General features: G+C 40.9%; 4 protein-coding genes across 4 annotated transcripts; 1 reads left to right on the forward strand and 3 right to left on the reverse strand.

Moving 5' to 3' along the window:
* The first annotated feature begins 40,729 nt into the window (after positions 1–40,729).
* On the forward strand, positions 40,730–67,894 carry LOC109431296 (ecto-NOX disulfide-thiol exchanger 2). Its single transcript, XM_029868416.2, has 5 exons — positions 40,730–40,893; positions 40,989–42,152; positions 63,218–63,324; positions 66,208–66,309; positions 67,099–67,894. Exons 1-5 carry the CDS (start codon positions 40,845–40,847, stop codon positions 67,762–67,764), a joined length of 2,088 nt encoding a protein of 695 aa, XP_029724276.1. The 5' UTR covers positions 40,730–40,844; the 3' UTR covers positions 67,765–67,894.
* On the reverse strand, positions 67,772–86,572 carry LOC109431998 (dynein intermediate chain 3, ciliary-like). Its single transcript, XM_062859664.1, has 4 exons — positions 85,876–86,572; positions 77,514–77,763; positions 76,715–77,457; positions 67,772–68,474 (listed from the first exon to the last, which is right to left on the reverse strand). The coding sequence occupies exons 1-4, from the start codon at positions 86,257–86,259 to the stop codon at positions 68,028–68,030; spliced, it is 1,824 nt and encodes a 607-aa protein (XP_062715648.1). The 5' UTR covers positions 86,260–86,572; the 3' UTR covers positions 67,772–68,027.
* On the reverse strand, positions 77,805–85,863 carry LOC134291654 (uncharacterized). The gene is made up of 2 exons (XM_062859665.1): positions 82,788–85,863; positions 77,805–79,778 (listed from the first exon to the last, which is right to left on the reverse strand). Exons 1-2 carry the CDS (start codon positions 83,375–83,377, stop codon positions 79,256–79,258), a joined length of 1,113 nt encoding a protein of 370 aa, XP_062715649.1. The 5' UTR covers positions 83,378–85,863; the 3' UTR covers positions 77,805–79,255.
* A 19,495-nt stretch (positions 86,573–106,067) lies between the features above and the next one.
* LOC115264574 (dynein intermediate chain 3, ciliary) lies at positions 106,068–116,051 on the reverse strand. The gene is made up of 5 exons (XM_029868417.2): positions 114,843–116,051; positions 110,372–110,785; positions 110,182–110,311; positions 108,669–108,752; positions 106,068–106,245 (listed from the first exon to the last, which is right to left on the reverse strand). Exons 1-5 carry the CDS (start codon positions 115,914–115,916, stop codon positions 106,172–106,174), a joined length of 1,776 nt encoding a protein of 591 aa, XP_029724277.1. The 5' UTR covers positions 115,917–116,051; the 3' UTR covers positions 106,068–106,171.
* Positions 116,052–125,299: the final 9,248 nt, after the last annotated feature.

Below are 125,299 nucleotides of genomic sequence, written 5' to 3' on the forward strand. Positions count from 1 at the left end.
CAACGACGGATCAAATGTTTACCCTGCGGACGATCCTAGATAAATTTCGGGAATATAACTTGCAGACTCACCATCTGTTCATTGATTTTAAAGCAGCGTACGATTCAGTGAAAGGAAATGAGCTTTCTCAGATAATGTCAGAACATGGTTTTCCGGCGAAACTAATTAGGCTGATACGCGCAACGCTGGATGGATCAAAATCAAGTATTCGGATCGCGGACGAAGTGTCTACGTCGTTTGTGACCTTGGATGGATTGAAGCAGGGGGATGCTCTTTCAAATTTATTGTTCAACATTGCACTCGAAGGAGCGATTAGGAGGTCAGGCGTGCAGAGGAATGGCTCTATCATCACACGGTCGCACATGCTCCTCGGTTTTGCGGACGATATTGATCTCATCGGCATCGATCGTAGGGCAGTGGAGGAAGCTTATGCTCCTCTGAAGAGAGAGACAGCGAGGATAGGCTTGACGATTAACTCTACCAAGACGAAGTACATGATAGCGGGTAGAGACAGAAGCAGGCCTATTGGTGTTAGTGCTGAGGTAGTGATTGATGGGGAAGTGTTTGAAGTTGTTGAAGAATTTGTTTATCTTGAAACACTTGTGACATGTGACAATGACGTTTCCCGTGAAGTGAAAAGGCGTATTGCAGCTGCGAATAGGGCCTTTTACGGATTGCGTAGCCAGCTTAGGTCCCGTAACTTGCAAACGCAAACAAAATTCGCTCTGTATAAGACGCTGATTCTTCCGGTTGCCCTCTACGGTCACGAAGCGTGGACGTTAAAGGAGGTAGACCGAAAAGCTTTTGGAGTTTTTGAGCGCAAAGTGCTGCGGACAATTCTCGGTGGGAAACAAGAAAATGGAGTGTGGCGCAGACGCATGAATCACGAGTTGTACCAAGTGTACGAAGATGCGAATATTGTGAAACGTATAAAATACGGCAGACTTCAGTGGGCTGGACACGTAGTGCGAATGTCGGAAGAAAGAATAGCGAAAACAATATTCAGCAGAGAACCCGGTAGAGGTAGGCGACTTCGTGGGCGGCCGCGAACTCGCTGGCTGCACGCGGTTGAAGAAGATCTACGATCCCTACACGTTCGGGGAAACTGGAGAACATCGCCCAAGACCGACGAAGATGGAGCTCTACTATACGCTCGGCATTGGAGTAAAGTTACTTTGTAGCCAACAAGGTAAGGTAGGTAATATCATGTTATCATGTTAAAATATCAAATTACAGTGAAATGTTTGGAAACTGCTATTATATCATAGTAATAATTTGCATTTATTCAGAAGAAAATCATACATACATACATGCATTTATTTGCACAACATCACATTTAAGATAAGACATAATCGACAATAGTACGCCTCGACCGAGATGAACCAGCCCTGGGCTGAAAATCTCGTTAATAAAGATAATAATAAAGTACGCCTCAACAGTCGAGTTGTGGCGGCCACTATCCATCCTCTCCATCTCCAAGTCGTCCGCAAAGCACACAAATTGACCGGATTTTGTGAAAATCAGTCCCCGGCTCGTCGCATCGCACCTTCCAGAGCGATGTTGAAGAGTAGGCATGAGAGTCCTTCACCTTGTCGCAGTCCTCGGCGAAATTCTAATGAACTGGATAGTTCACCCGAAACCCTTACGCAGTTTTTCACACCGTCTATCGTTGCTTTAATTAGTCTTGTCAGCTTCCCAGGAAAGCCGTTTTCATTCATGATTCTCCATAGCTCTGCGCGGTCGATACTGTCGTATGCTGCTTTGAAGTCGATGGACAAGGTGATGCGTTGGGACCTGGTATTCACAGCATTTCTGGAGGATTTACTGTATGGTGAAGATCTGGTCCGTTGTCGACCGGCCGTCGATGAGGCCGGCTTGATAACTTCCCACGAACTCATTCATTTTAGGTTACAGACGACGGAAGATGATCTGCGATTGCGCTTTGTAGGCAGCATTCAAAATAGTGATCGATCTGAAGTTCTCACATTCCAAATGGTCGCCTTTCTTGTGAATAGGGCAGGTTATTCTTCCTTCCATTCCTCCGGTAGCTATTCGGTTTCCCAGATCCTGACAATCAGCCAGTGCAGATAGGTGGTCAACTTTTCTGGGTCCATCTTGATGAGTTCAGCTGCGATACCATCCTTACCAGCTGCTTTGGGGCTGTCCATAAACCACGTGGTCATTTTTTTGAGACTTTTCAACCCCCCCGCGTGGTCATTAGTCCATACAAATTTTTTTATTTGTCCATACAAAATGGTCATTGGCCGAACCCCCCCCCCCCCCCTCAGGACCACGTGGTTTATGGACAACCCCTTTGTTGGTTTTGAGCTGATGAATGGCATCCTTAACTCTCCTCAGCGTGGGCGTTGGTTCATTTCCGTCCTCCGCTGCACTGGCATCGTTGTTTCCTCCGTTGCCGTGGGCTCCCGTGCCTACGTTCTCCATGCCATTTAGGTGCTCGTCGAAGTGCTGCTTCCACCTTTCGATCGCCTCACGTCCGTTCGTCAAGAGGCCTCCGTCCTTATCCCTGAACATTTCGACTCGCGGCACGAAACCGTTGAGGGATGCGTTCAGTTTCTGGTAGAACTTCCGTGTTTCTTGGAAACGGCACAGCAGTTCCATTTTTTTTGCGAAAGAGGCGGATCTGCTGTTTCCGCTTCTGTTTGTTTTGTCTGGTCCCTTGATGTAGCATTACCACCCGCGCTGCGTTCTTCTCCACCATAACCGTTCTGCACTCTTCGTTGAACCATTCGTTCCGTCGATTCCGTTCCACGTACCCGATGGTGCTCTCGACTGCGGCGTCGTTGATGGTTACTTTCCAGCAGTCCTCTAGAGGAGCCTCATCGAGCTCGGCCTCGAGATTCTACAAGTATGCTGAGGCGACATCTGGTTGTTTTAGTCGCTCTAGGCTGTACCGTGGCGGTCGCCGCCGGTACCGTACATTGTTGATGACGGAGAGTTTTGGGCGCAGTTTGACCATCACCATAGTGGTCGGAGTCGATGTTGAAGCTACGACAGGTCCTGCCGTCGATAATATCGGAGAAGTGCCGTCCGTCAATCAAAACGTTGTCGATTAGAGATTCCGTCTACTGTGGTGATCTCCAGGTTTAACTATAAGCGAGGCTGTGTTGGAAAAAGGTGCTACGTATGGCCATGTTTTTGGAGGCGGCGAAATCCATGAGTCGTAGGCCGTTTTCGTTCGACTGTTGATGGGCCTTCCTGAGCGTTTAAATCTCCTATGACACTGGTCAAGATGTGTTGCAAAAATTCATCTCATTCATTTCAACACTAACCAACAAATCTTTTTAGTCATTTTTCCTTCTAGTCATGTTCAAAACGATTTCATTCAATCAGAGCACCTATCAAATGAGAAGCGAATCCTTGTCATACAGAAAAAACTTGTAGTTAGAAGGCACATAATGTTGCTTATTGACAAATTGAGAGAAGAATTTGTGAAAAATTCGCGTTCTGTTGGGATTTGATCCCACGACCCCGTATTCGCTAGACCGGTGCTTTAGCCAACTAAGTCACAGAACAGGTTATGATTCTGCGGAATAGAAAGCCAAATTGAACCCGAGCCCGAGTATTTAGTTGCTCATTTCATGAACCTCCTTCTCTGTAACCAAAGCTCTGACTAAGCTGATTTTTTTTTACTGCAACTCCTAAAAACTTATATTTCAAAATAATTTTCTAATTGTGTCTTCCTTATTGAAAAATACGTTTCTTCATCATTTTCAGATGTTTTGAAAAAATTAAAGAATATCGCCCCTTCAATTTTCTAACCTTCTTAAAACTGAATAAACCATTATTTTTTAGGGAATAATAGATATTATATTTAACTGTCAATTTATGTCAAGAGATTTGAAATTGGTTTACTACAACGCTGAAATTTTAAATAGTGTTAACAGTGTAAACTTGAAAACTTTTTGAAGCATGAATCAGAAAACAGCTCAGGTATCAGGTATCAGAAGGCCGGCTCCAGAGGCACGTTATCCTCCATTTGGGACATTTGTGCCATCGCCATACATATGAGCCTATTTCATCATTTACCTGAGGGAGAATGGGACAAGGGATGGGAATTGGGAAAGGGAAAGGTGATGAAATAGGAAGGGGTGCCCTAGAAGAGGGAATGAACGCATAAGCGAAACGAGAGCTCATAGCTCATACCACAACGGGGTTAATCAGTGCCCTGAAAAGGACACTGTAAAACGCATAAGCGTAAAAAGAGCCTATAGCTCATTGGAGGCAGCTTGCGACGTCATGCGACTTTCAATATGACATAGAAAGGCACGTCATCAAAAGCATCCTCAATATGCAAGAAATCACCCAAGCAAAAACTACGTTTGAGCGAGTGCTTTCTTGAAAACGTATACAACTTTGTGTAAAAGAGTCACTGTGGACATCCCAAATTGGGAGACATGTGAGTTCACATGAACAGGCATGTTAGCCAGACGAACATCACAGATGTGATAATCGACAATGCGTTTCGAGCATTTCAGAAAGAACGACGTAACCAGATAAATCTGGAACTTATTCCTTCTTTTTACAACGCGCGCACCCTTTCGGGATAAAGCTACAGAGTAATTTCACGCCATGAAAATACCCAATAGAAAACTACAAGAGTTCAAAACATGTTTGAAAAACTCAAATCCCTCTGGAGAAAAATAGGACAAAGCCCCATTTGCTGCAGGAGATTTGAAGTAAGCAGAGCTTTTTAGTGCCCACTAAATCGATTCTATAGCTACAATCCTCGGGGTAGAAGCTAAAGATTCGTAGCTATACAAAAGACTGGTTTATCCGAAGACATTTAGAACTTGAACAGGTCCGAGTTCCATTCAGGAATACCTCTTTCGGTCCGCACAGACCGCAGAGGACAAGCTTCTTTCAAAGCAGTAGCTATGGTATACCACAATGAAGGGCGTTATAATAACAAAACCATAATGAAACTCTCTTGGAGCAGCAATGGAAGCGAGTTATCCATAAAATGTGATCGCAACCAATTATTACAGGTTCCCTAGCTTGTTGATCAGGGACGCCTGAATACGCAAAGTTTGCGAAGGAACACTCCAAAGTGCAAAAAGATCAAATGGAGAGTCCTCATCTGACACATGCCAATCAGCCAACCAACTGACAAATTCTGCTCATGCAGAGTTGGGTTAGGTGCAATTCTATGTTAAGTTAACCATGAACTGTACTACCTAAGTATTCCATCAAAGTGAAGCATCTCAAATCAATGTTTGAGCTACTTCAGATGCCAAATATCAGCGAAAAGATGCTGAAAACAAGAGCTTACTTGAAGGCATCCATAAGGAAAGGTTAAAACATACTGTTAACGTTATTCTAAAATATAGCATGCTCGAGGCACGACAGTTCATCTATAATGAAAAAAGCAAAGCTGGGTTCACAAGGTAACCTATACAGAAGTTACCCTATGAAATTGAACTTTTTGAAGTAGATCCACTTGGGCTACATACGATTTTTACGCTGAAAATTGATCTGAGGTTTGCTTGTCGTAGCCACTACCCAAACTAGACAGGATTACACTCTTCACAATCACAGCACAAAAAGGAAACATCAACGACCAACCAAATCGGTGTTAATTGAAAAACGCCAATGGCGAAAACGCATTAAGCGAACCCATATAGGTGGTAATGTAAGCTAATTAACAACATTTGAATAACCCCGCCCTTATTTAGCCTCAAATTTGAGACTTAAGAAGGGCAACTGATTATCTCGGAGAAACGCAAGGTCCACTGCACCATTGCTCCGGTTAGCGCAGTAAGGGCGTAATACTGTGGAGGACGCCCTAATTCTCCACAGGCTCCGTTTGTGGTTAGGTTTTTATTAGACCCCCCTAACCATTCATTCTTTGGCACGGTAAGCATAAAGCCGCATAACACCATGAATTAGGGGTCACCTGTTTAGTGGACTCTTACCACTGGATCAGGCGGTCCGTAGTGTTATTCTTAGCCGATTGAGATAACCGCTACCGACACTACACAGCTATCTAGGCTGATCGGGAAAAGAAGTTAACATTGATGGTCAACTTCCAAACGAACCCGAACAGCCGTTTGGGTAAACTTGAAAACTTTTTGAAGCATGAATCAGAAAACAGCTCGCTAATAAGCAAGAAAAATTGCGGTCGTTGACGCTAGTGTTACCTGTGGCGAAAATTCCCAACACTACCTTACCAAATTCGCCTGATCGGCGGCAATCGGCCCGAAATTTCTCCACCGCATACAATTATCGGGCCAGCTCAGCGGATTCCTTTGAAATTTCTGTTCATTTTCACTGTGGTCAGGTCGTCGTCGTCGCCATCATCACCGCAACAACACACTCGTCTTGAGGTCTTGCATCGTCCGTTTTGAGCCCTCTGTTTGACTCATTTATCACACGAGGGCTGAACCACAAAACGTAAAGGATACGCGCGCGAATAATGTAAGCCAGCAAGAAAAACACCAACCTCAGTCCCTGGGTACACATTGCACATGTAGCTACAGCACCACAGACAATATATTTAGAGCCTCGAAGCGAAAAACAACAAAAAAAAAAACACGACAAAATCAGTTACAATGGCATGGCCCCATGCAATGCACCGCGACCTGATGATGGGGGCATATGTGTACGACCAAGAAGGGCCACGGATCCTCGGACCTCGCGTTCGCAGGCAAGCGGCGAGGTCGGTTCGGTGGTCAAAATATAATATCGTGTCAAGCTCTAAATGAGCGCAAAAATCCCTTCACTTTTTTCGAGGCTATATGACCGTGCGTAATCCTTCGTGTGATTGTTTTCAGTTGGGGGTTTTTCATCGCGCGCGGGACTCCGGCTCTTCCCTGCTGAGGTCCAAAAGGGTTGATCTTTTGCATGCCAGTCAGCAGTGCTCCTTGAGGGCGAGCAAACTTTTGCCCCATAATTGTTGTTGATGCGGTCAAGTGTTGTGCCATGTCTTAATTTTTCTTTTGGACGCTATTCTTCTCGCTAGGTGTGTAATTAAACCCATGCAGGTCCGGACTTCACAAAGTTACGCTCAGTTATGCTGAGTCAGCATGATCTTGCTCAATAAACGTGCGTATACTACCTCGGCTATGTGGATCGAGGTAACTATTTGTGTATTGTGTAGTTTTTTTTCTAAACCACGGTAGAATAATCTGCTGTCCGGGTAGTGTGTGGTTGAGGACCGTCTTCTTTCAAAAAAAAAAAGTGAAAGCCAAGACTACTCTCTCCTCGACCAACTAAACACATTCCCATGGTCGCCAAACCCTTCTCCGGAACCGCCAAGGAAGCATTGCTTCATAAAGGGGCTAGTGCACATCGCGACCTCAACGTTAGCTGCGTAGCTTTCAGCAACGAACATCGATGATTCGCTTTTGGGAGTCCACCAAGATAGCATGCTAGCGCTTAGCCAGTTTCCCGAGTGATCTTCACCATTCCCTTTGTCCTCTGAAGGCAGGCAGAGTCGACACCACGCCTGACCCAAACTGCACAGCAAGTATCAACAACTGATACCGCAAGATGACCTTCCCGCAAGTAAGGCCCTATCAGACAGTACACAGAAGGACATGCCGACATACCTCCAGCTGCCCCGACCTTGCCGAGGACCCCTTATCAACCGCGGGCTCGAATGCAACCTAGTAGACCGACGTCACGATTTCTTAGGCGCAGCATGTTCCGACATCAGTGAGGACTCACCACCTTTGGCATCGTAAGGTGACCGAGCATCATGTGCGCTGCACACGAATCGTTCAAGCGGAGTTTGCCTAGGCGTGGCGCGGGCTCAGAAGTGGGCTCTGCTGGGCCTCTTCAAAAATACCACACATCCGGAAGCATCAACTCTGTACAAGCGAATCGGCACCGCTTCCAAAGTGCCCTAGCCTGATCAGGGGTGCCTCGGGCACATCAGGAGCAAAGCCAGTATGTTCCTGATTACGGTATACTGGCGCGCGCAATGATACTGGTCAATGGAATGGTACACTCTTAGATGACCGTGGAGTAGAGGTGTGCTAGTGGCGACGGCATTCTATCCTCTTAGTAGGGTCGGGTGACACTGACCTGAAACGACGGATGGGCTAATGTCGGGGCTGCCTTCCGTCCCATAAAAACTTGGCAAGGCCTTAGAGTACGTTCCCGATCTGTACCCAGCTTAGGAAACTAACTGGGTGGAGGTAGATTCAGTTGAAGTATCCTGATTAGCGCTGATCCTGGCTCTGAGCTCAGGTCCCATAAGGGCCTGTGCCAACCGGTGGGTGGCCTCCCTGCTTGCATAGATAACCACCGGGATCCTTGGGCAACTACTTCAGCGGCAGTGAGAGACAGCGGCTCTAAGAGGAACCCTTAAAACAGAGATGAATTCATATTTAATCAAGGAGACCGATAATACGGAGGGGTGAGGTGATCAACCCGTTCGTGAGAAGCGAACTGGTTAGATCACCAACGCAAGCGGCGAGGGTGGAATCCCCTCAAGTGTCAGAGTACGGTACACCGAGGGTCGGCTCAGCGATCGAGGACACGCAGATGAGTGGAGCGGAACTCACGCGTACGCTGACCCGCAATAGAGATGGGCTTCCGAAGCTGCTGGTGGTCGCTGAACAGCTCGACGACCTGATCGGATACACTAGTGGGCGGAACAACATCAGCAAAGACCTCAAAAAAGATCTGCTGAGGCTCCGCGATTCGGTGGCCCAGGCCAAGAAGGAGTATGATCTCCTGGTCGAGCGAGGCAAGGTGACTGACGTGGGTAGAGAAGAGAGGTCCACGCAAACGGACCGCCCCTCTACAGAGAGCGCGAATAAGGTGCAGCCAGGTGGGGCTGCAGAAAGAGGGAAAATCTCGGCAAAAACCAAACGGCCGCCATCAGTTGACGAGGAGCGGCGGGTGAGTGGTAAACGCCCGCGTAGTGCGAGCAACCCCAAGCCGGTCGCAAAACGAGCTCGGGGCGAAGAACCGAAACCCCAAGGCGAGACTGTTAAGAGCGATAACGGTGACCAACCGGTCCAAGGGAAGAAGAACCCTCGGATTACGGTAGAAGTCGGCTGGTCGGAGTGTCCGCTTAGTATCTGTGAGCCGCCGGAAGTGTGCTCTCCACGACGTGCGAGGGCTTCGCGATTGCGAAGATCGACGGGGTCTACTACTGCAGTTGCTATGCCCCACTCAGGTGGCCGATAGGTCAGTTCTCGTCCATGCTAGACTCGCTGGCGGTAGACGGCAGCAGTCGAGGATAACCGACACTCACCGAGGATGGCTAACCTCGAGTTTCGATAAGCCGACATTTGCGGAGCGACACACATCTGCACCACCGGAACGCTCTCCCGCGATGCTGCAGACTCTGTGCTGCAGAGGATTGTGGAAGCGTTGTTCCCGCACCACGAGGTAAGACCATGGGCACCCACACTGCAAGACCATCCCGATCAGAGTGAGGTTCGCCCAGTGCGAATGACGAGTTAGCCGCAATTGCGAAATCACTTAAGCTGAACAAGGCCCTGGGCCCGGATGGCATTCCGACGGTGGCTATCAAAGCAGTAATCGAAACTAGCCCTGACATGGTCAAATTGGCTATGCAGAGATGCGTGAATAGAGGCGAGTTTCCGGATAGGTGGAAAAGGCAAAAATTGGTTCTATTGCCCAAGCATGGGAAGCCACCAGGCGACCCGTCGGCATATAGACCAATTTGCCTATTAGACACGGCCGGGAGAGCCGATCATTCTGTTCATTCAGCTACTTCCAGAACAGGGTGCTGATTTACGATACCGAGGAAGGCCAAAAACAGTACAATGTCACCGCGGGGGTACCGCAAGGATCCATCTTGGGCCCGGTATTGTGAAACGCGGCATACGACGGCGTATTGAGGCTAGCACTACCACCGGGAGTAAAATTGGTTGGCTTTGCTGCCGACATTACCCTGGTGGTATACGGTGAGTCGGTCGAAGAGGTGGAATTGACGGCAGCGCATGCGATTGACATAGTGGAAGGCTGGATGAGGTCGAGGCAACTGACACTCGCACACCACAAGACGGAGGTGGTGGTGGTGAACAACCGTAAGTCTGTACAACAGGCAGTGGTCACCACGGGCGGGTGCTCGATCGAGTATTGTCGCTCACTGAAGCTTCTTGGAGTCATGGTCGACGACAAGTTGAGCTTCAGTAGTCATGTCGAGTATGCTTGTAAGAGGGCAAGCGGTGCGGTCACGCATTATCTAGGATGATGTCGAACAGTTCGGCAGTTGTCTCGAGTAAGCGAAAGCGCTCAAAGTGAAGAGGAATGTTGACCGACTAGAGAGTACACATAGGCTAATGTGCCTTAGGGTGGCCAGTGCATACCGGACCGTCTCGAAAGACGCGGTATGCGTGCTAGCGGGCATGATGCCGATAGTACTGGTGTTGGCCGAGGATGTTGAGTGCTACGATGAGGTACTAGACAAGGTTGTTAATCGATAAATTATCGTTATCGGCGATCAAGTTAATGTCTGTTATCGTTTATCGTCGATAACGATAACGTCTTCAGGCGCGAACGTCATCGGCGATACAGTTAACTGTGGAATTATCGACTCGATAACGTCTCCGAAAAATTTTCTTCGCGATCTGAACCGTTGTTGATGCCGTCACTAGGGTAACTAGATTTATCGCAAAATTATCGAAGGTACGTTGATCTTCGCGTTGATTTATCGAGAGATTATCGAGCAACCTTTATCGTTATCGAGTTTGCGTTAACTTTCGATAATTTATCGGTTAACAACCTTGGTACTAGAGGTGCGCGACGAAACGCCAGAACTTCGTCCATGGTGAAATGGCATAGAGTCTGGGACTCTTCAACTAAGGGTTGACTTCATGATGGTCAAATGTTGGTCAATCCAGTTCACGCCGCAGGCCCAAATGGTCCATACGCCGCCGTCGAGCGAAACATAGTCGGCGCATAGGTCTAATCGACTTCAAAACTTCCGAGTTTGATGACGAGCCCGTCACCCTTCTCACGCTTGGCACCTGGCCTTCTACATTTTCTTGGCTTGGTGTCCCTATGCTCCTGTTCCTCCTTCTTGTTCCTCTTCCAATTATTCTCATAATTATTGTGTCTGATCGTAAGCCTGTATTGAGACTGAAGAAGCGATAGACATTATGGCATTAATTGTTACTTAAGGGCACAAGCTTCTTGAAGATATTAAGTCTTAAACTAACCATTGTAACCCGGTCGTGAAAGGGTTTAAGAGAAATAAAATGTAGGAGAACAAATTGGCGTCTTTTCCGCTACCCGAAGTACCTCAACCCGGCCGCAACAATGAATCTCATTTTTCATACCATGCCTGACGGTGACCCAGAGCCCTCCGACTTGCGGGGACAATCTCTGATAGTAGCGCGCGGATGGCTGGCTGCCTGGATTCACTGTTCGCTGATCGCTGAAGGGCGTGGTGCACAGCAGCCAGTGCGCAAGGAAAAGGAGATTTCATCAGCATAGTTTTATTGCTCAATTATTGTTATAGTTCACCTGATTTGCGACATGGAAATGGGTGTTTTTGTTGCTTTTCGTTTTCGAGATTCGATACTTTTTGGCAAATCATTTTTAATTATGGCGCGAGAAATTGTAGCGCGACTTGCGCAACGTTTCTGTCGTATCGCGTTTTACTCAGCTCCTTGTCATGTCGGTTGGATGACGGTCGGGTCGCCCGGCTCGCAGTTCAGTCCAGTTGTTCACGGAGGTCAACCTTTGGTGTTGGATCGCGTAAACTCGTCGCCATCAGCATAATAATCATGTACGCGCTTCATCGCGATACCGTGAGATAACTGCAGTCAAGAAAAAAAGGATATCTGGCCGAACCTTCCTTTCACTTTTCTTTCGCTTGAGGACATCGCTTTGCTGAATAGTTCACTTTTGACCACATTTTTAATCATGTTGGGCTTTTCAGAGGTCGCATGTTAATTTAAGTTGAATGCAGACACGAAAAATGATCGCAATGGTATAAGATGACAGGCAATTAGCAAGTGCATCGGAATTAAATTACCCCAGCCTTCAATTAACGGGTGAATACGGTATACAAGAAATGATTGTAGATACATATTATGCAGTATTGTTATCGATAAGAATCTCATCTCAAACAATCATAACGAGGTCGGTAGTTTGAAGACTATCACTTCTGCTCACTAAGAAGAAGGTCATGAGGTCAGTTTCAGCTTCGTCTCTTAAAAGCAAAAAAGCCCTTGGTACGTTGTTAAGGCTTACTTGGATACTTGGTGGTGGGATAGCTGCAATTCCCACCCCTATGCAATTTCTAATGCGTCTCAAGTTAGCATATCAAAAGAAAAAAAGAAAGTGTTCAGCAGTTTGCTCCTCTAGGGCTGCTGCAGTGGAAACAGCCTGGCAGACGGCCGATAATCATTCGTCTCTTATGTCTCTGGCAAGCATCCAACGATCGATGGCGGTGAAACAGTAATTTATTGAAATTAACTTGTAGTGATTAGGGAGAATTAAATTATACTACAATTAGCATAAGCAGCTCTTATCGCACAATCGGCTGAATAATGTGAGTCACTGACTGTCATTAGAGCTAGAGGAGATGCCGAGAGTGGTTCAGGTACACGTGGTGGAAAAGTCCTCGGTTGATGTAGGCGCAGACAGACGTTCAAGTTTGACTCAGCAGCTTGTGTAAAAAACATGGCCGCCACAAATTGCCAAGTGGCAATCAGCGAACAGATGGCGTTAGCGACGTTCATATTCAATCGCTGCCTCAACTGTCACCACGGTCGTCTTCCAGCCGGATGGCGGGAAAAGACCGCACGTGTTGCACGCTAATAATGTTTCCACATAATTTGTGCAGAGTAAATGACTTTTATTTAATGTCTAAAATCTTTTGCACAAATTAGCGCAGGACTCTTGTAAAATATTTTACACATTATTACTTTTATTTTACATAGATTTGCTTGAATAAAACTGCATTTGGATGAACTTCACTCGCATTGGGAAATCTTTGTAAATGTGACGCAAATGTAGGAATGATTTTGACAGTGTTTGTTTTGATTTTATTTTTCGGTGGGTGGTGAATTGGGTGGTAAGTAAGCGGCTGGAAGCACGTGGTTTCTCAAACTGTCAACTACACGCGACTGCACTGTGGCAATCGGATGCCTAGGTGTCGCTAGTGAAAATTTACATAGAAAATTTGAATAAATTTGTTCGAGCTAGAACGTCTGTCTGCGATGTAGGTATTCACTGATGTCTACCCAAGAAACAATTTTTGCTTTAAGAAATGTTTCTCAAAGCAACTTTATTAAGCTGCTAGTCGTATTATATTTGAATAGCTTTGAAATAAAACTGTTCTTCAACTCTTGTTCGCCCAAAAATGAGAATCTATTCAACATCAACCGTCTATAAGCACGATGAAAAGAATGTTTATCCAATGACCGTACATCGGTTGTGAAACACTTGTTCAACGTTACAACCATCAGCTATTTACACAACCATCATAAACTTTTCTTCAACGTTTAATAAACAATGTTATATGACGCTTTTTGTTTAATCGTTTGAGAATGGTTTTAGAAACCATTATTCTGCATTAGCAGCATATTGCGTAATAACAAGCTTTTTTCGACATTCATTCCACCATAATATAATCAAAACATGCTGGGGCCGTGGTACACCTCACGAAATATATTTCTATTAATAGATATGGTTTTACAATTGCTACGAAAACGTTTCTTAAATGTTTCTTAAATATCATTGTAACAATAAAATTGCAAAAATGATTTAACTTTCTACATTTCTGCATTTGTATTTAATCTGGAATATCTCTCTCTTCTGATCATATAGCCACAACCTCTCCATTTTATTACATTTTTATGAAACAAATCCCATCAATTGAAAGACTCGAACTCTGGACCTTTGGATTCACACTCGTCTGCATCTGTGCTGCTTCAATCCGAATTACATGAATCGGCATATTTAAAGAAGTATATAAATATTCAATCCCTGAGTCGAATACATTACCGTACATATGCTGCTTAAACATTGCTTAAATATGTTATTCAACAAATTGGTTTCATAAACATTGAAGCTGATCAATGTTTGAATAATTGTAACCGCAACGTTTAATCATAAGGCATGCATGTTGATTGTTTTGCTAGTCCGTCAGTATTCACGGTGTTGTGTTGTGAGATTGGTGACACTTCAAACTTTTTCTTTTATTTAAACGCCCAAACAAGTGAACTTATCAGATTAATTTCACCGCTCCTGTTTTGTGTCGAGAGGAAAATGGGTAACGATTGTGTATATCTCCAAGCAGCTGAAAATATGAACATAAGGAAGCTGAGCCCGGTTTGATCGGTGCCACCATAGTGGGTAATCCAGGATCCACTTCAGTTGCATTTTCTGGTGTTTTTGTTGCTGATGCTGCTGTCGTTGGAGCGTGTAGTGTAAAAGGTGAGTCAGAATGTTTTTAAAAGTGTGAAATTTTGAGCTGCTGCAAGATGTTTGTGTGGGCTTCAAGCTTGTAGCCGGGGATGCTTTTCTTAGACCCCTAATCAGCAATCATGTTTACAAAACAGGAGCAGGGCGAACAACGATTGTTGGGTCATACAGTACCACTTCTAATCAACATTGCTTGAATAAAAGCGTAACATTTGTATTAAAAAAACCTGATTACATCTAGTTGTTAAACTATATCAGTGTAGTTGAATAAAATGATCAAGCAATAGTTATTAAACTTGAGATAAACTACTTGTTCCATTGTAGATCATATGTGGAATAACGGCATCCAATACGTCGGAAGCAGCTTGTATTCTATCATTATTAGAGCACTATTAGACAGATGATGTGAACACCTAAGCAACTGTCTTTAAATTCTGTACGATTAGTTATTCAATCAGCAGAAATATATTTAACAAACGTACAGTGTCCACTGCATGAAACATTTATTCGCCATTTTGTTCAAAACATACTCTTGTTCAACTGTCGGCGCCTTTGTGGAACATTTAATCAACTGGCATGCTGATTAATGATTTTGAATTGTTACTTGGGTACACATCGATCGATTTTCAAACGGTAGCACAAGAGATGGATCAACCATGTATGAGCAACAATGTATAGTGATTCCATCCAGTTTATACTTTTTTGTGTGTGCCCGAATAAAAATTTGCATAAGCTTGACATTTAATGTTGATGTGTACATCAACATCAAGTTTTAATGTACTTCTGTCGTTGAGCATTAGAATATATTACGACTTAGATGTGTTTATGCAAGGTAACATAATGTATACATCAGGAAATCAAATGTTTTATGATGTCAAGAATATTATCCAGAGCATCAAAACCTGATGTTTTCAGATGTTTTTAGATGTGAAAAAACAATAGATTTAAATATTTTCTGATGTGTGTTGATGTATATGTAAACGTTAAATTCGAACGTTATTCTTATGTTTTTCGATGTAAAAACGTAACATCTAGTCGTTTGCATCATTTATTTATTTAGTTAACATCAAAGACATGATAGTACTGAATAAACAATTTGCCGCCATTATACTCGATTTGCAGCTGCAGCTCTTCAACGTCGGTCACGCCAAACACTCGCCAGATCACGCTCCACCTGGTCCGCCCATCGTGCTCTCTGCGCTCCACGCCTTCTTGTACCAACCGGTTAGCAAACACCAACTTTTCAGGGTTGTTGTCCAGCATTCTTGCAACATGCCCTGCCCACCGTAATCCTTCCGGCTTTGGCCACTTTCTGGATGCTGGGTTCACCGTAAAGTACAGCGAGCTCGTGGTTTATCCTTCTCCATCACACACCGTTCTCATGTATGCCGCCGAAGATCGTCCTTAGCACCCGTCGCTCGAATACTCCGAGTGCTTGCAGGTCCTCCTCGAGCATCGTCCACCTTTCCAAATGTTCTAGCAATAATATCCATGTCATCCGCAAAACAGACAAACTGGCCGAATTTCGTGAAGATCGTGCCCCGGCTGTTGAGCCCGGCTCGTCGCATAACACCTTCCAGGGCGATATTGAATAGTAGGCAGGAATGTCCATCACCTTGTCGTAGTCCCCGCCGAGATTCGAATGAACTGGATAGTTCACCCGAAATCCTTACGCTGTTCTGCACACCGTCCATCGTTGCTCTTATTAATCTGGTAAGCTTCCCGGGAAAGCTGTTCTCGTCCATAATTTTCCATAGCTCTGTGCCGTCGATACTGTCGTATGCCGCCTTGAAGTTGATGAACAGGTGATGCGGTGGGACCTGGTATTCACGGCATTTCTGGAGGATTTGCGTACGATGAAGATCTGGTCCGTTGTCGACCGGCCGTCGATGAAGCCGGCTTGATAACTTCCCACGAACTCATTAGTTTTAGGTGACAGATGACGGAAGATGATCTGGGATAGCACTTTGTAGGCAGCATTCAAAATAGTGATCGCCTGAAGTTCCCAAATGGTCGCCTTTCTTGTGAATGGGGCAGATTACCCCTTCCTTCCACTCCTCCGGTAGCCGTTCGGTTTCCCAGATCCTGACTATCAGCCGATGCAGACAGGTGGCCAACTTTTCTGGGCCCATCTTGATGAGTTCAGCTGCGATACCATCCATACCAGCTGCTTTGTTGATTTTGAGCTGGTGAATGGCATCCTTAACTTCCCTCAGCGTGGAAATTGGTTCATTTCCGTCCTCCGTTGCAATGACGTCGTCGTTTCCTCCGTTGCCGTGGTCTCCAGTGCCTACGTTTTCCACGCCATTCAGGTGCTAATCGAAGTGCTGCTTCCACCTTTCGATCACCTCACGTCCGTCCGTCAAGAGGCCTCCGTCTTTATTCTTGCATATTTCGACTCGCGGCACGAAGCCGTTGCGGGATGCGTTGAGCTTCTGAAAAAAAAACCGTGTTTCTTGGGAACGGCACAGCAGTTCCATTTCTTCGCACTCCGCTTCTTCCAGGCGGTGCTTTTTTTCGGTCCCTTGATGCTGTTGGAATATTTGGGCCAGCCTAATATATGTTGCGATGTTTGTCATCTTGCCCTGCGCCGACCCTGCCTAATGTATGTATATTGTTATTGTTTTGTACATGATTGTTGTTAGAGTAAATAAACCGACCGCCGCGACGAGCACACGTACTTTGTGTTGCCTCCCGTGTGTTTCTCCGCCGTACGTGAACCGAAAGTTCCTCCCGGTCGATAGTCGGTTCCGCTGGGCCGCTTTGTGGACCTCCGTGGATAGTGATTAATCCAACAGGTCATGGGCCCAGTTGGTGCGGAAGAACCGAAAAAGTGCTGTGAAAGTCGCGGAGTGTGAAATCGTTTCTCCGACGATTGCTTCCTGTGGTGCCGGTCGGTGGGAGAGCTAATTAATTTGGCTCGTTCGGTTGCAATCAGCTGCTGTGTGGAAGAACAGCTGTGACCGGGACAGTGTTGAAAAAGTGGTCGGCGGAAATATTTCCCGTTTGGTTGGAGCGGCGCCTAGAACGATTAAGAAAGTGCCGGTGGCTCCTAGTGCACCATTTTGTCCCGCAGCCGAAGTGAAGAAAGAAGATTACTGTGTGAGAAGTGCCATTTTGTGCAGGAAATCGTTGCCGTAGCCGTGGTGATCGAACGTAAATCGAACAGAAGTGACGGAGTCTGTGTGTACCGCCGTCGGGTACGTTCGCGTGTGTTGTTGGCTGTACCTTCGTGGCTGTACAGTGTGCGCCAACAGAAAAAGAACATTTTCAAAATGACTGAGAAAGTTTTAATTTCCCGTCTGGGTAATAAAAATTACCAGACGTGGAAGGTGAAAATTCAGATGCTGCTGATTACTTTCGACCTGTGGCATGCGGTTTCGGAAGCGAAGCCAGCGCCAGTGACTGCGGCGTGGTCGAAAGAGGATCAAAAGGCGAAAGCCATGATCATTCTGAATGTGGAAGACAATCAGTTGCCGCTAGTGAAAGACTTGAAGTCTGCGGCGGAAGTGTGGGAACGTTTGAAGAAGTACCACGAAAAGGCTACGGTGACGTCGCGAGTGTCGCTTCTGAAGAAGCTGTGTAGTCTAAACTACGAAGAAGGTGCGGACATGGAGAAGCACCTGTTCGTGATCGAGGAACTGTTCGATCGGCTTTCGTGTGCGGGGCAGAAGATAGAAGAATCGCTACAAGTGGCGATGGTGTACCGGAGTCTGCCGGAATCCTATAACGGACTGGTGACGGCCTTGGAGAGCCGTCCGGATGCCGACCAGTCGCTAGAGTTTGTGAAGCAGCGGCTGATGGACGAGTACCACCGACGGGTGGAGAAGCGAGGAGAAACGTCCGAGGAGCGCCACGACCGGGCGCTGAAAGTGAACAACAAACGAAACGGACGAGTGCGGCAGCGAGTGTGCTACAACTGCCGGAAACCGGGCCACTTCCGGAGAGAGTGCCCAATACTAAGTGAAAGTGGAAGAAAAGATCCGGAAGTGAAGAAAGCTGCAGTAAAGAAGAACCCGGGAATTTGTTTCGGCGTGGGAGGTCAGCGGAAACGGAACAGCTGGTACGTGGATAGTGGCTGCTCGAGCCACATGACCAGTGACCGGAAGTTCTTCGTAAAGTTCGACGGAAGTGTAAAGCAGGAAGTGAACTTGGCGGACGGCTCGGTGTTGAATTCCGCCGGTGTTGGAGAAGGCTTCCTGAAGTGCGTCGATGGAGACGGAAACATGAACGAAGTCCTGGTGAAGAATGTACTCTACGTTCCGGAGCTGGACTGCGGATTGCTGTCGGTCCGGAAACTGGCACGGAAGGGACTAAAAGTTAACTTTGTGGAGTCGAAGTGCCAGGTAGTGAGTTCCAGCGGGAAAGTTGAAGCCGTCGCGGAGCTTAGTGGTGAGCTGTATGCCCTGAAGATAGCTGGAGGAGCGGAGATCGGCAACCGCCGGAAAAATACAGCTGGGCATCGTGTTGAGGAGGAATTCCAAGAAGAAAATTTTCATGACTGTTATGACGAGGGACTCCGATACTAAGTGGAACTTTGTGGCTTTGTGATAGGACTTTGTGTAATACTTGACGAAGCAGAAGTGTTCGGTGCAGAAGGAGGAACTTTGTGTAGGCTGTGACGTCCAATGTGAACTTTGAAGACTTTGAGAAATTGTAACCTTTGTGAACGGACTTTGTGATTGTGATGACCAACATCGAGGAGGAGTGTTGGAATATTTGGGCCAGCCTAATATATGTTGCGATGTTTGTCATCTTGCCCTGCGCCGACCCTGCCTAATGTATGTATATTGTTATTGTTTTGTACATGATTGTTGTTAGAGTAAATAAACCGACCGCCGCGACGTGCACACGCATCTTTGTGTTGCTCCGTGTTCTCCGCCGTACGCGATCCGAAACTTCCCCGGTAGTTGTCGGTTCCCCTGGGTAGTGGTCCCCCGTGGACAGTGTTGGCCTCAGTTATAATCCTACAGATGCAGCATTACCGCCCGCGCTGCGTTCTTCTGAACTCTCATTGAACCATTCGTTCCGTCGATTCTGTTCGACGTACCCGATGGTGCTCTCGGCTGCGTCGTTGATGGCTGCTTTCACTGTACTCCAGCAGTCCTCTAGAGGGGCCTCATCGAGCTCGCCTTCGTGTGGCAACGCGGCCTCGAGATTCTGCGCGTATGCTGATGCGACATTTGGTAGTTTCAGTCGCTCTAGGTTGTACCGTGGCGGTCGCCTGCCGGTACTGTATATTGTTGATGACGGAGAGTTTTGGGGCGCAGTTAGACCATCACCAGATAGTGGTCGGAGTCGATGTTGGCGCCACGATAGGTCCTGACATCGATAATGTAGGAGAAGTGCCGTCCGTCAATCAGAACGTGATCAATTTGAGATTCCGTCTGCTGTGGTGATCTCCAGGTGTAACAATAAGGGAGGCTGTGTTGGAAAAAGGTGCTACGTATGGCCATATTTTCAGAGTCGCGAAATCAATGAGTCGTAGGCCGTTTTCGTTCGTCTGCTGGTGGGAGCTGAACTTACCAATCGTCGGTCTGAATTCCTCCTCTTGGCCTACCTGAGCGTTTAACTCTCCTATGATGATCTTGACGTCCTTGTCATCATCAGTGCTTCCGGAGTGTGGGCTGTGCACGTTTATTATGCTGAAGTTGAAGAATCGTCCCTTGATCCTCAACCTGCACATTCATTCGTCGATCGGCCACCAGCCGATCATGCGTCTCTGTATATCACCCTTCACGATGAAAGCTGTTCCCAGCTCGCGTGTGTTGCCGCAGCTCTGGTAGAGGATATGATTACCCCCGCGGTCCTTCAGTAGATCGGCGAGTATGCGGGTGCTCCCAATGAAGTTGATAGATCAGCAGTTCCACGTACCGAGTTTCCAATCGCAAGTCCTTTTTGTTCGCTGGGATCATTGCCTTTGGTCTCGGTTCGTATTATTCTGTTGCTAATTTTCCGTTACAATGGTTTTTTGCGGCTGGCTCGTAGGGCCTGACACCAACCCCCAACTTTCCGGAGGACCATAGTGCACAGTTGAGCTTATAGTCCTTCCCTGGCACTCGGAAGTTGATCAGCCACCCCTAACATGGGAATTAGACGCTGTTGTGAGCTGCTCCTCCTGGAGAACAGACGCTCAGGTTTGCCGAAGCAAACCACCCCCCCCCCTTTCCCTGTCAGCCTACGACCAAAGTTCTCACCGGGGTTGGTTACCCGATTTTCCCTAAGGTTACTCATAGTTTCCGGCCGGTAGCACGTGGAGGTAGGGATAGGAGTTGCTGGGCAGAGGCTAGTGGATCACAATGGGATCTGAATAATGCAGCAAAGTACAGTAAAAAGCAGTTGAAATCTAATAGAAAATGGGTTATATTACCGCTCTCATCTTAAAATTTGGTCGACTCAATTTCCAGCGACACTGCCGTAAGTTTATATTCATTTTTTAGAAAATTTGGCAACTTTGGGCTAAGTTCACATAAGTACATTTTTTTTTTTGAAAAAGTTTCTTTTAAATCATGTTCAAAGTTTCTTTGACTTATTATCTTTTAAATGAGACCTGGGGTTTTGAAATCGGACGCAAATTGGCGAAGATATGGGCCTAAAAATATGACATGAGTTCTTCCATGAAAACAGAATTGTAGCGTCCTCATGGGTTCAAGAACGTGGATCCCATAGTAATCAACTTCACCCCCCAGAATACGGTAATGGTGTTAATCAAACAACGCAAAAAAATGTTAGCTTGTATTATCCATAGTGTTATCAGATTCTGGGCAAAATCTTTGTAAATTAGGTCAGCATTTCTTCGCCTGTCTGTCCATCGACATACAATTCATGCGATCATTAAGTCCATTTCCGTCAGGATATAATCGTAAAGTTTAATTATTCACCACCGTGCAAAAGTACAACTCAAATTTAATTGTTTCGTTTGTTCTTTTTCGGTTTTGATTCACCGGCACATACCCTACATATGTATGCTGAACTTGCCCAGATGGAGAGGCAATACGCGACGACCGAACTAGTGATTATTCGTGGCAATTTTCGCACGCTTACTCCCCAACTGAACTGATTCCGTTTTTACTTCTGGCCTTTTAAATTAATTCCTTTTGTTTTATTGTTTCCAGAATATCGAACCGATAAAAATTTATTAGCAAAAATTATACTCTTAATTCGTTTGCTTTCGGTCTTGTTTCTTTGCACCGAATCGCGAAGAGCAGCGTTCGGAGTGTGCACTTGGTGTGCAGTGCTGCAAAATCTAGTCCTTCGGGCTTTATGGACCTACCACCGTACCATCCGTGAGTCCGATCGGCTGAAAGAGTGCAAGCTTAAGTACTACGAAAAGAGACCAAAAACTCGGTAACGAAGGAGCATTATTCGAATATCTGCGATTAATTTATTTTAGTGGTTACGGAGAAAAATTGGCACCGTACTGCACCGGGCCCTTTCGTAAAGATATGTCATTTTTCATTTCGAATTCAAATTGTTATTGATTCGTGTGAATTCGTTCGTTAACGCAAAATTGTGGCTGGTTTTGTCAATTTATAAGACAATGAAATGTGCTAATTAACTACATAGGGTGCATGTACTTGAGAAAAACGTCCCATTATCGAGTAGGAAAGTAAGCAGGTACGTACGGTGGCCGCAAGAAATCTCTTGGCCTATCTAAATGCGTGGAAAATTCAGGCAACGAATCGCTTAAGAAATGAGAAAGTGTTTGTGTTAAATTTCTTGATCATTCCGCTGAACGGAAATTATGTGAAATTTTGAAACAATTGTTCTATTATCACAAAATTACTGAGATTTTTCGGAATTGCCTAAAAGATTTCTGAAGGACTGAAAACAAACCAAAATAAAGCAATGCACAATCTAAATCTTTTTTATCCAAAACATAGTCTTTTGTTCAGATGTAGCTTTGGGAAAAAATATGCTAGAAGAAAACTGTTTTTGATTCCGAGATAACATGGGAGAACAAGTATACACAGGGATCAAGTCCCCTCAGTATCGTATCCCCTATATGGAATCAACCTATTATCTACCATCCGCCTCCTATACCTACCTGCCATTGCTACTGTAGAAAGTTGGATGGAGCCACATGGTAAATCATTAGAGTTCAAAGTGGGAAATGCCAGAAGTCTTTTTGAAGAAAACTTTAATCCTTTAATTATATAATGAAATATCGTGAGGGTGTTTGGCCCCGGGGGTGCGTATTAACGGGTGTCCACTAAATAACGAGAATGCTTCCAAAGTGCTCTTAAAAATATATGATCTTCAAAAACGGCAATCTGAATCTATCTATCATAAAGGTTTAACACTGTACTTTCATGGAAAAATATAAAATTTTAGAAAATTGAACGTAGTAATTTGTACAGCATATTTGTGTAGTGATGTTGGAGCAACTGCTTTGTACGACTTTTAAAATTTAACTTTCACGCATTTTCTGCATCTGTGAAATAGGGTATGTGTGCCATCAGTAATCTCACGCTCCCATATTCATCCTATTCGAAAACAAGCGAATACGGCACCGATTGATTCCGTTCTTTTTGTTTTCATGGGTGCTCACTTCTAACAAAAAAAACAAAAATAAGAAACAAAACAAATAACGCTTCAATCATTTGATTTTCGTAGGATGAAAATGGGAGCCACATGCTTAATAAGGGAACCAATACCCTAGTTAGTTGAAATAATTGACTTCCAAGCTACCTTTAGCATCTACACACTCAAACAACAATAGGAAAAAAAATTGGGGATACTAACTGGTTTTACTGCTTTGATGGCAGCCTTTTCTCGTAAATGACGTTTATTGAATTTCCAAAAAATGCCATTTTCTGTATCATAAAAACGTGTCAATGTAATTTGTGCACTGCGGTTCATTGTTGACCTTTTTGTGTGCTATTTTATTTTATAACAAACCATTTACATGTTGTCCAACGTGTAAATGTGATTTGATGTGAATATTTGATATTTTACACGGCATTCTATTGATTTATCCAGCCCATGACGCAAAAGTACGTTTAATGATGTGAAATGATTTCATGCTTATTGATTTAGCTAGTTTACATCTATTTCCATCAGGATCTGTTTCTAGGGATGCCAGGTTGTAGAGTTCATTCAAAACTGGACAGATTTTAGGTTTTCTTTTAACTTTTTTACGGTTTTTTTTAGCAATCGGTAGAGCCGTCCAAGGCGCTTAACTAGTGCTTCCTGTTTCAATGTCGTTTTCTACAGAACAGAATAAATTGAAACAAAATAAAAAATACGCTGACTTTGTGGATAGATAGATGATTGTTTTGCGTAAAAAAACTTTTCTCTATGGGCGCTTGTAATTTTTTAATCAGTTGCTAAAACCATTCTCGTTATTTAGTGGACACCCGTTATCCCAGGTTCCCCTAAACGATTTCATCACCGTCGATAGAAATTTGGTATGGCGTGCGCGGTGTTTTCTCTCTGGAGCCCTTTTCCATCGTGTACTTTGTCTTCGACACATTAATGATTAATCCGATTCACCAGGCTTCATTCTTCAGTCGGATATACGTTTCCGTCAACGTCTCAAATTTGCGAGCTATAATATCAACATGTATCATCAGCGAAATCAAGCAGCTGAATGGACTTCGTAAAAATCGTCCCTCTCGTGTTTATCCCCGCTCTCCTTATTACACCTTCTAACGCAATGTTGAACAGCAAGCACGAAAGACCATCACCTTGCCGTAACCATCTGCGAGATTTGAAGGGACTCGAGAGTGTCCCTGATACTCGAGCTACGCACATCACTCGATCCATCGTCGCCTTGATTAATCGTATCAGTTTATCCTGGAATCCGTACTTGTGCATAATCTGATAGCTGGTCTCGATCGATTGTATCATACGCCGATTTAAAATCGATAAACAAGTGATGTGTGGGCACGTTGTATTCGCGGCATTTCTGCAACACCTGGCGGATGGCGAACATCTGATCCGTTGTAGTGCGTGAGAGAGTATCTTGTAGACAGCGCTCAGTAATATGACCGGGCGATGGTTCCCGCAATCTAACATGTCACCCTTTTTATAGATGGGACACACGATACCTTCCAGTCATTCCTCCGTTAATACTTCTTCCTCCCAAATCTTGGTAATGACCCAGTGTAGTTCTCTCACCAGTGCACAATATTCCGATCCAAGTTTTAGCAGGAAAAAAGCCCTATCTTTGTTGTCGTTAATTTTAGGCGTTTGGTTTGAGCAAAAATTACGAGAACGTTATTTTTTAAATTAGAATAAATCGACTCCAAAAAACCACTTAAAAATCAAAAAAACTACATATAACTTATACAATTTTAAAGAAAGAATCAAACTGTCTTCGGAAAAAATGTTCACCATACCTATGAGTTTTCCATACACGAGTTTTTTTTGCAAAACGTGAATCAAAAGTTTAAAATTGATAAGTAAAAAGGAAATCGGGAGAGGTACTGTTCCCTTTAGTTCCACTAAGAATTTGCATCCTTTGACAGATACGTATTTCAACCTCAGCTGTAAGGTCGTCTTCAGTGATTTGTTCTTGACTCGACTTGAGTCAAGTTACAGGTATTCCAATAACAAGCTCAGTTTTATCATCATCATTGGAATTGGTATTTTGATTCTTATGGGTACATGCTATGTTTTTCTACACTCTGAAAAGTTTTCACGTCCAATTTACATGAAAAATCATGTAGACGACATCTTTCACTCACTTCGCCCTTTTTACGTGATTCCCAAGTAACACACATGTTATATAAATGTTACGACAGCGCAAGTTTTGGTTGTATAGAAGTTTATTTTACGTTATTTCAACACAATGTTAGAATTACGTAAAATAAACTTCTATACAACCAAAACTTGCGCTGTCATAACTCTATTATAACATGTGTGTTGCTTGGGTTCCTTACGTAGAGCCACGTCAGATTCACCTCGATTTCAGGTATCAGTTACATGATCATCATGTGTGAAAAATTGAGTGTCTGCAGGAATTTAGTACACAATATGGTCGTCATTGTTTATCTATAAGTTTTGCAAACCCAATTCTATTTTCTCGGTAAAAATCGAAATTATAAGGTATGTAAAAGATAATAAATCATACTTACAATTAAAAATAGCGTTTTGAAGAGTTTTTCTTACTAGCTCTTATTCGTTTTTAGAAATATTGTGAAGCCATCGGACATACTTGGACATAGGCGCCAACTTAGGGGGGCATGCATGGTTTTGCCACCCCCCCCATATTTGACGATTTTTACTGATTTTTCGATTTTCCCATACAAAAAATCAGAAAAACCAGGCTTTGCTCCCCCAATAATTTGACCAAGTTGGCGCGTCTGTACTTGGAGCATAACCTCAGTGGGCGCTTGGCCTTGGAGCATGAACGATGACAACAAAGAAATAAGCGAATTTTCTTTTTCACCAAAATTATATTGTTTTACGTATAATATATTGCATTATTTAGGAATAGCAAACATAGTGTGGCCTTTTTCTAGTCTGCTCGAAATAATCAGCACAAACATTCAGACAAGGCATCGTACCATCGCCGTAGTGTTCACATAAAAATAATGTAACCATGAGTTCCTCATTTGTGAGTGCCGGCTACATGCCGGTCAGGTCATTGTTACATGAAAAGTTCGATGGACGAAAACTACCTATGTTTTCATGTAAATTGGACGTGAAAATTTTTCAGAGTGTAGGAAATTAGAACGATTACATTCTTTAGAAACATATTATCAATTGGCTTCTTTAGCGGTGTTGAGATAATTCCATATTCAGAATCTGCATGCAAAACTGAGCCAAAATCCAAATTTTCATGAATTTTGGTGCCCGGGAACCTATTTAAAAATCAGTTTGAAGTTTGTATGGGAGCAATTTGTCGAATCACCCCTCGACGCATTTTGTACTGGGCGGAGCTGTCAAGCAGTTGGCCAGCTGTCAAAAATGTGATTTCGAAAAATCTCTTCGAAAGCGATTTTAGGTACCAAAATGAAGTTCTAAAAATCTGAAAAAAATCATGGTGGTTCAGAAAAAGGTGCTCTTTTGTATAAAATCAAAAAGTCAATACATTTTTCTTAATTTAAAAACCCAATTCAAGTGTTTGTTTCACGTTTTGCAAAAAAAAAATCAAATTAGTATGAAATGTGTATTAATATAAGTAGCGTTTTCATTCGATACTGTATATGTAAGCACCGGCTATTTTACGTCTGATCTGCCGTAATTCTGCAAAGTGACGTAAGCGACATTGATGGTTTTGGCCCATTTTTTGGTTATTATGCATAAAACTCTTGGTCATCCTCTAAGTTTCTTTCCATAGATGATAGATTACGACTAGATCTTGCATTCTAATACAGCAGGCATACCACAGTGTTATTTTTACACCAGATATTACATATAATATACCAAAAAATATCGACATTTTTAATGGCGCTTACGTCACTGCAGAATTACGGCAGTGATGTGACGGTAATTACTTTAGGGAAGATCGGGTAAAAGCCGGGGCCCGTGGCGTAGTGGCTACACGTTTGCTTCATAAGCAGATGGTCATGGGTTCGATCCCAGCCCCGGCACTTTCGTCACTTTCCCCCTGAGAGCAGCTGACACTGACCCTCTTCTGCACGCTCAGAAAACTGTTCTGATAAACGTGAACAAACGGAAATATGAGAACAAGCAAATATACACCGTGAACTGGAACTAGTTCTAACTGTCAATATGGGCGTTCTAGAAAACGTGAAATCTAGTTCACGGTGTACATTTCTTTTTGTTGTTGTCGTTGCTATGCATAGTTCCCGTTTGTTCCCATTGCCGTGACTGGGAGTGCACGTATATCGGAACGGATTTTTTTGCGTGTGAACCCGGATACTTGGACATCGGCGAACGGCAACCCATAATGTGTTGGTTTTATGATCACTGCCAACGGAGGTCCACAAAGCGGTCCAGTGGAACCGACTATCGACCGGGGGAACTTTCGGTTCGCGTACGGCGGAGAAACACGGGAGGCAACACAAAGTACGTGTGCTCGTCGCGGCGGTCGGTTTATTTTTAACAATATATGTACAAACAATAACAATCAACATACATACATTTAGCAGGGTCGGCGCAGGGCATTGATGATAAACATCGCACAACATATATTAGGCTGGTCCAAATATTCCAACACTCCTCCTCGATGTTGGTCATCACAATCACAAAGTTCCACAAAGTTAACAATTACACAAAGTCTTCAAAGTTCACATTGGACATCACAGCCTACACAAAGTTCCTCGTTCTGCACCGAACACTTCTGCTTCGTCAAGTATTACCACAAAGAATCACAAAGTCACATAGTTACACAAAGTTCTTAACACTTAGCATCGGAGTCCCTCGTCATTACAATCAAAATACTCTTCTTCTTGGAACTCCTCCTCAGTGCGATGCCCAGCTGTATTTCTCCGGCGGTTGCCGATTTCCGCTCCTCCAGCTATCTTCAGGGCATACAGCTCTCCACAAAGATCCGCGACGGCTTCCACTCTTCCGCTGCGACTGATGATCTGGCACCTGGATTTCACAAAGTTCACTTTTAGTCCCTGCTGTGCCAGCTTCCGGACCGACAGCAGTCCACAGTCCAGCTCCGGGATATACAACACGTTCTTCACTGCGACTTCATTCACTTTTCCGCTTTCATCGACGCACTCAAGAAGGCCTTCTCCAACACCGGCGGACCTGATCACTGAGCCGTCCGCCAAGTTCACTTCCTGCTTCGCACGCTCGTTGATCTCCACAAAGAAATTGCGGTCACTGGTCATGTGGCTCGAACAGCCACTATCCACATACCAGCTGTTCCGTTTCCGGTCACCTCCGACTCCGAAACAAATTGTCGGGTTCTTCTTCGCCACCGTCTTCTTCACTTCCGGATCTCTTCTTCCTTCTTCACGAAGCATTGGGCACTCTCTCCGGAAGTGGCCCGGTTTCCGGCAGTTGTAGCAGACTCGCTGTCGCACTCGTCCGTTTCGTCTACTTCCGTTGTTCACTTTCAGCGCCCGGTCGTGGCGCTCACCGGATGTTGCTTCTCGCTTCTCCACCCGTCGGTGGTACTCGTCCATCAGCCGCTGTTTGACGAACTCCAACGACTGATCGGCGTCCGGACGGCTCTCCAAGGCCGTCACCAGTCCGTTGTACGATTCCGGCAGACTCCGGTACACCATCGCCACTTGTAGCGAATCTTCGATTTTCTGCCCCGCACACGAAAGCCGATCAAAAAGTTCTTCGATCGCGAACAGGTGCTCCTCCATGTTCGCACCTTCTTCGTAGTTTAGACTACACAGCTTCTTCAGAAGCGACACTCGCGACGTCACCGTAGCCTTTTCGTGGTACTTCTTCAAACGTTCCCACACTTCGGCCGCAGACTTCAAGTCTTTCACCAGCGGCAACTGATTGTCTTCAACGTTTAGCACGATCAAGGCTTTTGCCTTCTGGTCATCTTTTGACCATGCCGCAGTCACCGGCAGCGGTTTTGCTTCCGAAACCGCATGCCACAGATCGACACTGATTAACAGCATCTCCATTTTGATCTTCCACGTCTGGTAATTTTTATTATCCAGACGGGAAATAAAAACTTTTTCTGCCATTTCGAAAATGCCACTTTTCTGTTGGCGCACACTGTACGCACGAAGGTGCAACCAAAACAACACACGCGAACGTACCCGACGGCGGTACACACAGACTCCGTCACAAATGTTCGTTTCACTGAGGCTACGGCAACAATTTCCCCGATTCGCGGGTCAAAATGGCACAATCTTCTTTCTTCACCTCGGCTGCGGGACAAAATGGTGCACCACAAAGCCTAGCCGGCACTGTCTGCTCTGTTCTGGACGCCACTTGCTCCAATCAAACGGGCGATAATTCCGCCGACCACTTTTTCTCTGTCCCGGTCACAGCTGTTCTTCCACACAGCAGCTGATTGCAACCGAACGAGCCAAATTAATTAGCTCTCCCACCGACCGGCACCACACAGAAGGAATCGCGGGACAAATTTCGCACTCAATCCGCGACTGTTCCGAGCACTTTTCCGGTTCTTCACCACACTGGGCCCATTACCTGTTGGTTTTATGATCACTGCCAACGGAGGTCCACAAAGCGGTCCAGTGGAACCGACTATCGACCGGGGGAACTTTCGGTTCGCGTACGGCGGAGAAACACGGGAGGCAACACAAAGTACGTGTGCTCGTCGCGGCGGTCGGTTTATTTTTAACAATATATGTACAAACAATAACAATCAACATACATACATTTAGCAGGGTCGGCGCAGGGCATTGATGATAAACATCGCACAACATATATTAGGCTGGTCCAAATATTCCAACATAATGGACCCCCAATCGGACTGGAAACAGGAACAACCAACAGCCACACATCAACATCCTCGAGCTCATCATTCAACCATGATAGGGTAGAAAGTGAAAGCAGCGCAAATGGCCACCAGTTCGATGTAGTACAATTTGAAATAGAATACATTTAGGCGCTGTACAAAGTGTACAGCTTCCAATTGGAATCGCTCACGCAGTGCCCTAGTTGACAATAGAGCTGTAAATTAGGTAAAGTGATTGAAGAATAACAAAAAAAAAAAAAGATCGGGTAACCAACCCCGGTGGGAACTTTAGTCATGGGCTGGCAGGGAAGGGGGGGGGGTTTGCTTCGGCAAACCTGAGCGTCTGTTCTCCAGGAGGAGAGGCTCACAACAGCGTCTGATTCCCATGTTAGGGCGGCTGATCAACGTCCGAAGGACTCAACTGTGCACTATGGTCCTCCGGAAAGTAGGAGTTTGGTGTCAGGCCCTACGAGCCAGCCGTAAAAAAACCATTGTAACGAAAAATCAGCAACAGAATAATACGAACCGAGACCAACGGCAACGACTCCAGCGAACAAAAAGGACTTGCGATTGGAAACTCGGTACGTGGAACTGCCGATCTCTCAACTTCATTGGGAGCACCCGCATAGTCGTCGATCTACTGAAGGACCGCGGGTTCGGCATCGTAACGCTGTAGGAAGTGTGTTGGACAGGATCCATGGTGAGAACATTTAGAGGTAATCATACAATCTACCAGAGCTGCGGCAACACACGCGAGCTGGGAACAGCTTTCATCGTGATGGGTGATATGCAGAGACGCGTGATCGGTTGGTGGCCGATAGACGAAAGAATGTGCAGGTTGTGGATCAAGAGCCGATTCTTCAACTTCAGCATAATAAACGTGCATAGCCCACACTCCGGAAGCACTGATGATGACAAGGACGCATTTTACGCGCAGCTCGAACGTGAGCCAAGATCATCATAAGAGATTTAAACGCTCAGGTAGACCAGGAGGAGGAATTCAGACTGATGATTGGTAAGTTCAGCGCCCACCAGCAGACGAACGAAAATGCCCTACGACTCATTGATTTCACCACCTCCAAAAATATGACCATACGTAGCACCTTTTTCCAACACAGCCTCCCTTATCGTTAAACCTGGAGATCACCACAGCAGACGGAATCTCAAATCGACCACGTTCTTATTGACAGACAGCACTTCTCTGATATTATCGATGTCAGGACCTATCGTGGCGCTAACATCGAATCCGATCACTATCTGGTGATGGTCAAACTGCGCCCAAAACTCTCCGTCACCAACAATGTACGGTACCGGCAGGCGACCGCCTCGGTACAACCTAGAGCGGCTGAAACAACCGGATGTCGCTTCAGCATACGCGCAGAATCTCGAGGCCGCGTTGCCAGACGAAGGCGAGCTCGATGAGGCCCCTCTACAGGACTGCTGGAGTACAGTGAAAGCAGCCTTCAACTATGCAGACGAGAGCACCATCGGGTACGTGGAACGGAATCGACGGAACGAATGGTTCAACGAAGAGTGCAGAACGGTTTTGGAGGAGAAGAACGCAGCGAGGGTGGTAATGCTGCAGCAAGGGTTCCGACAGAACGTGTAACGTTACAAACAGAAGCGGAAACAGCAGAACCGGCTTTTTTCGGGAGAAAAAGCGCCGCCTGGAAGAAGCGGAGTCCGAAGAAATGGAACTTCTGTGCCGTTCCAAAGAAACACGGAAGTTTTATCAGATGCTCAGCGCATCCCGCAACGGCTTCATGCCGCGAGCGGAAATATGCAGGCATAAAGACGGAGGCCCCTTGACGGACGGACGTGAGGTGATCGAAAGGTGGAAGCAGCACTTCGATCAGCACCTGAATGGCGTGCAAAACGTAGGCACGGGAGACCACGGCAACGGAGGAAACGACAACGTCAGTGCAGCGGAGGACGGAAATGAACCAATTTCCACGCTGAGGGAAGTTAAGGATGCCATTCACCAGCTCAAAACCAACAAAGCAGCTGGTAAGGATGGTATCGCAGTTGAACTCATCAAGATGGGCCCAAAAAAGTTGGCCACCTGTCTGCATCGGCTGATCGTCAGGATCTGGGAAATCGAACAGCTACCGGAGGAGTGGAAGGAAGGGGTAATCTGCCCCATTCACAAGAAAGACGAAAATTTGGAATGTGAGAACTTCAGGGCGATCACTATTTTGAATGCTGCCTACAAAGTGCTATCCCAGATCATCTTCCGTCGTCTGTCACCTTAAATGAATGAGTTCGTGGGAAGTTATCAAGCCGGCTTCATCGATGGCCGGTCGACAACAGACCAGATCTTTACCGTGCGACAAATCCTCCAGAAATTCCGTCCCAACGCATCACCTGTTGATCGAATTAAGGGCGGCATACGACAGTGTCGACCGCGCAGAGCTATGGAGAATCATGGATGAAAACGGCTTTCCTGGGAAGCTGACTAGACTGATTAAAGCAACGATGGACGGTGTGCAAAACTGCGTAAGGGTTTCGGGCGAACTATCCAGTTCATTCGAATCTCGTCGGGGACTGCGACAAGGTGATGGGCTCTAATGCCTACTACCGTCTACCCCCGTTTGTTTGAACGACACCTCATGCAAACCAACGGGGTACATTTTTTAATTTGAACTTCTAGTAACCCTGTGAGCATCGTAGAACACACTGATGGTAACCCTTTTTGCTGTTTTGTTTTGATTCTGCGTTCCGTTTCACCTCGTTCCATGAGCAGAACGACGTTTGATCCATTTTTAGTTTGAACGATGTGCAGATTAGAGGGGGTCAAATTAAAAAGAGTTCAGATTAGATGAGGTCAAACCAACGGGGGTAGACGGTATTCAACATCGCTCTGGAAGGTATGATGTGACAAGCCGGGGAACGATTTTCACAAAATCCGGTCAATTTGTGTGCTTTACGGATGACATGGACATTATTTCCAGAGCATTTGGAAAGGTGGCAGAGCTGTAAAGCCGCCTGAAACGCGAAGCGGCAAAGGTCGGAATGGTGGTAAATGCCTCAAAAACAAAGTACATGCTGGTAGGCGGAACCGAACACGACCGGATCCGTGTGGGTAGTAATGTTACGATAGACGGGATACTTTCGAGCGAGCTTTCGAGGTGGTGGAGGAATTCGTCTATCTCGGATCCTTACTGACGGCCGACAACAACGTGAGCCGTGGAATTCGGAGGCGCATCATCAGCGGAAGTCGGGCCTACTACGGGCTCCGGTCGAAAAAGATTCACCCACGCACCAAATGCACCATGTACAAAACGCTGATAAAACCGGTGGTCCTCTACGGACACAAGACATGGACCATGCTCGAGGAGGATCTTCGGCGGTGTGCAGGAGAACGGTGTGTTACGGAGAAGGATGACCCACGAGCTCGCTGCACTTTACGGCGAACCCAGCATCCAGAAGATGGCCAAAGCCGGAAGGATACGGTGGGCAGGGCATGTTGCAAGAATGCCGGACAACAACCCTGCAAAGCTGGTGTTTCAAATGATCCGGTTGGCACAAGAAGGCGGGGAGCGTAGAGAGCACGATGGGCGGACCAGGTGGAGCGTGACCTGGCGAGCATTGGGCGCGACCGAGGATGGAGAGCGGCAGCCACAAACCGAGAATTGAGGCGTACTATTGTTGATTATGTCTTGTCCTAAATGTGATGTAGAACAAATAAATGTATGTATGTAGGTAAGTGTATGGGACGGTGATTAGCACATAAGACGAAGTAAATTTCTACCCTATTTTCAATAATTTAAGCATTGGATAGCTAACTCTGCATGTATGATTGAAATTCCTATCTCCCTATATTTTGGAAATATAGATTATGGAACAACAATCAATTAGGATACTTTTCAATATGCCAATGTAAATCATCACATCTCGAATGCCTAATGAACTAACTTGTTCAATTTATGATGACAGATGAATCAGAATAACTTTAAATAAATTACACAAAGGTGCCATGTGCCATGGTGGATGGCCGCGTGCTCGATAATTTATGAATGCACTGAGCGGAACCGATCGGGTTCTTCACTCTCTCCAGCATCGAAGATCATGCTTCGAGACCCTTGATGGAGCTGATGGAAAATAAATTGACGGGACGAGCCCGAGCCCGGATAAACCGGTCAGAAGTCGACAGTGAATCAGCTCAGATCAGGCCCTTCTCGCGGATCGTCGTCATCGCCGGCGTTGTGCCGCCGGCAAGTTGGTTAGCTGTCTGCGATGACGCATACGGTACCTATACCTGATCTAACAGCTTTATGGAGTAACCATCCAATGTCCATCATTCACCTGATGCAATTCCAATCTGCAGCGTGTGAAAGTGTTTGCTATAATCTGGTTCTCGTTCCATATCTGCTTTGCATAAGGTTTAGAGCCCTCCTAACAATTTACGATCCAGCCTGGGCCCTGGGGTCCTACGCTACTCTCATATGAAGAGTGATGGATGGCTACCGAGTAAAACAAATTTCCCGGGGCCAACATGCTTCAGTACCTTGAACTAGTGATTTGTTGCATTTATAGCAGCGCTTGGAATTACCTTTTAGATACCCGTCTGTTAAATTTGGAAATAGTGCATCCACATTAAATTTAAAAAAAGTGCTGAACAGGTTCACAGTGGTCAAATTTTAAACCAAAGGTAATCTATGAACCCTAATATTTCATAGTCTAATCTGTGGATAATCAGACTTTTTTCAGCGGGATTTGAAGCAAAGGGCACAACACATAAAGTTTTACGAGAAATCTTAAGTAGGTAATGTGTTGACTGTAGTTTAATCATTTTTGTAAGGTTTACGCAAGCTGCAAAATCATAGCTCTTGTCCTCGCAAGTTCTACCTCGTGCTTCCTCGAGGCGACTGATGATTAAGGGCGGACGGGACGGTCGGGGAAATATCCGCCATTGCTCTGTTGCTACTAAGATGGTAATCTCAGATTCTACTTCATATTTTGCAACAAAAACCTATCACTGTGTATGCTCACTTGCAGTGCATATGCTGATTTTTTTTCAGCATCTTCAGTGCGATAGAACTAGAGATTACCATCTTCAAAATCGCGAGGCAAATTGTTAGAAAGAGAGGCAAGATAGGAAAAATAACACGGCGTCCCGTTTCACCTTAAGAGCGCCAGCTAAGGTTGCGGGAGTATAACAAGCTATTTTTGGCATTAGGGAAAATCTGATAAAGTCAGACAGATATAGGAAAACATTGGCCACCGGAAATCTGCTACAAAGGGTACCATGCCGGACATGAAGGGTAGCATGATAGTAGGACGCAATCAGTGAAGTACTAGATTGAAAGTAGTGAGCTGGATTTTTGTATGGTGAGATGATCAGTTCTCCATTTCTGTAATGAAATGGTACAAACAGCGTGGGTTATATGATTTCTTGACTAACTTGATGCTATTTGAGCAAAAGTTTGGGTTACTGTGTTGTTGTATCATTTATTTCTTGCAACTTCAACAACATAGTTATCCAAAGTTTTGCTCAAACAGCATCAAATTAGGCAATAAACCATATAACCCACGCTGTTTGCACCATTTCATCGCAGAAATGGAGAACTGATCATCTCACCATACAAAAATCCAGCTCACTACTTTCAATCTAGTACTTCACTGATTGCGTCCTGTTGTGGAATAATGTCGCATTCTGGATCACTTAGAAGGATAGGCATTGGCGTCACTTGGAGTAATTCCTAAAGGGGGCTTAAGAGCCCATTTCAGTATCCAAGGATGCCTCGCAGTATAATTTGAACTTTTTGTAGAGGGGGCTATTTAGTTTCTAAGCCGGAGTAAGTCTAGGCGTGACGGCGGACCAGGGTGGAAGCTGGGACGGGACCCGTCAGGTGCTAGTGCAAATACGAAACCATTTGCCTGTCAAAAAAGACCACTTCTGATTGGTCGATTTGACAAAAGCAGCGTTGCGCCGCGTTACGTTCGTTTACAAGAGGGCACTCTGTTGTTGAGTTAGCCGTGTTGCTAGTAGTCACGGGTTTTTTAAACCTCGTATGATTGATAATTAATAACTAACAACATTAATCGTTTTTCTCACTTTCTGTGCTGTTTTTATCCGGAACTTGACATGATTAAATGAAGTGCAAAACGATACATTATGGGCGCAGTGATGTGTATCATTCTGGGCTTCATTTTTACTTATTTTCGAAGAATCCGAAGGTTTGCCGGCAAGAGATGGAAGTCTGTGTGTGTGAGATCCAAACGAGGAAGATCAGATTGTTTTCAAACTCATTCTTTGAAGTACAATGCTAAATAAAACTAGTCAACAAGTTTTGATTGATTTGCATATGAAAAGTGTTGGCAACACTAGAGCAACCCCCGTATGAACAGTAACAAAAAGAATAAGAGGGCTTGTACCAATGAGCTGTCACGTCCCGTCCCAGGGTGGAAGTAAGTTCAAATGTCCCTATTAGGGCGCCGACCCTCGGGTGGCCTCCCTGCTTGTATAGATAACCACCAGGATCCTTGGCGACTACTTCATTTGTAGTGAGCGAGGGACAGTGGCTCTAAAGGGGGCCCAATAGACATGACTTCGAAATCCAACAACTGTAACAACGTGGTCAAGTGTGGAGTAACTGAGGAAGCGGCATTGAACCCGTTCGCGCGTGGAGGTTTGGCTAGATCGTCACCACGAGGGGCACCCACCAGCAAGCTAACGGCAGGAAGTTCAAGTTCAACAAGTGGAGCAAGTGATGTACGAAGCGGTACAGCGCCGACGGAGGAAACACAGATGACCCGGTGCGGACCAAACGCGGGAGCAGGACGAGTTGATCGGCTACACGAGCGGGCGGACTACCATCAGCAAGGGCCTGAAACAAGGCCTCCTGAAGCTCCGCAAATCGCTGGCTCTGGCCAACGACCTGGTACGACCTCCTGGTCGAAGAGCGCAGTGCTGCTGATGCGAACAGGGTAGCAGTGCATTCAAACGGACAGCTTCCTCTTTGCTGAACCTGCTGATGAGACGCAGCCCAAGAAGCGTCCGGCATCAGTGACGGGTGCAAAGCCGAAGAAAGAGAAGGTGAAGACCAGCGCAGGTAACCAGGCTACCAAGCTGGTTGCGAAGCGCGCAAGGGGCAGGAAAACCAAACCCCAACAGGCCAACCCTAGGAAGAACGGGTGCCAACCGGACCAAGGAAAGGAGAGCCCTTGGATTACGGTAGGAAAAAGAAGAAGATGAGAACTACGAAACCAGCCCGCAAACGAGCGAGAAGTGACGCGCTTGTCTTCAAAACTGAGGCAGACATGTACGCCGAGGTGCTGAAGGCCATGCGAGGCGAAAATCGTCTCTCACTTCTGGGCGCGGAAGTAAAAAGCATCCAGCGCTCGGAACGATCGCGCAAATCAAATGAAATTTGAATAGGAGGCAATCAGTGAAGTACTAGATTGAAAGTAGTGAGCTGGATTTTTGTATGGTGAGATGATCAATTCTCCATTTCTGCAATGAAATGGTGCAAACAGCGTAGGTTATATGATTTATTGGCTAATTTGATGCTATTTGAGCAAAAGTTTGAATAACTGTGTTGTTGTATTATTTTTTCCTGCAACTTCAACAACACAGTTATCCAAACTTTTGCTCAAACAGCATCAAATTAGTCAATAAATCATATAACCCACGCTGTTTGCATTATTTCATTGCAGAAATGGAGAATGGGGCACGTTCGGTGTAGTACTAGATTTGTAGTAATGAGCTGAATTTTAGTATGGTGAGAAGGTCAATTCTCCGTTTCTGCAATGAAATGGTGCAAAAAGCGTGGGTATTATGATTCCTTGCCTAATTTGATGCTGTTTGAGCAAAACTTTGGATAACTATGTTGTTTATGTTACAAGAAATGGAGAAAACAACAACATTGTTGCCCAAAGTTTTGCTCAAACAGCATCAAATTAGGCAAGGAATCATAATACCCACGCTTTTTGCACTATTTCATAACAGAAACGGAGAATTGACCTTCTCACCATACTAAAATTCAGCTCATTACTACAAATCTAGTACTTCACCGATCTGTCCTATTGATCATCTCACCATACAAAAATCCAGCTCACTACTTTCAATCTAGTACTTCACTGATTGCCTCCTATAGGAAGCAATCAGTGAAGTACTAGATTGAAAGTAGTGAGCTGGATTTTTGTATGGTGAGATGATCAATTCTCCGTTTCTGCAAAGAAATGCTGCAAACAGCGTGGGTTATATGATTTCTTGCCTAATTTGATGCTGTTTGAGCAAAAGTTTGGTTAACTGTGTTGTTGTATTATTTATTTCTTGCAACTTCAACAACACAGTTACCCAAAGTTTTGCTCAAACAGCATCAAATTAGGCAAGAAATCATATAACCCACGCTGTTTGCAGCATTTCTTTGCAGAAACGGAGAATTGATCATCTCACCATACAAAAATCCAGCTCACTACTTTCAATCTAGTACTTCACTGATTGCTTCCTATTGATCGTTAAAGGCATGTGCCAAGCCGTTTTGAAGAGTGTTACGTCTGTTTGTCTGTGGCGCTAGTGTTCGATCGCTTTGACGTTTGCCAGTGTACACGTTGTTGAATGATGCAAACGAAAATTGCCCATTGCACGGTGACGTCATCAAGAAATCGCTCTCTTTCTCTCCTAGGGGAAATTAGAAAACAACAGGACCAACACCTGTCAAATTTGACAGGTACTGGTCCTGTTGTTTTTAAACTCTCTGAAGGAGCAAAAGAGATAGAATTTCGCCGTGAAGTGGTCTATTACAGGCAATTTGTGTAGTAGTGTGCGTGTCAGCTAAACATCAAATCGAAATCCATCATGGCCGACAGTGTCGCGCGCGGTTCTACCAACAGGTGGCAGTGTGCTCATGAAAATGACACCGGTCAAAAGTTTTTGATGAATTCCCTCTAAGAGTTACGTCTGTTTGTCTGTGCTGTAACCAAAACGGCCGAGATAGCGCTCCAAAAGAACCGAACAGGAATCCGCGCGTGTTCATCACGCTGGACGTAAAGAATATACGTTCAACAGCGTCTGAACACCCCAAGTTCTCCATACAAACTTCGGTTTTAAACTGTGAAGGCCCGGTCCAATATTTTTCAAAAATTCATTCACTATGACACTTCTAGCACCGACAAACTGACGTGCAGGCTAGTACGAAGGTTCATGAAATGCGCGTCCGAAATTTCAAATTGAAAACCGTTGAAACACTAATGCCATCTGTTGATTTTTGTTCAGAAGTATTTTGACCAAAAAATATCGATCACTCTTAAATAATACCACGCAAACGTGTGTTCGAATGGAAAGATTTTTCAAAGGTCGAACGATGCTCTATAAACGTCAATACAATGGGAATGATTACTCATACTTCACATGATTGACGAAGAAAAGAAAAAAATCAATTAATTCTGTTCAAAATATAGCTTTTTGCAAGCTTTGAACACTCATAAGTCTCACATAATTTCATTATTTTCTTGGATTTATTGTAGCGTGGATGTTGACATTCTGTGGCGTCGTCGGCGGCGTCGCCCTCATCGTCATCACTGCCGTTGCCGTTCTTTTGCTATTTTGCTATTTAACTATACATCAGGACACAATAATTTCATCATAAGAACCAAAGTAAATGTTCTTGAAGCAATTTATTAATGACTAAACAATGTAAGTTCTCAATTTGATAATATTTCTCAGTTCGAAACGTGAAATAGTGATCGCCTAAGCACTCGATATCTTAACGGCACCAGCAGCAGCAACAGAGACAGCAACATCGTCGCGACGCTCGTTGAATCCGGTGCGTATACAGATGGTAACAACCACCAAAATTTGGTGTTATTTAACTACGGCTGAGGCGTTGAACTAAATTATTCAATTTTCATATTCAAATGCTTAAGTAAACCGTAAAATGCTACATTCTGAGTGCCCGCGAAGCAGCAGACTCATATTACCGGCTATCACGTGCTTTTGTTTACAAATTATTCGGTCAAGACGACGCCTGCATGGGCGTCATCATTTTGTCAAACGTCACTTCAGTTTGACATTTGCGATCACTGGCTTTTGAATTAATCGTGTAATGTTTTCGGTCATGTCCTGAGATCGAGAGTCACGTCAGTTCGTCGGTGCTTCTAGGGTCTTTTTTTCTCATCCCATAACACCAATAGGACAGATCGGTGAAGTACTAGATTTGTAGTAATGAGCTGAATTTTTGTATGGTGAGAAGGTCAATTCTCCGTTTCTGCAATGAAATGGTGCAAAAAGTGTGGGTATTATGATTCCTTGCCTAAATTGATGCTGTTTGAGCAAAACTTTGGGCAACAGTATTGTTGTTTTCTCCATTTCTTGCAACATAAACAACATAGTTATCCAAAGTTTTGCTCAAACAGCATCAAATTAGGCAAGGAATCATAATAGGACAGATCGGTGAAGTACTAGATTTGTAGTAATGAGCTGAATTTTAGTATGGTGAGAAGGTCAATTCTCCGTTTCTGTAATGAAATAGTGCAAAAAGCGTGGGTATTATGATTCCTTGCCTAATTTGATGCTGTTTGAGCAAAACTTTGGGCAACAATGTTGTTGTTTTCTCCATTTCTTGTAACATAAACAACATAGTTATCCAAAGTTTTGCTCAAACAGCATCAAATTAGGCAAGGAATCATAATACCCACGCTTTTTGCACCATTTCATTGCAGAAACGGAGAATTGACCTTCTCACCATACTAAAATTCAGCTCATTACTACAAATCTAGTACTACACCGAACGTGCCCCATACCCACACTTTTTGCACCATTTCATTGCAGAAACGGAGAATTGACCTTCTCACCATACAAAAATTCAGCTCATTACTACAAATCTAGTACTACACCGAACGTGCCCCATTTTTGTAAAATTTTGTCGAGCACTGTAATCAGATAAGTCGTGTTTGGCGGTGTACTAGATTTCCAATAAGAAACACGCTAAACGTACTAGATGTTCTCATACAGTACCAGTTTTCATCGTGTACATCTCTCTTCTTATTTGACGTTTATCCCGTGTTTCGCATTTTTTTTTATCGAACTTCTTGCTGAAAAAGTGAAATTTTCGCGACGGAGTTGTTTACGTAAAAACCCGCAGTCCGTGATTTTGCGTTCGATTTTGCAGTGACCTAAATAGGCCACGACGTCGAAGTCATGTCCTTCACGTTAAATTCACTCTCCGGCAACGCTATTGCCACAATGCGTAAGTATTTTCCTAACTAACGGTTTCAAGAGTGAAGTTTTTGTGTTTGGATAGTGGAAAATCGATTTTTCTTACGTGTGGATTTTTTTTTGTAGATCCCATAATGGGCAGCATTGCCGGTGGAAGTGGATTCCTCGCACAGCCTATCGCTACGACCAGTGCTTCGTTATTGGGCAACAGTCAGATGGAGTATGCCCGCAAACAGAATCAAACACAACAATCCGGAGTTGCTCCGATGGATCTGGAATCGGCTTCGGAGAGGGATTCGATGAAGGAGGTGGTGGTTGGAGAGAAAAAGGACAAAAGTGGTCCGCTCGGGGGAGTGGAAGCCGGTGGGCAGATACTGTTTAATGGGTTGATTCCCCAGCCGCAAGGGTTTATGATGATGGCCCCGGGAATGATGAACATGATGGATGGCTCATCGCTGATCGGAATGCAGACATTTCCCGTTATGACCGCTCAGCAAATAAATCCGGGCGTGGAACTGAGTCAGCAGAATCTGGGAATCGTTAGACCTGAGGATGGCAGCAAGGAGATCATTTACTGCAAATCGTGTACCATGTTTCCGCCGAATCCGAATTTACCGTCACCGAAGACGATTGATCGTCCTCCCGGGTGTAGAACGGTCTTCGTGGGCGGTCTTCCGAACTCCATAACCGAGGAAATTATCCGGGAGATTTTTGAACGATGCGGTGAAATAACGACCCTTAGGTTTTCGAAAAAGAACTTTTGTCATATCCGGTTCGTGTACGAGGCATCAGTGGACTCGGCAATCTACCTATCCGGTTATCGGGTCAAGCTGAGTACCGGAGGGTTCAATTTCACCTCACCGGAGCCGAAAGATCCGGCAACTTTTGGACAGCTGCACGTCGACTACGCCCATGCTCGAGATGATCAGTACGACTTTGAATGCCGCCAGCGGAAGCTCCAACGAGAGCGTCGCCATCGGGAACGGGTCGAGGACGATCGCCTCAGGCCGCTGTCGCCTCAGCCTATCGCCCACTACACCGAACATGAGGCCACTTCAGTAGCTGAAAAGCTAAAAACCGACGAAACATTCATCAAAGCGGTTCAGACATTGATCGCCTGGCTCGAACGTGGCGACTGCAACAAGAAAAATGCCAACAGCTTCTACACCATGATCCAGAGCACCAACTCGCATGTGCGGCGCCTACTTAACGAGAAAGGCATCACCGATGAGGAACTGTGCCGCGCCAAAGAGCACTACCGGAAGCAGATGCAGTGCATGTTGAGCCAATGTAAGTAGACGCAGTTCTCCATTTTTGTTGCTCTTATTTGGCAAAGAATCTTAGCCTAGATCGATCGACTCCTAATGAGGCGCAAAAATATGTGGTAAGAAGCGACCTATTCTAGATTGCTAGCACACACACAAGTCTCCCTATCCCCCTCTCTCTCTCTCTCCGACTATTGCTTTTTCCCGATCAGAAACATGCTCATCAAAACCATTGAAGTAAGTTGGGATGGGGTGCGATGTGTTGTTTTAATTTAATTTTTCAAGTGAAAACATGTAACAGAATTAGACATTGTGATTTGAGGACGCATGAATATAGGTATATGTAGCTGCTCTAGAAATGCCGTCAGCATTTCTCCGATTATTTCTGCAAGACGTTCAGTTAAGATTCCTTAGGGAATTATTCAGCAATTTATCTATAAAAATAACGGCGGAACTTGTGCCGTAGGGATGTAGAAACTCCATAAATTAATCATTCGTTTCAGGTATTCATTTGGTAATGGGTAACACACGGTGAAGCATGATGTTGGATCTTTCTTTTTGTCGACCTTCTTCAGAGAAACGTGTTGGGTGACGTAGATCTTGAAGCTAAATTTATTTTATTAGTTACAAACCTTCAATGGTAGAGTTGTGTTATACTTACATTATACTTACAAACTAGCTGTACCCGGCAAACTTTGTCTTGCCTACTGCGTTTTTTGACGTTTCAAGTCGCTAGCCAAGTTCAAGTTCCCGTTCAAAATGCATGATAACCCGATTTTTTAAAACTCTCAATTTTTCCATGTTTTTTTTGCTTCATAAACCTTCCTTGGGTGAAAACTAACAGAACAAAACTTAGACGACCCAAATCGGACCATCCATTCGCAAGTTATGCGCGGTCCCACGTATGCCACTGCATTTTTATATATATAGATTGGTCTCTTATGGATATACGATGTCCAACAAATTCGTTTGTCTCTACGGCTATCAATGTAGTTTCAATCCAAACGTGGACACGACCCTAATCACAATTCAGCATTTACAAGTATATCTAGAAGCTCGCTCAGTTAAGCGATGCAAATACGCGACACTTCCAACAGCTCGCCCAACGACCTAAAACAACTAATATTGGATTCATTTTAATTTTAAACAATAATATAATTTACTTACTACTGTCAGCGATCAACTATAGGCTTGACTGACTAAATTGATTAAACTAATTCACGGGTAATAAACTGTGAAATTAATCTATATCGGTTCTAATTCAGTTGCTACATCAAGATGGCTTGCCAAAAATGCTATCATGATTTTTAAATAACTCAACGTACATACAGTACTGGCCAAAATTATAGGCAGTGATGGTGATGCGATGTTTAGGTTTATAAATCTCCCTTTGAAATAGCTTTATTCAAATGCAATAACTTTGGTATTATTGTTTATTGATCACAAAATATAATTGCATTGTTTCCAACATGAGGTGAAACTTAACGAAAGAGAATGAATTTAAATCTTGAATTTGGTCGAAAATTGTCTGGCCAAAATTATAGGCACTTTAAGACCTTCTTAAGAAAGTTTGATGTTCTATCCTCTCTCTCCTCTTCTTGGCGTAACGTCCTCACTGGGACAAAGCCTGCTTCTCAGCTTAGTGTTCTATGAGCACTTCCACAGTTATTAACTGAGAGCTTCCTCTGCCAATGACCATTTTGCATGCGTATATCGTGTGGCAGGCACGAAGATACTCTATGCCCAAGGAAGTCAAGGAAATTTCCTTTACGAAAAGATCCTAGACCGACCGGGAATCGAACCCGTCACCCTCAGCATGGTCATGCTGAATACCCGTGCGTTTACCGCCTCGGCTATATGGGCCCTTTGATGTTCTATCTCAGACGTTAATAATAAAAATCATCAGGATTCTCAAATATTCTGTTTAGCAGAACTGTTAGTACGGTTTAGAATCGAGATCACTAATTTATGAGTTTATTTTTTGTGTTTTATAAAATGTCCATGACAGGTATATCGAGATTCTTGTGATTTCTAGTTTATAAATTTGAAGTTAACAGTAAATGTCCTCCAACCGTGTCTAAATGATTTTAAGTTTGGATAAGTTGTAATGGATTAGTTTTGATTGTGTGGCATTAAAATTTATTATTTTGAATAGTGAGGTGAAGCGTTGGCTTGTTCGAAATACCTGTAGCCATCATTACGACCAACGTTCTAATTGAGATATTTCTCGCGAACATTGAAAATAATTCTGACATACCAAATGGCATTCAGTCTACCTTCCTATTAAACGGGCAGTTCAGCTTTTATTGAAGAATTGCAGTCTTACACACTGTTAGGCGCTGTCCATAAACTACGTAGACTCATTTTGGGCCATCTTAGAACCCCCCCTCCCCCTCCGTAGACTTTTGTTCATACAAAATTTTCGAAATTTGTATGGAGCGTAGACTTTGGCCAGACCCCCCCGTCCCCCCCTAAGAGTCTACGTAGTTTATGGACAGGCCCTTAGTATCCAGTCCCACTTGTCGTTGTAAGTTTTACAGCTACTCAAAAAAGCGGTGTCCAGTTCGATACAGTAAACAAATTACCAATGCCTCGAATGGAGCCAAAAACATGTCTATTGGAACAAAATACAATGGTATCATGTTGTTTGATTGATTGATTTTATTGCTTTTGAGGAAATTCACTGGAATATGGGGTGTCTGTTAGTTGGCGAGTAGAATAACGCCATATACAACTTAGCATCCAAACACGATTGCAAAGAGGTGGAGTAATAATAGTGTGTGGGGATATATTTTCTGCACAAGATATTGATCCCCTGATTTTATATAAGGGTATGCTGAATGCCAAACGATCATCACCCTACCTATTGTGTAGGATAAACATTTTGATGAAAACTTTAGTTATAATGGTGATAAATGGTACTTCCAGCAAGACAATGATTCATATAACAAGTTGAAATATCAATTCTTTTGATGATGATTAACCTGGGCTTGTTAGGGGAATATCTGTAAATAAAAAGAAAATCGCGTTAAGTACTGTTCCTTTGAATTCCACTAAGAATTTGCATCCTTTGACAGATACGTATTTCGACCTCAACTGTAAGGTCGTCTTCAGTGTCTTGTACTTGACTCGACTCAAGTACAAGACACTGAAGACGACCTTACAGTTGAGGTCGAAATACGTATCTGTCATAGGATGCAAATTTTTAGTGGAATTCAAAGGAACAGTACTTAACGCGATTTTCTATCAATTCTTTGTTTCAAAGCCATGAATTTCTTATCCCAGCTTAATCGCCAACTAGCCTAGTTAACAACCGCATTGAGAACACTTGATCATCAGTTGTAAAATTATCATTGATCATCAGTTGTAAAACTATCAAACTAAAAATTGCCAGGTACTCGTTGGAGTTTTCATAGGTATTTGATCAAAATACACCAAACGCCAATGGCCTTAACTAGTGATCCCGATTCCAAACCGTGTCGAAAGAACATTGAAAGCTCGTGGAAGTATTATAACCTCGATTTTAAGTAGTTTCAGAAATAAGATATCACGCTGTCTTTAGCAGGTCCATATAGTGCCTATAATTTTGGCCAGGTAGTTTTTGACCAATTTCAATATTGCTTTTTTCACTGAAAATTTTCCTTGCTTCGCTGAACAACATGACGTTTTCTTCCAGCGAAGGCTTACGCGATACAGAAAACCGCTGAATTTCACACTAACACTGCAGAAAATCTGTCAACAATAACTCAATACACATGCATTTTCAGCGAAAAGATCTATTTGCGTGACAACAATCCACTCCCATGACTACCGGGCGGCCGCCGTCAAATATCAGGATTGCCAACTGTCCGGCGACTGCTGTCAGTTTTCTTTGTCGCCGAATCTGGCGCTGGGTCTTCGGCGCGGAAACCCAAAGGTGGGAATAAAATTTTGGGGTTTGCGCGCAATATTTTGATTTTATTTTCTTCATTGATAATCGTTCGAAGTAAGAAACGTTGTATTGTTATTACGTAGTCAATAAACAATAATACAAAAATTATTGCATTTGAATAAAGCTATCTCAAAGGGAGATTCATCAACCTCAACATCGTATCATCACCACTGCCTATAATTTTGGCCAGTACTGTATGTACAGATTGTTTTGCTAAGGATGTTGACGGTGTCGTGTCATTGAATTCATGACAAAAGGTTGACAATACAACATCCACCCCTCAAAATTAAATGAGAATCCATTTATACCTACATGTTTAAGTAACACGTTGAAATGGATGCTCTGGGATTTGATGAGATTTCATCGGAGCCTTGGGTCATAGACTTATATCACCGACGAACTGACGTGACTCTCGATCTCAGGACATGACCGAAAACATTACACGATTAATTCAAAAGCCAGTGATCGCAAATGTCAAACTGAAGTGACGTTTGACAAAATGATGACGCCCATGCAGGCGTCGTCTTGACCGAATAATTTGTAAACAAAAGCACGTGATAGCCGGTAATATGAGTCTGCTGCTTCGCGGGCACTCAGAATGTAGCATTTTACGGTTTACTTAAGCATTTGAATATGAAAATTGAATAATTTAGTTCAACGCCTCAGCCGTAGTTAAATAACACCAAATTTTGGTGGTTGTTACCATCTGTATACGCACCGGATTCAACGAGCGTCGCGACGATGTTGCTGTCTCTGTTGCTGCTGCTGGTGCCGTTAAGATATCGAGTGCTTAGGCGATCACTATTTCACGTTTCGAACTGAGAAATATTATCAAATTGAGAACTTACATTGTTTAGTCATTAATAAATTGCTTCAAGAACATTTACTTTGGTTCTTATGATGAAATTATTGTGTCCTGATGTATAGTTAAATAGCAAAATAGCAAAAGAACGGCAACGGCAGTGATGACGATGAGGGCGACGCCGCCGACGACGCCACAGAATGTCAACATCCACGCTACAATAAATCCAAGAAAATAATGAAATTATGTGAGACTTATGAGTGTTCAAAGCTTGCAAAAAGCTATATTTTGAACAGAATTAATTGATTTTTTTCTTTTCTTCGTCAATCATGTGAAGTATGAGTAATCATTCCCATTGTATTGACGTTTATAGAGCATCGTTCGACCTTTGAAAAATCTTTCCATTCGAACACACGTTTGCGTGGTATTATTTAAGAGTGATCGATATTTTTTGGTCAAAATACTTCTGAACAAAAATCAACAGATGGCATTAGTGTTTCAACGGTTTTCAATTTGAAATTTCGGACGCGCATTTCATGAACCTTCGTACTAGCCTGCACGTCAGTTTGTCGGTGCTTATATTGCTGAACTCTGCGCAAACTTCGCAATTGCAGATGTAATTAGTTATCTGATCCGTCATACCTGGCCAAAACAATGACTCTCTTGCTGCACGCAAACTGTAATCTATGCCAAGGTGAGCAGTGTGCAATTTGTCCATGAACTGCCTTCTGAGTCGCTTCGGAACAAGAACTCTGTCACCCTTTAAAATAACTCCCTGACACATCGTCAATTTATCTTGTAGGTAGTTGTTGAGCAGAGGTGGACAAAGCACAACGGAAACGATATAACCAAAGAAGGGAACCGGACTAAGAATGAAACACTTCATGTGAATGAAACTAGAAAAATACTTTAATCACGCCTGAACGGGTTTAACACAGGGTACTGAATGAAATAGCATTCATTGATGCGCGCGTGGCGCGCTCGCTCGGCTCTGCTGTGGAAAGTTTTCGCAGGGTTGATCTCGCCTTCGATCTCGCCGAATGCCACACTGAGAGGAAACAGTATTGCATATTCCCAACAGTAGTGCTCGGTAACTTAGCAGCTCGTCATCCGAATCTTCTTTTTTCTCCGGTCAACCGTTAGTCAATACTTGGCACAGCTTGTTTATTTATTTATTTATTTATTTATTTATTTCGTCAACCGTTTGTAGACTACATACATACATAATTTGTTCTATATTCTATTGTATCGTACAGAGTTGAAATATTGTTTTAACTTTACGCGAGACATGGTCAAGTCGATAGATAGTCGTAATGCTTATTATAAATTAACATCATTCTATTGATTGGGCTGAATTTCGCATAATTTGTACGATGATGACTGATCGCAAATATGTTTCGATTTCTTAATTGTCGAGTCGGAGTATAAAAATTAAAACAGAATAGCAGATTGCTGCAATCTACACGTTGCGAAACAATGTCATTTACAAATGTTATCATAGCATATTCACGACGTTCCTTTAAAGTTTGTATGTTTATTAGCATACAACGTGATTCATAAGAAGGAAGTGGAAAAGTTGTCCATCTCAGTTTACGTAGAGCAAATAGCAAAAATTTCTTCTGCACCGATTCTATGCGTTCTTCATGAGTTTTCATAAATGGGGACCAAACAATACTACAATATTCAAAAATCGATCTCACTTAAGAAATGTACAATGTTTTGATAGTGTATGGATCGTTAAAGTTGATACTAAATCGCTTTATGAACCCCAGCATGTTGGTAGCTTTATGAATTATTGTATTGTAATGATCGATAAAACTCATTTTAGTATCTAAGATCACACCTAAGTCTCTAACTCTTTCACATCGTTCAACGATTTGATCCCCTAAGGTCACACTAGTTATATGCTGGTTCCTTTTTCTACTAAAGGTGATAGAATTACATTTTTTAACGTTTAACTGAAGCAAACTTTTATTACACCATATGTAGAACAAACGTATTTCGTTTAGATATATACTAGTGTCTTCTTCACTTTTGATTTCCATGAAAATCTTCATATCATCTGCATAAATTAATATCTTTGAATGCTTGAATATATAATATGCGTCGTTCACATATAAAATGAAAAGAAGAGGACCTAAATGTGAACCCTGGGGGACACCAGACGTTACATTAATGGGTTGAGATTTGCTACCTTCGAAACGTACTGTTTGTTTTCTATTTGTTAAATATGATTGAATCCAAGAAAGCAGTTTATCATCAATTCCTATTTTCGAGAGTTTGAACAGCAATAAAGGGATATCTATGCGGTCAAAAGCTTTACTAAAATCAGTATATAGAGCCTCCACATAATTGCCGTGGTCCATAGCATTTACTGTGAAGTTTACAAACTCTAGCAGGTTAGTTGCAGTTGAGCGGCCCTTGAAAAACCCGTGTTGAGAATTCGTTATTCTGTTTTTCACTTGATTAAACATTTTTTTATTAACAATGGATTCATACAGTTTTGGGATACAAGAAATAATTGCAATTCCACGGTAATTTCGTATGTCGGACTTTTTTCCCGATTTGTATATAGGGATTAAAAATGAGTTTTTCCAAATACTGGGAAATGCAGATAATTCAAGGGACATGTTAAATAGCCAAAATAGAGGAGATGTCAACTCAATTGCAAGAGTTTTCATAAATACTGGGGGAATTCCGTCCGGTCCTGATCCTTTTGAAGCGTCCAAACTTTTTAAACCTGTTAAAACGTCCTCCACATTGATATAACTTACATGAACATCTCTTGAAAATGAGGGCATGAATGAAAAATATTCTAGATCACGATCATTCTCGGAGAAAGTCGTATAGATATCTTGGAAAAATATAGCGAAGAGATCGCAAATCTCCTTAGAGGTTTCAGCCGTTTTTTCATCTAATATCATTTTAGAGGGGAAATTACTTGATTTTGATTTAGTCTTAACATAATTGAAGAAATTTTTTGGACAAGACTTGATTTCGTTCTCAGTTTTCGCATTATACTCTTCGAGTGTTATACTGATGGCTGTATTTAATTGGTCACATATTTCCAAATATTTTTGTAGATTTTCATCAGTGTTATTCTTCTTATACATTTTGTGAGCTTTTTGCTTCCGGTTTCTTAAATTTATGATATTTTTGTTGAACCAGACTGGATGTTTAAAATTTCCATGACGCCTTTTCATTTTAGTAGGAACTTCTTTGTCGATTATTTCATATAATATTTTATAGAAGGTACCAACCGCATTTTCAATATTATCTTCACTTTTCAAGATTGATTGCCAGTCTACCACATTTAATTTATGCTTTATGTTGTCATAGTTTGCTTTATGGTATTCGAATACTTCCTCATATTCATAGTCATTAGATCTCGGAATGTTGTGGACGAATAGAGAATATTCTATGGCAGTATGAAATGCTTCGTTTTTCCATAGAGGAGAAACACATGCATTAACGCAGAAATCCTCGTTAACATTGGTCAATAATAAATCCAGGTAACAATTTTGTTGATTTTTTACATTATTTATTTGATTTAATCCCATAATGGCAATTTTGTCGAACACAAATTGTAATGTTTCGTTGTCCCCAACAACTGGTAACAAAATACCTTCGTTGTCTATGTCTGGTATAAAATCAGCATTGCGTTGATTAAAATCACCGTATATGTGGAGTTTTATTTCTGGGGGTAGCTGTGATAAAATTTCGTCAGCGTTAGCGAAAAAGACTTCATATGCCGTTTTATTTGCAAAATCTGGAGGAAAGTAAACTGATGCAAATACATGTGTTTCACCCGCAATACAAGTTTTAACCCAAACATGTTCAAACTCCTTAACTTTCGATGAGTTTATCAATTCCGAGTTGAATTTAGAGGACACCGCAATAACAACTCCACCTCCTGACTTTCTTTGTGACAATTGTAAATTGCGGTCGTCTCGAAAAACATTAAAATCACTTCCAAAAACTTCTTCACTTTTTATGCCTTCATCCCAACTTGTTTCAGTACCGAGAACAACTGAAAAAGATGAACTTAATAAATTTTTATGAATCTGCTTGATTTTCAACGAGCTTCTCATACGATTAAAATTTTGACAGTATATTAGAATTTCATTGGTATGAGATTGAGAAGAAGTTTTTGAAAGATTGTCATTATTGATTGCGTTAATACCTGAAGATATCTGACAACATTCTGTCTCTAGCGTCAAATTATTCAAAAACTCGATTGTTGACAGGAACACGATGAGCAATGATTACTGAAAGAATTCCGCATCGCCGGGCCTAATGTCCTATTACAGCTGGTAGAAGAACTCGTTTGCGGGAGTTGGCAGTCTGCACGAATCGTCTGGTGAATCCGATGAGATGTTTAAAACATCCTTCGAATTTGCATCATTAAATTTGGAAAATCCTACGGACAACGTTTTAACTTCGTCCATAATTTCCATGATGACTTCTGACGGAAAGTCACCTGACGCTGATGCAATTGACAGAAAATCGTGACGATCGCTATTCATTTTTTCGATTATCCGTTCCACTGAATCACTTATATTTTGTTTGATAATATCCACAAACCTTGAATTGCCCCTACGTACAATTTCGCCAATTTGGTCAGCGGTTTCCGTTGATGAAGGCTGTTGTGCCATGCTGCTCAAACCGTCCATAATGTTTTTGCTGTGGGTTGCATTTTCGCACCAACGCTGCTACAAAACGGTCAACCGCCTTTCAATTGCATCAGCCATATCCAGCATAATGGTAATGCCTTCCAACTGTGTGTGTATTTTATGTTGTTGCTCCATTTGTCGCATGCAAAGCATTTTTAGGTCGACGGTCTCCAAAAAACTTGAGGCACACTTTTTGCACAAAGGGAGAACATAATTCCGAAGATTCTCCTCCCAATCACGCTTAGCGCCTATGCATGCTGCATGGAAGCTTTGTCCACAGGTTCCACTACACATCCACACATGCTGAGTGCTTGATGCACGGCATTCCGGGGCGTTGCAAATCATGATAGTAAAGCACACAAAATCGCGCACGACGGTCGAAGCAAATTTAAAGCTGACTTAATAAAAATGATTAAAATAAAAAAAAACTAAATACGCGCGAGGTGCGGGAGCAATTAAAAAAGGCGTCCGAACTGGTCGACGACCGATTGAGTAGGCTTGTACAGGGTTTCATCCTTTCTCGTTTCGTCGGCGATCTCTTTGAATCGATCATCTGATAGACTGGTCACCTGGGTCACCTCGATTACGTTGACGTTCGAACTCTCATCAAAGGCTGCGTCAACTCGATTCCTCTGAAGTATTTCAGCATCAGCGGATGCTGATTGCTTGGCCTGCCGTTCCTTCCCAATCGCTGTTCTCGAAAGCACATCTGCGATGTGCATTTCGATACCTTTCTTACATTTAACTACGATGTCATATCGTTGCAGTGCCATCATCATCCGGTGTAGTCTGAGTGGTGCGCTGGTGATAGGCTTCTTAAAAATATGTTCGAGCGGTTTGTGGTCGGACTCCACAATAACCCGAGGTTTTCCAGCAACGTATTGATCGAATCGTTTGCAAGCGAAAACGATCGCCAAACATTCCCTCTCGATAGGGGCATAGTTGCTTTCGGTCTTCGTTAGTGTCCTCGATCCATACGTCACCGGTCGTCCATCGTGCATCAATACCTACGCATCCAACGCCAATTTTGCTTGCAACACATTGGATTGTGAATTGTTCGTCTGGGTCATAGTAGCGTAGGTGTTACAAAATGCTTAATTTGTTGGAATGCTTCGTCGGCCTCGTCGTTCCAAACATACTCCGACTCGTCACGCGTTAACTTGCGAAGAGGTGCACTTACGTCAGTTAGCCTTGGCAAAAACTTGGCGAGATACGTTGATAATCTAAGAAACGTCATCAGTTGCTTCTTGTTCTTCGGCGTTTGAATTTCTGCGATAGCGGAGACCTTGTTCGGGTCCGGCATCACTCCCTGATCCGTCAGTACGTGCCCAAAGAAAGGGACCGAAGATAGGGCTATCTTCACCTTCGAACGATTAAGCTTCAAACCACTTTCCTGACACCTTTGCAACACATTCCTCAGGTTTTGGTTATGGTCCATCATGGCTTCCTCCACCGTTTCTCCACATCCGAAAACAATAATATCGTCTGCCAAGCATCTCACTCCTTTCAGCCTGTGGTGATATCCTGCGGAGATCATAGTAGGTACTGATGTTGGAGGTCACTTGAAGTACCAGAGCTGTCATGAGAGGAAGTATTCTAGTATCGGTGTTGAAGTCTCGAAGTCCTGAATCAAGAGTTCTATCTACATGGAGGTTACTACCATTTTATATAAGTGAATATTGAACCCCGCTACCCCTAAACTCCACAAAGAGACATTGCTGGTGAAAAAGTCTAGCCGAACAAGTGGTTGCTCAGGCAACAAACTTCGGCTTCCAGTATTGAGCGACAAGAAAATCAAGTTCCTTCGCAAGGGACTGCCTCAGGAACGGATTTTATCCGTTGAGTTAGGCGAAAAACTATTCAAGTTCCTTCACAAGGAACTGCCTCAGGAGCGGATTTTATCCGTTGAGTTAGGCGAAAAACTATTCAAGTTCCTTGACAAGGTACTGCCTCAGGAACGGATTCTGTCCGTTGAGATAGGCGACGATATTTCCAAGTTCACGTAAAAGGTGAACTGCCTCAGGAACGGATCCCTTCCGTTGAGTTAGGCGATAGAACTTTCAAGTTTACCCAAAAGGTAAACTGCCTCAGGAGCGGATTCCATCCGTTGAGTAAGGCGACAAGTATTGAAGTTTGCCTTAAAGATGGACTGCCTCAGGAACGGATTTTATCCGTTGAGTTAGGCGATGAAACATCCAAGTTTACTGAAAGGTTAACTGCCTCAGGAGCGGATTGTATTCGTTGAGTTAGGCGAAAACTAGTAAAGTTCATCTGAAAGGTGAACTGCATCAGAAAAGGTTATTTTCCGTTGAGTCAGACGATCATGGGTTGCCCATAGCAATACGATTATGAATCGAAATGTTTCCAAAAATGAAACCCTGAGAAATGAATGCTGTCGGCATACAGACACCCCACTTCTGGATACCAGGACAGAACAAATAACCTTGTGCGACAGAAGTACTTCAAGTTGAACGATTACACACCAGCAAGATTGCTCATATGACGAAGCAGAAGATACGGAAGGAGAATAGAGCACATTTTTCGGGCAAAAACTCACGCCTCCAAGTGCCAGTTGCCCTTCCTGGCCTTCGCCGAAACATTTTGGGAAAATCGACCATCATCTTGAATGAATAGACAAAACTCGTAAACTCACCCCTTTCCGTCCAGCAGCAATGGTACTATCTTTAATGAAATCTCCTGACGATCTGGATTATCGTGAAAGCAATTAGACGTCCGTCAAATCACCATAAAGGAAGGAAGATGTGGTGATATCCTGCGGAGATCATAGTAGGTACTGATGTTGGAGGTCACTTGAAGTACCAGAGCTGTCATGAGAGGAAGTATTCTAGTATCGGTGTTGAAGTCTCGAAGTCCTGAATCAAGAGTTCTATCTACATGGAGGTTACTACCATTTTATATAAGTGAAAATTGAACCCCGCTACTCCTAAACTCCACACAGCCCAAACACCACTTGTTGCTGAGCTTTTTGAAAAAATCTCAGGTGCACACGAAACTCCGAAAGGCATTTGTCTCCATCTGTAAACGTTCATGGGTATCCAGAAAGCTGTGAGATCAGAGCTTTCTTCGTCTAGCTGCAGGTGCCAAAAGCCGTTCTTATTAAGTGTAGAATTAGCTATAAGTTAAAATACACATAAATATAAACAAAAAAAAAAGCCGTTCTTCGCATCCAGTACCGTAAACACTTTTGCCTTCGTGAAGTCTGGTAACATCTCCTCGATGGTCGGAATTTGATGATTCACTCTTTTTATTGCCTGGTTTAGGTCCGACGGATACAAACAGATGCGTAGCTTCTCTCCCTTTTTCACTAAAACCAGGTTGGACAGGCATTCCATATGTCGATCCACCGGCTCGACAATGCCCTTCTCCTCCAGTTCACTTATTTTCGCCTTGAGCTCCGGAAGATACGCCAGTGGAATCCTGCGTGGCTTTTGCTGTACCGCTGCAGTAGATTTGTCTATTTCAATCCGGAACTTACCGTGAAACTTGCCGTCCCCAATAAACACATCTTTAAGCTTACGCATTGTTTGGGTGCAGTCCTCCTGCAAGTCATCAATGGTGTAGATGTCGTGAACTTTGATGATCCCCAAATCTATCGCTGATTGTGCTGACAATAGTGGTGGACGAGTTTTGCTAACTACCACAAACGTTAACTGTTTGGATCCATGCTTTAACTGTATATCCAGCTTCACCTTGCCTTTTGGAGTGATTATTTTTCCTGAGTAGCATCGCAGTCGTACGTTGGTTGCTTGCAGGTGATGTTTAGGGTCCAATCGCTTCAAATCGTTGTCGCATATTACATTCACACGGGCCCCCGTGTCGCCCCGTGTCTACCTGTACATCGAACAGCTTGCTCAGTGTCTCGTCGAGAACTTTCAATGTCGGCGTCGGTGGTGTAGTGGTAAGCGTGGTTGCCTCTCACCCCAGTCGGTCGGGGTTCAATTCCCGTCGACGCCGATGGGATTTTCTGAGACATAAAATCCGTGATCACGCCTTCCCTCGGATAGGAAGTAAAGCCGTAGGTCCCGGCCCATGTGTTGATGGGTTCGATATGTAGGTTCCTCAGGTGTGGTGGCTGTCTCCCTGGGGCGTCGGAATTTAAGGCTTAGCTCCTAGACCCAGCCGACGTAAAACACAACTGGCGCCGAACGGTGATAGTTGGTCAGAAAAAAGAAGAAGAAGAAGAGAACTTTCAATAGGACGCAATCAGTGAAGTACTAGATTGAAAGTAGTGAGCTGGATTTTTGTATGGTGAGATGACCAGTTCTCCATTTCTGCAATGAAATGGTGCAAACAGCGTGGGTTATATGGTTTCTTTCCTAATTTAATGCTGTTTGAGCAAAAGTTTGGGTAACTGTGTTGTTGAAGTTGCAAGAGATAAATAATACAACAACACAGTTACCCAAAGTTTTGCTCAAATAGCATCAAACTAGTCAAGAAATCATATAACCCACACTGTTTGTACCATTTCATTACAAAAATGGAGGACTGATCATCTCACCATACAAAAATCCAGCTCACTACTTTCAATCTAGTACTTCACTGATTGCGTCCTATTGCACTATAATCTTCCCAATGCCGTGCTTTCCTTCGCTGTCCACCTTCGCAATGTCAGCGTACTCACACTCCTCTTCCGTCTCGCAGTCGTCCGAATCCGTAGATCTGCCGTCCACTCGCCTAATGTTTCTGCGTCTAAATTTGTTGGACGTCTTCGACCGGCATACTTTTCGAAAATGATTCAGCCTTCCGCATTTCAAGAACTTTTTTCCCCATGCGGGACACTGATTCTTGTCCGCGGCGTGTTTTCCGCCGCAATATATGCACTGACTTATCTTCTTTGTAGCTGTCACTTTCAGTGCATACCGACGGCTCTTCTTTATAGGACGTCATTTTCTCATACTTCTGAGCCAGCTCTTCAATCTGTTGATGATACTTGATTTTCTTCACCATATCCTTCAGGCTGAGGTCACCAGCTTTCAACAGTTGTCTTCGTACTAGATTATCTCGAATCCCAGCAATGATTCTGTCCTTGATATGCTCCTCGAGCTCATCCGCCGCATAGCTGCATCCTTGGGCTTTCTTCTTCAAGCGTTTGACGTAATCGTAAATACCTTCCGCTTCTCGCTGGCTCATGGTTTGGAACTCTGCACGCTCCACTCTTTTATCCCGTTTCGGAGCCAACTGAGCTTCCATTTTCTGCAGAATCGTATTGGTACTATCCTTTTCATACTTACCTTACCGGTCAGGCTAAGGCCGCGGTGGCCTCTGCTGTACATAGTAGCCGCCTCCATTCCACTCGGTCCATGGCTGTTTGTCTCCAGTTCCGCACTCTGCGTAGGGTCCGCAGATCGTCCTCCACTTGGTCGACCCACCTAGCTCGCTGCGCTCCACGTCTTCTTGTACCGGTCGGATGACTTTCGAGAACCATTTTAGTCGGGTTGCTATCCGACATCCTGATGACGTGACCCGCCCACCGTAGCCTCCCGATTTTCGCGGTATGGACGATGGTTGGTTCTCTCAGCAGCTGATGCAGCTCGTGGTTCTTTCGCCTTCTCCAATTCCCGTCTTCCATCTGCACTCCGCCGTAGATGGTACGCAACACCTTCCATACTATCCTTTTCAGCCGCCGTCCAATTCAGCTCTTCGACCAACATTACGCCGTCCGCACTCATAATGGACATCAACATTGCTACTTGTTGGCTCGCTGGTTTGGTAGCCACATTTGTAGCAACCGAGTATACTCGTATAATAATTCCATTGTAGCTTGAACACTTTGAACGCGTCTTCATCGTTCGACCCCAGCTTCAGAGGTGCTGGTACTGGAATACCCCTCATTTTGTAAACCAAAAATTCAATTTGCTTTTTCTACGTGAAAAACACTTCTACAACCGAAATTTTACTACGAATCGACCGGCGATAGTCTCGTCTACGCTTCAATGTTCATTTCGTTAATGTACCATTACTGATCCAAAAATCAGCTGTTTTGGTGTACGCAATCTAAAGTTATGAAAAAAAATGTGCGACCAAAATTTGACTTGACAATATTTGACAAATTTTGACCACCTAAATAAATATAACTTTGTAACGGCTGGATCAAATTGAATGAAATTTTTACACAACATTTTGATATGTATACTAGCCTGGTACACGGTTTATATGGGAAAATACAAAAAATGGAAAAACTCCAACTCCTGTATACTTTTTGAGTTCCGTTTTGGTTCCATATCAACCGAGCAAAATTTCAGATCGGTCGAAGAAATTATATTTTAGCGCCCGCCATTCTTAGTTTTTCATACGATTTACTATGGGGAAAATCAACTTCTTCAAAGAAAAAACCGCTTGAGGTCACCCATTGATTCCTAAAAATAAGTCGTTGAATGTTTTCTGTAGATAACTTCACGAGGAAGCAGATCTCCGAAGACCGTAAAGCGATGCGACATTTGTGAAAAAAGTTATTAAGCCTTACCCGATCGATAAAATGACGAGATTTTATTATTTATTGTTATTCCTTACATGTTAAACAGCGTTGGCATGCCATTCGGTTTTCAGTTAATAACTTTTTCCACATGCCTTAGATCGCTTTGCGGTCTTCGGAGGGTTTGTTCCTCGTAAAATTTCCAACAGAAATCATTCATCGATATATTTTTAGAAGTTAAGGGGCAACCTGTGGCGATTTTTCTTTGAAAAAGTGATTTTTCCCATATTAAATTGTATGAAAACTTGAAACGGCTGGGGCTAAAATATAGTTTATGCGATCGAGCTGAAATTTTGCACAGTTGATATAGGACCAAAATGGAACTCAAAAAGTGTACAGGAGTAAAATGTCTTTTTGTGTCCCACGCTAATATGTATGTAGATCGACAAACACAATGGCCGCAGCAGAGAATCCACTAAAGTTGGGTCGAGGCAGTCTGATTTTGTCCTCCAGCAACTCAATCCATTTACGCAACCGAGTCTGTATGGAATCGCCAACCTCCTCATCCCAACTGGCTTGACTGGAGGCGTCATTATCCGGGCATTGCCAAACTACGTGGTCGATGTCATCATAACCGGAACGGCACTCAGTACAAACATTGCAAATTGCTCAACGCGAGGTTAATCCTGTGTAAATGCGCATCTAGCGAATAATGGTCGGACATAAGTCTTGACATCACGCGAATGAAATTTCGACTTACATCCAAACCATGCCACCACCCCTACACGCTCGCAAAGAAACATTAGGAAATATTAGGAATAATGGAGTGTAACCTCCGTCCCAGCTGGCCATCTCGCCAATTATTATGCCAACTTTGAAGAGAACCCTGGCGAACAAAATGGAAAAAATAATCGTGTAAAATTCTTCTATCATAGATCTCACGTTCCTGTGCGCCCACCTTTGTGAGAGAGTCCGCCTTCTCATTGCCATAAATTGAGCAATGTGAGGGGACCCATACACAGGTAATCTTGTATAATCTTTCGATCAGTGCACCCATCTGCTCCCTTGTTTTTGTAAGAAAGTAAGATGGATGTTTTACAGGTTAAAGTTGTCGCTAATGGAGTTTCCTAGGAAATTTGTAACTAGCTCTCTAAGATATCGTGACATCAACTAATTTCAATTGTCTTTTTTTTCGGTTCCTAATTCCATTCACACCGTTTGTTTAGCATGGTGTGAACGGAATTAGGAATCGAAAAAAGTGATTGGAATTCGGTGATGTCATGGTAGGGTAGGTGTACCAATTACGGCTATAGTACCAATTATGGCAATATTTGGAAGAAAAACAGCTTTTTTTCCTACACACTTAAAAATGATTCTTGAGCTCGGCAGAAAAAAAATGCTAATTTCAATCGGCAACTCAAGATTTTGCTGATATTTCAGCAAATAACTCGCTTTTGCCGAGATTGTCCAAAACGTTTTACCTAAATATCAGCAAGTTGCTTGAAAACTACGAAAACTGACAGCTTTTTTTTTGCTGAACCTTTCGGCAAACACAGATTTTAGTGAAATCAGCAAACGAGATTATCGAATTTCAGCAATACAACTGTCAGTTTTGCAGCCTTCCAGAAAAAAAAAACAAAACAGTGTTAAGTGGTGCAGAAGGCGCTTCATGAATTATAAATGGTAATCTTTCAAACGAAGTGAAAATTTGTAAGAATGTAAGATCTTTCTGTAAATAACTTAAAGGAGCTCTTCGAGTTTGGGAGTTGGGAATTCAGTGTGTTTGCTTGTGGAAGAGAATGAAACCACCGATTGATTATTTTGAAAAACATTCCCTTGGAAAAAAATGTAAAATATACGAGGATAAAACTTCTCTTGTGAGCTACAAATTGTCTTTCTATTCTAAAAAATAAACAAAACAAAATGCCGAGATTCAGCAAATTTATTCGTACTGAAAATTTTGTTTTCCGAGATTTCAGCAAAAATATTTGCTGAGAATCTCGGCAAAATATTAACAGCTGTCAATTTTTGTGTGAGGTTCCCGGCAAATCTATTTTTTGCCGAGATGGTAGCCGAGCACTCGGCGGTGCCAATCTCGGCAATCAGTTTGCCGAGATTCGGCGAAAAAAACCTTAGTGTGTATTTCAACAAAAAATAGGAGGTCATCGTCATAGAAATGAATGACCTATTCATTTTTGGTTGCAGATGCGGCCTTTTATGAACAAAAATATAGGATATTCTATGGATTCAAAGCATTTCAGAATGTTGCGCCATGCACACACTTATTTTTTTTCGCTGAATCTCGGCAATTGTTTTTGCTTTTTACCGAAATTGGCACCGCCGAGCGCTCAGCAAACTTGTTTTTCAACGAGATCTCAGCAATCATGTTGTTGGTTTGCTGAGATTTAGGAAATGTTTTGCCGAAATTCAGCTAACAAACGTCATTTTTTACCGAGATTCAGTATGAACTTTAGCTGAGAATCAGCGGTGCCGGCGTTTGCCGAGCTCTTCTTAGTGTGCATACGTTGTTCGCATACAGATTTGGTAAGCAACATGCAGTACTTTATTAAAAATTTTCAATGTCAAAAGTAAGTCATTCAATAAAGAGATACTAGGTATTGGTAGAAAATCGCAATGTGGCACTTTTTCATTCAAACTTTTGTAGTCTCAAACATTCAGAAATAATCCATTTTCCTCGCACATGCTATTGAAATCTGATTTGAATCTGAACTGTTGACATATTGCATCCATATTTGTTACCCTTACCCTACTTCGGTAAATAATATTGTTAAATAAATGAATAGCGTCGTTCCCTGGCCAAGTTCGCAGGGGTTGACGGTATTAAAGTGAAGGAGTTTCATTTTGTTTATTGTAATGTAGTGTTCTTTAGTGAAACATATCACCTTTTAAACACTTTAATGCGCCTCCAACGGTTCATTACGAACCGTCTGCTGCAAATGGAGTCTGGCTGATCATACACAGATTGAAAAAAGAGTGTAAAATTCTGTGACATATGAGCGTGGGATATCGCAGAAGTTTACATGACATATCATGTAAAGTTCATGAAATATCATGTAAACTTCCATTATATGTCGTGTAATTCAGCATGACTCTGAGAGTTTACATGACATATAACACAAATTTACATGATATATCATGTAAACCATCATAACACTAACTTTACATGACTAACATGAAGTTTACATGACGTGTAAACCTCATTATTTTTATCTGTGTATGCAACAGACATGCTCGGTAAACACGGAGGAACCACCGGAGCTCAGTAGAGTCTATTCCCAAGCAATAGTTCCAAGTCGGTTGGATTTGAGAAGGTTTTGATGATCGTTACAAATCCTAATAAAAGTATTATAGGATTTGTGACAGGTTTTGGATTCTTTTACAGCCAGCTGACTTCAAAATGTTGTTTAGGCTTTCTTTCCCGCTTTTCTCGGTTGATTCTGATTTGTAATTTATTAATGTCATAGCCGCTTTTTCGAATTTTTTCTATGTTACTTGGTCATATTTTCTTTAAATAGCTTTTAAAATCAACCGAAGAATCAACAGTGGGAAGGAGATTTTGCAGCACTTATAGATGATGAATGCTGATAGATTCGAAGCTAACGTGCGAATACTTAAACGCATTGTTTATGCGCATTGACAATTTTGCACGAAAACTGACTACTTTTTATTAGCTGAATAACGTTACTTGTGTATGACTAGGTTGACATTTCTAGGTTACGCTTGAGAAAATGACATGGTTTATCTAGGTAGGACCGATAGGACAATTGAACTAATTTGAATATTTTTCAAAGTTTTTCTAGGGATGAATACCTAATAGTTGACCCGTGCATTGCTAGGGTCTAGGAGCAAAACGAGTTTGGTGTGAAGGTTTATCAGTTTTGAAACTAGTGTTGAGGTCAATGAGTTTGAACAATTTGAATAGAAATTACTGCTCGACGCATAAGCATATTGACCAACAATTACTAACATAATGAAAATAACTTTTTGACATAACACTTTAATAGAGTAGAAACTGCATTTTTCGTTTGACATTACAGCAAAACAGTAACACTACCTAAGTTTGGAATCTACGGCAAATAACGGATAAATTGACGAGAACCTAACTGACTACATAGACCTTACTAAGAAAACAAATTTTCACGCTTTCTACCGTAGCCTTCCGGGTCAGTTTGCAACAGTGTCTTCTTGGATGCCATCTCATCCGTGCACGGCTGGTAAACTGCTTTAGAAGGATTATGTTCTTTCCTATCCAAGGCCTAGTTTAGAAGTTTCAGTGCTATTCAGTAACCTTTCAAAAAAGAAATAAAAAAAGAAAATAAATGAATAGCGTCGTTGTCCAATTATAATTCCTGTATAACTTTGATCTGCTTGAATAGTTTCATTTTCAAATCAAATAAACTTAAATTTTTGGACCTAATCGGGTTAGGTATCAAATAGGCGGTAAGGAGGGAAACCAATTGATTGAGCCGCCCTTATGAACATATGTCTGAATTCTGTTACATGTTCCACAAATCAATAAACTGTACGAAACTTGGGTGATTGACATAACATGGTGAAGGTTTCGTTCAAGGGCCTGTTCTGTCGCACTGTAGTCAATATGATAAAGGTATTGTATTTCAAACATGAAACTTCTTTCTCGCACGAACCTCACTAGTCCCTGTCCGGAAGAAGGGTTCTGTTCAAACATCTTGGAAACCATTCGGTACTCTTCGAAGGTATGTAGCCGATAATTTGTGATATGAGACACTGTAGTTAACATGCGAACATGAGTAGCCGATTTACTTCATGTTGACTATCTGAAACGTCCCGTGCCAGGGCGCGAACATCACTGACGGTAAATTCATGGATAGCATTTTATGTAACTTTGTATTCACCATTTTCCTTCATTTTCCGACACGTTTATCTTCGGCACATGCAACCCATGTGTTACTTCCATGGTCTTCCGATTGTTATGGGGATCATCTTAGGTGATCCTGAATATTTTTCTTACTAATATACTCAGCAATGGAACCAGGTATAACAAAATCAACGTTCGAAAGATAATGTTAATTTGTACATAGAACACCCGGTAATCGTATTCCAAATAGGTGATACCATGTAACGAAACCATCCTATCTCTTCCCCCTCATTAAGCCTTCGCCACGAAAAAAAAACACACATTACAGCAAACCCAGGAAAATGCTCTATCATTATTATTACTGTTATTATTTTCCACTTCACTCCAATTCAGTCAATCAGATTGAAAAAGTGTTCAATGCGGCCAGTCACAAGAAGGTTTGGGATCATTTTTCTAAAGCCCAGAGAAAGAACATCGATGCCTGGAAGAAGCAATCGCTGGTATGTATGACCAAATGTTTTTTTATGCAATTCTTTCGCTTGTATATTTCCAGTTTTTTTTTGTGTGAATCCCCTGTTAGTAAGACGTCGAATTCATAACGCTTTCAATCAATACATTCTGCCGTGTCATTTCCTCAATCAACTAGTCTTGTTTTGTATCACCTTGTGTTATGTTTTATCTGCATGTGCTAAGTGTTAACACTACACAGCTTTAACGAACACTGATGTCTGATAGTGTCAACAAGTGCTTCTCAAACTATGGGTTTCGTTAAATTACTGATGCAAATGTTTTTGAATCTTAAGGCGAAACTGGAAGCATTTCCTCATTTTTTTTTTTGATTTTGATTTTTTATTAAATAACGAAGCAATATTTTTAAAATCGGTTTTCGTGCACATGTAGACTATGGATCAGGGTATCTTCTGATTTTTTACGCGGTAGAAAATGTTTTTCGTTTTTGCAGAAACCATTTTTAGCGAAATTTTGTTCAAAAATGGTTTCTGCAAAAACGAAAAACATTTTCTACCGCGTAAAAAATCAGAAGATACCCTGATACATACTCTACATGTGCACAAAAATCGATTTTGAAAATATTGCTTCGTTATTTAATAAAAAATCAAAAACCAAAAAGTGAGGAATTGCTTCCAGTTTCGCCTTAAGTGCCTTATTCACATCCATAACGGATTACTCCAAACTCAATACACAAGTTTTGCCATCCCTGTTAAGTTACTGTGTGTATCTCACATCACTCTTGTACTTTTTTCTCTGTTTGCAAATCGCTCCAATATTCGAATGTGACTGATAGACAGTGAGAAAAGCAGGTACAGTGAGGTAATTAAGTGTAGAGAGCATTCTAGTGGTAAACAAAAAGATATTCACTAAAAGAAGGAAAATCTTCACGTCAGAACTGAAACTAGAAGATACCAAACAACGTCGAAAGTTTAAGAACTGTTTTAGATAGTAAACTCTGCTGGAATACACATTTTGAAATACAACAGCCAGAAAAGCGAGAAATGTGTTCTGGGTTTTTAAATGGGTTTTGGTAGAAAATAAGGCTTAAAGCCGAAGACAGTGCCGCATTTAGGCTTCAAAAAAGGGCAAACCATATTCAAGATATTCCGTCACTCACGATGGACAACAGTTATGATTTTTGTTACCTAATTGTAGGTATCTTACAAGTCTGACTGTTCTACGTAAGGCATTAAAACTAGAATGTACCGTCTCACCATGCTTATTCGTCACTTCTCAATACGATTCAATCGCTCATTCGACATTTGTCTAATTGAAAAGTGTATACTGTCACAGCGATGTATACTGTATATGCGAAATAATCCAATATTATATTTATACTCGAACCTGCACTGGAGTGAGCTCCGAAAAGTATCGTAGAAAGAATTAGCATTCCAATCACACTACTACAATATCTGATGGATTTGCGGCTCATAACAAATCCTGACATCAAAACAAACACAAAAATAAAGCTGCATAATTTAAACAAAAAAGGCTGTGTCCAGCTTGTCCAATTAAAAGTTCACTCCGGTTACAATCGTTGTTGTATTAGATACTGTGGTAATAGGAGGCAATCAGTGAAGTACTAGATTGAAAGTAGTGAGCTGGATTTTTGTATGGTGAGATGATCAATTCTGCAATGAAATGGTGCAAACAGCGTGGGTTATATTATTTATTGACTAATTTGATGCTGTTTGAGCAAAAGTTTGGATAACTGTGTTGTTGAAGTTGCAGGAAAAAATAATACAACAACACACTTATTCATACTTTTGCTCAAACAGCATCAAATTAGCCAATAAATCATATAACCTACGCTGTTTGCACCATTTCATTGCAGAAATGGAGAATTGATCATCTCACCATACAAAAATCCAGCTCACTACTTTCAATCTAGTACTTCACTGATTGCCTCCTATTCGATATAGTATTCTCCATTCCACCTGAAGTTTGAGAAGTATTTAACATTGACTTTTTCACTTTGCATGTATATGTGAGAAAAAATATTTATTATTTGCGGCTTTCAATACATAGAAAATAGGTGAGGTGAATATCACACCATTTTTTTGGTGTTTTATGGGTATCAATGGTCACTATATAAAATGGCTTACATTTTATTAGCCATCTACCTAGGAATGATCAAATAATTTACTTCGGCGCTGTCCATAAACTACGTAGGCTTATTTTTAGCCATCTCAGACCCCCTATCCCTCGTAGACATTTGTCAATACACAATTTTCAAAATTTGTATGGGACATAAACGTTGGACAGAACCCCCCATCTCCTTTAGAGTCTACTTGTGTAGTTTATGGACGGACCATTCATCAAACAAACCTTGCATGCCTATAGCAATCATTGTCGTTCATAAAAGGCTGAGTTCATATGCTTTGCATCCAATGTAGAACCATATAAAATCCATTTCATAAAATTGTCGATCAAGAATTTTGGTGAAAGGGTGATTAAAGTGTAGTTTGATGATTCAACCGAGGTAAGTACCTGAACAATGTCATCGCAATCCGACTACCACTAAGGAATGGAGTGCCTTCCAGCAGATGCAAGTGTTATGATTACAAACTACCTGAGCGTTGGTTTGTTCTATCGTTACACTTAAGCATTTTCTGGTGACGCTCAACTGGAGCAACACTATTGAAACATCGTCGATCGGAAGAACCACAGGAAACATACAATAAGCGTAATCCATTATGATAAAGTTACAAATGAATACCTAAAATTTATTTCCTCAACATTAATATTTAGCACTTAAGACTTACTCATAAGATAACATAAACCAACTCGTTGAGTTGAAATGTTTCCTATATCGTTTGAACTATTTTCTTCCCCTTATACGACAACACGAATCGGCGCTTGCTGTCAAATAGGAAATCAAAAGCGTCCAATTGGATGACTTTGGTGATGATGAGATGGATCTGTCCGAGGATGAAGGATCAGTACCGAAAAAGTCCCGGTGGGATGTCCGAAAGGTAAGTTTATTTTCATACTTTCACAGCTTCATTCTCGACCGTCTTCATCTTTGCTCTCCTTTTGACATTTACGATTTCATTGTTCGAGTTGTCTTGTTCCTCTTGGGAGCCACCATGTTTTTTAGGACATATTTGTTAGAATCCCAAGAGGGCCGCCACAATGGCCGACTTTGGCACCTACTCACGATATCGAGCGCACAAATCTTTGTAAACAAAACCAACGCACCTGATCTTTTTATTTTGTGCTTTTTACAAGTGAGCGAGAACAGCATAATAAAATGTACTGGTGTTTGAGGCTTGCTTCTGAAAGCTCTGACGTCTGAAGTTCTGATGCACTGTTGAAGCGGGATTTCAAGATGTTAACACCGGTCAACAACTAACCATAGCGTACATTGCACCGGTCCAGCCTTACGCCATCGGCGTTTGATGAAATTCCCGCCTATCGTTCCGGTCAATGCTTTTGATACTTATATTTTACTCTCAGTACGTGTTACTTTTGTTCCTGCTGAGATCAATTTGTCTTTGGTCCTTGCTGCCCTTTCATTTCCCGTTGAGTTGAATAATGACTACTAGTGAAACATCCCCCTTCCCAAATGCTATAGATCATGGAGAAAAGTAATTAACACAATATGAAGAACTATGATGAAATGTTGGGTTAGACGAGAAACAATGACGTTGTAAGTTTCATTATCTCTCCTATTGTTCTTCAACATACAGCGTTCATATTTATTACAGTCGCTTTAATTCCTGACATCTGGTACAACCAGCCTTACGTAGTTTTTCTTTCAGGAACGTCAGGACAGTACTTCAGATGCGGATACTCAATCGGTACGATCAGATCTTGAAATGAAAACCATGCAAATACAGGTTCTGCAGGAGACAATCCGTAACCTGCAAACCCAGCTACTGGAAAACAAATCCAAAGAAACGGAACGTCAAAACAAGATCCAAGACCTGGAGGACAAACTGAAGGAAGCGAATGTGAAACAGCTTCTTTTGAAAACCAAAATTGCTACCACGCAATCAAAACTGTTCCTCTGCACTACCAATACTTCTTCCTCCAAGGGTGGCTCAGAGCTGGACGAGAGCGAACTGTCCGAATCGGAACTAAAACCCGCGGTGGCAACTCCAACGCCGGTCGTTGAAGTAACACCTGCACCAGAACCGCCTAAGTCACCTCCACCACCCGCAGTTATCGATCCAAACGAGGCCAAAGTGATCACACTGGTGTCGGCCTTCCTAGTCGTACATCCTCACGGAGCTAGCATCGATTACATTTGGTCCTACGTCAGCCGTTATGTCCCGGAACTGAAGGCGAAGCAGGTCGAAGAGGTGCTACAAAGATACTCAGATCTCTTCCGTGAAGAGATGAGCGGCGTGGGAGCCAAGATCGTCCGTAATTGGAAGTTCTGCGGTTTCGAGTGCAAAGAAGAAGGGGAAGCGGAAAAATCATAGACATCAATTGAATATTTATATAGCAAACTCACTACAATTTAGTATTTATTGGTCTTTCGTAATTATCTCTAACATTTTAAAATGTTGTTTTATACGAAATAAACTTTAATAAATTCGTTTAATCATTGTAGATTCCTGTATTTATTACGGATATATCACATTATTGTTAAAGTTAAACTATTTGAAACATCAACATTAAAAATTTTGTTCAACAACACTTCTAAAAAGTATTTCCAAAAACGCTAGATAGCAGTAAAATCCACTTATTCCTTGTTGTCCTTCTTCAACATGGGCTTCTTTCCGGGTTTCAGCAAGTTCACTCCGGCGTCTCGCATTCGAATGCCCTTCAGCGTGTTCTTCAAACTCTTGCGGCCGTGAATCTTCGTCCAGAACTGATGTTGCGCTTCCAGTATGAGGTCCTGTTCTTCATCCTCTATGGAGTTTTCTTTCTCCATACGCATCTGCCGGCGAATTCGTTCCCGTTCCAGCTCTTTTTCCTTCAGCTTCATTTCCTTGATCTTGGCCTCGAGCAAACGTTGGCGTCGCATCTCTCGCTCAAGCATGCCGGACAAGGCTGGTTTATCGTTGGCCGAACTGAACGTAAGGTTGTCGGATATCTCTGTTAGGTAAATTGCACCTCCCTCGGTTCCGTTGGCGATCAGTTTTCCGCTCTTGTGAACACGCAGCGCCAGAAGCGGCACATCGGAGAGCTGTGAAAAAAAGAAAGAAAAATAGATTCATTTATAACACTTTCTTGATGAACCAGCTATTGGCTTCTTTAGCGGTGTTGAAATAATCTTTATATCTATTCTGAATCTACATGCCAAACTGAGGCGAAATTCAAATTTTTATAAATATTGGGGCCTGGGAACCTATTCAAAAATCAATTTGAAGTTTGTATGGGAGCAGTTTGTCAAATCACCCCTCGTCGGATTTTGTACTAGGCGGACCTGAAACAGTTGCCCAGCTGTCAAAAGGTGATTTGAAAAGAGCTTTAGAATTGATTTTAGGTACCAAAATAAAGTTTGGAAAAAATTTGGAAAAAATCATAGTGGCTCTGAAAAAGGTGCTATTTCGTATAAAAACGATAAATCAATACATTTTTTCAAAATTTAAAATCTCAAATTGTCTGTTGAGCAATAACAGATTTGCATATTATTTTCATCTGTCTGTAATATCCATTAAAACTGGATATAAGGGGGCCATCTAGGGGCGGGACAGCTCTTAATACCTGTGCTAATACTCGCTAATAAATATTAGATTCCTAATACTCAGCCAAAATTGGAACGAAATTTTTGTAGTATGTCATGACTTCTCATACAACAACCAACTGTCACGAAAACGAGAGGTCTTAGGAAATACGGTTTGTTTGTGGATTTCCTTAAATTAACCTATTTAACTAAACATTTCAATTTCTGTTGGTTCTCTTTAGCTGTGAAAATAGCGTGATCTTCATATAGACTACCGGACAGATGACTTTTGGAAGCCTATGTCGCTGAACGGAAAAGCAAAAATCTAAAAGGGGTTTTATCAGGAGGATGATGTGGTTTCAATGCTGGTCCCAAAGGAACGTCTCTGTACTGTACTGTACTAGCTCTGTAACACTGCTATTGCAAATGCAGATATACTGAATAAATATTAAAGACAAATTGAATTGAATTGTAAACTGCGTAGTGATACTTCCATTGGGCAGATGAAAGTGCGTTGTTTAATGTTTGCTAATCGAGCTCACGCAAAAGATTTCCCTGAGACGACCGCGTAAGCTTATTAAAACCCAGAATGGAGAAAAATATGCATTAACAGACGGGCATTATGACATATTGCACTCCAATGCCAATTTCAGCCTGGATACCATTGCTAGATCGTTGGGTCGTTGGGCTAAACTAGTTGAGGCTGTCCATAAATCACGTAGTCTTTCTCTGGATCAAACCACTCCACCCTCTCTCGCGTGGACCATTGGCAGATAGATTCTTGATAATGCATCAGTTGGAATGATTTGTGCAGAGATTACTTTGTTCAAGAATTGATTCTCTCTGGGATTAATATTCCTAATACTGCCTAATACCGCTAATCAATATTAGAGCTGTCCTGCCCCTAGGGGGCCATTCTTTAAGGCTAATAAAAAGACGTTGGTACTTGGTATACGGTCATGGTTTACATAGAACTGATCTTTATTTCGAAGATGGTTACATACGTATTTTTGTTCAGATGGAACTCATTAAACATGATAACCCTTTCATGCCACTACACTGTCTAATCTTTGTTTTATGTTACGTAAACAGTTTTGATAATTGAACCATTACTTATACTTCTGTGTGTGCAAACAATCTTTTGTTTACGTTGCATGTGAGAAGTTGAACAAAAAGTGGACCAAAATCGTAAAACATGAAAAAGTTTCATTTGTCGCATATTTTTTATTTCCGATTTATCTAGGTAGTCAAAGCTGGAAAGCGAAAGATAAAGAGTACCGTAAAATGGGGTAACTTTGATAGTTTTTCAACGAATTTTCTCAATATTTTTACATGTAACAGTATTTCCCCGAGTTTTATATTTTTAAAACAAGTACTGGGGTATCAGTTATCAATTGCAATTAAAAGATTCGATAATCTGAAATATTTTGGATAACTTTTAGTTTTGCATATAACCGAAAATTAGATTTTCATTTTGGGGTAACTTTGATAATGCCCTAAAAACACATCAAATCTCAAAAAACAATCACAGATTGAAATCTTACGAGTATGAACATGATGAGAGAAGGCTTGTGGAATATATTTGAAAGATTTTTTATGTCAAAACATTGGTTTTTTACTAAATTCTACATATAAAAATGAGTTTGTGGAGTATTGAGTGCAAAACACAATAAATTTAGCTATCAAAAATCATTATCTTTGTAGTAATAAATGCTTAACGGTACATCAACATATGATTACATGACGAATTTCGCACCAACTCGTCTTCGGGGTTGGCAGCACCCCCTCAGAATGTTATGAAATTTTGTAGGTTTCAAGACTTTGCCTTTTCAAGCAACTTTGCGTATTTTGTTTTTTCAAAATTAACCTAGACTAACATTTAAAAATAGTCAAAGTTCTTTAACCGTTTTTTTTTTCACAAAAAATAACTCGAATATGATAAGATGTACAAAAAAGTGATGTATGGGTGACATTTAGAGAATTGTCCAAGCTTTCATGAAAAAATATTTTAAAAATTTTAAATACATTTTTACACGCTAAAAAATATATTTTTAAAATTAAAAGTCAATTTACAGAAAATGCCCACTTTTTTATGTTTTGAAATTTTTTTCCAAGAAAGTCAATATTGTTGCCTAACTTTCCTCCATACATCACAAGATGGGCACTTTTAAGGAAAAAAAGTTTTTCTAACAAAAACTTGTTCATGTTAGTTTTTTTAGCGTGTTGTGCATTAGCCGTTTTTTCACAAAAAAATATAACTCGAATATGATAAGTTGTACAAAAAAGTGATGTATGGGGGACTTTAAGGGAATTGTCCAAGCTTTCAAGAAAACATATTTAAAAAATATAAAAAAATGTTTTACACGCTAAAAAATATCTTTTCAAAATTAAAAGTCAATTTACACTTTTTTATGTTTTGAATTTTTTTTCCCCAAGAAAGATAATATAGTTGCCTAACTTTCCTCCATACATCACAAGATGGGCACTTTTAAGGGAAAAAAAATTACTAAAAAAAACTTTTTCATTTTTTTTTTTGCGTGTTGTGCATTAACTTGTACAGTAATGTATCCAGAATCCTAATGACAATCCATTAAAACTTAATGGGCTCAACTACTTCTTTAATATCTTAACGTGCTTGACATTGAAAACGTGCTTGATATTGGAAAGGGCTCAAGACAAATTTGCTTTTAGGGTTTTATATCAATGAAAACGCTTGTGTATTGATGAAATATGTACATATGTATATGTGTATTCAATTATTTTCTTTTCTACAATATATACATCCTTCTTTTATACATTCTATTGTAACGTTTTTTGAATATTAGATCTTTAGTCTATCTGAAACAAAGTAAACTTTTTTGGATTATCTTTTGAATTCGAAAACTTCTTCGCTTCAATTTGATTTTCAGAAATTGGCACAAATGAATGAAATTTTTGTTTACCAGGTATTGTTTTTACGTGACTGTATGTGTATAGTTCTTCAAGTTCATCCGTCATTTTTGCATATTGTTCATTTGAAATAAAGCAGAAATTCAATTTTGTTATATGTATATCTGACTGTTTAACTACCCAGTCATACAGTTCTCGAGGAGTTGTGATTGTGTTTCCATAATCTCGAGCAAGACTTGCTCGTTTTGCCATTCGCTTGAGAGTACCTCCAACAGCGTCACATGGACCTTTGCCATGTGAAGTTGCGAAGAAGTGCCATTCTGCTTCCAATCCATAATTGGACCGAAAACTGCACAAACTGGCAAATTTTTTGTTGTTCTTATAATGAGCTGCTGCTCCATCTGACATGAAAGTAATTTTTGAGAAATCAATCGATTGTTTAATGAAATCCAGCAGTTTTGATATAAATAACTGAACTGCTGTTGTATCGTGTGTAAGTACTTCAGATATTATTATAAAGCTCAAGTTTTCCAACTTATTTTCTTTTCTGTAGTACACTTCAAAGGGGTGAATGGTAGCTTGAGAATTATTCCAATGGTAACCTTGAGCTGAATTTTGAATGATAAATGAATAATTTTCTGAAAAGTCACAAATTGTTAATACTTCACCCTGTTTAAGAGATTCTTTTTTATCCCGCAAAAATGAGGATTGTTCTTTATAAATGAAATCATGAGTTATAAGCTTATCAACTTTTTCTACAAAATACGGAACAAACTCGTCTATAGTCTTAGTAATAGTTTCCAAAATGCATCGATCAGTGGTTAGCCATTGTTGAAATAAAACCGATTCTTTATCATTCGCTTCTAATAATGATGTTAGTTCACTGGTTCTAGGCACACAATAATACAATTTCAGCAAACAGAATGCTGTTTTAAGCATTCAGATATCAAAACAAGCTGAGAAACAGGTTCTATTCCAGTTGGGATGTAACGCCAAGAAAAAGAAGGCACTCAATCAAACAAAGTTGTAATGCCCATTGAGTGTTATTAAATGGGTATAAGGATTCTTGATACATCCTGTACGAGTTAATGCGCAACACGCTAAAAAAAATAACATGAAAAAGTTTTTGTTAGAAAAACTTTTTTTCCTTAAAAGTGCCCATCTTGTGATGTATGGAGGAAAGTTAGGCAACAATATTGACTTTCTTGGAAAAAAATTTCAAAACATAAAAAAGTGGGCATTTTCTGTAAATTGACTTTTAATTTTAAAAATATATTTTTTAGCGTGTAAAAATGTATTTAGAATTTTTAAAATATTTTTTCATGAAAGCTTGGACAATTCCCTAAAAGTCCCCCATACAACACTTTTCTATAGGTCTTGTCATTTTTGAGTTATATCGATTTTAAAAAATTCTTCGAAAAAAAGTTAGGCCCTCTTCAAATGTTACTCTTGAAAATTTTCGAAAATTTAAGTATGCAAAGTTACTTATAAAAACCTAGTCTTTATGCCCACCAAGTTTCATTCGATTCTGGGAGGGTGTTGCCATCCACTGGTCGAGTTGGCGCGAAATTCGTCACATGCTATTCATGGTTAGTTTTCTTTTTTTTGGGAAGTTTTTAATGTTTTATTAACAAATTTTGGACAACACATATTTATCTACATGAAATTACAAGGGCATTGCATACATTTAGGCGTTTATCAATGTATGGAGAATAATATCCCAATTTACAAAATTGCTTCCATTTCGTAAAAACACACTTCGTTAAGAGATTCAAGGCCAGATTTGGAATCATTTTTATAAAAATAACCAATAATCCTATGAAAACAACCAATGCGTCAAATGAAAGGTTTCAATCTATATTTTGAAGGAAAAATGCAGAGATCAAGCCAATACTTGATTTTTGTATTAAAAGTGGCACTGGCCAAAATAGAAGCTCTGCCGCAGTTTTGGCCATATTCTTAAGTTTGGTTTCTATTTTGGCCAATCACGTGTATTTCTTATGGGAGTGGCCAAATTAGAAGCACCCTGGCCAAAATAGATATATGGGAGCAGATTTTTAAGGAAATATATTTTTTTCTTCTAGTTTTTACTCAAAATGTGTGGTTTTCACAGCTGTAATCATCATATTGTATTGGGATCTACGAGTAAAAATTAAATTTACGCCGATTTAGATCGCAACAGGCTCAATACCGCACTATGGCCAAAACTCCGGACTGGCCAAAACTGAAGCTTCTACCCTATGATGAATCTATCGAGAATAAAAGTCCATTCATTGAAAAAATAGTTTTAACGAAGTCGTATAGCAGATTGTTTGAAGGGGTTGATAAATGACAAAAATATCAACAATTTTTATTTTTTGCCCAAAAAGTTGTATATAAACTAGATTTTAATGAAAATTTGTCTAAGATGAATTTTAATATGTATATAATTGATTAACGTTTACCTTTTTCTTAACTAGTTGAAGGAATCATAGTTATAAGATAAATTACACAATGCCTGCCGCACTATCAAAGTTACCCGCATTATCAAAGATACCCCGTTTTACGGTACTTAGTTCTTCCAAATGAGGAACATCAACAATTGTTGCTTTGTTGGGAAATCAAAGAGTTCTGTAGAGCTAAAGCTGAGCGATTTGTATGGAGATTTCAGTATTAGTGTAACTAGGCTACCAGCTATTTCAAACTTAAGCGCCAGCTATCTTCAGCAAATCGCCAAAATAAACATTGCTAGTCCCCCCAAATCATTTGACTCAGGAGACATCACCGAAAAATACTCCTGGAGTCAACGCTTCCAGAAGTTATCCAGCATAACCTGGATAGCATACCAACTGGAACGAAGAGCTGCTGATTCCTCCGTTGGTAATTCAGGAGGTTAAATTCAGCAGCTTTTCGCTCGAGAGAGTATCCACGTGGATAACACAGCGCAACATTTTTTTGTCTCAAGAGCAAACTTATGTGTCTCCGAAGGAATTTGGGCCGCTGAATCCGAATCCGGGCACAGATTTGCTCTAACACGTCACAATTTTGAGCTATACCTCAATTTATAGGGCAAAATATGCGATTTTGGGCTTTTTTGACTACAAGCCATTAAGCTTGGAAATATTTTTTTAAGCAATCAAATGGTTAATTGGTCAATTAACATCTAAATTAACGACTCATGCAAAATATTTCGTTTTACCTAATCAAATTTGATAGATTTGAGCATTCGGTATCGCCAGATCGGAGCCAAGAAAGCTCAATTTGTGAATCGCTCCAGAGTACTCCGCGCTTGATTGCTACAGTGTAGTTGTCAGCTTTTTTCTTCAAAAGTTTCTGGATAATTGCCTTTCCTTTGATGACGAACAATGCAATGAGTCCCAGAGGGTCTAAAAGACTCATTACCCGTCTAAAACCCTTTCACTTTGTTGGGATGACAGCTAAAGTGAATTCCCTTAGTATACAGAGGATGGCCAAAATGTTTAGGATAGGCAACTTTTTTTCTCTCTGTTAAACACTATTTTTTAGACAACTCATTTTTGAGCTGTCATATCTCGGAAACCAAAGAACCGAATTGAATGAAATTTTGAACGTACACTAACAATATGTATATGCTTCCTCCTCCTCTCCTCTTCTTGGCGTAACGTCCTCACTGGGACAAAGCCTGCTTCTCAGCTTAGTGTTCTATGAGCACTTCCACAGTTATTAACTGAGAGCTTCCTCTGCCAATGACTATTTTGCATGTGTATATCGTGTGGCAGGCACGAAGATACTCTATGCCCAAGGAAGTCAAGGAAATTTCCTTCACGAAAAGATCCTGGACCGACCGGGAATCGAACCCGTCACCCTCAGCATGGTCATGCTGAATACCCGTGCGTTTACCACCTCGGCTATATGGGCCCTATATGTATATGCTTCACAAACTATTAAAACAAAGATACTTTTTAAACGTTAAAAAAAGTTATCATGGATTGACACTTTTTGGATTTTTCTCGAAAATATGTAATTTTTTCACATCAATGTCAATTAATTTTAGTGTTGATATCCAAAGATTTTCCACTTCTGTTCTCAAGTTATCTCTAATCAGTTATATTAGAGCCTATTTAAATTTAAGGAAGAACACATTTAGTAATTTTTGTATGGTACTGTAAATTTGACTTATTTTCCTTTATATGGGTAAAAATTTCAACCCGGTATAACTTAATTCGCCGTGAGAAAATATTTCATTTTATAACGTCATATTAAGTGTCAATATATTGTTGATAAACGTTCAAAAAATCATTCAATTCGGTTCACTGGTTTCCGAGGTATGACAGTTCAAAAATTAGTTGTATAAATAACAGTGTTTTACCCGAACCGTTCTTACTTCGCGAAAAATTAATCAATCGAGCCCAAATTTGTACCAATGATGCTCATATAATAGGTTGACAAACAGTCAAAATTTGAGATTTTTTGATGCACTCTATGAAAAGTTACAGCACGTTGAATTTTTTTGTGGGAGAAAAAAGTTGCCTATCCCAAACATTTTGGCCATCCCCTGTATAAGAAATCAACATAAAACCATAGACTAATTTCAAGACCTCGATGTACCAAAGAAATCCATGAAATGTTGTTTGTCCAGACCGGTACCGAATAATATTCATTACCGTGTATTTTTTCCGTGATAGTTGCCTTTTGTGTAAATTATATTTAGCCTGCTACACCGATCTGAGGACTAAACATAAACTACTTAATTAGGTACCGAGGATTGTTCATAATCTGCGAACTTGACTGAGGAAGAGATCGCGACCATGACGCCGCTGATAAAACTGTTAGAAAAAAAAAACAAATGAACTCGGCTCCGTTATGCCTAATGACACATAAGCCTGCATATAAATGATTAAATATAAACTCACCTTAATGCGAAGAACCGGCCCATCAAGACGATGAATAACATCCCACGCATCCATTACTCCGTCCATTCGGCAGATAAATACCAACGAGCAACGCGTGGGACTCCACACTCCACAGGTCAGCTGGACCGCGTATTCCTTCGTCCATACGATCGGATTGTCGCGACAATCTTCCGTCCATATTTTCGTCTGCCAATCGCCAACGCTTATGTAATTTTTGATAAACAGCGGATTCCGCTCCACCGAGTACACCGGTCCTGTGTGAGCTATCGTCAGGGCCTGGATCTTATCGGCCGGAGTCTTGTACTTTCGACTGCAGCTGTAGATCAAGCCGTTTTCCGTTCCAACGGTGTACTTATTTGGCATAGTTTGTTCGAATTCCACCGCACAAACGCCAAAGCATCGCTTGGGGTCCACATTCTGTGTATCCTTTGGCGCCAGATTCAGGAAATCGTACGGTTCGTTCAAATTTCGCATGTCCCACCAAAGAATCCGACCGTCAGTCGATCCGGACAGAAATTCGTTGGATGTCTTCGTTCCTGTCCATAGCACCTTTGTGACAACGTCCTTGTGACTCGCTTCCCGTAGAGTTATTTCCACCGGTTCGTTTGCTACCCTAATGTCCCAGATTGCTATTTGACCCGAGAACAAACCGCCGGCCAGTTGGCAGCCATCTTTGAAGTTGTATTCCAAGCAACGTGCTTGATACGGAGGTACGAGAGTTTGCAGCGGTACATTGGGATTCTCTGAAAAAAAAAGTAAATTGTAAGAACCTAATCAAGACTTGTATGAGGCCACCTACCAATATCCCAGATGTACGAATCCGTAACAGTGTTGTTCATTTCTCCGATGTTGCAGTGGATGGAAGCGAAATGCATTCCCTCTTCTGACCAGCAAATGTAGCTGCACGAGCGTTTCACATCCAGGTTGTCCTTGTACACGTGGACGGTCTTTGAGCTAAACTGTTCAATCAGCTCGTGCTGCTCGATGTCCTCGAAGTAGTTTTGGTAGATATCACAAGCGCTGTTCTGAAGAATGGCATGTTCCATAGTCTGAAAGTATGAGCATACAAAACTGTTACACTATTCAAGTACCGTGAAAAGGGGGTATCATTGACCACCTGGCTGGAGCGCACCTGGTGCGATGGATAAAGCACGCCTTGGATCGAATCCCACTCCCTACAAACTCACACCACCAGGGGCAGCAGGGACAGGTATGCATAGACACTTTTCATCTCTACACCCTCTCCCCTTCGGACCTTCATCGCGTTACACTCTAATGGTAAGCATTCCACCGGCTACCGCCTTAAGTTGTTCACTCTTCCCCGGAGGCTCGGGTCCTGGCTAGTTCTTAGACTACCCGTAGGACTCTTGCTCCTGGATGGGGAAGCAGTGCCATCTCAACTAGCTGTTGTTTGGCTCGCCATTTTCTCTGTAATTCAAATACAATTCGAGAAACCGTGGAAGTAACGGAACCCCACGCGGTATTACGGCGCAAGAAGCCAAGCATTGAATTGGCCTTCGCAATGGTCTTGGAAATGTGCTCATTAAACATCAGTTTGCTATCTAGTCTAGAGTTATTCCAAGGTCCTTAATGGAGTAAACTCTCTGCAGCATCGCAGAGTCCATCGAGTACTCAAACCGTATCGGTTCATGCTTTCGGGTGTAGGTGATGACTTTGCATTTTGATGGATTTGTCTGCATTCCATTCATTCGACACCACGATGTCAATCTGTCAATATCAGACTGAAGAACACAGCAATCCAGCACTGATTTGACTATGCGATAAATTTTTAGGTCATCAGCATACAACAGCTTGCAGGAACACAAATAGTCACACACGTCATTTATAAATAGAATTAGAATAGAAAATTAGAGGCCCTAAGAGGCTTCCTTGTGGTACACCCGAAGGAATATCAAAAACGTCGGATTTGGTATTGCGGATCTTGACAAAGGCCTTTCTGGAGGACAGATACGAATCAATCCAGGTGACTATCCATGAAGGAAGCCCTAGTCGGCTCAGCTTTGCGACGGCGAGATCGTGTGGAACCTTGTCAAAAGCCTTGGAGAAGTCAACATAAATAGTATCAACTTGATGCCGCTTCTCGATGGTGTTGGTAGCGGTGCTGGTGAATGCCATTAAGTTCGATATGGTCGAGCGTTTTTTCACGAATCCATGCTGAAATTTCGATATCGCAGGTTGAACTACTGGGTACACCAAGTCATGTAGTAGACCTTCCAAAACTTTGGCCAAGCAGTTCAGAATCGAGATGGGGCGGTAGTTATCAACCACATGAATATTTTTAGACTTGAAAATCGGTGTAATGGACGCGAGTTTCCAGGCATCTGGAAAAATACCTTCCTTAAGCGAACGGTTGAAAACAAATATGACGGGCAAGGCCAATGATGCTGCGCAGGTTTTAACGAAAGATGGCGGTATACGATCTGGTCCAGGTCCTTTCGAAGCATCGACTGCACAGAGGGCTTTGTATACAGTATCCAGGCTGAAGTCGGACTGTGGCAAACGGATGTTGTAACTAGGTATCTAGTCGATATACTGCTGCGACGGAAGAGTTTGACTGGGCTCAAATACGCTTTTAAAGAAATCAGCAAAAAGTTTAGCGGAAGCAGCATCGGTGGACGAACTCTGAACACCATAGGTCAAATCTGCTGGAATGCCTGCGGATCGTTTACGAGCATTTACATACGACCAAAAAGACGACGGATTTTCTTTGAGATCAGCTTGGATATTACCCACATATTCCTGAAACTGAACTTCACATAGGCTTTCGTATTCAGCTTCTGCAATTTGAACAGCATACTTGTTTCCTGGAGACTGGCAGCGAAAATATCGTTTTCGCAGACGGTTACGCAAGTTGCGCAGTTGCGGAGTCCACCACGGTTGTTTGAAAACTGTGGTAGGTCTGCGGGTCAGAGGAACAGTCGCATCTATTACTTGATAAATGTTATCATAAAAAGCGGATACGGCTGCATCAACAGTTGGCAGATCGAGTAGCTGCGACCAATCCAACGCATCCAATCTCGCGTTCACGAGGTCGAAATTACACCTGAGCGATTCCAAGCAACAGCATCAAAATTAAGGAAATTTTTTAATTCATGATTTTCTATTGAACTGAAACTTTGCACAGTTTTTCAGTTCCATCTAAATCGCCATTTTTCGATATCAAATTTTTATTTTGAATCACGACTAACTTTTCGAAAGGGTGTATGTGAAAATGGTTCAATAATATTCAAAAATCTGTACAGCCAAAATGGTTCGTTCGATTGCTATGAATTTTTCAGCAAAGTTAGATAACTAAATGGTGATTCCTATGAAAATATACACTGTGAAAAAAACATCTTTTTTAACATTAAAAATATCATTTTTGTCACAAAAACTCAAATATCTCAAAAACCTATCTTTTTACCAACGCATTTTTTTTAGGGAAGACGGTCCATTGTATTAGCAATCTACCATAAAAATTTGGTGATGGTAAACTAATAAACAAAAAAGTTATAACATTTCAAACATTTCACAATTTTCACAATTGGTAAATATTTTTTTCTGTGTAAATTATTTCGGTCAGAAATCGCAGTTTGATGCTGATTTTATTGTTCAGCAAAGTTAGATAACTAAATGGTGATTCCTAAGAAAATATACACTGTGAAAAAAAATCTTTTTTAACATTAAAAAATATCATTTTTGTCACAAAAATTCAAATATTTCAAAACCCTATCTTTTTACCAACGCAATTTTTTTAGGGAAAACGGTCCATTGTATTAGCAATCTACCATAAAAATTTGGTGATGATAAACTAATAAACAAAAAAGTTATGACAATTCAAACATTTCACAATTTTCACATTTAGTAATAATTTTTTTTAGTGTAAATTAGGCTAATACAAATTTCGATTTTCTCTTATGTCACCGCCCCCTCGGAAAATTTTGGTCGGAATTCAACATTTTGAGGGGGGCACAAATAAAATGTTCAAGAAAATCAACAAATTTAAGGTGTAATTCGAGTTCCACAGAAACTTTCTTAATAAATCCGATGAGTTTATCTATGTTGACTAATTGTTTGGATATTTTTCCATCGAATACATTTATTATTTATCATCCTCCCCCTTAACGAGTCAACGAGCGCTGTGACAAAAGAAGAAAATGAGATTTGTTCCTGCCTTTATTTCGGCCGGAAATCGCAGCTTGATGCTGATTTTATTGTTAATGGCCTTGCGTGAGTAAAACAAGCTGTTTTTATTATGTATTATGTATATTATATGTACAGTAATGTTCCGATTTTATCACGCCCTCCGCGCATTAGTCGTTTATTCATTATTTGCTGTTACATTTGAGGACAAGTGTTTTCCCTCTTCTTCAAAATGAATGTTGAAAGCGTGTTTTGCAACGTTAAAAATATTGAAATGGGTATAGATGTTGAAGTATATATCAAAGCATTTTTGAAAAGGGGCGTGATTAATTGTTTAAACTGATGTCGCTGATGGTACGGTGACATGACTCTCTGCACTTAGCACTTCTGGCAATTTCTCAGTTGTTGTCGTTTTCGAACTTCCTACGCCCTGCTTTACCGATGATATACAGATGGCTCGTTTGTCAAAGTCTAGACGGCAGGACGTGCAAATGCGTAAATTTGGATTCAATTTGGGCATAACCAGTCTCTTTCAGATTATCTATGGTGCTTTCGGTGAGATTTCGTAACTCCTTTGATCATTTTTTTTCCATCAAACGGTCTACAAGAGAGAGTTGAGTTGAAGACCTTTGAGAAAGCGACTGTTCATGTTGTTCGTTAGATTATAATAAACAAAATCACTTATTAGTTTTAACTGACTAGTTTGGTGTTGTTTGCTTGGCTGAAGAAAAAATTTACTATTTAATATCCATAGCGGTAGTATTTTTTTTTTGCTTTTTCGTGAGCATTGTCATGGTATGTATACAGACAAACAAACGTAACACTGACGAAATTTTCATTGACCACGCCTTTAACGATCATTTTGAATCTTGGTTGTAGCTTTCATAACCAGAAGAGTGCCCATCATTTTTCTTTGCGTTTGACGTTTCACACTAGCGCCTTCTGATGACGATATTGCACATCGCAGTATTTCGTGAAACATTTCCACCAGGTGGGGGTAGTGTGAATTGGGCGATGGATTTTCACGTGGTAGGTAACTCTCATGCATTTGTTGTTGTTGAAGTTACTCGCATTCTTCCGATCATAAAGTCTGTTCTCTAAGAGGTATTTTTTTGAAGATAAACTAGACGTATACGCGTATATAAAACTTTTATTATACAGCTTTTGTCTTAAAAATAAGTTTAATTCCATTTTTCTTATAATCAACAGCTTTTCAACACTATCAAGGGATTTTTTCACCAGTCACGTACAATAAAAAGTATGACACTCTCAATATTTTTGATCAAAACACTGGATCGCGTCTAAGTTTCAAATAGATACTATAGAAATTATGAATAATCAAACAAAAGCATCATGAAAACAACTTGTTTAATTCAGGCGGTAGCCTTTACAATAAAATCAGCATCAAAAAATAATTCTCAAAATAATTTACACAGAAAAAAAAATTTTTTTGTTACTAAATGTAAAAATTGTGAAATGTTTGAAATGTCATAACTTTTTTGTTTATCAGTTTACCATCACCAAAATTTTATGGTAGATAGCTGATATAAAGGGCCATTTCCCCTAAAAAATTAACGTTGGTAAAAAGATAGGGTTTTGAGATATTTGAGTTTTTGTGACAAAAATCATATTTTTTTAAGTAAAAAAATAAATTTTTTACAGTGTATATTTTCTAAGGAATCATCATTTAGTTATCTAACTTTGCTGAAAAATTCATAACAATCGAAAAATCCGTTTTTGCTGTACAGCTTTTAGAATATTTTTGAGCTGTTTTAGCATACACCCTTCTGAAAAGTTAGTCGTGAGTGAATATGAAGGTTTGATATCGAAAAATGACGATTTAGATGAAATTGAAAAACTGTGCAAAGTTTCAGATATTTTTGAAATGGTCGCTCAGGATCAACTGACATGACTCCGTGGAATTCCTCACCTTGCAAAATTATACTCACTGCGGGTTGAATTGGACGAAGATGAATGTTTAGCAGATTGGATGTCAAATCTCAACACCAGCGGCTTATGATGCGGGTCGACTTTCAGCATAGCAGACGGTGATTCAAATAGTACCATGGAGTCCGCGTCGCTCACAAGAACAAGGTCGAGCAGCTTGCCGTTCTCGTTGACCAGATCGTTGATTTGTTTGAGCCCTTTAGAGAGCAAAGACTCAACTACGGCTAGTTCTTGGTCGGTAGACGCGTTGATTGGCAAGAACCCATTCACGTCCTCATCAAAATCCCAGACTAGATCAGGCAAGTTGTAATCACCCATGACGATTATCGTATCGCAAGGAGCTGCCATGTCAAGAAGCTGTTGTACGGATTCAGCGTGCTTGGTATAGTTGTCAGGATGGCTTACAGGACGGATATAGACGGAACAGACGAAAATGGAATGATATGGGAGCATTATTTCCACGGCAGTTTGCTCGAGACTCTCACAGTCTACGAGACGAACAGCTTTACAGTTGAGTTCCGATTTTACAGCAATTAACACGCCGAAGCTGACTAGTTCGAGGATTACGGTCATAGCGGTAAATAGTGTAGTTACTTGCTAGTTCAGCATTCGCAATATCAGCGTGAAGCCACGTCTCCGTGAACACTATAACGTCAAAATCACAGGAAGGCAATTTAAGAAGAAGCGTGCTTGTTTTGGTCCTCAAACCCCGGACGTTTTGGTAGTAAGTATACGGTCAATTGTTCACGAGGTTGAGCGGGATTAGACTGAGGTGGCAGCATATTGAAGGCACTGATTGAATCAACTGCGGTGGGCTCTACGAGCTGAGCACCGGACCCGAATCTACACTCGGCATCGGCTTCCAAAAATTCTGTGGCCTTCGTCCTTCCTCCTCGATAAATTCTCGAAATTCAATCCCTTGAGGCCACGACATAGGATCCATGGCTTTTGTTTCCAATTCACGGCTGACTCCTACCTTGAATGAAATAAAAGATAGGGTCAACAGAGACCAGCCTCTCGGTATCAACGACTTAACGGCAATTTCATCAGTATGGAGGCAATCTTTAACGAGTTTCACTACGTCAGTCTCTGAAACTTCGGGTGATATTTTGCCAAGATATACCCAAAATTGGTCTACAGGTCTATCCACACGAGTAGCTGCAACTTTGGCTATGGATGGACCAGCACCACGCAGAATTTTTGATGGTTGGTCGGATGTCGAAGCTTCGTCGTCACGCCTTCTTTTCGGTGGGTTTTGATTATTAAAGTTGAAGAAGCGAGGATGAGGAGATAGCACTGCTGGAGATAACATGTTGAACCCTCCTTTGATCTCCTGTCTGATTTCGGCAATCAGGCTGTCTTTTATCTCGCTCTTCATGTCCTCGATCAGCTTCTGGTAAGTATCGTTGACTTCGATGGTTGCAGCATTCATCGATGATAGAGCATTTTTTAAAGTTGCAAACAGATAGAGTAATGGCAAGAAGTAGTAGGTAATGCACAAGAAGTTTTTGTTATTGGCTTTAATCACGCTCCATTATATCACACTCGATTTTAGCACGCTATTTTTTTCGATTATTTCACGCTATGATAATCGATACAAATATCGCCAAGCACATATTCCAAACTATATAGGATATACGGATCGTCATAAGTAAGATATTTTGCACATTAGTATACGATTATGGTGCCATTGATGACAGACCGGACACAGGATTCGATTATCTAGAGTTACATTCCCATGCTTTGCTCTGCATCAAGTCCGGTCTGTATGCGTCAATTCCACGCGCTACATTTTCCATCAGGGGTCTCCAGTTAGCCTTTGTGAATAAGGTTTTTGATCGCCAATTCAGAGACGGCGGAAGCATGAAGTTCAAAAACTATGGTGTAGATGTGCAAATAATACCTCCATTTTAATTTCAGAGACATTAAAAAATAATTACATACAAGAATATTAGACTTCCATTACCGGGTTTGATATTTTGTGCGTTTTTTGTTTGATGTTTTTGTGTGTAAGTGTATTTTGATTAATAAACGCCCTCGGAAAAAGATGTTTCAATTATATCACGCTCCAATATATCACGCGAAAATTTTTTTCACTCGTGATATAATCGAAAAAGTACTGTATAAGAGTATAAAAGGGCTATCTCCAAAAACGTTTGCTCCATAAGCTGTAATACAGCTACTTTTGTTAGCAGGGCTGACGACAACAATGCCGGAGAAGTGCCATCCATCAATTAGAGCGTGATTGATGTTTTTTTTTACAATATGGCTTAACCCTTACAATATGGCTTAATCTTACTTCTAAGATGCTACACTAAACGCACCACGATGACATAGTGCACGTTCAGTGAGCCTGTCTGGGTCATATTGAACCCAACATCCTACTAAGTTTAAAGTTAATTCGCAAGATTTATCCGTCAATCTATTATGGCAAAACTTGGTGGGAACGGGTGAGATCCAATGACGGACATGGCCAAGAACGAAGGGTATTGCGATAGAATTTTACTGAGAGTAGCTAATTCGTTTCTGATCTACTATCTACTCGTGATACTAAGGTTAACATTTATCCATGAAATTTGAATGAAAACTAGCATACCTTCAAGTAGCATTGCTATCAAATTTCCAACAGAATTGACATTTTCAATGCTGTAACGGTCAACGTTCAGTGTTACTGACAATGACTTCGAGAGCATTTAAAAGTGCATACCTTTACACATACAGTAAATATCCTAAACCTCACGCGATGCAGAGGTTTCACTGCTTTGGCAAGTTCAAAGTGTCTTTCAAAAACGTGTGGAAATCAATTTCGTATTTATCTGCAGTGAATGAGCAGTGCCTACACAAAAGAACTGCTGTGCTGAAAACCTTGTTCACGCCGACAAAAAATGTTCGATTTTGGAAATAGGGGATAGACAAAAACTGCAGTTTCGTACTTGACATGCAATCGTTCGGTGCTAGTTATCTAGTTTAAACGGGAAAAGCACAGTTGTGCCGGGGAAGCTGTCACTCAGTCTGTCAAGGATACCCCCAAAATATATTTCTGATAATCGATACTCGCGGTACTCACTAACCTTGGTCAGCCCCTTCATCTGGTGCAGATATGCTTCGCTTTTCTCCTGCTTGCGCCTATACCTGGCCGTCACTTCCTCATCGTGGGTATCGATATCCTTTGGCCACCCTCCCTCGTAGTGGGTTGTTCCCGTATGCACCAGACTGTTGTGCTCCGTCCAAACCGGGGTATTCAGGATAAAAGGCGTACATTGGAGACCCTTCTCGACCGGAGTTACGGTGGTAAAGTGCTTTTGAAGAGTTTTATTCGTTGGGACACTGACTTGCACTTCGTTCTCTTCCTGGAACTCCACTGGCTTCCGAAGTGACTTCACATCGGTCATCACCATGTATCGGGTCCAGTTCTGTTCCATCTGACTGGAGCTTATCTTTCCGTCGATCTTCATCTTGAACGGCCGTCTAGACTAGATTACCCTTGCTGTGAATAAAGTTCAAGTTCAAGGCTGTCTACAGGCGCGGCGGTCGTGTAAACTACACCACACGATGCACTATCTTCACCCGGATGGGGTTTATTACTATGTCTGGTGACCTAATTTCCTTTTCGCACGCAAACTTTCTCCAGACGCGCGACGGCGACGACAACGACGACGACGACAACAAACTATCAAACCGCGAGTAGTGTGTAAAATTGTCGAGCCCTCGCGCGATACAGGACCAAATGCGTCTTCCACTGTCGTCACTGTAGGAGGAAATGAGCCTCGTGGTGGTGCCAGAAGGCGCTATTACACCGTTTAACTAGGGGAGAATGTTTCAAGTTGCAATGTGTGGGACAAAGGCATAGACTAGAGTGTGTCTTACAGGTACTGAAGGTAACCTAAGGTACTAGAGGTAACTAATGTCCTTCGTCGACGAATATCAGGGTGGTTTTCGTGAGGGTTGATCAATGACTGATCCCATGTTAACCCTGCGAATGATCCTAGACAAACTCCGCGAACACAGCTCGTCATCTGCATGTATTTAAGCAGTGTATTTAGTAAAAAATAGCTTTGTCAGATAATTTCAAAACATGGTTTTCCAGCGAAACTAATTGGGCTACACCTGTCAGCCCGTATTCGCTCGGTATGAAACGCTCATTTTTTCGATGGCACTCTACGGGCACGAGGCATCAGTGGTGGAAATTGATCGCGAACGTGTGCTTACGCGCTACAAAAAAATGACATCGTATCGCAAACCTTTGCTGTGCGATGGTGTTCGTACGTCTGTGGCACACGATCGTACGACACGAACGCCAACGAGTGCATCGCATCTTTTGCAAGCGCGATGCTTTTTTATTTTAGAGGTTCGCGGCCGATATGTCTGTAATGAAATCAAATTTTGGTACTGTAATCCGGGGTAATATTGATCAGAATTTTCGATTTTTCTTGAATAATTCTCTTGTTAAAGGAAATGTTACATGTTTTATATTTTTAAAAGGAGTACTGGCCCTCTGAGTTTTTGTTAAGCTACTCGAAAAAGTTCTCTAAAACTTTAAAACATGTTTAAATAGGTTTTTTTAATCTAATTTTTGATTGTGTTGATTTGGGGTAACATTTATCATGTCAGTGATCAATGTTCATTTGTGTTGAAAATACCCTTACTTACTAAATTCGGGGTCGCTGATTTCGAATATGTTGTCTAAATTCTTACAAATAATGTACTTTTTAAGTTATTTTAGGATTAAAATCCTCTAAACCACGAATAACGCCTAAAGGTAGGCAATGGCTTAAGGAATTGATAGCCGACTTTTAATAAATCGTATATTTTACTGAAAAATAGCATTTTCATAAAAGTTTCGTTTATTAAATCCAACTCTAGGGTATCACATTGAAGTAATACAGTGATTTCGAACCTCATATTATATCTAGTATTCACGCCAAGCATGAATGTTTGACAGTGTATCACATTGCGTTACGAAACACAGTTATGGAAAAATCGATTTAATTCAATGTTTATGAAATTCAACCTTCATAAATTGCATGTCATTTAATAGCTAAATGATAGCAGATTACGATAAACCATTCCATAGTAGAAACTGGTTCAATGTAAAATGCTTGTTTGAACATTTCATGAGGTGGGTCAAGCCGATCAATGTTACCCCGCTGATCAATGATACCCCGGATTACGGTAATATTTTTCGTCGATATCATTTATTGGAATGGTACCTGACCAGTATAATCAAAAAACACCCAACTAATTACCTTTAAGTGTACAAAAAATGGCAACAAACCAAGTGTTCTACATTGTGATCCTTCTGGCGAACCAACTGCGATTCTGCTCGTTTGACATTTGTTTTGTGTTGGTTCGTCGATCCGGGAAATCGTAAACCGTTCTCTCTTTTTGGGTTCGCGAGCGCGTGAGCAAAGTTTGTGTTTGATGCGAACCAAAAAACACGTCAAGCGCATGATGCTTTCCACCACTGCGAGGCATTCAGATTTTAGTGGGCTGATCACGTAGTGTGAATGTCGATAGAAACATTTTCTATCAGCTATAGGAAATGTCATGAAAATATCATTCAGCTTTTTGCTGATTTCACTGCGCATAGTAAGAAACCTTTATTGACGACTTAAATGGATTGCCATAACTAGCCCACAATATAGATAAATTTCGCTCACAGGCGCACAGGAAATGACGGAACTGAAAAAAAAACTCATGACATTTTTTCATGAAATTCAGAGACATTTTCCATTCCTGCTCTACTGTACGCTCAGCGCTGCGCTGGAGTACAGATATGTAGAGCCATAATGCTATGTGTTTTGAATCACCCTTCCCTACCGGTGGAGTGCAGCCAAACTTAGGCGTAGGCGCGTTTTTCCGAATAGTGCTTTCTGTTGGATCGATAAACCTCTGGGTGTTATGGGTACTATATGAAACGATGCATTTGCACTTCCTGGCTAAAACATCGGGAAACATTATTATCAATGAACATTCCCAGTCTGATACTGATGGCAGTGGCAAGAAGTTCAATTTGTACGTTTGTGGAATATTGTTCGAGAGTTTCCAACTCGCTGGGAACATAACGCATTCATGCACTCAACGAAGTAAACTAACGATATTAATAAAAAAAAAACTTTCCGCAATAACTGTAAAGTGTGCATGCCATAAGAATACTTTATGAAAATTGATCGTGCTTGTTGTAACTAATTTCATTGGAATCTGATAGACTTAAACAATTCGTAAAATTATGCAGACTTGAATCTATCCATGGTCATTGGTATTGGAATCTGTCCGAAAGGACTGGTTAGGAACCAGAGTAGTTTATTAAGGGTACCAAGACAGACGTGTTTGGTCAGGTATGCGTGAGTTATTTTTCGTTAGCTTCACCCGAAAAGACCCGAAGCTGAGCCGAAATTTTTTATGGCAGATCCAATCAGCTGTTCTTGGTATTTTTTCAAATATTGAAACATCACAGAAAAGTAGCAAATACCGTTGATATTTGCTACCAGATCGCATCAGGTGGATGCCTGTTAGTCATTGCCTCATGATTTCCTGCTTTATTTTTACTTTTGGAGGAATTTTGTGTTTTATGGTGCAAAAAGTTTCCATAAAAAATTTCGATCATGAACAGTAATGAACAGTTTTCCATAAGAAATTTCAAAAGTTCACCGTGCAACGGGAAAATTCACCGAGCGTCGGCAGCGCGCCGGACCACGCATTTGCTCACCCTTAATGTACCTCCCTGGTTAGGAACATCAGCAACATGTGCTATTCGTTCTACTCTCAACGAAGTAGAATAGAGCAGCATTGTAGCGATCAGTACCAACAGTTAGTGAAATAGGAAACTTCCTTTCGCTTAGCGATCCATAGTCTCTGTACATTGTACAACTACAGTGCAGTAAAATCCAATACAATTTAACATCAGCTTTTTTTGCATAATGTTTGTCTTTGTTTTACTGCATTTTTGGTAGTTTAAATTCAACTGTCTGTTGAACAAATTTCTTCAATAGCACAGCGCAACAAAAATTAACTTTTGGTCTGTCTCAAGAGCAATCTTATGTATCTCTGACAGATTTTGGGCCGATAAATCCGAATCCGGGCTCAGATTTGCTCCAACACGTCACAATTCTGAGCTATAGCTCAACTTATAGGGCAAAATATGCGATTTTGGGCTTTTTTGACTGCAAGTTATTAAGTATGGAAATATTTGTTTTATTCAATCTGTTGAATAGCAAATTAAGTAAAATGAATTTGTATCATTGTACCCTAAATGATTTTGTACAAAAGATTAACATAACGGTAAATAGATGTAGCTTCTAAAAGAGAAAGCCACTTTGGCCTTGAAATCCTCGATTCCATTGTATCGATCCTTATATACCTCTCTATGTACCCTCGTAACACTAATTTAAGAATAAGCACTAACACTAGAATACGCTACCCTATAAAACCGGACCCCCATTCCATGAATACATGTCAGTCTTCTTCAACCAGTGAAACAGTGTACATCGTACCCATCGCATTCCTAAACCGCAATCCGAACCCCCAGTTGAAACCCGCGTGTGTTGGTCTCCCAGTGTTTGCTGCTGCCGTTTTCCATCCGCTTGAACATCGAAGGTCGGTCCGCGAGTCTCCAGAGACCAGTTAGTTAGTTCGGGGTCGAGAAAAATACTGTGCCAGTTTAACAAAGTGGTCCTTCGAGCCGGATCGTTGGACAAGTGACCAGTGCAAAAAACGGCAAAAGTGCAGAAAGATCAAACAGCGTCAGTGTACCCGACCCACCACGTGGCCAGATCATTTTCGTACGCATGCTGCATACGCGACGGTAGTGTGGGAAGCGTGGCTCGAAGCGAGGGAAGAAAAAGAGAGCGTGAAGAGAGTGCGCGTCGCGAGAGTCGCTCAGCCACAGAATTAGTGCGTGTGTTTACGAGGGAACCACGTTGTCTGTGGAAGCGTGATCGGTTTGCGCAGAGGGGAAGTGCGCTTACCACGTGGAAGCGATTTTCGATACCACGCTGGTTGAGTGTGCGTCGATAGGCACCAACCACGCGTTCGCGAAGAAGGCTAGTGCAATAGCGACAACATTTTGGTGATAGTGACGTCGGCGCGTCTGAGCGTGTCAGCACCGCCTATAACGTTGAGCACATAGTGGCTGAGGTGCGATGCAAAGAGATAAGAGATCGGATAAGCGTCGAAGCACACTCTGTGGAAACTATATGCAGAACGCATGAAACGTACATAGTAGATGAGTTGCGATGAGTGCGGAGATGCGATGGAGCTGCTTCGACGCATGTGATCGCAAGAGAACGCAAGAGAATGCTTGTCGGGTATGGATTTTATGATTGCGCTCGTTGTGTATGTAAAGCAATGCGGATTTAATGTGTTGGGAATGCTAGTAGGTAATATAAAATGCGTTAATATGTTTTTTTTAAACATAACTCAATGCTTTTTCACATGACATGCGTTTTGATGGACCGGACGTAATAAAAATTTATCATGTTGTCTATCGATCACTATGTAAAATAACATATTTCATTGCATATAAAATAGTATTCCATCAAATCGTTTAAGTTTTTTACAGCATAATTCTGTTATTATATGTGTACAAGAAAACATTTTATTTTCTCTGTTCGGGATTTGAATCAAGTGATCAATCTTTGATATGGTCGTTTGTTCAGTGCATGTTATTCATGTGCAAGTTAGAAAGTTTAAGGTTTTATGGTAATCAACTTAATTGCTAAAAGGATTCTGATTGAAAAGTTCTGCTTTTTTCTTTGTCAGACAAAACTAGATCCCTTAACGAAAATAGTGTGACATCAATTTCGATTGATACTCTTTTACCTAATATAAGGACTGTATCGTTAATTATGAGTGCACCTAAAAATTGCTGTATCTGAAAATGTTTTATTTGTTTTGTAAATTAAATTCAATTACATTGTTTATTGACCATCAGAAAAGCCCATGGTATCATTTTATATTTAATTTTTCGTGGATCTTGCCAGCTCTCGCACCTTCTTCTTGGTGTTCTTCATAAGGTTTTGGACAACCGTTCCGTCGATGGTTTTGCTTAGGTTGGCCCAGGTTTTCTTGAATTTGATGACGTCCTCTGCTCCTCTATCCTTTTGCCGTAGTCTCCCTTTCATCAAAGCCAAATACTTCTTAAGTACAAACGTCTTGAAATCCCGCTTCAACATTGCATCGAAACTTCAGACGCACAAATCTCAAGAAGTAAGCTTCAAACAACAATGTATTTTATTATTCTGTTCTTGCTCACTTGTAATTAGCTTAAAATAAAAAGCTCAGGTGCACTGGTTTTGTTTACGAAGTGATTTGGCCGGGGTTCTGCTAAACCGAACTAAGCGCCAAAAAGATAATTCCGAGATAATTAAGTTTAAAGTTCAACCACTCACAAATAAACAATAGTGGAGATTATTTGAAACTTTTCCGCACACATGTAACTTACAAGCCTTCATTAACCATCAGAAATGAAGAATACATGTAAATTATTTGGAATCATTGATATAATTACATTTTATTTCTTGGTACTTTGCACTCAGTTCACTCTGGCTGATCAAAAACATTAGAAAATGGTTCATAGTTCAGTTTGGCTGAATGTGTTTTTTTGTTTCAGATAAAACCAGTTGGATAGTGAAAAAAATCTCGATTTTTCATCGTCTATCAAGTTGAAATCGATATCACTCACAATCCTTTACATGAATCAAAGAGGACGCATACTATACGCGTAGCACGAAGGTCTCAAAATAGTTTGAAATATGAACGGCGGAAGCCCTCCCAGCTCAGCCCTTTCCACCCATACTTTTTCTTCATAAGCGGTACATGTGGGAGGCACAGAGCAAGAGTGATTATGTCAAACGATGTCCTTGCATGCCGTGAGGTCCTGAGATGTGAATGTGGAGCAATTTGTGTACTTCGAACTTATGCTGGTCAAAGAAAACCATGAAAATGTTCTGCCAAAGTGAACTAAGTACAAAAAAAGTTGTTAAAAATATGAAAGAGTTTCGAACTTGGATCATCTGAGTGATAACCAAGCGCGTTACCTCTAGGTCATATTACCTTGCTGAAGGTCACTCGTTAAGTTTAAATCAAGTTTTAAACATTCTTCTCAAGAATGGTTTTCGCGAAAACGCCATTTTTCGATCACCTAAAGCGAACCAAGTGTTTGATTTTTTTCAAGCTTTATTATTCTAATTAGGCTTGTTGTTCAATAACGGCTCCTGTGTTAAATTACCAGTATGAGGTGTATCGACATAACGCTGGTATTAAAAACCTGTTGGTTTTTGTGTTGTTGAGAATAAATTGATTCTAAAATGCCGTGGACTTGGTTCGGTCTGGCTGAATGTGATTTGGAAAAATGGCGATCAGTGCCATCGAAACATAATTGGTTCCTCCAACACCCATATTTCTAATAACGTGTTTATTTCTCTCACAGATTACTTCTATGAGTCGGTTAGAAGTTAAAAATCCAACGGCGATGAGGAGAACTTGAAATGTTCATCGCCTGGACCAAAACTAAAATATTTCGCTGATTCTATCAAATGGTTAACAGTTCACTCTGGTTGGATGCAAAATAATGTTTTATATGTTCTGCCAAACAGAAATTTTGAATTTACTCCACGAAGAGCTGTCAGAATTACTGGATTTTTACATGGAAGGAAGACCATCATTTTCTTCACCCAATGGTTAAGAAATCTCAATTTTTCAAAAAATGGTCTTTGGTTCGGTTTAGCAGAACCCCGACCATTTGTGCCCTGGAAATCGTGAGTAGGTGCCAAAGTCGGCCACTGTGGCGGCCATTTTGGGATTCTAACAAGTCTGTCCTTAATGTGCCTAATTTGCGGGTAATTTGAAGGGCTCATTGCCTTTTCCACAAATTGGACATTGTTTTCTTCATACCAGTCAAAGGTGTCACGCGCATAGTGGCAGGATGCCATATCCGATCAAAATAATGTAAGACCTTTGTGCTTTCAGATGAGTGGCAGAATTGGTTTTTGGAGGCATTCCTTCCGGTATAATTCGACGTTCATACTTGGGACGGTGAAGAAAGGTGACGATCTCATACCACTTTGGGGCTGTCCATAAACCACGTGGTCATGAGGGGGGGGGGGGGGGGGGGTTCGGCCAATGACCATTTTGTATGGACGAATAAAAAATTTTGTATGGACTAATGACCACGCGGGGGGGGGGGGGGGGGGGTTGAGGAGTCCCAAAAAAAATGACCACGTGGTTTAGGGACAGCCCCTTTGACAAATTGCTTGCCAAACTAATACATTTTCCCAACTTTTTTTTTGCAAAAGATCGATTTCTCCGAATTTGGAACATCAGTGTCACGCTTCACAGTGAAAATCTGTGCCCCTGGAAGTGCCTTGTTGTCCAATACGACATACGTTTCATCATCCATGATTATGCACATGTAATTTTTGCTCAAAACATTGGCCCGAGTTTTCACATAATCCGCCAGAATTTGACTGTTTTTTTTTTGACATTTCTGTTTTGGGTAAGTCTTCAGGGAATTACGCTCCTTGGCGCGCTGAACCATACCAATAGTCGTTCCACACTTTTTTGCGCAATCTATGATGAATCCCTCCTTTTTTCTTTTAAAGATTTTGCAAATTTTGCTGTCCAAATTTGACTTGGACGCACCCGGTTTTCTGTCGCGTCCGGGTGAGTCTATCAGTGTGTTATGCATCCCGAATCGTTTGACAGCATTTTGGACAGAAAAAACGCTAACACCTCCAACTTTTGCTAATTTTCTTAGCGATAATCATTTTTCATAACAGTACCTGGTCACAATCGATTTTCGCTTCTCATCCGTATACACTCGCGTTGCTCCACTTGAGGAAAAACGTTAACTTTTTATTAAGGTTATCTTTTGTTTACAACGCTAGCAACACATAAACACACAGCAGTTGTCAAAATAAGACTTAGTCTTTTTAATACAGGCCCTCAAAGATGTACTCATAATTAACGATACAGTCCTTATGATGAATATTGTGTACTTATTAGAGACATCTTTTCTCGTAGAATCGCCGACAATTTTGTAATAAAAAAAATGTATGCCCTTAAATAATAAGACATCGCTCACGCGGATATGATTACATGTTATACATTATTTTCTGAAATAATTAATTCAATAATCTCAATCTTGTACAGTTACACCAGATTTTATTGAACTGGTCGGTTTTTGCTATTGCAACAGGATCAAAACTGACTAAGTTATAGCAAAAAAACAACCCGCGCAAAACAAAAAGCGGATGCATTTTATTTTTCCGCTCTTATAGGTGTAACGATCATTTCACTACCCACATCCAAAGAAGCGCTTCAACATACAAGCGACTTCATCGATCAAATCACGCGAGTCGTTGATGCGCACGAAATAGGCGAAAAAGGATGTGAAAACAACATGCGCACCCTCATTGAAAAACTCATGCACTATGGCCTATCAAACATCCCTCTTCTCATCTCATAACTTATCGCATCCGATCGCATCTCACCTTACCCACTATGGTCACAGCCTTACACATTCGCACTCTCACGCAAAGTTTTGCGGCTGAGCGATGTGTGTTTGTTGCCGGTCCACATTCGTAGCACATTCGAAGTCGGGCAAAGTCAAAACGACAGGTGGTCTCTCGAGTTTCGGAAGTGGCGCTTAAGCTATCTTGTTTCAAAAACCTCGTGAATATTCTTGAACGGTTACAAAACCAACAGAATCATTGAGAAAGATCCACTACGGATCGAAACGTCGGAGTAAGAGAACATAAGGTTGTTTTCGATCTCTCAATCGGACTTAGACGAGGAGAAATAAATTCATTTCGGCAGCCGGGATGTTGAATAGAAAATTAAGTAAAATGAATTTGTATCATTGTACCCTAAATGATTTTGTACAAAAGATTAACATAACGGTAAATAGATGTAGCTTCTAAAAGAGAAAGCCACTTTGGCCTTGAAATCCTCGATTCCATTGTATCGACCCTTATATACCTCTCTATGTACCCTCGTAACACTAATTTAAGAATAAGCACTAATACTAGAATACGCTACCCTATAAAACCGCCCAAGTAACAATCAGCATGCCTTGAAGGTTTATTCATGTTTTATCCTGGTTTTAAACGAGCATGTCAAAAAGCTTGTTGTTCTAAATTAGTTTTATGTGGTAGTTTTTTACTTTGAACCTTTGGCGTTCCATAAAACTATCATATAACTTCTGCTATAAACATCTTCAATTAAAGACTTGCAAGTAGACATGAATTGGTTTTATCACTTATTATATACCATTTCAATAAAACTTGCATTTGCGGTTGTTGTCGGAGAGATTTTTTTTGTAAACAAATACACAAAACTGTGAGGCAATGCATAAAACCAACAAAGATTTCGAGGCCGTAACTTAAACCAAAAAAATGCTGTGATAAAACCGCTAGTTCTATCATGAGCTCAGTTATGACTACCTCAGGAGAGTTGGCCCTATTGGAGGAATCATCAGGAACACAGAGTTTTATCAGAAAAATATGTCGGCTAGCCGGGATAATTCATGTAAATACAGGAAAAAATATTACTCAATTTTATGATTTCACGTACAGCTTAAGATCAAATTAAACCATACAACACGTTTCCGTCATTTTATTTTGTCAGAAAAATACATAATGACTTTTAAACTCCGCTGTGTTGAAAAAACCTTTTTTGCACCCAATTCCACCGAGTAAATTAAATGCATTTAACATCCAAATTATGCATAGTTTGTGTGGCGCACTTAGTTTTTGTCATTATCACAGTCACATCCACCACAAATTTTCCGTGGCATGTCTCCTGACACGTATTAAATAGGAAAACAAATCTGAATTCCATATCTGCATCTATCCAATTGATGGCTGGATAAACAACCAAGCATAATTTATTCTGACGATCAAACATTGAGAGTGAAAAATAATCAAAACAATCATTTGACAAGTCGAAAGAAGGTTTTATTTAGAAGATAGATAAAACTATGATACAACCCGAAATCCTAAGCCGGTTTGCATACGAAGTCCTGTAGACCCTAATAAGACTGGGCCAATTAGCCAGAACGTAAGCTTATTGAGGCATACAAGAACTCGAGAGCATTTTCAAGTCGGCATCAATGGTTTTATGTTTAGGCTTTTTGAATCGCTAAAAAACTTTGATAAAATTTAAATTGTTACTTGGGCGGACCCCCATTCCATGAATACATGTCAGTCTTCTTCAACCAGTGAAACAGTGTACATCGTACCCATCGCATTCCTAAACCGCAATCCGAAACCCCAGTTGAAACCCGCGTGTGTTGGTCTCCCAGTGTTTGCTGCTGCCGTTTTCCATCCGCTTGAACATCGAAGGTCGGTCCGCGAGTCTCCAGAGACCAGTTAGTGAGTTCGGGATCGAGAAAAATACTGTGCCAGTTTAACACAATCAAAAGGTTAATTGGTCAATTAACATTTAAATTAACGACTGATGCTAAATATTTCGTTTTACCAAATCGAATTTGATAGTTTTAAGCGATTTATGTTAGGTACGATATTTCCCATACAAGTCACCCTCCAAAAGTTGCATGCAAGTTTTCATAGTAACATAAAATGCTTAAATCTATCAAATTTGATTAGGTAAAACGAAATATTTTGCATGAGTCGTTAATTTAGAAGGTTAATTGACCAATTAACCTTTTGATTGCTTGGAAAAAAAATTTCCATGCTTAATGGCTTGCAGTCAGAAAAGCCTAAAATCGCATATTTTGCCCTATAAATTGAGGTATAGCTCAAAATTGTGACGTGTTGGAGCAAATCTGAGCCCGGATTCGGATTCAGCGGCCCAAAATCCTTCGGAGACACATAAGTTTGCTCTTGAGACAAAAAAATGTTGCGCTGTGTAGTTAACTAATTAACTATTGATTTTTGCGACTTACCCAGTCGAGTGCAAGTTTTACTTTATTTCAAAAGCTATACTTTACAAATACTGGCGTGAGTAAGAAATGGACAAATTGGAGTGGAATGTGTGAAAAAGTTACTCGTCCTCTCGGTGAAACTCGAACTCACGACTCCTACTCACTAGACAGGCGCGTTGTCAACTACACCAAAAGAAGACCCGAAGATGTAGTGACTAATTTGAATTCAAGTTAAGCTAGAAATTCTGAGGTTATTTTTTCCACAGACCGCACTTTTTTTTGGATGAATTAGATGTCCGGTCTGTGGTAGAGCTAACCTCAGAATTTCAAGCTGAACTTGAATTGAGGTTAGTCACTACATCTTCGCGTCTTCTCGTGGTGTATTTGGCAACGCGCCTAACTCGGATCGGTTTGCGGTCTTCAACAAAGTTTTTCTGAGACTATACTTTTACATAATCGGTTACATACTTTTAGAATTATGTTATTCTTTATGAAAAAAAAGAAAAAAGTAAGATTTCCCATATAAAATCCCATACGAATTTCAATCGCGATGTGCAAAGTGTAGACATAACAGATCGCGCCTAAATTTCTTACATTCACTTAGAACCCGAAATGGAATAAAAAATGCTTGATCTGAAAATAAAAACAACCTCTATGACCCACGCTGAAGGAAATAAGTAAAACATCATACCAGTTATTGCAAACCACACGAACGAGACAGTCAATCCGAATGAGCGATGTTCGAATTTAGTTCACTACATGGCGACCGTGACAAATGCATACAATATAGGAAACAACAAATCAAAACAACGAAACGTTTGTAAAATACAGTGAAAGTGATTATTCAACTGGCGAACAAAGAGCTGCATGTATCCTCATGTACCTAAGCTAGGAGATCACATTGAACATTATTGTGGGTCTCGTGTTGGTACAGTGCAGTGATTGATTACACTACTGAACTCGGTAAGCTGATGATCGTTTTTAGTGTAGAGTCATGCTATGAGTTCGAAAACGTGATGGAAAAAAAGTAGAGCGGAATTTTTTTCGACTTTCCATACAAGGCTGCCGGTTTGAAATCGATTTTTGTTCAATTTTTAAGCAAAGTTGCTTCCTTCATTCATCTCTATTTCCGTTACTAATGCTCCGATTGAGCTGAAATTTTACTGTAACTGACTAATATCCAATGTTTCGAATGTACGTTGAGAAATATTTATTAAATTGATTTTTTCTTATTGAAAAAATACAAATCTTCATTATTTTTATGGGAATTTTGCTCAAATTCAAGGAGGTCGGCCTACATAATTACCAATATCTTGAATCCCACTAACCTGACGCAAAAATTTTTTTCAGATGATCGAAACATAATAAGGTACAGCGGGGCAAGTTAAAACGGGTGGGACAAGATGAAACGCGAAGTTTTGAAATAGATTCCAATACAATTTGGAAATTTATCCTTCATTAAAAGTTTGTTTAAATCAAAAAGTATGTGTTATGGCAGTTACATTGTTTACAATCATTAGAAAACAGTTAACCCGCTGTTTCATCTTGCCCCACCCGTTCCAACTTGCCCCGGTGTACCTTATGTTTAGCTTTCGATTAATGCAAAAAGATTTAAAGCTCGTTGACTGCAACGCAAAATATTTGCAGCACGATCTGGATATCAGAACTTAGTTATGTATAAAAAAATTTGGTCGTTGATAGAAGTTCATGATTTTTGATTTTTTTTTTAACTAGTGTTATCGGTATCTAGTATTTAATAAAGCACCAGAACTAGTCGCTGAAAGCCTAACAGCACTTAATGATTTCAATCGGAATTTGTCCTAAGCAATTCGTCTGTTTGTCTGTGTGGATAGCCTACTTTCACATGTAAGCCTTTTTCGACATTTTTTACACAAGATTGTTTAATAGTAGTTTACGCAACAAAGTGCAGAATGACGATTTTTACAGCACGAGTCGTACATTTATCCAACGAGGCTTGCCGAGTTGGATAATTACGACGAGTGCTGTAAAAATCGAGTTCTGCAACGAGTTGCGTACGTTTTTTGCAGTTTCATAAATTACCGCTTGAGGATAGTTTTTAACAAAACTTTTCCATCAAACTGCACACTGATGTTCATTGCCATGGTTAAGAAAATCTGATCATAGCAGGTTATACTGTGCAGTTGTCACAATTTTTCAAAACTGCGTCCAGAAAGCATCAAGAAGTTGATCAAAACTGAAAACAGTGTTGTAATGGTTCATTACGCCACGCAAATCAGTGCTGTAATGAACCATTACAGCACTGTTTATTTGGTGTGGGAAAGTAGGCCTTTTCCTGTCAGATTTGCGTCAGGTAAAACAGCCTATTACGATGAGAAATTGCAAAAAAAAATCAATTCCAGCAATATCTTTTTAAGTAATCACCAAGAAATGTTCAGTCTATTCTATTGTATTTTTTACGAATAATCAGACTTTGGCGACGAAATTGAACTCGCCCTAATATGGTACTAACCAGCCACTTGTCATCCGAATACTACCCCACAGTAAAAAAGCGAGCCAACATCTCTGACCCCCATTGTGCGTTGAACCCCATTTTGACAGCAAAAGTTTGTAAACAATACACTTTTCTGGACCAACACTTGAAAAGCGCGTAATATTTTCCACAACAAAAAAGAAAATTTTCGAAAATACTAGGAGAATCATGAAAAAATCTAATTCTCTTAGCTGAAATATGTTACAATAAATAAAAACGTGTTCAAATTAGGCCGCAATTGGGGATACAAAGAACTTTTTTGTTAAAGAAAAAATATCATTCGTAAACTACGCCTAAATCAAATGTTTGACCTGAAACAGATGATGACTTCAAAAACATGGCCGCATCGCAGCCGGTTGGTACTAACCTAACATTTATGACACATTTTCGCCTTCTTTCCCCGATTCAGGCGAAACCAGCTGATTTTGTTATGAAAACATAAACAGCTGGTAGCCGAGAACAATAAGGATGAACTTAAGCATCGGTGAACCAGCTGGTTTTGTTGTGTAAACATGATCAGCTGGTGGACCGAGAACAAAATATAGACACTATAGATTCCATAGACTCGCGAAGGCGAAGACAACTGTAGCCAAACGAACTGTCAGTTCGTGTAGCCAAACGAGCATGACGTCACAATTCCAATAGCGACAATGGATTGCGTGACGTCATATTCGCTCGGTACACTCTAAATTCACGGTAAAACACACTAAAATCGTATTGATCAACCATGTCTCCGCGAGTCTATGGAATCTATAGTGTCTAGAGAACAAAAGACCTTAATGGTAAACATTGAGACAGCCGGCGAAAACTGTCACATTATCGGGCGAGTTGCAAAAACCCTGCGACTGAGATTGACAGCGAAATCGAAAGCGAAATATGAGTACGACGAAATTTATCGCATCAAAGTCTAAGTCGAAAAAAAAATCGCAATATGTATACTGTGAAAAACAGCCAGTGTTGGAAAGCATCCTGGAAATACCGGAATTTCTCCCGATATTTTCTTGTCAGTATTAATATTTGTAGCATATCAGCGAGATGACACAATTATTAACCCTCAAAGGGATACTTTAAATGAAGGTCCATTTTGAGACCCTGGGGTCCATTAGACCCCAACATATATTCTCGTGTATCTCGTGATCCTTAATTTTTAAAAGGATGATGTTTTCAGCAAAGATGTTAGGTATGTCAAGGCCTATCTAGTGATAAAACATTTAGTACAGGAAAATTCCGCTAGGTGACGCTACAGAGCATCCAAAAATGCTCTCAATCAATAGGATGAAACGTACCTAAGCATGCGGACATGACGCTCATAACAATAGGGTAAATCGCATTTCTGTGGATGGGTAGACATATATGTCCTGCGGCTCAAAAGGGGTCGTTCAAATATTACGTAAAGCTAGGGGAGCGAGCAGATCACGCGCTGTGTTACGCTTTATACAAAATTTTCAAATTTCCTATATAAAAGTTGTTACGTGGAGTAGAGAGGCATTCTAAAATTATCAAATTTTTCGTTACGTATTATTTGAATGAATCCAAAAAGACATTACAGGCAAACAGACGTAACACTGACGAAATTAACATCTCATATATCGTAAGAACCTGACTACTAGTAGAGTTGGTGTCTTCGGCAAAGTTGTTTGCTTTGGCAAGGGCTTACAGTTGATGAACGGTTTGGTTTGATATTTCACCATAAGGCAGCGCTAGTAAGCATACAAATTTTATATCTCATATATATCTCAGGATCCTGATTACTTAGAAAGATGGTGTTTTTGACATAGTTGTTCGGTAGGTCAAACATTCACAGTTGATGAGCTATTTGATTCGGAATTCTGCCATGAAGTGGCGCTAATGAGCATGTACAGTGTATATCTGTCGTACATCGGGATTATTTATTGACATAGTGTCTACGGCAAAGTTTTTTGCAGGCATCGGCCTTCATAAAAAAAGCCCAATAATTCAAATTAGCCCTTCAGGATGCACCATCAAAAACCTCGCTCGTCGTATACAGCGCGAGTGCGGTGCAGTTTTAGGTTAGAATAGGCGCGCGTCCTAAAAGGTTAACACTATAGAATCTACAGACTAGCGGAGACATGGTTGAGTAATGAAATGGTTTTTATACATAATACCTAATAACTAAATCAACGAGTAATTCTTAGTCAGACGATCATCTTTACATAAAACATCAAAATGATATCTTTTCATTAGACTGAGATATCGGTGAAATAAATTGATTGTGCAGGAGCACCATCAACTTAGAATATTTTCTCTCGATCGAGATATGGTAACAAATGTAAATTACATTTTTGTAATTACGTTGTTAAATGCCCTACTTTTCACTCGCGATAAGAATCACAAAACGGCCTACTTTTCTTCACTAAAACAAGAGTGCCGAAAAGTACTACTTTTCGGCACTCTTAAGAGTGCTGAAAAGTAACACTTTTCGGCACTTTTGCCATCATGCACTTTGTTCCAACGGCCGCGACTCCTGTACATGCAGCTGCTGCTTCTACATCGGCTGAATAACTTGAATCGGAATCAGGACTATTTTTGTTTAATTCTGATTCGATTACCGATCAGATTGGTTCAGATGCAAAAACAGCAACTGAAACTGCTTTTGCTGGTGCCCACCTGTGCCCACTGCTGCTGAATGGCGTCAGAAGCTCGATCATTTGTGACACCAGGTGACACCTACTAATAAAATACACCCAGTCTGACTACACCATAGCCTACCTGATCAAACAAAAAAACTACGCTGACTAGCACGGAAGCTAGCACGTGGTCTCTACTGAAACATGCTTGTGTGCTTAGAAAAGATTGTGCTGAAAGGGTAGTCTTCGTAATTACAAAAAATGTTGTATGCAACTCGTTGCAAAACTCGATTTTTTCAGCACTCGTCGTATTTATCCAACTCGGCAAGCCTCGTTGGATAAATGTACGACTCGTTCTGAAAAAATCATCATTTTGCAACTTGTTGCATAAATAACTATTTCAGCTCAAAGGTCTTATCCATATGTAATCTTTGCAACTGTATTGCTGTGTGCATTCAAAATGCAAATATCAAATGCGGGAGCACCAAATGCGGTAAGATTTTCTAACAAGTAACCCGATGTCAGTGGGAGCTTTTTTATCCTAGGTTGGCGGTGATATTGGCTATGGTTGCTACGTTGCCTTTGGTAACATGTGTTACCGCGTTTGAAGCGCATTTCGGCACCGTTTGCATCTTGAACGCACACAGCAATAATGAAATCTGCCGCGCTGGCCACACGGATTGGTTTCGAATACCAGTCTAGTACGATGGAAAGGTCTTGAAGGTACAGGTAGCCGTAGATGAAATGTAAAAACATAAACAAAACTTTGAAAGGATAGTGTAGAACGTGGCGATCACCAAAAGTAATTTCTAAAATTGGTTAGAAAATCAATAGTTATTCCCCGAATCAGCAAAAGTGGAGTAGAACCATAGTTCCGCTGTGTACGTAGCGTTTAAAGTAGACGTTAAACGGCGTACTAGGTAAATAGTGTGAAATAGGTGGTAGTTGGTGTACTGAAACGTTATTTTTCACATAGGTTGTAAATTTCGGTGCTGATAAAGGGAATTTGCCCGTAAAGTAGTAGTTGGATTACCGGATTGTATTTTACTGTAAGTAGATCGACAATTATCATTACTAATTATTAAAAAAAAATGTGAATTTGATTCAGGCTACTGTTGAGGCAAGTCGAGCTAGGCAGGTAACCAAAAGTCTCGTTTCAAGAGGCACGGAGAGAAAAATTATCTTTGTAAGAAAAAAAATTGAATGACTCGAACTATAACTAATTGAATTAAACTTGCAGTTTGAGCTGCTAAATTAGCTGCTACAAGACGGTAGTTCATTTTCGTCGAATCCGAACAGCAACTATACTTTCGTTACCTGGTGAGTCAATTCTGAAGTAAATTATCCATCAAATAGGAAGTATTGGTATTGTTTGTCAATAGGGGGATTCACTTAACAGCGTAAACTTATTAAACTGATTAAACGTCGCGATCACCAAGGCAATCTTTGATTTTTTTTCATTCGCAAAATCATGAAACATTTCCAATAAGCAGAAAATCATAGCTTACGCAGCAATTTAATCTGTTTAGTGAATACCCCTAATATATTACATCAAGATATTAACCTCAAAAGAAGTTTACTTTTACGAGGACGTTTGTCGCTCAGGATATCTAGGATGCTGAGCGAATATGTATCTATTAGCGTTTGCTTGCAAAAAAGCATTAGCAAAATTTTAATTATCAAATAGATCTTGATGTATCTAACACTTTTTCCGAAGACACGAACATTCAGAATATCAAGATATTAAAGCTATCAAAGCGTAATTTGAATACACACTAGCGCCATCTACTGGGCTAATTTCGATTCAATTTATTTATCATAAGATTGCCCTTGGTTTGTGGAACAATTTTGTCGAATACAGCATTGTTGTACTATTATAAAAGTGTCCCTCCCTTTCAATGAATTGTCCTGTTTAATCGAAATAGATTTGAGTGTGTACTGGACTGGAGGGCCAGTGAGTTGATCGCCGCGTCGCGGTTCAGAACGTGGAATAAAGTTGTTGTACAAATAGTGACTGTGTTTGATTTGTAGCACTACCGATTTCCTCATTAAAGTACAACTAGAACAAGCATTATTCTAGGAAGTCATGATCAAAAGATACAATCATTCGTTCCGTGGGGTCCAATGGACCCCAGGGGTACAAAATCGCCCGGTTCAACTTTGACATCGAAAATAATCCATAGTACACCATGAAACTATTGGTATAGGGCACTGCACTGTTTTGATTTTGTATGGGACTTTGACGTTTCGTGGCCTTGTTGTTTACAGAATTTCTGTAAGAGTGAAAGAGAAAGAGAGATTTTCATGCAGTGCCCTATTTTGTCCTAAATAACTCATCGCTGTATAGTTTGAAGGTACTGTGAAAATGGAACCGATATATCAATCCAAACTTGTTTGCGGCCACTTCAAAGTGACTCTGGGGTCCAATGGACCCCAGGTATCCATTAGAGGGTTCAAACGGCCAGGCCCACTGTATAGACTAATGGGGTTGAAAAAATTCACTTATGAATAACATGATTGACGCATGTTTTTGAATTCGATAATTGAAGAAACAGGGACAACGGTACCAATCGTTTGATTTTTAGGGGAATGAGTTTTGTACGTTGAATCGGTGGGAGTGGCGTGGCTAAGAAAGTTAATGCACACTCCATATCAGCACAATTGGGTTCTTTAGTGAATAAAATATTGCTATTTTGTATAGCCTAATCGAAAGAGCTCATTTTTCTGAGTATTACGTGATTTTATTGGATTTAAATACCTTTGTTTTGATGGTTAAATTAACAAAACAGTTTTCATTTTTGTGGATAGAATGACAGTTCAATCGATAAAGTGACAGTTCGACCCGAACAAAAAAAAATCCCCATACAAACTTTAAATGCATTTTAAAAATAGTTCCCGGACTCCAAAAATTATGAAATTTTGGATTTCGACTAATTGTAGGGCGGAGAATCCGATTATGAAATAATCCGGATACCCCTAAAGAACCCAATTTCCTGGGATAGGACAGTGATATTTACATCGAGTGCCCTGGCCCTAATGCCTGAGGCTTAAGCCCATGTACTCGCTCTCTGAAACGAAATAATCACCAAGAAATGTTCCGTCTCTTCCAAAATATGTTACTTTTTAGTGTTTTATGAAAATATACGTAGGGAAGCGTCTATAAATGACGTAGCATTTGAGGGGGGAGGGGGTGAGTCTGGGATTGTGTGACGATCCATGTATTGGGTATGGGAAAATATGCTACGACAGGGTTTGACAACCATAAAAACTCAATAAATATCGAATCAATCAGCTTTATTTTGTAATAAACGTCGTTTCAGTAGTCGTTGATAAGCATATTGTGTAAACCATAAATCCTCACAATAAATTTTAAATTGATTGTTTTATTCAAGCATATCTTCATCTGATTGGGCTTCCTTCATCTGTTCCTGTTCGGCGATTTTTCGTGGATCATACTCTGGAAGCAAAAAAAAATGCGTAAGATTTTATAAGGAGTTTTTGATCAAATGTTAAACTGAAACCACAGACAAACAGACGTCTCACTCTACTAACTTTTCATCGTTACCATTTTTAACGGTTAGTTCAAATATTTTGTAGTTCACAAATCACTCGATCACGGCGCTCGCATCGTTTTTACTCCTGTTTGACGTTTGCTCACTACCGCCACCTACTGAGTGGTTTGCATAACATAGCTTGGTTAGCATTGGGCGATTATGTTTTCGTGACGATGACTTTTATCACAATTTGTTCCAAGTGATACGTCTGTTTGTCTGTGCTGAAACTATATTAGGGGGATTCACTTAACAGCGTAAACTGATTAAACGTCGCGATCATCAAGGCAATCTTTGATTATTTCACTCGCCAAATCATGAAACATTTCAAATAAGCAGAAAATCATGGCTTACCCAGTAATTTTATCTATTTAGTGAGTACCCCTATTATATTTCCTTATAGAAAATTTAATAAGCCACCGTTGAGCCAGGATCCTGAATTATGTCATAGAGAACAGTCATCCAATCTATAACTATTTGTGTCTCAAATAGGAAATCAAATCAGAATGCGTTGAAAACGATAGCGCCATTGAACACATTTGTTGTCTTTGTTTCTTGTGCCTACAGTATCGGGCAATAATACTGTACCAAAGCTGGTTTCCATATAAACAAGTCAACTTTAGATTTCCAAATCGTAGTTATTTCTTAACCTATTGATTCAATTTTTCTGTGATAAACTGCAAAACACTTAAATTTCTGGAAACTATTGAAAAGTTCAGTGATAACTATCAATACAGTAGTTACGAATAGGTTGAATTTTGACAATAAAAATGCAATCATACAGCTTGGATTTGCTGGTTGGGTCACGACTGCGCCTCGATTAGCACATCGTATTTGTTTGTTGGGGCATTACTATCAACTGCTCAAAATGCTCTACTCGTGCAAGTGATGTTCCCCGTTTTTTCTCAGTTTTGCCTCTCTGTTTGGATTTCGTTCGCACCATGGCAAGCTTAGTGGTCTAGTGGCTACCGCTTTTTGTTCATATGCAGAAGGTCCTAGGTTCAATCCCTGGCTCGTCCCTTTCCTCATACTTTCATCTAATTCTCTATACTCTTTCTCTACATACACCTCTTATGCCTCTTATACCTCTTACTAAAAAAGCCGTTTCCCTTCCTTCCAACTTTCACAACACAATGTAAATCTATCATATAACGCCTACAAGTTATGCAACCAATCGAACTGTGTCACTTCATAATCATTTTCACACAATCTATAACTTCACGTCTGGCATCCAGGCACCAATGCGTGAACCCCTATGCCAAAAATAAACATTTTCCAATAAAACTCCGATATCCGCATAACCTTGTGCAGGTACAAAGCCTGCAACAAGCGACTGCAATCATCATTTCCCCTCCCCATCCCCACATTGACCCGCAACCTGACGTAGCAGGCGCCATTGTCGCCTAAAAATTGAAGATCATCTCTTCTCATACACTGAACATGCTTGTTAATCCCTAGCAGCTATCTCATTGGTTCCTTATGTGAGTGTAGCTGATCTGGTGATACTGTAGTAGCAACTACGGGTGGTCAAATAAATTCAAGTTCAAGCTCTGTTTAGGGTTCGTTCGATTCTTCGCGACAAGGCAGAAGCCAAACAGTGCTCCATAGCATGCAGCAAAACTCTTTTGATTTAGAGTAGTATTATCAATCCTAACTGTGTGTTCTCCACGCCGTTCAGAGTAGTTTTCATCTTTCATCTCCCGTCCTTATCTCAACACATTACGGCTCGCGGCATATAGCTACTGCGGGATGCGTTGAGCTTCTGATAGAACTTCCTTGTTTCTGCAGAACGGCAATGCATTTCCATTTCCTCGAACTCCGCTTCTTTTTGGCATCGTTGTTGCTCTCAAAAGACACGGATCTGCTGTTTACGCTTCTGCGTGTATCGTTCCACGTCCTGTCTGTTATTGCAGCAGTATTACCGCCCATGATGCGATCTCAGTTAATGCGCATCACCGTCAAGTAAGCAGGTATTTTCCTGTTCAGAATGTCGTGAGTTCAATCCCACATGATCGCACTTGTTAGTACAAATAATTCTTTTTTTTTTTTGTGTTTGCCATAAATTTGTAACAAACTACTGTGCACTTTTCTGAGATTCACAGAATGATCGGTAATTTTAAAAATCATCGAACTTTTCACAGTACCTACGTAATCTCAACAGTTACGGTGAGATATGTAACCGTAATCCGTTATTTTTTCTAAATGTGTAGAGTCTTGAACTTTTTGCACATCATTTGGAGAAATTTTGTCTTAGATTGGATGTCTGTCTCTATGTGGTCTGATTTTTAAATTCAACGTGCTGACAAACCGAAACGGTGTTTTTACAAACCTTGATCATATTCTTCCGGAGAACGAGCTTTCCTTTCTCTCTCTAGCGTCTGAAGGAAATCTTGTTCAGCAGCTTCGCACGCAGCTGAAATAAAAAGGTTAAATTATAATGAGCTATCTGTTATTTGTGGGAATCCCACATGAAATGCTAATATCACAGACAAACAGACGTAACACTCTAGTAACTCCCGTTGTACACCGATTTAACTGCCAATTTGACAAGTTGATGGTTGGCCAAAACTCTTATATCAATCAAACCAATATGAGTTTTTGTTCTTCAGTAAAGAATTACTTAACTGAATATTCATTAGATGTTTCCACCTACTCGGGTTCGTGATTATGTATTGAATCGAAAAGTGTTGGAAGTGCTACGACTGTTTGTCTGTGCTTAAATGTTGAAGAAATAATTGGGCTTTTGAGTTATAACGAAAACGTTTTCCATATTTTTACAAAAGAGCACCTTTTTGATGTTTTGCATTGATTTTCAAGATATTTTTTGGATCTTACTCTTAATCATGACATTGCTTCACAAATAAATCCTATAGGACTTATATATACAGGGGATAGACAAAATGATCGGGACAGGCAAAATTTTCACTTCTCAAAAAATATTCAAATAGCTGTAACTTTTTGAAAAGTGCATCAAAAATTCTCAAATTTTTACTGAAAAGTGGATCAACTAGTTGTGTATAAGTGGACAAAATTTGAAAAAGATCGGGCAATTCTGCACGAAGTTATAAAGATTACAGAAAAAGGTATATTTTTCCGATAGCAAACTTTGAGCTGTTATATCTCCGGATTCAATGAACCGAATGCAATGAAAATTTGACCATATATGACTTATACAATGAGCTTTGAAAAACTTTTGACTTAACTTAAAATTCTTAACACGGAAGAAAGTTATAACGATTAGATTATTTTTCTTATAAATCATCAAATTTTCCTTAATTTCAACATCGTTTCAAAATTCAAGATGCTAATTCTTGTTAATTTATATTCCCTCTAATTGTCTTGAATATAAATATGTTTTGAAAGAAAGTAACAACATAGCCGGCAATTCATTGAAAAAGTAATGGGATGCATATTAAAAATGGACCAATTTACTAAAAAATCATAAAATAAATGAAATCGCTATAACTTTTTCTTTTGTGAATAATTTCAAGTTGAGTCAAACGTTTTTCAGAGCTCATTATATAAGTCGTAAATGGTCAAAATTTCATTGCATTCGATTCATTGAATCCGAAGATATAACAGCTCAAAGTTGGCTATCGGAAAAATATACCTTTTTCTGTAATCTTTATAACTTCGTGCAGAATTGTCCGATCTTTTTGAAATTTTGTCCACGGATACACAACTAGTTGATCCACTTTCAGTAAAAATTTAAGAATATTTGATGCACTTTTCGAAAAGTTACAGCTATTTGAATATTTTTTGAGAAGGCAACATTTTGCCTGTCCCGATCATTTTGTCTATCCCCTGTAAGTATCTAGTATTTCAAAGCATTCAATACTCACATTGGCACTGGAATAACTTCGGCTTGTCGTCAACGTTGTCCTCCTGTCGGTGCAAACTTCGAACTTTGAGTTTCATTTCACGTGATTTCGCTTCCAATATTTTCTCGCGCCGGTTTTCACGTTCCAACATCTAGAAAGAGTTGTGTTACCGAAAACGTTAAAAAGAATTTATGCAGTTGATGCTTCTTACCGCCGTCAATAATGGTTTATCATTCTTGATGGACGTCATATTGTCGGACATTTCCAGCAGAAAAGTAGCCCCCTTAATGCTACCGGCTCCAACCAAATACCCGCCCTCGTGAGCACGCAAGCACCGTAAGCTCTCGTCACAAACTTTGATGCTCAGAATGGGGTCACTTTGTTGCTGCAACAGGTCCCATGCGTCCAGAACACCATCCACGCGGCTGACATAGAATATCGAGTAACGGGTCGGATTCCAAACGCCATCGGTTAACATCACCGAGTGGTGTTTCGTCCATATGATGGAACTTTCCCGGCAATCTTCGGACCAAATGCGAGCAATCCAATCGCCAACCGTGAGGAAGTTTTTAACGAACGCCGGATTACGGGTCAGGGAGTAAATCGGTCCGGTGTGGCATGGAAGCTGTAATTAGAATGAACAATGGATTATCATAATTTTAAAGTTATTTATTTTCACTGAACCAGGCTCTAGATTCCTCTTATTGATTTACTGTCACAACATAGGGGGTAGGGCCCATATCGCCAGGTATTCAGCATGGCCATGCTGAATGTGGAGGAGTTTAATTCTCGGTCATTCCAAGAACTTTTCGTAAATGAAATTTCCTTGACTTTCTTGGGCATAGAACATCTTCGTGCCTGCTCTCAGTTAATAGCTGTGGAAGCAGGCTTTGTCCCAGTTGGGACGTTATGCTAAGAAGAATAAGAAGACATTGTGTCGGGACTGGTAATTGAACTCACGACCATCCGCTTATGTAACAAACATTGACCAAATTCGCCACGGGCCCGACTAATCTTTAGCCTATTGTATTTTCAGCCTTATGTGCATTCATTTTCATTTTCATTTTGCAGCATTTGGTGGGGCAATGAGAGCGCAAGTCAGTCCAAAGCCGATGATAAGGAGGGGTAATGGCTGAATAGTCTTTGCTGACCACATAAACGCCATGGGATAGGAAAAGGGTATTTTGGTGTGGGATTAGGGTGTTGGTGCAGACTTGACGATATCAATGCTATTCAGATGCAATATAATTTTAAGGCTCAATAGTGAATCGCATACCTTCCAAAACCAAAAAACAATAATCCACAAAATACCAAGCAAGTCATAGAAAGAAAAAGCGCCCGATTGTTTATTTTGTCAATTATAACAAACGGAAACTTCTACCCTCTCCGACTCGCCAGTCACCCCGGAAAAAATGTCCCTTCAGTTCTGGAAAATATATTATCCCCAATTAAGCCTTTAATCGAATTGTCCGCGTGGTCTTGTAGTACCCCTGCTAGGTAAGAATCAGTCATTGCCATACATATTAAATGCTAGACATGACCCCATGGATAGCATTTGCATATGTAAAAGCTTTGCTGATGTGACTTTCCTATTAGGCAATTCTCTCATCTCATGTTTGTCTTCAAAACCTTGTCAAGCTTAGAAAATTGAAGTTGATAAACAATACATTACAAGGTTCGAATTCCCATAGAATGAGATCATTCATTCGCACTACAACACCATAGGAGATAATACCACATTGGCTGATTACAGTACAAATGTGAAAAATCTCCCTTTTCCCCCTATCCGCAACCCGGGGACGCGCCCTGTTGGATTTCGAAAGCCTCGGAGAATATTACAAACCTTCAATGGCATTCCCATAAACTAACCCACATTGCCCATTCAGGGGTCTGACTGGGCCAATTACCCTCCCTCAGTTTGTAATATTCTCTCCAACTTGGAATTATATTTTCCCGGCACATAAATGACTTCGACAAATGTTCGATATACTATGCAGCGTCATGATCAGTATAACTATATCAGATGACTTGGAGATCTGATTCTTACAGAATTGTTTGCCATTGATTATACATTCAGCTATTCTAATCATTACTGCAAAGGCCATCGACCACATGCCTGAAATCAAAGCTTCCTGGAAGATATAATCCAAGCCCAGGGTATTTTCAGCCTTATGTGCATTCAGACTCTTACCCGAAAACCGTTTTCCCGAATGACACATTACCCCGAATGCCATTTTCCTACAAAACAATGTTTTTCAATACATATTGGGTTTCTTGTTGATGTTTAGACTACTGTGATAATTTGAGAATCCACTGAATCATCATTTCCCAGCGACATTTCACACTCATTAAACTGATTTTGTTTACCTGTTGTGCATCCGACGCGCCTGTGATGAACTAAACGGAACTTGTGTATGCCAGCCGCTGCGAAGTCGTGTGCGAAATTCGACTGTGATGATAATGAATTTCGGCCGAGTCTAAATGGGTGCAAATGTCGCAATAACACTTTTCCCTTAGAATTTCAGATGGGCAGAAATAGTTTCCACCAAATATTTGTAACTGACACTGCACTGAAATTGAATGCAAATAGTATGAACCTTACACACTTATTTCTGAATTGCCTTTTCGGTACTTTTTTGACGAGATTATAACAGCAGTACGATCTCGGTAGATTCAGTAATCGATTTTACTGAGGTTCAGTAAAACAACTGTAAAAATCGTATGGAAAAGGTAAACAATGCATTTTTGCTGAACGAGTTCGGTGCTCAGCAGTTTGAATGTCGTCAAAAAATTACCGAACTCGGTAATCAAAATTAAGTGTGTAATATCAGTTATTTTTCCTTCTTTTGTGCAAGTGCTATTCTTTCGAACCTGGGAATACTGAGGATGTAAAGCAATTATTTATTTTGAATATATAGAAATAGCGGTACTGTATGATAAGTAAGTGACAATTTCATATCATACTGCTGCTTTAGTTAACTCAAACTGTTCTTTGTGACAAGGCTTTCGACTTTGTTGCATGGACTGTGTACAACTCGCCAAGTACTTATCACTATAACAATATAAGACGAAAGAACAACCTATGACAAAAGAAGGAAAAATCTGTGTTAGGGGAAATGGGGGTAAAATGAACACCCTAAGCGTTTTGCAATGGAAATAAGTTAAAATATTTCTTTTTTATCATTTGATATCGTAGATGGTATTATGTTCTAAACATTCTAGAAGAAAAAAATCTCAAAACTACAGTTTTCTTTATTTTTTTTCGATTGCAAAAAATGACAGAAAACCGAGTAGCGAAAAACAGTGAGGGTAAAATGAACAATCGATGGGAGTAAAATGAACACATATTTAAATACTGTACTGAAAAAAATATTTGGAAAAAATGTACTAAAACAAACGGGTTTTCTAATAACAATCTTACTTTGTTGAAGTAAGATATGTTTTCTTAACGTTTTTACTCTAGTTGTGTAACGATATACGTTAGAGATTTCACTATACCGAGTTTGAACAAAATCTTGTAAAAAAATATATAAAGTTTGAACCAACTGTTCATTTTACCCCCAAGCTCTTTATTTTAAAGTTAGTTCTAAAATTTTATTGAAAAGCAAAAACTATTTTTTTTTCTTCATTAAATGTTTTAGGATTAAATCATTAGAACATGGTTTCCCAAACTGTGGGTCGCGACCCCCCAGGGGGGTCGCCGGCCTTCATGCAGGGGGTCGCGAAGGACAGTCGAATATTTTACTGTAACAGACAACAAATGAGGGAATTTCTATGGGGGGTCGCGAAAACCACATCTGCTGGCAAAAGGGGGTCGCGCGACCTGAAAGTTTGGGAACCTATGCATTAGAATATGGTATCACACATGTAGAAATTTGCGAATAATGGACGAATAGACTTTAATTACGCTTAGTTCAGTTTTACATCACACCATATTGTTTGCATGATTTTTGCTATTTTCCTCATTTTAAAGTGGTTTAGTTAATTTTTAAGTCCAATATCAGCAAAAGTACAATGATTTATGTTGTTGCATAGAACTCAATCGTTAAAATATGCATAAATAGCCTTAATGCCGTAAAACACACCCTGTTCATTTTACCCCCACTGTTCATTTTACCCACAATTCCCCTACATGCATTTGCTCCACATCATTATCTTATTATAAACGCCTAAGTCTAGAAAGAATAGCCTATGCACAAAAGAAGAAAAAAAAATAATGAAAATTTAAACCAATTTTCCACAGACATAAGTTTCCTCTGACAGTAACTATTGGAAACTATTTTTTTTTTCGGGGTAATAATCTATTCGGGGAAATGATTTTCGGAGACATGGGCTATTCGGGGAAATGGACTATTCGGGGTATAATATCATTCGGGGCATTGGAATTTGGAGTACTGGACCATTCGGGGATGTGTTATAGTACCCCTGTAGACCCGTGCACAGAACATATTAAATATGGCGTAAAAGGCGCAAGGGGCGCCTAATATATGAAACTGCAATAAAGCCCCTATCTTGGAAAAGAACTTGACAGCCTGAAATTTTACTTTGTTTCCAAATTTTGCAGTTGCTTTCAACCAATCTAACCAAAATACATTGTACCAGAAAAAATGCCATGCTGACCAACGTGGCCAGGTTTCGGTAAAAATAGAACATAAATAAGAAGTAAAAATTAACTGCCATACCCTATAAACAATCTTCTCCTGTGGTGATTTGCCCTTACGGTTGCAGGAAAACAGCATTCCCTGTTCCGTCCCACACATGAACCTGGTAGGAATAGAAGTCTCATACTCCAAGCAACTGACACCATACGAACGCGACAGGTCCTGCTCATCCGACTTGACGGGATCCATCAGCAGAGTATCTATGGGTTGCGAGAGTTTCCGTGTATCCCACCACATCACTTGGCTATCCGAAGACCCGGAAAAGAACTCCGTTCCACTTTTGGAGTTGATCCACAAGGTCGAGTTCACCGTAGCCCTGTGCGAGTGCTCCCGTTCGCTGATCATGACCGGAGCCTTTACGTTTCTGGTATCCCATGCGGCGACTTGCCCGTTGTACATGCCACTCACCAGCGTGGTGGGATCCTTTTGATTGTACTCCAGGCAAATTATGGAACTGTGGGGAGTAAATCTGAGCAATGGAGCATTCGGGTTCTCGATTTCCCAGATGTACGAACAAACGGCTTTGCCTGATGTTTCTTGAAAGTTTAGATTACAATGAGAGACTGCAATTTTTGAGCCACCATCGGGTGACCATGATAAATGAGTTACGGGCTGTTTGTAGATTGAGGGATCTCGGTAAACGTTCAAAGTTCTCGAGCTGCTCTTCTCCATGAGAGGTGCGGGGTCCAAGCCCTCGAAATAGTTCTCATAGATATTTACAGCATTGTTCTGATAGATACAATGCTCCATCGGTTTCATCATAGACGTCAGCTGACTAACGTAGTTCTCATCCTTCTCAATCTTTCTCCGATACCGAACCGTTTGCTCGGGATCCAAGTAGTTTACGTCCTTAGGCCATCCACCCTCCGAATGCAATATCCCACGGTTTTCATATTCAGCGCTTTCCGTATTGACCTCGCTCAAAGCCATCTGATTGCTGTATTGAGTCCCGACGTCCACCGGATCCCGAAGGATGTACTCCTTGAAAAACTCATGGTTGGCGGCTTCCGAAAACTCGACCTTGTTCTTGTCGGAAAACAGACACTGCCGTCCGAACTCGCGGCGTTCCTTCTGATACGGGTATTCGATATCCATTTCGCCTGGAATTTCACAAACTTATTCCGCACTTACTGGAGCCTTCAAACGGGACCAGATTTCACAGAAAACTCTAAAGAAATTTTCCTTCTCTTGTCAAGGTTGTTTACTTCCGTTAAACTAGGCTGAAGCGTATCGTAGTAACCGCGAGGTGATGGATGTTATGATGTTATCACGCTTGTTGATTTGGCGGCCCGGAGTGCGCCTGTCCCTTGCTTTCGACCATATCAACGCACGTGTTTTTAGTACATAAACGGTTGGCCCGCGTGATAACATTTCACAAAGCTTAACATTCAACAGGTGTTTCCGAAAGGATTGAGCGGTAATTACTTTAACACTTCTATAGAAGATGATAAATACCTGGCGTTGAGAACCACTGGATTGACTCTCATGCTCTCGCCGATCTGCGTGCTCGCCGATAGCATTTCGTTATGCCTCGGTCGATGCACAATCGCAGAGAATAAATGAGAAGAATTGTAACCGCCGTGTTGTATATACGTGTCGTCTTGTAATGTAATTTTTAGTGTTAATAAAGTTACGTTTTAATGCGTTTGTTATTTCGCTACGCCTGGGAGTTTCAATAGACTGCTATGTCTCCCGGCCACAACGAACTCCAGGTTGTAATAGTGGCAACGAGAAATTCGTGCGTGCAACAGTGAGGACCCGCGACACGTTAAGTTTTCCGCGGAGGAGAAGATGGGCGACGGCGACACAATGGACATCGGGCGGAGTGATCAAGCCCAGCGCCAGCATTCAGCGTAAATGGCTGGACAGGATCTGCAGCAGCGTCAGGTTGATCAGTGGCAACACTCGCCGGTTCTGAGGTCAGTATACCAGAACCAAAATGCACCATTCCTATCAGTGCCCGTGGAAATGCATCCTCAGCAGCATAAGAACAACAATCAATCCTCGCATCAAAACCCAGCTGGAGTCAATGAATGCCCCATTGACTCGCTACCATATGATGGGCAGTCAGCGGTACAAGCACCACCGCCGCCATCATCGTCAGGCCGGTTTCCACTCGATCGAGAGCAGTACTTCGATGAGCAGTTTCGGCAGATTCGAGAAGCCAGCGAGAAATACTACGGTAGTATGAATCGGCTGATGGAGCTCCAGTACCAGGCTTCTATGAGCCTCTGCACGAATCTGGTGTACTGCTCACTCCCACAGAATATTTGAAAACAGCGCGCACAGTAAAAGTCAAATGTGACTTTTACTGTGCGCGCTGTTTTCAAATTTTCTGTGGGAGTGAGCAGGACAGGGCAAATTCGTACAGAGGCTCATGGAGCAAATGAGAACATTCAACGAACAGACGCAATTGATGTTTTCTCTATAGCGCCAGTCACACGGTGCATATATTGATCAATAGTTGGCCGTTTTATGGATGCATTGAATGTATAATATTGTTCAAAAATAGATTGACATCAATCATTCAACTTTTCCCCTATCTTCCGTTTGATCAACCACACAGCAATATTTCCCCTCCATAGCGCATTTTTCTTCAATTTTCTCTACAATATTTCCCCACCTTCAAAATTGTTACATCAATCCTCTCGAAGATTGTTCAAACCATGGGTCAAATTATTCCATGGATCAATTGATTGGTTCAATATTTCCCCTCCAGATCAACCTATCATTCTTTCAATGCAGCAGCGCGTGAACGAGAACATCATCATTGCAGAGCATTCTGCCGTGTTGCCGTATTTTTTTAAAATTTAAATAAACAGCTATTGAAATATACTATACAAAAAAAATGAATTCAGATGTAATAAATCATCGAACAAAAAAACAATTTATGCAGAAGTAATGTAGTAAATTTATGCAAAGTTTATGTAAAATAATTTATGCAGAGGTAAATGTAATGAACCCAACTATTACAATGCATTAGTGATAATAAATAAAAAGTTCACAACATTTTTTGTGTAATCTTCTAACTCGGTTCGTGTCCCACCGAACTTTGCTAAAAATTACTGGTGCACTGGCAGTCTCTAACACCAGTTAATTAATAATTTGCACATTATGGTGGTAACATGCTTAGCTGCGTTACCTGTAAATTAGAAATACCCCCTTCTGACAAATAACACCCTTCGGTAGTAATTTTGTGTAATGTCGAAATATAAAGGTAATTCAGCAAGACGGCACTGAAGGTGTTTCGAGTCGCATCCCATGGGCTGTCCAAAAACTTTTCGTAATAAAAAAAATATGTAAAATGTTTGATTATGTAAAAATGGTTAGAAGAAGAAATAATATGAATAGAAAATTCATTTAAAAAACAAAAATAAAAATGTGACAGAAATGCATTGTATACATTATCTTCCGCATTATTGGCTTTGGGATTGGTAGGACTGAAAATCAACCGCACACCCACCGACGACGCATTGATTCAATAGAAGGCTTTGCTTTGCTAGCTGTGCACGTATGATAAGCATGCACGGATACTTGTTTTTTTTCTCTTTATGCATTAAATTCTCTCATACTGCCGGGAGATTTTCTCTCTGCTCGAACCTCGGCTTGATCTATCTCTCTGGAAAGGGGTGATGTCGAAGATATTGGATTGATACTTGGTTTGATCCTCGTGATTTCATCAATAATCCTTGAGAAAGAAATAATTGATGAAATCTGGAGCTCGATTTGAAAAGGTCGTATGTGCTTTTGTCGATTAAAAATTCGATCAGTTGGATTAGCTTATTATAGCAAAAACCGTTGAAATTGAACAAAGTTGATACATACAGCAGAATCATCACAAAACAGGCTTTCCGTTCCATCATTTAAAGTCTCCAAAATATCTACCATATTGCTACAATAACTAAAATAAACTGATCGAATTTTATATCGACAAATGTACATACGACCTATTCAAATCGAGCTCCAGAAATGGTGGAATAAAGGAAACAAAAAAGCGCTGCCAAATAAACATTTTCAAGCACAAGTTGCGCATCGTAAATTTTCATTAGATTATTTAGGAATAATGTTTAATATTTAATATTGGTTCATTATGTTTTATATCACATCTTTAATGTCCACTAACGTATATGCGATTTTCTAGTGTCTTTAGTATAAAATGCTAGAAAACTCAGTATATTTTCGACAGCTTTGCTCTTTTCGTCATGAGGTGTTATCTAAAGTCTGGTAAACTGAAAGTTGGCGCCACATCTTTGCCAATCAAACTGTTCACAACTAAGTTTCAAGATATTTGGACGACAAAAAACTCTTATGGCAAAGAGAGAAGCACTGCCAATAATACACAAAGTCACTTTCAAGGCATATAATTTAATCATAGTTCAGTAATCAATCTAGCTATAGATAAAACTGTTAATAACGAATAAAGCAAACATTTTCAATTATAGCCGAAACAAACAAATCAATATGGCAATAACCTCTTATCAGCCTTTGTTTTCCAAACCTCTACTGCTTTACATATTTACCACAGACAAACAGACGTAACACTTTGAACATTTTTCGATTCAAATCATAGTCACGAAAACATATTCGCCCAATGCTAAAAGGCCTATGTTTGGCCGACCACCAACTAGGTGGCGGTAGTGAGCAAACGTCAAACTCGAACAAAAACGATGCGAGCGCCACGGTTGGGCAGTTGGCCAACTATCAAATTTTGAAAAAGACCGTTAAATCGGTGTACGATGTGAATTATCAGAGTGTTACGTCTGTTTGTCTGTGTATTTACTATGACATTAGCAAAAATCAAAACTTGTTCGAACCTAACTATTATTTATTTATTTATTTATTTTTAACTTTAAATTTTGTAAGAGGGAAAATCCCCTTTGAGTGATTTCCAAATTTACATGTTGAAGTTCGAACCTAACTGTTAATACTTATTGTTTAAGCTCCATTTTGTATGAAGTATTTTGGTTCACCGGTAGAAGTTCATAACTTGTGTTAGAAATTAAAAAACATCAACCTTCTCAAGAAATTAGGAAAAATACATTGATGAATTAGTAAATAGATCCACTATTTACCAATCCATCATACTTATCCGAGAGATTGGGTTCAATAAATAAGAGTTTATGAATGCTTACAAAAAATCGAATATGACGTGGTAAATAACCAAATTTATCAAAACATTATTTTTTCATAATCATTAATGGAATTGAATAAGCAAGTGAAATATCGAAATTTGCACTTTTATAATGATCAAGTCTTTATTTTATTTACAATGCAAAAACGTGACACTTTATTTATTTCTAAAAATTTGCTTCCAAAGGATTCCATAAAATTCAATTGAGCTGGCCACCATGAACGCCGTAAACCACGCGCTAAATGTTGGTGAATTGCTATCTCTTCCTCACTGATGGAATGGTCTTCGCTCAATCTGCTGACTCTTTTACCCTGCTGGATTGATCGAATGAAACAACTCAAGGGGAAAGTTTGACGGACTTGGATGATCTTGATGGTTTGGTCAAACTGGATGATAGCGGTGGTTGGATCAATCTTTCGGAGGGGAAATATTGAGGATATGAACAAAAGCCTCAATCCTCGCTTTTGCAGGTTGGTCAGTATTTACATCAAGATTCAACATTATCATCCATGTTTTCCTCAATGAAAATGCATGCAATACATTTTGCAATATTTCCATCAAATTGTGTTTCTTGATGAAGTTGAAGGAACGATTGAACCTCTTGGTTGAATCAACTTATTGATAAGTGTAAATGGCACTTATGTTGGGCTGCTCGAGGACTGCAGCCAGCAAACGAGTCACCCTTCCCCGGTCAGCACACAACAAGAGGGAACACCACACAAGGCTTTGTTTCCAAATGATGTCGACACAACGGCGGCGGTAATAAATGAAGAGCAACCGCGGCAGCCACGAGTGGATCAGCTGATTGTTCCAGTGTCGACGCTTCTTGTGATGATCAACAGCAGCAGAAGCAAGAAATAAATAAAAAATCCTATTGCCGTACCTGCACCACCCGACGGCAGTAGTAATGAGGTTTTCGAACACGCTCAGCAGAAAAAGTGTGCATCAGAGGTGTTCAGGTCGTGCAATGTCGGATCACTTCGGGAAGCAGAAATTGTTTCCGATAAGCACCCACCGATCAGCGTTAAATCGGATCCAATGTTCGTGCAGTATTTTGTGGATCGATATGGGCATCGGATGGATTTGGCACGTGGACGTGCCTCAATGTTCAGCGACGTCTTCGAGTGGATGATACACAATGTTGGAATCAGGATCAAGCTCCGGTCTTCCGTACATCAGTGACTGTCAACCTGGTCACCGGCAACGCTTCCATCACTGTCCACCATCATCGCTCTTCCTGCGCCAGAAGACGTTTAGAGGGGGAGATGTTGAGAACCACTGGATTGTCTCTCATGCTCTCGCCGATCTGCGTGCTCACCGATAGCATATCGTTATGCCTCGGTCGATGCACAATCGCAGAGAATAAATTAGAAGAATTGTAACCGCCGTGTTGTATATACGTGTCGTCTTGTAATGTAATTTTAAGTGTTAATAAAGTTACGTTTTAATGTGTTTGTTATTTCGCTACGCCTGGGAGTTTCAATTGACTGCTATGTCTCCCGGCCACCCCGAACTTCAGGTCGTAACACCTGGTAAAACGGAGCCAAAACGCATAATTTCGAGAGCACACTGTTACGTTTGTTAATTGTTATGAACATTTTGTCAGTTTATTTTGTATATTATACTGTAATTTGTACATCTGTCTCTGAACGTCCATGTGCATTTGTAGCGCTCCAGTCATTTCGGACAATGATTCAATTAAAAATACGCAAGCAGTCCTTTTTTTTTCTTTATTCCTTGTTGGGTATATAAGTCACTGCGACCTGTTTTTAGATCTATTGTGAGAAATGCCCCAGTTTAGTTTAGCTATGTCAAGTTGACGTATCACCATTGGAGTTAGCAATAATCAAACCTTGACTGTAAGCATGATCCCAACACGGTGCCACAGTTCGGATGAACTGTACTACCGCAATGGCGTTTGTTCTCCATACATCAAGGGGTTCTATCAGCCCCTTGTCGAAGAACCTAATTCTTTTAGCTGCAATTGCCGGGCAACGGCACAACACATGCTCCGAGTCTTCTGTATCTATGCCGCAAAAGCGACATACATCATCTTGAAGTTTTCCAATTAGCTTCAGATGATACCGGCTCGGACAATGACCTGTTAGAAGGCCAGTGAAAGAACTAAGATCTTTTTTAGAAAGTTCCCGAATTTTACGAGTACTTGAAACGTCCGGCTTTATGAAACGTTTCGACTGCCTCGCAATAGTGGTGTTTTCCCAGTTGGATTTTATTTTCTCATGTTCCCATGCTTTAAACTCCATTCTGAGAAAACAACCAGACACACCACAAAATGGTTCAGGCCCTATGAATTGATGAGACGATCCAAGTCTTGCTAACATATCGGCTTGTTCATTTCCTTCAATTCCACAGTGCCCTGGAACCCAAAATAGCTTCACCTGATTACGGCAAGCTAATCGTTGAAGTGACTGAATACACTTCCATACAAGTTTAGAAGAGCATGTTGCTGATTTCAAAGCATTTAGAGCTGCTTGGCTATCAGACATCATGCAAATTGTTGAATGTCTGTAGTTTCTGCGTAAGCAAATATTACTGCATTCCAAAATCGCCTGGACTTCAGCTTGAAAAACTGTAGGCCACTTGCCCATAGGAATTGATATGTTAATCCCGGGGCCAGTCACGCCTGCCCCTACTTGATCGTTCAATTTTGAACCATCAGTGTAAAATACGATTGATCCTGGGTGTAGTTCTGGGCCACCATTTGTCCACAGATTTCGCCCTGGATTAATCACTTCAAAAGTGCGTTCAAAATTGTATCTTTTGCTCATCCAATCACTATTATTAAGCCGTCTCCTAACACGGACATCAAACGATAGATGGTCTTGCGTAGCTGCCCAAATCAGGATGGCCCCTTAGGATTAGAAACTCCGGAAACACGGACATCAAACGATAGATGCTCTTGCGTAGCTGCCCAAATCAGGATGGCCCCTTAGGATTAGAAACTCCTAGACCATGGTTTCCCAAACTGTGGGTCCGCGACCCCCCAGGGGGGTCGCCGGCCTTCATCCAAGGGGTCGCGAGGGTCAGTCGAATATTTTACTGTAACAAACAATGAGGGAATTTCTATGGTGGGTCGCGAAAAGCACGTCTGCTGGCAAAAGGGGGTCGCGTACTTGAAAGTTTTGGAATCTATGTCCTAGGCCAAAGACAAGCTATGAAAGCAACTGTCAGCCAGAAAAAAATGCGATTAAATACAGGATTGACTGATGGACCAAGAACAATAATGTATCCTGGAATATATTTAGATAACTGGGCACAATTATTGTCATGTGTGGCATGTTTATGTATTGTGCATTTGTAATGTTCCATTTTACTTTCCCAAAATGAGGGGCTCAAAGTAAAAAATAAAATTATCAATTGTAAGGTTAATCTTATTCGTCATATTGGCGCCCAACGTGGGGCGTTGTACATTTATAGGGTTCCAATAGGTTTATTTGTTATAACACATTTGAACAACCAAATAATGGATTGCACAAATGGTCACCAAAAAGTTATCAAATGGTCACCAGCTGTAGAGATTAATCGATTTAACTTTTGCACAAACCTCTATTTAGTTCTCAAAACATGGCTTCGTTATACTATCATCATCAGCAAATTCATCAAAAAAGTAATCATAATAATAATAATTATAATAATAATAATAATAATAATAATAATAATAATAATAATAATAATAATAATAATAATAATAATAATAATAATAATAATAATAATAATAATAATAATAATAATAATAATAAAAATAATAAGGTCGTATGCCTTACGAGCTGATACGAGCTAATTTAGATCAAAATGGGTGTCCTCCTTTTTAAGAAAACGTCTTCTTTTGAAACTTTTAAAAAGAATTGCATATTCTTCAAATTATATTGGCAGCATGGCCCCAGGTGCCTACGAAAAATATCTTTTATGCAATTCAGTATCATAATTTATATTTTATCTAACTCATGTTGGTATCATAATGGTCAATTTTTCCGAACTGGTTCATTATGCAACTGAAATGAGTTGCATAATGAAAAATAGTTGTATAATGTTCATAATGCAACTCATTTGAGTTGCATTATGAACATTATGCAACTCAAATTAGTTGCATTATGAAAAAATCATTGCATAAAATTTTGTATGGAACTCATTGCAAAACTCGATTTTTTCAGCACTCTTAGTATTTATCCAACTCGGCAAGCCTCGTTGGGTAAATGTACGACTCATGCAGAAAAAATCAACTTTTTGCAACTCGTTACATAAATAACTATTATACAATTCAGTATCATATTATGCCTCTCAAGAAAAACCAGAATATGGCGATTATCTGCCTCTGGCTTCTGATAGTAGCGCGACAGTCACTAATCATAACAACGTCACCAGAAGTATATAATTCCACTATATGGGGTTTGACAGCAAGAGCACTCATTCCACTGAGCTACTCTTGCCGTTCGTCACAAATACATTCAAAAACATCTGTCACTTCGCGAAACCCACGTGCTTTTGTTTTTGGCGGGATCACTTTTTGTTTTGTTTTGCCTTGCGACTGTCATGCGGCGGTATACCTTGCGAGCGTACGACCGCCGCAGGACTCTAATAAAAGATAAGCGCGACAATAATTTATACTTTATATTGTATGTTGCTTTCATAACAAAATGCGCTGCCAACTTCCAGTCGGCATTTCTGAATCATCGCAACGAACCAAGCACCACCTCTGCTGCTGTTTGTGTTAGTGAGATCGGAGAAACGTCAGACTCCTGACTGCTGATTGGCTGCGACGACTCTGGCGACGGTTTCATCCGCGACGGATTCAAATCGTCGCGTTCGATAAGGGGGGAAACCGTCAATATAACTCATTTTGGTATCATAATGGCCATTTTTTCCGAACTGGTTCATTATGCAACTGAAATGAGTTGCATAATGAAAAATAGTTGAATAATGTTCATAATGCAACTCATTTGAGTTGCATTATGAACATTATGCAACTCAAATGGGTTGCATTATGAAAAAAATCATTGCATAAAATTTTGTATGGAACTCGTTGCAAAACTCGATTTTTTCAGCACTCTTTGAAAAAATCAACTTTTTGCAACTCATTGCATAAATAACTATTATAAGAAGCATGGTAAATAAATAGACTGCAAAATGGCATCAAGGTGCGTTCAATATGACTCTGGCTCTCCCAAATTCAATGGCGCAGCTAGCTTTTTCTTTTTTCTTACTCACTCTACTAAACAAACACGAGAAAGAGAAGGACGAAAGAGGGGGCACTGGCCCCCTCTTTCATGCCATTCTTTCGTTTGTTTGTCAAGAAGAATAAGTGATAAACAAGAAAAAGCTAGCTACG

Source organism: Aedes albopictus, chromosome 3 (genome assembly GCF_035046485.1).
Source record: "Aedes albopictus strain Foshan chromosome 3, AalbF5, whole genome shotgun sequence".
NCBI lineage: Eukaryota > Metazoa > Arthropoda > Insecta > Diptera > Culicidae > Aedes > Aedes albopictus.

Coding starts and splice junctions, on each gene's coding strand:
- LOC109431296 (XM_029868416.2), top strand. CDS start 40,845: ATGTCCTTCACGTTAAATTCACTCTCCGGCAACGCTATTGCCACAATG. Junction 42,153..63,217: donor GCAGTGCATGTTGAGCCAAT/GTAAGTAGACGC, acceptor ACTCCAATTCAG/TCAATCAGATTGAAAAAGTG. Junction 66,310..67,098: donor CCCGGTGGGATGTCCGAAAG/GTAAGTTTATTT, acceptor TTTTTCTTTCAG/GAACGTCAGGACAGTACTTC.
- LOC134291654 (XM_062859665.1), bottom strand. CDS start 83,377: ATGACCGTAATCCTCGAACTAGTCAGCTTCGGCGTGTTAATTGCTGTA. Junction 79,779..82,787: donor AGTGAGTATAATTTTGCAAG/GTGAGGAATTCC, acceptor GGAATCGCTCAG/GTGTAATTTCGACCTCGTGA.
- LOC109431998 (XM_062859664.1), bottom strand. CDS start 86,259: ATGAAGATCGACGGAAAGATAAGCTCCAGTCAGATGGAACAGAACTGG. Junction 77,764..85,875: donor AGATGAAGGGGCTGACCAAG/GTTAGTGAGTAC, acceptor TCATACTTTCAG/ACTATGGAACATGCCATTCT. Junction 68,475..76,714: donor GGCCGGTTCTTCGCATTAAG/GTGAGTTTATAT, acceptor TTTTTTTCACAG/CTCTCCGATGTGCCGCTTCT.
- LOC115264574 (XM_029868417.2), bottom strand. CDS start 115,916: ATGGATATCGAATACCCGTATCAGAAGGAACGCCGCGAGTTCGGACGG. Junction 110,312..110,371: donor ATAAACCATTATTGACGGCG/GTAAGAAGCATC, acceptor AACTCTTTCTAG/ATGTTGGAACGTGAAAACCG. Junction 106,246..108,668: donor TCCGGAAGAATATGATCAAG/GTTTGTAAAAAC, acceptor TTTTGCTTCCAG/AGTATGATCCACGAAAAATC.